At 46.8% G+C, this 139,490-nt stretch overlaps 6 protein-coding genes across 21 annotated transcripts; 2 read left to right on the top strand and 4 right to left on the bottom strand.

Annotated features, from left to right (window-relative positions):
* Positions 1 to 7,436: 7,436 nt before the first annotated feature.
* TTLL4 (tubulin tyrosine ligase like 4) lies at positions 7,437 to 45,756 on the bottom strand. The gene is made up of 19 exons (XM_055573485.1): positions 44,855 to 45,756; positions 23,274 to 24,843; positions 22,283 to 22,392; positions 21,871 to 21,934; positions 17,973 to 18,094; positions 17,419 to 17,529; positions 16,980 to 17,056; positions 16,107 to 16,298; positions 15,921 to 16,003; positions 15,244 to 15,372; positions 13,766 to 13,888; positions 13,363 to 13,461; positions 12,905 to 13,039; positions 12,332 to 12,469; positions 10,944 to 11,046; positions 9,990 to 10,200; positions 9,517 to 9,587; positions 9,035 to 9,120; positions 7,437 to 8,712 (listed from the first exon to the last, which is right to left on the bottom strand). The coding sequence occupies exons 2-19, from the start codon at positions 24,743 to 24,745 to the stop codon at positions 8,454 to 8,456; spliced, it is 3,585 nt and encodes a 1,194-aa protein (XP_055429460.1). The 5' UTR covers positions 24,746 to 24,843; positions 44,855 to 45,756; the 3' UTR covers positions 7,437 to 8,453.
* Positions 45,757 to 52,442: 6,686 nt separating this feature from the next.
* STK36 (serine/threonine kinase 36) lies at positions 52,443 to 79,451 on the bottom strand. Of its 4 annotated transcripts, none has more exons than XM_055573469.1 (27): positions 79,337 to 79,451; positions 78,570 to 78,739; positions 77,502 to 77,642; positions 77,312 to 77,389; positions 76,043 to 76,173; positions 75,554 to 75,803; positions 72,504 to 72,597; positions 72,053 to 72,222; positions 71,699 to 71,886; positions 71,094 to 71,193; positions 69,167 to 69,310; positions 64,058 to 64,237; positions 63,134 to 63,231; positions 62,546 to 62,651; positions 60,895 to 61,045; positions 60,302 to 60,429; positions 59,352 to 59,456; positions 58,897 to 58,995; positions 58,721 to 58,809; positions 58,413 to 58,476; positions 58,118 to 58,228; positions 56,846 to 56,920; positions 56,234 to 56,408; positions 55,828 to 55,975; positions 55,489 to 55,636; positions 54,204 to 54,950; positions 52,443 to 52,797 (listed from the first exon to the last, which is right to left on the bottom strand). In XM_055573469.1, the coding sequence occupies exons 2-27, from the start codon at positions 78,651 to 78,653 to the stop codon at positions 52,654 to 52,656; spliced, it is 3,948 nt and encodes a 1,315-aa protein (XP_055429444.1). In that variant the 5' UTR covers positions 78,654 to 78,739; positions 79,337 to 79,451; the 3' UTR covers positions 52,443 to 52,653. The 4 variants fall into 4 exon arrangements, with proteins under 4 accessions (XP_055429444.1, XP_055429443.1, XP_055429442.1 ...); XM_055573468.1 differs by lacking the exon at positions 79,337 to 79,451 and adding an exon at positions 79,158 to 79,327; XM_055573467.1 differs by lacking the exon at positions 79,337 to 79,451 and adding an exon at positions 79,164 to 79,327.
* Positions 79,452 to 79,461: 10 nt separating this feature from the next.
* On the top strand, positions 79,462 to 88,499 carry RNF25 (ring finger protein 25). Of its 2 annotated transcripts, none has more exons than XM_055573480.1 (10): positions 79,462 to 79,638; positions 82,026 to 82,100; positions 82,327 to 82,429; positions 82,517 to 82,584; positions 82,680 to 82,749; positions 85,691 to 85,762; positions 85,861 to 86,004; positions 86,340 to 86,429; positions 87,503 to 87,637; positions 87,841 to 88,499. In XM_055573480.1, exons 1-10 carry the CDS (start codon positions 79,598 to 79,600, stop codon positions 88,417 to 88,419), a joined length of 1,377 nt encoding a protein of 458 aa, XP_055429455.1. In that variant the 5' UTR covers positions 79,462 to 79,597; the 3' UTR covers positions 88,420 to 88,499. The 2 variants fall into 2 exon arrangements, with proteins under 2 accessions (XP_055429455.1, XP_055429454.1); XM_055573479.1 differs by having other exon boundaries at positions 86,337 to 86,429.
* A 444-nt stretch (positions 88,500 to 88,943) lies between these two features.
* LOC129646766 (mitochondrial chaperone BCS1) lies at positions 88,944 to 92,780 on the bottom strand. Of its 4 annotated transcripts, none has more exons than XM_055573481.1 (8): positions 92,641 to 92,779; positions 91,073 to 91,441; positions 90,835 to 90,974; positions 90,425 to 90,619; positions 90,141 to 90,204; positions 89,744 to 89,913; positions 89,400 to 89,517; positions 88,944 to 89,256 (listed from the first exon to the last, which is right to left on the bottom strand). In XM_055573481.1, exons 2-8 carry the CDS (start codon positions 91,390 to 91,392, stop codon positions 89,004 to 89,006), a joined length of 1,260 nt encoding a protein of 419 aa, XP_055429456.1. In that variant the 5' UTR covers positions 91,393 to 91,441; positions 92,641 to 92,779; the 3' UTR covers positions 88,944 to 89,003. The 4 variants fall into 4 exon arrangements, with proteins under 4 accessions (XP_055429456.1, XP_055429457.1, XP_055429458.1 ...); XM_055573482.1 differs by lacking the exon at positions 92,641 to 92,779 and adding an exon at positions 92,447 to 92,465; XM_055573483.1 differs by lacking the exon at positions 90,425 to 90,619 and having other exon boundaries at positions 92,641 to 92,780.
* An 86-nt stretch (positions 92,781 to 92,866) lies between these two features.
* On the top strand, positions 92,867 to 112,390 carry ZNF142 (zinc finger protein 142). Of its 3 annotated transcripts, XM_055573463.1 has the most exons (11): positions 92,867 to 93,016; positions 93,272 to 93,424; positions 96,384 to 96,694; positions 98,861 to 99,460; positions 100,741 to 100,875; positions 101,452 to 101,571; positions 102,010 to 102,839; positions 105,228 to 105,400; positions 106,361 to 109,283; positions 110,044 to 110,149; positions 111,519 to 112,390. In XM_055573463.1, the coding sequence occupies exons 3-11, from the start codon at positions 96,415 to 96,417 to the stop codon at positions 111,986 to 111,988; spliced, it is 5,637 nt and encodes a 1,878-aa protein (XP_055429438.1). In that variant the 5' UTR covers positions 92,867 to 93,016; positions 93,272 to 93,424; positions 96,384 to 96,414; the 3' UTR covers positions 111,989 to 112,390. The 3 variants fall into 3 exon arrangements, with proteins under 3 accessions (XP_055429438.1, XP_055429440.1, XP_055429439.1); XM_055573465.1 differs by lacking the exon at positions 101,452 to 101,571; XM_055573464.1 differs by lacking the exon at positions 92,867 to 93,016 and having other exon boundaries at positions 93,113 to 93,424.
* Positions 112,391 to 112,523: 133 nt separating this feature from the next.
* PLCD4 (phospholipase C delta 4) lies at positions 112,524 to 137,945 on the bottom strand. Of its 7 annotated transcripts, none has more exons than XM_055573471.1 (16): positions 137,697 to 137,944; positions 132,146 to 132,201; positions 131,854 to 132,012; positions 130,423 to 130,651; positions 129,195 to 129,324; positions 128,408 to 128,639; positions 121,326 to 121,527; positions 120,244 to 120,388; positions 119,284 to 119,436; positions 117,479 to 117,646; positions 116,100 to 116,256; positions 115,651 to 115,767; positions 115,244 to 115,416; positions 114,359 to 114,494; positions 113,881 to 114,030; positions 112,524 to 113,794 (listed from the first exon to the last, which is right to left on the bottom strand). In XM_055573471.1, the coding sequence occupies exons 2-16, from the start codon at positions 132,165 to 132,167 to the stop codon at positions 113,688 to 113,690; spliced, it is 2,280 nt and encodes a 759-aa protein (XP_055429446.1). In that variant the 5' UTR covers positions 132,168 to 132,201; positions 137,697 to 137,944; the 3' UTR covers positions 112,524 to 113,687. The 7 variants fall into 7 exon arrangements, with proteins under 7 accessions (XP_055429446.1, XP_055429447.1, XP_055429450.1 ...); XM_055573472.1 differs by having other exon boundaries at positions 129,195 to 129,315; XM_055573475.1 differs by having other exon boundaries at positions 131,957 to 132,012.
* Between the last annotated feature and the right edge of the window lie 1,545 nt (positions 137,946 to 139,490).

The raw sequence follows: 139,490 nt of genomic DNA, 5'->3' as shown, positions 1-139,490 counted from the left end.
AGGGATTGGGGGCAGGAGGAGAAGTGGATGACAGAGGATGAGATGGCTGGATGGCATCACTGACTCAATGGACGTGAGTCTGAGTGAACTCCAGGAGTTGGTAATGGACAGGAAGCCTGGCGTGCTGTGATTCATGGGGTCGCAAAGAGTCGGACATGACTGAGCGACTGAACTGAACTGAACTGAACTGAAATACTCAACAGTAGATCAACAGATGCTGCTGCTGCTGCTGCTAAGTTGCTTCAATCGTGTCCGACTCTGTGCGACCCCATAGATGGCAACTCACCAGGCTTCCCCATCCCTGAGATCCTCCAGGCAAGAACATTGGAGTGGGTTGCCATTTCCTTCTCCAATGCATGAAAGTGAAAAGTGAAGGTGAAGACGCTCAGTCGTGTCCGACTCTTAGCGACTCCATAGACTACAGCCCACCAGGCTCCCCCATCCATGGGACTTTCCAGGCAAGAGTACTGGAGTGGGTTGCCATTGCCTTCTCCAAGATCAACAGATAAACGGTAGTAAACATATATGATGTAACATTATTCAGTCGCAAAAAGGAGTGAAATGCTGATAGATGTTACAAAGTAGAGGAACCTTGAAAACATGCTAAGTGAAAGAAGTCAGCGGCAGAAGATCACATATTGTATGAGTCCGTCTATATTAATTTGAAATATCCACAATAAGTAAAGCCACAGAAACAGAAAACAGAAAGCAGGGGTTAGGGGTCCAAGAGCCTTGGTTTCCTTTTAGGTTGATGAAAATGTTCTGAAATAAAGGTCATGGTTGCACAGCATTTTGAATGTACTAAATGCCACTGAATCATTTACTCTAAAACAGTTAATTTTATGTTACATTAATTTCACTTTTATTTCTAAAACAATTGCTATCTTAATTAAGGCACAGGTAAGTATACTGTCTGATGGGTTTTAACTAGTGCATTACCTACAACATCTAAGTCAAGAATAGGACACTGCCATCACTCCAGAAATTTCCCTTGTACTCCTTTTCTTACTATACCGTTAACTCCCAGAGGGAACCATTGTTCTGATTTTAATCCATATAGGTTAGTGTCCTCTGCTCTTGAACTCCATATAAATAGAATTATTCAGTATGTATTCTTTTGTGTCTGACTTCTCTCACCCAGGATGTTTTTGAGAATCATGTTGCATTAATCAGAGATTTATTGCTAAGCAGTACTCCAAACCAGTTTATCTAATCTCCTGCTGAGAGACATTTGAATTGCTTTCAAATTTTTGTTATTATTAAAAAGCCACAATAAGCATTTTTGATGGACATATGATTTGATTAAGGTGGGGAGAGAACACCGAGGAGTGGAATTGCTGAGTCATAGGTAGGTAGGTAGTTAATTGCCAAGTCATATCATAGGTAGAGATGTATGTGAACTTATAAGAAGCTTCCAGCTTTCACAGCGATTGCATCTGCACCCAGTCTTATGCGAAAGCCCCAATTGCTTTACATCTTCTCCAACAGTCGGTCTTGGCTGTCTTTTAAATTTTAACTCTTTTAGTGTTCTCTCATTGTGCTTCTATTTTGAATGTGCATCATGCAATGGAATCTCCTTGGCCTTTTTAAAGTCAGATTTATTTACTTATAATTCATCCATTTTAAGTCTGTAAGTTGATCCATTTCAACAAACGTAACGGTTGTAAACCAGCATCACAATCAAGGCATAGAGTTTTATTTCCAACAACAGTCACTTCTGTCATCTAGTCCTTGGCAACCACATATAAGCTTGCTATCATGAGTGAGCCTTTTCTAGAATGTTACATAAATGGAATCATAAAGTAGGTAGTCTTTTGTTTCCAGCTTCTTCCACTCACCATAATAATCTTGAGATTTATCCATGTTGTTACATGTGTCGATTTATTCATTTTTTATACCTAAGTCATATTGAGTTTGTTTATTCATTCACAATTTATTCACTCACTAGTTGCTGGATATTTGGGTTGTGTCCAAGGTTTTGCTATTATGAATAAAAAATCTGTGAACATTTGCCCTGCAGGGTCATATGTTGAGTGTGCTTCACTTAGTAAGAACCTACTGAGCTATTTTTCAATGTGCCATTTTGCATCCCCACCAACAATGTATCTGTTCCAGCTGCTCCATGTTCACAGACACTTGGTATTTTCAGTCTTTTTTCATTTGAGCCGTTTTGTGTAAGTGGTGTCTCCTTGTAGTTTTTTTTTTTCTTAAGACTCCCCATGCCCCACCCCCAACAGCCCCCCACCCACCCACCAAACCCCTAAGTTGAGGGCTGACTTTCAATAGATCACAGTGAGCTGTTCGGCTACACAGAAACCCTGACCCAGAAGCAGGCTGTCTACATATGCTTCAGCACCAGGTTCCCAGGAACGTGCCTTGAGTGACATGCGAGGAGGAAGACCTTTCTCTGAACTACATACAGGCTCTTGGCTCAGGCCATCGTCCTGAGTGTGTTGTGGGCCTCACAGGGAAGGGAGAGGAGAGCTTGGCCACCTGCCTGAATCAGGGACTGAGGGACTGGCCAAGGGAAGTTCAGCCAGGCCTGCCCTGTGATTCTGCCTTGGTGTGCTTCTTATTTACAGGTGCAGTCGTAATCCCATAGGTGGTAGCTTTTCCCTATTGGCTCCTCAGCCTGCATCGGTACAGGTTTAATTGCACTTCTCTGACTTAACTAATGTTAAGGACTTCAGCCAGTCCATTCTGAAGGAGATAGTCCTGGGATTTCTTTGGAAGGAATGATGCTAAAGCTGAAACTCCAGTACTTTGGCCACCTCATGCGAAGAGTTGACTCATTGGAAAAGACTGATGCTGGGAGGGATTGGGGGCAGGAGGAGAAGGGGACGACAGAGGATGAGATGGCTGGATGGCATCTCTGACTCAATGGACATGAGTCTGAGTGAACTCCGGGAGTTGGTGATGGACAGGGAGGCCTGGCGTGCTTCGACTCATGGGGTCGCAAAGAGTCGGACACGACTGAGAGACTGAACTGAACTGAACTGAAGGACTTCAATCCTTCTAAACGAATTATCTTGATTAAATCACCTGTTTGCTGTTCCACGTTTATCACAGTTTTATAACAGCAAAATGCTACTATACTGGTATCATAAAACCACTGTAAAGTAACATGCTGTTACATAGTTACTGCTCCTCTATGAAAATGGCTTTGGTAGTGTTAATGCTTTTTTGTTTAGAATCGATTTTAAATCTGCACTATATATGTATCAGGTACTTTGCTAGGTGCTTTATGTATGCCCCCTCCCTTCCCAACCCTCATAACTACCCATGGAGGTAGGCTTTGGTCTCCCCACTATATTAGTTACAATTTAGATCATTATCTTTACAAAATTGTGCTAGATTTCCCCCATGACAGTCTGCAGCATTTCATGCATCTCAGTCCATTATAATTAAGGCACAAATGAGCTTTAGAAAACACCCGCCCTGCTATTGATGCTTCTTGAATTCTTCCACCTATGAGAAATCTGCCGAGGACAACCTAAGGTTGCTCGCAGTTCTCAAGACTCCAAAGCTGATGAAGAGTCAAGTCAAATGAGCCTGACATTATCAAGGGTGCAAACTGCTACACAGGGATCAAAGGCCGAGTGTTGTTCAAGAGGCTGGATTAGAATGTCAAGTGGCATGAAATGGAGCTCCCTCTGCTACACACCTCTGAAAACCATCAGTGTTCCAAAGCAGTCGAGGATTTGAGCCGTAAACAGAGCTGAGCCTTAGGACAAACCCAGATGAAGCCAGGAGGGGAGGTCCCCCAGCTGCCTTCAGTGACTATGTTATTTGGGTAACTGATTCAGCTGTGTCCCTGGATTATCAGCCTCCTTCACTGGCTTGGTACTGGATGGTCCCTGAGCACAATCAGGTGTGTCCTCTCAAGAGGGTGACAGGAGACACAATCACCCTCACCTATTAATAAATAGCCTGAAATCACAAGAATGGACCTATAACCACAAGCGTCCCTTGGCACAGCTGTTGCGTTGGTGCATGTTCTTTGACTCCAGTTCAAGGTCTCTATTTTCTGTGCCCTGCTCCTCCCTTCTCCAGCCTCTAGGCATCCACTGCTCCCTTGCAGTCCCCCCCACCCCCCGCTCTTTTTTTGAGAGGAAAAAGACTTTTTTAAAAAATTAATTTAATTGGAGGCTAATTACTTTACAATACTGTAGTGGTTTTTTGCCATACATTGACATAAATCAGCTATAGGTGTATGTGTGTCCCCCTTCCTGAACCCCCCTCCCACATCCCTCCCCATTTCATCCCTCAGGGTCATCCCAGTGCATCAGCCCTGAGCGCCCTGTCTCATGCATCGAACCTGGACTGGTGATCTAGTTCAAATATGGTAATATACATGTTTCAATGCTATTCTCTTAAATCATCTCACCCTTACCTTCTCCCACAGAGTCCACAAGTCTGTTCTTTACATTTGTGTCTCTTTTGCTAATTCACATATAGGGTCACCGTTACCATATTTCTAAAATCCGTATTTATGTGTTAATATACTGTATTGGTGTTTTTCTTTATGACTTACTTCACTCTGTATAATAGGCTCCACTTTCATCCACCTCATTAGAACTGATTCAAATCCATTTTTTTAATAGCTGAGTAATACTCCATTGTGTATATGTACCACAGCTTTCTTATCCATTCGTCTGCCGATGGACATGTAGGTTGCATTCCCTTTTTAAATCAAAGCTTCTCTCTGAATAGAACTGAATAAGCCCAATTCACATACTTTTAATTTGCATTCTGTCTGTGAAATATTTAACCAAAGAAATAAATCCCCAACAAAGAGTGAAATAGTAGAATGAATAACGGTGATAGGGTTTCTTTGTTCACTGGGGTGGAGGTAGGCGTGATAAGGTATCTAAACCCTGTCCTGGCCTCTTCACTTCTAAAATGTCTCTAGAGTGCCTTCATTCCCCCATGGAAAGGGTTTTACATCTCTAGCCTGCTTTTCCCTACCCATAATTTACGTAACCTTGCAATGCAGATATTAAATTCATATTACTGTAAAACTTTAAAAAGTTAGATGACATGCCCAAGGCTGCACTGAGGAACAGAGATTTGAACCCGATGTCAGACTCCCAAGATCCATGCTCTTTTCTTAGCCCCATGCCATGTTTCTGTTAAGTATTCATTCTAAGTTCCTTAGTGTCTGATCAAGCTTGAGTAAATCGGAAGTAAACAAATAGTGATCACCCTCCTTGCTGCTGCCCCTGCCCTCAAGTCCTTGCTCCAGTGCTTCAGAAATACCCGGTACATGGCATTTCTTGCCTCAAGGGCACTTGTTCCCCTTTCTCCAAACAAGGACTAGGTACATTATCAATTTAGGAAAAAACTGACATTCAACATTCAAAAAACAAAGATCATGGGATCCGGTCCCATCATTTCATGGCAAATACATGGGGAAACAATGGAAACAGTGACAGACTTGATTTTCTTGGGCTCCAAAATCACTGCAGATGGTGACTGCAGCCACAAAATTAAAAGACACTTGCTCCTCGGAAGAAAAGCTATGACCAACCTAGACAGCAGAGACATCACTTTGCTGACAAAGATTCATACAGTCAAAACCATGGTTTGTCCAGTAGTATGGATGGACATACTAGTATGTATGGATGTGAGAGTTGGACCATAAAGAAGGCTGAGTGCCAAAAAAATTGATGCTTTTGAACTGTGGTGCTGGAGAAGATTCTTGAGAGTCCCTTGGACAGCAAGGAGATCAAGGCAGTCAGTCCTAAAGGAAATCAACCCTGAATATTCATTGGAAGAACTGATGCTGAAGCTAAAGCTCCTATACTTTGGCCACCTGATGTGAAGAAGTGACTCCTTGGAAAAGACCCTGATGCTGGGAAAGATTGAGGGCAAGAGAAGGGGGTGAAAAAGGACAAGACAGTTGGATGCCATCACTGATTCAGTGGACATGAGTTTGAGCAAACTTGGGGAGATAGTGAAGGACAGGGAAGTCTGGTGTGCTCTAAGTCATGGGGTCGTAAAGAGTGGACCATGACTAAGCGACTGAACAACAACAATATTCTCAAATTTAAACTTTCCCCCAAATCTCATTACTTCCCCCAAATTGCTTATTTAGCCAAACACCTTATACTGTGGGTATGCACTGCTAAGTATGTATGCTGAATGGTTAATAAGCAAGATCATTTTCTCTCAAGGCTGAAAGAGAAGTATGATACATAAACCTCATTCCTTTCTCCCATCCAGCAACACACTCACATCTATCAGACACTCAAAGGTGATGAAAACTTTAAAAAGTACAAACATGTTTTAAACTATTGCTATGCTTAGGTCATGTCCAATTCCTTGCAATCCCATGGACTGTAGCCCACCAGGCTCCTCTGTCCATGGGGATTCTCTAGGCAAGAATACTGGAGTGGGTTGCCATGCCTTCCTCCAGGGGATCTTCCCAACCCAGGGATCAAACCCAGGTCTCCCACATTGCAGGTGAATTCTTTACTGTCTGAGCCACCAGGGAAGCCCTTTAAACTACTGAAAACAGTCTATCCCCACCACTCCTTTAATTTCCCCACCACTTACTCCCTTGCCTCTTATCATACTGCAAGGCCGGTCCCTTCTCCAGTTATGGGAACGGAAGTAGCTGTGCTCTCTGGGGATTCTCGGAGGCATGGTATTGAAGTTGGTTTCCAGGGAGTAGCACAGCTCAGTCAGGCCTCCGCACCTAAGCCCTTGCACCAGAAGACCAGCCACAGCCAAACAGCTTAAGCGGGTGGCTGGTCTCATAGGAAGGCTGCTTCCTGTCCTTGTCACAAGGTTTGACATCTGCACTAGGACATGGCACCCACAGAGGACAAGAGGGAACTGGCTTCCAGGCTATCAGAAGAGAACAAACAGGACTGTCAAGCACCTCTCCTGCGGCCCTGACTCTGAAGTCCTTGCCATCAAGCAGCGATGCCCCAGGACTTCGCTATGCAGCTTTCTTCACAGCTGTCAACATGGCCTTCACATATCAGCGGTATGGCCTTGAACCCAGTCAGGCCTCTCAGGGCTTTTTCCAGGGTTCCCTTCCAACTCACCACAGAACTCCCAGAGCAGGGAATGGAGCAGGCTATCTTTCCAAAGCTCAAGAACAAAGGCAGAGAAAGCCTTGTTCATGGTCTGGGGTCAGACTGTGAGCAGAGCTTCCTGCCTGATGCACTAAAGGGAAAACCTGGGTGTCAGAATCAAGGGACCAATTGGCTTCTTGTTGGGCCCTGCTGGGAGAAAAATAAACTGAAGTAAGAAGGGACTGTAGGGCTGGGGAGGGGGCCGAGAGGCAACCAGGAAGTGTCAAGTTAAGGAGGTGCATAGTTCAAGTGAAAACAACCTTTCTGGTCCAAACTCTCCCACCTTGGCTTCCCCCTGGGTGGCACTTCAGCCCAGGCAGGAAGAAATCTGGTTTAGGTGTTCACATCCTGTGAGATCTCTAGTTCACGCGAACAACATTTATTGAACACTCACTGCTGGCTGAGTCTTGGGGCAGGAGGTAGATCCAGTTCAGTGTGTAAGAGTTTAGCCAGGAGCCTGACTGGTAGCTCATGCTACAATGTTGGCTGTTTCTGAAACCTGCCCGCCAGGCCACCAGAGTCTGCATGCCCCAGAGACCTGTGAGCCAGACCCCGATCACCAGAGAGAGTGAAGGGGGAACATCAACTCCTCCACCCTTCTCTTGGGATTATCTGGGCTCCTTTACTGCAGCCATGAGAAATTCACAAAGTTCACAGAAGCTCTCGCCTCACAGAAAGCTAAGAGCTGAAGAGGTAACATCCGTGAGAGGGAAGTCTAGAAGGCTGAACAAGTAGTGATGTGAGGTCAGAGCAGGAAGACCAAGGGCTACTGGATGGGTGGGTACATGAAAGGAAAAACAGTCTGGAGGTGGTGATGTCCTTAAGACAAGGACGACAGGAAACTGATTCTGCATGTCATGGTCTCTGTTTGCCCAAGTACTGAGGAAGCCTGGAGGTTTCTGAAAGTGACTCCTCAGGATGGGGGTTGGGAAGGGGAGAGGGTGAGACCTGAGGAAATAAGGACCCTCAGAGGAATCTCTTCAATTATATAGAGAGCAAGGGACTTCAGGCCCAAATATGTTCAATATGCTTTCTCCTCTTGAGTTATAACTCCACACCACTGCACCAGAACAAACCACACGTGGCTCTCTGAAGGTAGAAACCAAACCCTGCTTTATAAGGCTGAGTAGCCATCATTAGCTTCTCTGCTGAGATATGAGGTGCCAGCCAGTGAACCTGTCTCACCTTCTCCCCCTCCCAACCACCCCTTCAGCCCGCCAAATACCCATCTCTACAATTCAACCACTTCAAAAAATACTCTGAGGAGGGGCAGAGTGGAGGGGGTGGGGGCTCAGGCTGCCCGGCCGGCCGGTTCCCGTGAGGTAGCTGACGCTGGTATGCCTGGGCAGGCAAGTGGAGAGAGGCCTGTCACAGGCTCACAGCAGCCAGGAGGGAGCCACCAGCTGACTGGGAGCTGGTGGAAGCGGAGAGTCTCGAAGTCTGCCCAGAGAACTTGATCACAGGTAACAACTGGGTGGAGAGACTGGGCTCTTTGCTGGTGTCCTCACTGTCCTCTGAGGAACTGAGTTTCCTGGGAGGAGAGGAAAGGCCAGCTTGGGTCTTCTTCAGCTTGGGCATGGTCCCATCTTCAGACAGTGGTATATTTCGCTCAGTGGAGCCATGTTTTCTGAAGGGAACAGGAGGAAAGAAATGGCTGAGACTCTGTGTAACTGAGACTTTAACCCACAGTCTGCTCCCTTTGGAGTCTAGAGCAGGCATTCACAGTATTCATTGCAGTATGGCTGAAAGTGGCTGCTTCTGTGCTCCAGCTCAGCTTTACCGAGCATACCAAGAGCCGCCTGGAAGAAGAGGCTGTGACAGAGTATTCTGATAGTCCTACCAACCCCCAGCTGGAGAATACTGATCTCATCAGAATATGGCAAGAGAGGAAGGAAGGAAACTCTCTGAATTCACCCCCAACACCCTTCCCTTGTCCAGGCAGCACTCACCTCAGCTTGACAGTCTCTGGCTTGGAGAAAGCACTGAGTGTCGCATCAGCCTTTGGGACAGTCAGAACTGAGGCCGGGAGAGTCCACTGGAAGCAAAGGAAGCAATGAGGCCAAAAGGGCTAGGTCAAGATCAGGGGAGAGTGTCTGGGTCTTAGGCCTCTTTTCCAGCTCTACCTTGGAGTGACTAAAGGGTGACCCTGCCGGAATGGGCCCATGTTGGGGAGAGTAAGTCTTGGCCCCCTCCTGATCCAGACAAGAAGGTGAGGGTACAAAGCACTTTTGATCCTTGAAACAAAGGCATCCAGGGAATCCCGGAGGCAAGCATCCCTTGAAAGGGAAGGGTCCTGAGACACAGAGGCCTGCGGAACCCTAGGAAGAAGTGAGAGAGTCTGGACCCGCACCCAACCCAGGCTGAACTGTTAGGGTGGGAGAGGGAGGGGCTGAGGCAGGGCTGTCCCCTGTATCCTGGCAGCATCACTCACCACTGGAGCAGAATCAGAGATGGCTCCTGTGTGGAACCCTTTGTAGCACCAACTCCGAAGCAGATCTACTCCTAGGATGAGATTAACAAGGGTGGGACTCAAGAGGATGGAATTGGAATCGGACTTCCCTGGTGGTCCAGTGACTAAGAATCTGCCTGTTGATGCAAGGGCACAGGTTTGAACCCCAGTTTGGGAAGATCCCACATACTGTGCGACAACTAAGCCCATGCATCACAACTACTGAGCCTAGGCCCTAGAGCCTGCTTGTCACAAAACTAGAGAAACTCCATCCACAGCAGTGAAGACCCAGTGTAGCCAAAATAATTAATTAATAAAAGAGTCATCTTAAAAGAAAAAAGAAGAAGGTGGAATCAACTGGCCTATTCTTCTTGCCACGGAGGCCTGTTCCTTGGTCTACTGGGATTTAACCTCTCATTAAACATGGCCTCCTGGGGGCAGGGAAGACACATCACCTTTGAGCTTGTTGCCATGGTACTTCTGTTCCCATTGGGTGGTGAGAATGTTGAAATATCGTGGCTGCTCAAAAAAGCGGAGATAGCGAGAAGAGATTCGAGATGGAAAAATGCGTTCGAATTGACCACGGCGAGAAAACTCATCCTCCATCTCAACTAGAACCCGAACATCATCTGGTGTCAGGACATCCAGCACAGATGCGTAGAAGTCCTACGGCCCAAAGACCAGGGGGGGAAAACGGGTGGCAAAGCATGTAAGGCAGAGGCAGAGAATGAAGAAACTGGGGGTAGGAAGCATGGCTTCAGGGTCCTAAGGCTCCAGGACTTTCCAAAGACCACTAGGGCAGGCTGGGATGGCTAGCTTTGGACCTCATCTATTCCCAGATCTACTGAGCTTATTCAGAGGATGAAGAGATTCTTGGCAGTGGTGAGGAGAGCCAGGGGGCACAGATGTTAAATGACTTGTTGGATGAAGTCAAGATCAGAATCCAGCAACTCAGATGTGGCCACAGCCTTATGTCTGCCATCCTTCCGTCTGACTCCCTTATCTGCTGAGAAAGTTAAGCCTTCCAGGAGCTCAGTGCCCCTCTGGGAAAGAAACCCATAGGGTCAACAGGTCTACAAGAAGAGTGGACTGGCACAGTATTTTGCTAAGAACAGTGGTTGCTGAACACATACTAAAGGCCATCAGCTCTCTCCTCTAATTGCCATTTCCTTTTCCAGGGGATCTTCCTGACCTAAGGATCGAACCCGGGTCTCCTGCGTTGTAGGCAGACGCTTTACCATCTGAGCCACCAGGGAAGTCCTCTCTAGTGACATACATGCCAGCAAATCCCTGCATGTGGGTATGTAAGAAATCCTGCCTGAGAGGGATGAAGAGCTGTTTGCCTTGGGGCCCCACAGGTTTGACCAGGGAAGCTTTCTGCTGGCACTGGGGTAAAGGCAGTCTCCTACCTGATCAGGAATTTTCTGGGTCAGGTAATAGGCTTTCTTCATCTTCTGTGCAGTGAAGTACTCTGGGGCCACTCGACATCTGTCCCTGGGTGAGCTGGGCAAGCTAAGACGGGGGTGGGAAGGGGGCAAGGGGTAAGGTCAGCAGCTTCACATCCTGAGTACATGTAGAGAGAAGGTTCAGCCCAGAAAGACACCCTCCTCAGGAGAAGACAAAGAAAGATGGACAGAAGTTTGTTATTGGAGTAGATCAGACTGCAATGCACTACACTCATATAGCCCAAGAGTCAAAGATCCAGCACCACGAAAGAACTAAAAGGGTACAAAGCATCCTCTTTAAGTTGTATTTAAATGGAAAAAAAAAAAGACCATGGAATAATCACTGTATACTTCAGTGTAGTTGAACTGAGTGAACACTTACTAAATACCCAGGTTGGCCCTACTGGCTGTGTGATCCTGGACAGGATCCCTGACGCCCTGCCCCTTACTTCACATTACTACAATTACTACTGACAGACAAAGACAGCCTCCAAGGAGCTCACAGGATGGCATGGATCAAGTAACAACTACAGCACAGAGCCAAGTCTAAAACTATAAGGTACAATGTGGAAAGCAAGTCTTGTTGCTACAAATTAGGATTTGAAGCCCATAGGATTTGAAGCCCAGCTCTATAGCTCTGCAGATGAATGACCTTGGATGGGTCACTTAAATCCCAGTGATTTTTCAGTTTCCTCATCTGTAAACTGAGGATACTAATACCAACTTCATGGGCTACTTTGGAGATAAACTTTAGGCTTTTCTGTACACAGAGGAGATACCAACTAAATATTAGCTCCCTTTCCTCAAGTGTGGTTCTGAGCGCTTTGAAAGTGTGGAGGAGAGACCACACATTGAGCTGGTTTCATGAAGAGGTTGCCTTCAGCTAGGCTTGGATGGATGGGTGAGGTCAAAACAGGGAGGTCTTGCTGAGTGGAATTTCAGGAGGAAGGAACCCCATGAGCAGAGGAGGGGACACCATAGGGGAACAATGAGAGGCAGCACACGATTCAGAGAGGAGACTGGACTAACTAATCCTTAAGGATCCTTCCAACCCTGAGGTTCTAAGCGTGATCCAGTTTGTCAGAGCACATGAGCTGGGAAGAGGAGTAAAGGATGGGGTGCCTGGGAAAAACCGGCTAGGGCCTTGACTGTCTGCTTGAGGAATTTAAAGCTGGTTCCTAGGCCCTGTAGGGATTCCTTGGCAGGGGAGCAATTAACCAAACATGCCTTTAGGAACACTGACATGGCGGTGGTGTGTGGATATATTGCAGTGGGAGATGGAGCAGCAAGGGAGACCAAGTAGGAAGGAACACCCAGACACCATCCCTTCCCAGACAAGCAAGGGGGCTGACCTGGTGGTGGAGCTGCTGGAGCTGCTGGAGCTGGAAGCGATATCATCTGCATTGGGCAGAACAAAGCCTGCCAGGTTCAGAAGGTCACGGATCATCTGGCCTTTGATGCTGATGTCCAGCGGAGAGTTGGAGTGGAGGCTTTGGGGAAAGCATACAAAGAGTGCTACAAGCAGACACTAAAACTGTTTCCAGTCCAACTGTTTCCAGACACTAAAACTGACATGTCCAAGTCAACACCAGCCGCATTTACACCCAAACTCATGATCATCATGGGGGTCTTTCTGCCCCACAGGTAGTGAATAACCTCGATCGGGGTGGTTCCTGCCTGTGACTTTGGTTTGCTAGAGGAAAAGTATGCAGTAGGTATCAAGTTTAAAAGAGCAACTTTTAACAGCCTGTCTCCAATATCAGAAAACCTTGAAATGATAGCAAGAACAAACAAAGAGTAAACAGTAAACTAACTATGAAGGGATTTAGGGAAGGAAAGGTCTTCCCAAAGTCAGCAGGACTGGAGCAGAAATAGCATCAGGAGGCCAGGGAAAGGCTCCTATTGTGCTCCCTGAGAACACCTACCTGGGGGAGATGTTCACTTCTAGAACCCAGGGCTTGAGTTTCTCATCCAGCATGACATCGAAACCAAAGAGCTCGTGGCAGCTGTAAGGCCGCCGCACATACATCTTCAGCAGGCTGGTCACATAGGGTTCTGACCTGGTCCCAGAGAGGATAAAGTATTCAGTTCAGCTCCTCCCAAAGACCCTGCCTAGAGCTGCCTAGGCCCATGGAGTGGCTCAGAGATGGGAAAAAGGAAGCCACCCAAGAAAAGCAGCTCTAGAGATGCCTGTGACCTGGAGCCAGCTTCTAGGGATGCAGTTCAGTACAGCAGGATTTAAGTCTTCTCTCTTCCTTCCTAAACCCTGTCCTCAGAAACGGAAACACAGCATGGGCTAGAGTTTAGAGAACAGCAGTGTGGAGGCCCACGAGAGAGAGAGGACTTGGTGGCAGGCCCCACCCAGGGTGGCAGTGTGACTCACGAGATGATGGTTTTGACAACGACATCCTTTATCTTCTCCCAGATGGCATCACTGTTGACTCCCTTCTGGCTCAGGTAGCTCCATAAAGCCTTCAGTGCCCTGTGAGGCAGGGGAGAAGAAGGGAGTATTTAGGGTTAGAATCCATGAATGATCAGTGAAGAGGAAGAAAAAGGAGTAAGAGGCCCAAAGGTATCTCCTTCATATGTCTTCTTTTGATGTTTTGAATTAGGACAGAGAGGAGTTTGGATACAAAGAGACCAATTCTGAATTGCCAAGTATCTATATGATATAATCTTTGGGTTTTATATTACTCCTCCCATTCACCACTCCCCTGAAACCTCCCCAAACCCTAGAACCCTGTATTCCTGCAGGCCTCCACTTGATGGGGACACTGTCTGGGTACCATTTGTGGCCCTGGCAGGCTGTTTCATCCTCATTGGCCTGGTACTCGGCATTCTTTTTATTGACACTGTAGTTGGTCAGGTGCATGAATTTGTTGCCAAGGCTCTTCATGGAAGGGGAATACCTACAAGTGAGAGGAAAGGCAGAGGGGAGATGGTGATACAGCAGATGGTTAATGGTCCAAACATGTCTCCAGATCCTGAGCAGGTAAAGTGGACAGATCTTTGCGGATGCAAAAGAGTCTGAGAAGCACATCTTCTGGTAAGGTTTCTAGAACACTACAGCTAAACTTATCTCCTATTTTATCCTACCTCAGTTCTGTAGACAGACCCTCCCTGTTTAGTGAAGTAGAGAACCCCCTTATTTCCCATTCTGCATGTAATACTGTGATTTATAATAATAAATATGTATATATTGGACCCTGCCCCACTCCCGGACATAGAGCTCCTGAAACCTTTGTAGATTCCTAAGTGGTACAAGTATAAGGAGCAACTTTGTTCTCAGATTTGGTGTTTTGACCCCAGTTCCTGACACGGAGCTGCTGAAACCGTTATAATTTCCTGGGTAATAGGAGCATCTTTTGTTCTAACGAGGTGACACTGGGTGAGCTCCTGATGGCTCCTGGATGACAGCCAGTCACTGGAAAGGCCAAGACATGATTAGATGGTTGGAATTTTCAGCTCGCCCCACCCAACTCCCATTATCTTAAAAAAGGGAGAAGGGCTGAAAATGGAGCTAATGATGAATCAAGCCCAAGTGCTGAAGCCTCTGTAAAAATTCCGCAAATATGAGAGCTTCCAGGTGGGTGAACCTGTGGAGATGCTGGGAGAGCGGCCGCCCAGAGAGGGCATGGAAGCTTGGTGCCTTTCCTCACACGCCTTGCCCTGTTCATCTCTTCCATCCCCCTGTTCTGTATCCTTTATCACATCCATTTTTCATAAATCAATAAATATAAGCAGTGTTTTCTTAAGTTCTGTGAGCTGCTCTAGAAAATTAACCAAACTGATACCCCCAGCCCTGAGGAGGGGTTCATGGGAACCTCTGATTTACAGCCACTGGTGAGACGCACAGGGAGCCGCCCGCACCTGTGACTGGCATCACAGGTGGTGGAGGGAGGGGCAGCCTGGTGAGACTCAGCCCTTGACCCATGGGATCTGATGATGTCCCCAGACAGACATATCAGAATTGAGTTCAACTGTAGGACAGCCAGTTGGTGTTGTATAGAAATGCTTTGTGTGGGGAGAAAAAAACCCACCATCCGGTTATAGGTGGTGTCAGAAGTGTTTGATGTACAAGTAAAGCTGTCACATGGAAGAAAAGAAAGACAAGGTTTTCCCAAAGGCACTCCACCTTCTCCTTTGCTAATAAAAACTACCAAAACATAGGTTATTTTCCTCTTTGGTGTTCTCCAGCTTCCCTCCCTGGAGGAAAAGCAAATCCCCAAGGCTGTCAGGGTGAGCCGCCACCACCACCACATACTTGCAACTGGCAAAGCGGACGAGTCCATCTGAAAAGAGGTAAATCCGTAGAGGATCATAGGAGGTGACGTAAACATAGATCCGCAGATCGAACTTGCTGCCACTGATGAGGTAGGGTTTGTGGAGATACCTACAAAGAGAAAGGCCAGCTTCAGGGACAAGACAGAAGGCCAGCTTCAGGGACAGGACAGATGAGACAGGGCTTGGCAGGTAACTGAGCCACAGCAAAAGCCAGCTAATGGTTCCCAGGATCTGCTGCTGCTGCTGCTAAGTCGCTTCAGTCGTGTCTGACTCTGTGCGACCCCATAGACGGCAGCCCAACAGGCTCCCCCATCCTTGGGATTCTCCAGGCAAGAACACTGGAGTGGGCTGCCACTTCCTTCTCCAGTGCATGAAAGTGAAAAGTGAAAGTGAAGTCGCTCAGCCGTGTCCAACTCTTCGAGACCCCATGGACTGCAGCCTACCAGGCTCCTCCATCCATGGGATTTTCCAGGCAAGAGTATTGGAGTGGGGTGCCATTGCCTTCTCTGGGTTCCCAGGATAAAGACCTTTAAAGAGTGGGCTGAGGAAGGTCTTTGGCTGGGAGGACAAAGGACAAAAGAACATGGTGAAAAGGGGCCCTCCGAGGCTGAGGAGGTGGGAAGCAGGGAGTGGAGTCACAGCTGGAGACGGGCTCACCTCTGTACCAGAAGGGGCCTCCGCTTGGGGAGCTGACTCCACTTGTGAATGACCTGGATGCCGATGCCTCGAGCGGACGCTGGCTAGAGGTTGAGTGGAGAGGAGAGGAAAGGATTTGCCTACCTGGCCCAATACTCTGGCGCTCCCACTCTTAGGCCCTGCCTGCCGCCCGCCAGGACCACTCACTGGTTTAACAATCCACTTCTGGCGGCTGCCGCTCTCCCAGGCTTTGCGCAGGAGCTTGGCGTCCTGGGGTAGGATGAAGGACTGGGGGAAGAAACTGAACTCCTTCTTGCCAAAGCGGCTCTGCATGCGGGACAGGTTCCGCCACAGTCGGTCCTTGCGCCCAATCTGGAATGAACCTGGGAAGTGGTTTAGCTGCAGAGGGGACAGAGGGTGGGAGCAGGGAGAGACAGGGCCATGTGAGACCACGAGGAAGACAGCAAGACTCACTACACCATTCCAACATTCTAAACTGTTCCATCTGACTGTCACTGTCTAAAGGTCCTTAAGTATCCCGCGCTGAGCATCCACCAAAAACATGATTAAAACACAAACACAACACAATGTAGTGCCCTTTAGGAGTCAATAGTTCACGACGTAAAAGAGTAACTAAGACAGACATAACATTCACCGTAAAAGTAAAGGAAAACCTGTTAAGTCTTTTTCCATGCCTCTAGGACAAAGAAAAGCACCTGGCTTTCCTGGGGAAAAGGGACTATTCACTCCAAATGAGACCTCTTTACACATATTCAGCTTGGAGGAACAGAGGCAATATGCAGTGGTTAGAGGAAAAACATGATAAACTGAAAACAGGCACTGCATCTCAAGATACACCAGGGAAAAAGTGTCTTAGATGCTTTATCTGTCCAAGACACTGTAGCTGACCTACTAGGTGAGCATGATCCACTGGGGGCTCACACAGCACCCACCTCCCATACTTTCTCCACCCTCTGAGCCCTCCTGATTTCACTATGGTCATCCTCCTCTTCCCTATTTCTACTACCAACCTTCCTCTGCCCAAGTCCAGGGGAAGAGCAGCTCAGAAAAGGCCCCTACCTTCTGATGCTCCTGAATTGATCGGAAACTAGGAGACTTCATGTGGTGACCCCAGCAGCCCAGCCAGTCATCATTCCCTATAAAAGGCACATCAGGAAGTCAGTCTTACTAGCAGCTCGGTCCCTGGGACAGAGAGTGGCTCAGAGGCCCCAGAAATACCACCAGAGCCTGGGCATGGCTCCCAGCCCCGGTTTTCTAGGAGTTGCCATGGAGCTGTCCTACATGAGGCCCTGGGGTCAGGACTAGAACAATGGCCCTCTGTCTTCCAATTTTGAGGAACAGGCTCCAGGCAGAGGGATTTCAGACCTATGTCCTCTTATGAAGTTGGAAACTTCAGGACAGGGTCCTCACACAGCAGGAGCTAATCTAGGGGTTCCCTCCTGCCCAGGGCCCATCTGCTGGGGCAGAGGACAGGCTTGAAGTAAGGCAAGTGACTCACTCTTGCTGATCTTGAAGTGGGAACGTCCAATGGTCTGCTTGACAATGTTGGGGGTCACTGTGCTCATCTTCCACCGGAGCAGCTTCCTCTGCTCCCAGGGAAGTTTCTCCACTGGGGAAAACAAGGGGCAGGGGGTGGGGGGCAGGGAGGGTGTAGAGAAGAGCAGGAGAGTCATGGTGAGTAAAAGTAAGAGGTGGCACTGTTGCTCAACATTCCCTGTAGGCAAGTCAGTAAGTATTATTCCAGGTCAGAGTTTCAAAGGAGCACACTTTGGGAAAGAAAGGGGACTGCACAGGAATGAGGAACACAGAGAGAAGAAGAGGATGAAAAGGGGAGAGACACAAGGTTAAAGGTCAAGAGTAAAGCATGAGGTTACGGGGCCGAGAGGGTCAGCTAAAGGATGGACCAGATAAAGATCCCCTCATCAGACTGGTGGACCAGGGGGGTAACCAAGCACCAACACAGCCATTCTGGAAACCCCTTCCACCCTATCGCCAGCTTCACTAGCATCCTTCTCCTGGGGCTGTTCCAGGTAGACACTCGGCCAGGTTTACCTCTCTCATCTGGAGTGCCAAAATAGATGGTGGGGGGCACGTTGGGAAAGAGACTGTAGATGAGGGCTGGTCGAACAACTTTCTCATTGGAAAGGGGTTTGGTCAGAAACTCCATGCAGTTCCTACAATGAAAAACAGCCATTCGGTAGAGAAAGGCAAAGCCACAACTTTGAGTGCTGTTACCGTTACACATCGTTTCTTTCAGGGTGCTATCTTCTACACTGCGATTCTACAGAAACAAGTGCTCAATAATTACTCTGCAAATATTAATCCATGCTAAGGCTAACCTATATACAATCACACCATAAATGTCACCTAAAGACAAAGTTTTCCAATATTGCATTCTATGATACAACTAAAATTTCCTGTGATGAGCTATAGGCTGGGGAGGTCCCTGAAAAGAGTGGCTCTGAGAGTAAGTAAGGAGTTTAAGTGGATGGAGCACTTAGCAGCAGCAGGAGCAGCAGTAGAGGAATATGCTACGCTTAGACAAAGAGAAATAGATGAGGAGAGAAAAAGAATGATATGGATAAAAAAAGAGGAGGAAAAGCAGAAAAGACAGAAAGAACTAAGAAGAGGTAAAGAGGTTTTTAAAAAGAAAAAGGGGAAAAAGCAACAGAAAGAAAAGAAGCAGTGCTACTTCTAACTCATTTTATATTTATCTGAAGATATATGGATGATTAATGCTCTTCTCTGTTTTGAAAACAGAGACATCAGACATTCATGACATCAGACTTTTATGTAACAGTGTGGCAGTAAGACAGTCTGGGAATCCGGAGCAGTGGGCCATGGGGTCCCTACTGTTATTCCAATAATGTCTTGATCAAGGCTAGCTCAAGGAGTCTCAAATAGGAAGACGTAGACCATCTATTGGACACAAGCTGACAGACCCAGATAATTTCTTCAGATAACATTGAAAATGGAGAGGATAGTTATGACCCTCTATTTCAGGCTGATGTGATCCACAAATATTTATTATTTAAGATTAATTTTCAGTTTATAAAGAAATACTCTACCTGTTATTTTTCAGCACAACAGAAATAGGCACTGTACATAAAACACCTCAGTGTTTCAAACGTGAGAAAATTTTAATGAATTTTATTGGGTTGAGTTAAATATTAATTCCAATTAATTAAATAAATCCAATTAATTCAACTCTATTCCTCATTTCCAAATTTTTTTACTTTAAAGACTTTCCATTTACTGAATATTAGAATTTAAGATTGTTGAAAATCAAAAACAATGAGTTCATATTTAAAAACAAAGGCAAGACAGGAATGTAAAATGGTACAGCCACTGTGGAAAATAGCTTTGGAAGTTTCTTAAAAAAATTAAACATGCAATTATCATAGAACCCAGCATTTATCTCAGAGACATGAAGACTTAAAGGTTCATTCAAAAATATGTACACAATGAGCAGCTTTATCTGTATAGTCAAAAACTGGAAACAAAATATCCTTCAGCAGGTGGCTGGTTAAACAAAGTGGTCCATCCATATCATGGGCCACTACTGAGCAATATAAAGGAATGAACTATGCATACGTGTAACAACTTGGATGAATCTGTAGAGAATATGCTGAGTGAAAAAAGCCAATCCCAAAAGGCTACATATGGCTATCATTCCATTTGAATAACATTCCTGAAACAACAAAACTATTGGTTATGAAGGGTTAAGAAGGGGATGAGAGTAGGAGGGAAGTGGGCGCAGCTCTCAGGGCAACAGGAGGCATTCTTGCAGTGACAGAAACGTTCACATCTTCACTAACGTTAATGTCTTGGTCACATTATATTGTACTATCGCTGTGTAAGATGTTACCACAGGGGAAACTGGGTAAAGAATTCAGGGACTCTCTGTATTATTTCTTAAAACTGCATGAAAATCTATAAATGTCTCAAAATCAAAAGTTTAATTAAAAAAAAAAGAAAAGAAAATCTTTGTTAGCTGCCTCTCAAGAGTACTGAAATTAACCTCAAAAGGCATGACTTTTGGTCTAGTGGTGCTAAAAACCTTGACCTTGCAAATAGTTACTTAATTTCCCTGTTCCTCAATTTTCATATCTGAAAAAACAGAGGCTGAACTTGACCAATGCCATTTCTAATTTCACATGATTCTTAGAAAAAGAATATTCAACAGGAAATGTAACATACTATTGCTGGACAGAGGAAACAGGTAGTGTTTTCAATGATTTTTCTGTGCAAAATTTTCTATAATAAATAAATCTTTCATAATTGGGAAAAAATAAGATTTCAGCAATCTAAAAAGATGCCTGATTTTAGTCAAAATGCAAAGTGGTTTAGAATTCTTTAACCTCCATTTGTTTGACCTCATGTTTTAAGCCTTATATAGACTGTGCATTTTGTAGAAATTAATTAATGAACATAGAATTAACAAACACCTTTTGTGAATTTTATCTTAAAAATCAGAAAGGTTAAACAAAGGGCTGTGCAGCTGTCTTGAACTAGGCCTGAAGACAAACCTAGATAACCCTGAAGTGTGGAAAAGAGGCTCCAAGTCAATTAAACGTTAAATGTTTCTCTTTGAGCGAGTGGAAGTCCTTGGTCAACATCTAATATATACGGCCAGGAGTAGATTTGCTTATCTGAAAGAGCAATGGGTTAGGCTTAAAGTAACAGAATTTATGCACCAGATACAGGATACCTATGACAGGATTTCTACCAACCTTCACAGAAAGTCCCTATTCTGTCTCTCCATTTTCTAAACAACTCTCTCCACCTTGCTGGTTTGGAACTCTAAAACTGGGACAGATGCAGCCACCATCACATTCAGAGATGCAGCCTGCCTCGTCCATACTAATCTTAGATGAGACTAACTCTTCCTCTTAGCTTCATCTAAGGCAGAGCCAACACAAAGGAAAGCAACCAGAGTTTGGCTGCTCCACATGCTAGGCAAGCCTTGACATGTACGGCCAGAGTAGAATTAAAATTAGAATAGGAACTTTGTTTTTTTTACACTTTCAGTAGAAGTTATTTTTTAAAGGAAAAAAACTTTAATGGTTGGTACTTTGTGAGGTTTTTTTAAATATCTAAAAATAATTAATGAAGATAAGAGCCTCATATTGAGACAAAGTTGGAAGTGATGAAGGAAACAAGGAAGATTATACTGAAGAATGTTAACTTTCTACCCAGAGAGGTGGTCTATATGATCTGTAAGCAAGTTCTAAAACTCTTTAGCATAAAGACATGTCCTCATTTACAGTGTCCTGTGTTCCTTCCTCCCCCTGATTCCACATCTCAGTTATGCACCATTCTACAATTATGTGTTCTACAAAAGAAGGGTCTACATTAAGACATGGACTTCTTGGTTTCCTAGGCAGAGATAGGTATCCCTCAGATTCCATGAAGGGCAGTCAATAAAATACTCTAGATTCTAGCTACAGAATTTTAAATTAAATTTATTACTAAGGTCAACTTTAGTCTTATAAAACCAACTTTCAAAGGAAGCAAAAGAGCACTGAAAAAAAGCTCCAATTAGTGATATTATCTATCTCAGAACTGTTTCTGACTTTGGGACACATTTAAAAGGCAAGGTGGCAAATATCCTCATGTGTGCAGCCTAACTAAGAATCTACCTCAAACATTGTCTCTTCGTGAAATTAGTTATTAATTTTCTAACTACCTTTTGAGATTATTTGCTTTTTACTTGAACAATTTCTTGGAGCCCAAAGACTGAATCGCAGCACAAGAAACACAGTACTGATTTTAAGCTCAGCTGATAAAATATACTTCTGTTCCCTCCCACTGATTCCTGTTTGAAAACTAAAGTCCTAACTATAAAAATTCAGGGCCATTAATTAATAACTTGGGTGATTCCTCCCTTTATAATCCTCAAGAGAAGGTAAATGAGTGTCTGCCAACAACCTACACAGTCAGGACTCACCGAGAGATCACTGCTACCGACTCGCTGGGGGAGACGGCACTGCACGAGGAGCACTCTGAGTCTCCTGGGGGAAGAACAGAGAAGGCCCAGGTGGGAGAGGCTGCCACTCAGTCACCACGCCCAGGCGGCTCTTCCTCAGACATCCTGGCTCAGCCTTCTCGAAGAGCCACAAGCACCCATTGCTGCCTTGCACCGCCTCCCCTGAGCTCAAAAGCTGCAAGGAGAAGGCAAGACTCGGGGGACAGGGGACTAGAGAACAAGCCCCCCCAAAGCCACTCCCGCCCTCAGACCCCCAAAGTAAATGATAAATGCAGGTGACAAAGTGAGTTGAGGAGCTGGTATATAATCATTAGCCCCCCTTCCCTAGCAGTGGTGACCAATTCCCAGTTGGAGGAGAGAGTCCTCTACTCACCCTCCTCCTCTTCGTTCCCATCCTGGCTGCAGCAGTCTTCCAAACCATCTAGTAGTTCTTCTTCCAGATCTTCAGTTTCAACCGGGTCTAGCTGGAGGTCAGTAGCTGAACTGTAAGAAAGAATCATGCCCCAGCCCAGCCAGCTCCGTAAGAGAGGTCACGCTGGATTCTCCTTCCTTCATCATTTCCCAGTGTTTGTCTCTTCCTTAGTCACTAGTCTGCTGGCCCTTGCCTGGGCCTTACAACCCACTCCTCTTGCTCTCAGAGCTTCGGCCTGGCCACAGTTCCTCAACCCCATGTCTCTGACTCCACAGAGAGGTACTCTGCCTTCCATTTTCCTTGAAGTCCCTCATAGTATATAAATACAAAGTTCTGAATATAAAACACCATCAGTCAATGTGTGGTAACAGACATCAAAGGTCCCTGGACCTCTCTCTAGAAACTCAGAAAAGGCCTTGGTGGACCATGGTTCCAGAGAAATAACAAGGCACAAGAAGCCAGTTAAGTGTGTGTCCTAACTCTGAAACAGCTGTCATACCAGGAATGACTGAGAACCTGATTTGGTTTGGAATTAAGTCGAGAAATCACAGTCCCCAACACATGATGTTGGAAATTCTTATTTTTCCCTGGTTATAACCTAAAGCAGGTCTTAGCCAACTCTTCCTCTAAAGGACCAGAGAGTAAATATTTTCAGTTTTGTGGGTCATTCAGTCTGTTGCAACTATGCAACCCTATTATTAAAACAAGAAAGCAGTCATAGACAGTAGAAAATGAATAAGGCTGCATTTCAATAAAGCCTTATTTACAAAAGCAGGCCGAGGGCAGGATTTGGCCTGAAAGGTGTAGCTTGCCAATCTCTGCCCTAAAGTGAAAACCAACATTCCAGGGCACTTAAAAAATACAAACCAACCTTCAGAGACACAGGGTCAGTGTCACCAGGTGTGTATACATTCTACTACTTGAAATGATCCAAACACTTTCTTCAACTTACCCAATAGTCCTAGGAAGTGAGTTCAGCTCCCTGGCTTCCTTAGGCCCTTCTCTCCCAAGTTTGTCCAGATGGATGGAAGAGAGGCGGGTGGCCACCTCGGCTACACCAAGGGGCTGAGGTGGAGAAGGCAGAACTGGAGTCTTGTCTTCTCCAAGAAGTGGGGAGTCGATCGCAGATCCACAGGCAGGGCTATAGCTGAGCCCGTTGGTATGTGAGGCAAGGAGGTGAATGCTGATGCGTTTGGTACAGAAGACTGCACTGTCCAAGCCCCCGGGGTCCGAGACTGCAGGGAGGGCCCTGTTGTCTGCTCCAGCGTCCTCCTGAGGGACCTGCTGGCTGGCCACAGGAGGTTTCCACTGCCTGTTTTGGTTGAGGAGATCCCACTGCAAGCTGGGATTCATGAAGTAAGTCTGTTCAAAATGGTAGCCTTGCCTTGGTTTCTTCTCAAGGCCTCTTGCAGTCAGCTTCCTCACAGCCTCAGTGAACCGAACCTCCTTAGTCAGAGTCTGGGAAACAGGGTCACCCTCCAGGCCACAGGGATACGACTGAGTCCTGGTGACTAAGTTACTCTGGCTGTAGAGGGAAGAGGCAACACTGGTGGTAGAGGTGTCCAAGGAGCTGGGGGTAGACAGCATGCTGTGGGGAGGGGCGTCGTCTAGGGCAGGGCCACTGCTCTTGGGCGCCTTGTGCTCAACAGACTGGAACGCACAGTCTCCGGTGCCCCCTGAGTGTTGCCAGGAGATAAGCTGGACCTTGGGTGAGGATACTGGCTTCAGGCCCTCTGTGGCCTGCAATAAAGGCACTTTAGTGCTATTTGGCCGCATGAAGGAGTTGTTGTTCAGCATGGGTTTGTAGGAAGAGGAAGAAGAGGAGAGTGGAGATGGGGTCTTCCCTGAGATGGCAGAGGCCAGGCTCCTCCCTGTAAGACTTTCCCCGGCCGCTCCCAGTGAGGAGTACGGTTCCGTGGATGAGGATGCCATGGGGATGAGCTTGGAAGACGTGGCCTTGTTGGCAGTGAGTCTGACAGGGAGCCTCTTTTGAGGGAGAGAGAAAGGTCTTTTTTCTGACGGGCTTGAACGCAAGCAGAAAGACTCCAGCTGCTGGTATGCTTTGTGCCTGTAGTTGGAGCGGCGGTACAGCAGGGTGCTGCTGAACAGGTCTGGGAGGGAGTGCAGGTAACAGCAGTTGCCGTGGCTCGCAGTGACAGCCGAGGTCCCGGAGCTACCTAGAGTGCTGGGGCAAAACAAGTACGCTGGCTGCGGGGGTGCACCCAGCCCTGCTGAAAGTGTCCCCACGTGTTTCTTCTCCAGCCGCCAGATTGGCTTCACCTGCTGATGAGCCTGAGCCCAGACTTTGCCCTCGGAGGGTTTCTCGGGTGATGGGGTAGGTGCTGTGCCCGTGGGCCCACTCTGCTTCAAGCTGTGTCCCCGGCGGAGGCTGATATCGTAGTGCTCTGTTCTTGCTGAGGCCATGAGGAGCCCACATCACGGCCACATGGCCTCATGGCCCGGCTCAGGTGAGGTGCCAGGTGCCTCCAGCAGTAGCAGCTGCATGCTTGAAGTCCGTCAGCCTGAAGGGGAGAGAGACAGCTGGGAATGTTCCAGTCCCAGGACAGACACAAGGCTACAGTGGTACCCTGGCAAGCAAGAGCCCTGCTTTAGCACTTCTTGGGCAACCAGTCTCAGTCATCATTTGGGGCCCTGAGAGAAGAACACTAGATTTCGAGGGTGTTCTCCGTGGACTTCCTGCTGCCCTCATGCCTTGATGAGCTGGCTTCATCAAGGACTGGGACGTTAAGGTGCCACCGGGTGAAATCTGTTCACATGCTCCCTTTCTCTCAGAGAGCTCTTTCCTCTTTCTCCAAAGAAAAATTCACACCTTTCTGCCTCATCGTTCACAAGTTTACATGAGTGGCTTCCTTCCATCACCTGACACCCGTGTGCCTAGGAATAAGGCAAGCCTGGGTGTGGCAGAGAAGCCAGCCAACACCTTCCTCCTCATCAACCAATTCTGAATGCTCCAAGATCATGTGAGAAGATTTTACATGTACTGCTCCCTCACCAATTCTCAAGCTGCCCCTGATGTGGTCTGCTTTCCAAAGACTAAGTGAGACAAGTTCAGACAAGAGCATGGATTTCTCCTGTTGACCTCTGGGGTGCGTTCTGTAGCTGAGACAGTAATTTCATCTCTTCAAGAGTCTAGCCAACTATACAGGCTTAAATTCCAACCAATGTGTTGGTGGAAAAGAGAAGAAACAAGATGGAATTAGATATCAACATTCTTTTTACTTAAAGTGATTTTATTTCTAGCAGCCACACTGGGACAGGAGAGGTCCAGGAGTAGAATATACAGGCAAGAAGAAGAGAGAAACTTTCTTTATTCCAAATCCCAGGCTTCAGTCTGGGCTCATCTTGGGGAGAGAGAGCCTGTCTCTTGCATTCCCTAATTCAATCTTTCCTCTAAAACAAAACCTCTGAATCAGTCTATAGCTCTGGGTTCCAAATAGTCAGTTTTGCATGGTCATTTGATTTCTAAATGAAAAATATTCTGCAGTTTTTTACACCTGCAGGGAAGGGTGAGCCTGCTTTTATGACAGCATCCAGGGGAGAAACACAAGACTCTTCTATAAGAAGTCATACATCTGGGATAATTCTGAATGAAATGCTGGCATCTTAATCAAGTATTTTCACAGTGGCTAAAGGGAAGGAAATAGCAGAGAATTTTCTTGCTCAAGTTTTATTTAAGACACAAATGACAATGGGGAGAGGGCTTTGTATTCTGATAGGAGAACAATGGCCAAGGAAGATTCTCATTCCTGCCTATGGCTACAGGAACTGCTGCTGTTTTCCACCAACAAAAAGCCTACAAAAGCCATGTGATATCGCCCTCTTTTCCTGCAAAGACTGACCTGTGTGGGAGTCCTTCTCAAGAAGAGTACCAAAAAATCACTGCCGCTATTCAAAATGATAGTGGGTGAAAAATAGCATCACAGCTAAAACCAGATTTGATGCCAGTAAATGCAAACTCAAGGTAACAGAAAATGGACCTCCACCAAATCCAAACTATGGAAATACTGTGCAGGGCACAGCTACACTCTGCGCGCTTATGGGAGACAAGCACAAAGGGAGGGGTCAGACCCTGTGGTGATTTTATAAGACCACACACCTGAGTGTGTGTCATGTACACATAACAGGCTCACGTTCCAACTTACGTAGTCATCTTATGGGAATCCACATCTCTCCCCACCAATGAGGCACAACAGGTTCACCAAAGTGATGGCAGAAAGGGATAAGGAAACGAGATTTCATGCTGCTGCCCCCTGAATGTCACTCGACGTGTAACTTCTCGTGTGCATCCTGCCATCACAGACCTTCAGGTCTCTACAAGTGTCACTTCCTAGTGTGTGTGCAGGGGGTGAAGGGGACAGTTGTCTTCACCCAGCCCTGAGGTGGTGTGCAGTGGGGGCCCGTGGCTATGAGGGAATGCAGGCTTGGCTACCGTGCACCTGAGGACATGGTGGTGGGCTCCTGGGTGCCCTTAGAGCCCTTTCCTTCTTGTCTACTAGACTTAAAAATACACAGCTCAAAGGCTGTGTCACCATCTCTAGGTAGCCTTTCTGGACTCCCCAGTTCAAACAGGATGCCTCATCTCTGTGCTGGCCACCATTGCTGTCTCTATGACACTGAACATTAACAAGGACTACTCATCTGACTAGGAGCAACGAACATGTTGTTCCCAGTACAAGGTCTCACCCACAGTAAGTGCTCAATATTCTGTTGACTGGATAAACTGGAAAAAAAAAAAAAGTAAATAAAGGGGAAATACACTAGCACTTCTCCAAGAGAAGACTCTTTTGAGAGTCTCCTGGATAGCAAGGAGATCCAACCAGTCTATCCTAAAGGAAATCAGTCCTGAATATTCATTGGAAGGACTAATCCTGAAGCTGAAACTCCAGTTCTTTGGCCACCTGATGGGAAGAACTGACTCACTGAAAAAAGACCCTGGTGCTGGGAAAGATTGAAGGTGGGAGGAGAAGGGGACGACAGAGGATGAGATGATTGGATGGCATCACCGACTCGATGGACATAAATTTGAGTAAGCTCCGAGAGTTGGTGATGGACAGGGAAGCCTGGCGTGCTGCAGTCCATGGGGTTGCAAAGACACGACTGAGCAACTGAATTGAACACTAGCACTGATGAAGGCTAGTTTGGGCACCTAGCAAATACCAGGTACTATGCTCATTTAATCCTCAATTTGAGCTATGCTCAATTTGCTGATGATGAACCCGAGACTCAGTAAAGCTAAGTAACTTGTTTATGGTGATAAACAAACAACTAACAAGGAGTGGCCAAATTAAAACTTGAGTTTGTCTGGCTCCACGCTTCCTCTTAAATAGAAATGAAACACACACCTAGGCCCTGTTTCCAAACTTATCCCTAACCTTCAGGTGGAAGACAAAAGGCGGGTTGGAAACACTATGCTGAACCCCTTTGTGGGGAAGCACCCAAGAGCCCACCACTGTGTCCTCATCTGCACCATAGCCAAGCCTGCTTTCCCTCATAGCCACGGGGCCCCACTGCACACCCCCTTAGGGCTGGGTGAAGACAACCTTTCCACTCACCTCCCGCACACACTGCTCTGCATCCCTCCGCATGAATCCTCAGTGCCAGAAACACTGGACGCAAGTGGCCCGGCATTTACCTTTTCCAGGCCCAACTCAAACCCCATCCCACCCATGAAGATCTGCTGTGTATTTACTCCTCTAATTTAATGTTTTGCAAAGGCTATCTTTTACCACTGTTCTCTTTTCATATGAATATACTTCATAAGCCCCTGATGATTTTTATAGGGAAATCTTGTGTATCTGTAGTAGATAAATGCACAGCTATGTTAGTAGAAGTTGGAAGATCACTGCCCTAGTCTGGCCTCCTTCTCAGCAATGCTGCCCAGGTTTCCTCCCCCTAAAATATCATAAGATGTTAAGAGTTCCTAGAATAAAGTTTAAAAAATAATTGACTTCAGGGTAATGAATATTTTCTAGGTCAGTTATACCTCCACAAAGCTGTTAAAAATGAAACAATTTTTTTTTCCTCTGAGGGAATAAGAAAAGTAAAGAACTGCAGAACATTCTGAAGATAAACAAAATGGCCTCAAACATCTCTTTCTATTTGTGTGGCTAGCTCTGTCCAATTCCTAGTCCCTCACCTGCCTCACTAAATGCAGGCCTGCATTTGTAGTAGCATCCTGCCTGCCTTCCCTGGATCCAACCTCTCTTCTTCTAAAGCAACCAGTCTCAGGAATCTCAACGTCCTGCCCCACCATCTTTAAACAACATTCAGAAGCTGTCCATCTCATTCTGCCTTCCACTCTTTATGGGGCGTTTTGCCTCAAGTTTCTTCCTTAAGTGAGAGTGAATGATGAGCAGCCTATGCTAGAAAAACTGACTGTTGTCTCAAACCACCAGGTCTCCAGAGGCCAGGCCAGACCAAACCAACTTGGACAAGGTATCTATTTCTACAGAAAGTAATTATTCATTACACATTGACTGTGTCACTCTCCTATATTACAGGAGTGTGTGGCTCTTGGGATCTGCAGTTTCCTTTTCCTCTTCCATCTGAGAGTTTCACTCAGTCACTAGAGGAACTCAGAACATCAGAAACAGTTCAGAGTCTAGAGTCACAAGATCTCTGATGAGATCACTTTAGTTGCCCAATAGTTATATAAGAAGATAGAAGTGACTTGGCTGGAATCAAACAGAATGAGGAGTGTAGGAATCAGACACATTTTCTCTTAAGAGATAAATCCCAAATTCTGTCTCCCTAAAGAAAGTTGGAGGAGCATGGAACTTCTGTAAAGCCCTATTGAGAAAGAAAGGCCCACACGCCAACCTAATGAGAAGGGAGGGCCAATAGAAGTTGAGGGGGCGGCTCTTGCAGAACACAGTTACTGCAAAAGAAGTTAGCCAACCTCAGGGGGAAAAAACAGCCTATAGCAGCTAAAGCTAAAGGAGGTCCATCTGCAAATTACTGAAAAGTGGAAACAGTTGAAGGCTTAACATAATTAGGTGCTTCCCTGGTGGCTCAGATGGTAAAAAAAAACTGCCTGCAATGCAGGAGACCTGCATTCAATCCCTGGATTGGGAAGATCCTCTGGAGAAGGGAATAGCAAGCCACTCCAGTATTCTTGCCTGGAGAATCCCATGGACAGAGGAGCCTGGCGGGCTACAGTCCATGGGGTCGCAAAGAGTTGGACATGACTGAGCGATTAAGTACATCCTAACATAATTAAGTGACTAGCTCTCCTGAAGCCCTGACCTTCAGCAGCTTCAGAAAGAAACCTTGGGTGAGCTTGAAGGCAGTGGTCCTTAAAGTGTGGGCCCTTTCAGGGGTTCCGCTAGGTGAAACTATTTCCATAACAAAACTAAGATGTGATTTGCCTTTTTAACTGTGCCAGCCTTTCCACTGATGGTGCAAGAGCAATGGTGGGTCAAACTGCTGTTTCCCGAGTAGGATTCAAGCCAAAGGTACCACGTGAGATTTTTCACCACCACACACTTCTACACTGCACAGCAAAGGAAGAAGTGCCAGGTTTACTTAAGAATGTCCTTGATGACACAGTAAAAAATGAAATCCCAATCCTCAAGTATATCTTTTTAACATTCTGTGTGATAAAATAAGAAGTACATATAAAACAGAAGACAACGGTTATCTGTAAGTAAAGCACTTGTTTGAATTGCAAAATTTTTCTGTGGAACATCATGTTTACTTGAAAGAACGAAGGATACACAAGTGATGGTTATTCAGACTTTGACACTTGGCAGGCGTTCTCTAGAAAATGAAACAGAGGACGCCTGTCACTTCAAAGGAAACAACTGACAGTGTTTGTTGCCAATGATAAAATTTGAGCTTCCAAGAGAAAATGAGAATTTGGGCAAAATTGTATCTGCCACCATGAGCTTGACAGCTTCCCAATACTTAACCATTTTTCTGATGACTGTGGTGATATTATTTTTTTATACTGTCAAATAGAATGTGGCAACAACTCAATGAACCAGTATTTTCCAAATTATCTATCACACAATGTCAAAAAATCAGACATGGGTAAAAGATCTGGTCAGAGATAGACCATAATGGATTCTAATGTAACCAAGTATGAAAAGCTCCCTGATAACATTTCAGATTCCACAGCAGCTAACCTTCATAACACCACCCCTTGTTAACGTCTGTGTAGTACCAAAGAATCAGAGAAGGCGTTGGCAGCCCACTCCAGTGTTCTTGCCTGGAGAATCCCAGGGACAGGGGAGCCTGGTGGCTTCCGTCTATGGGGTCACACAGAGTCGGACACGACTGATGCGACTTAGCAGCAGCAGCAGCACCAAAGAATACCCACTATCTGAAAAGGCTACACAAACATTCCTCCCTCTTCCAACTAATCCTCTATATGAGGCTAGATAATCCACATAATTCAACCAAACAGTAGACTGAACCAACTGAAACAACAGAAAAAAATAGGAAAATGCAGCTGTCTCCAATTAAACCATACATTAAGATTCTCAAAAATAATGCTACTCTTCTAACATTTTTGAAACAATAGCATTTTTCATTTTTAAAAATGTGACTTATGTTTATTTGTAATGAGTTTATTATTTCTAACTGAATTAATAAATACTTCAATTTCTAATGTGGAGTAGATACATATTCCACATTAAAAAGAATATACTGCAGATTCCAAAAATCTTTAATAAAAAAGTGCACATAAGAGACCAAAAAGCTTGAAAGCTCTGGTCTACAATGGCATTGCCTGTCCAGAGTATCCAAGAGGCTCCTAAGGATGAGGTCTTTTTCATTTCAGGGCCTAACAGAAATTAGTATTCTCAGTATTTATTCCAAAACACCAGGTCTGGCTTCCCAGTTCTGCCAGAAGAGACAGTGAGAAGTTAAGAGCATTAAAGAAAAGTTTTCTCACATTTCACTGACAGATCAAAGCATCTGATTTCATGCTCAAGTCCAGAAAGCTTATGACTAGACAATTCCAAGGTTATCATAGGATGAAGGAATCTAACAGGAAAGCTAAACTCAACTCCACATAATAAGTACCAGATCCTGCGGTTAAAGGTTCCCTGCAATGCAGAAGACCCCGGTTCGATCCCTGGGTGGGGAAGATCCTCTGGAGAAGAGAATGGCTATCCACTCCAGTATTCTTGCCTGGTGAATTCCATGGCCAGAGGAGCCTGGCAGGCTGCAGACCATGGTGTTACAAAGAGTTGGACATGTCTGAGCAACTAACACTTAGTTTTTCAGTGAAAAACTTTTGCCAATGAAAAAGTTACTTTTCATTTACATACTCATTTTTGGATCTGACTTTAAATATTCTGCCTTCCTACTTCCATCCCTTTTCCCCTATCTACTCCCTCAAAGTCAGTGTCCTCCACATGCAGTCTTCTCCCTTCTCCCCCTTCCCCCAAAGGAGGCACACAATAAGTGCTCAATAAATGGCAGATTCAACTATTGACACAGACTCTCTCAGAGCAGCCTCTTTTATCCCATGACCTCAACCACATCCTACATTCTCCAATTTTCTTCCATCTCTCAGGCCTACAGAACAACCTCTCAAGCTGAAGGAGCCTCAACTCACCATGTCCAAAGTGTAACTTCTTTATCTTTGTCCTCAAAGCTGCCCCTCCTCCTTCTGCCTCATCCTGCAGCACCACCCATTTGATCACTAAATTCAGAAACCTAGGATCATTCTAGACTGCTCCTGGTCCCACTCTCCTGACATTTACTTTGCCACCAGATTTTGTCCACTCTACCACTGTTAAAGTGAAAGTCGCTCAGTTGTGTCTGACTCTGCAACCCCGTGGACTATACAGTCCTTGGAATTCTCCAGGCCAGAATACTGGAGTGTGTAGCCATTCCCTTCTCCAGAGGATCTTCCCAACCCAGGGATCGAACCCAGGTCTCCCACACTGCAGGCAGATTCTTTACCAGCTGACCCACCAGGGAAGCCCCTACCACTGTTAATCTCTCTCTAAACCCTCTCCCCCATTACAACCACCATAAAGCCCTCATGGTCTCTGGCCTGGTCTCTAGTTTTCTCACTGACTTCCAGATTTCAGTCTAAAATCTTACTTATTCAAACTGCACACTGACACTACAGTAACCTTAAAGACAGATCTGATGTTACCTTCCTGCTAATTATCATTCCACAGTTTTCCCGCAATATACTCTTTCAGATTTTATCCAAGAATTCCCCAAGGAATGTTTAAAACCATACATTCCTTAGGGAGTTCCCTGGTGGACTAGTGGTTAGGATTTGGGCTTTCACTGCCATGGCCTGCCTAGGTTCCAATCCTTGGTCAGAGAACTGAGATCCCACAAGCCAGATAGTACAGGCCAAAAAAAAAAAAAAAAAAAAAAAATTAAACCCATGTATTCCTTGTACATCTTAAAGTTGAACTCTAAAATTTTTCATCACAAGTTTATCCTTTTGTTAAGAGAAGGTAGAAAACACTAAACAATTTATAGAAAGAACTAAGGAAGGGTTAACTGTAATTTAAACAAATATTTCATGATGATTTAGTGAGTTTTAACTATCTGATTGAATAACACACATCCCACGTTGAAGGTCAGGAAGGGCGGCGGTGAGGAGATACCCCTCATCCAAGGTAAGGAGCAATGGCTGCGCTTTGCTGGAGCTGCCGTGAAGAGATACCCCACGCCCAAGGTAAGAGAAACCCAAGTAAGATGGTAGGTGTTACAAGAAGGCATCAGAGGGCAAACACACTGAAACCATACTCACAGAAAACTAATCAATTTAATCACACTAGGACCACAGCCTTGTCTAACTCAGTGAAATTAAGCCATGCCCGTGGGGCAACCCAAGACGGGTGGGTCATGGTGGAGACATCTGACAGAATGTGGTCCACTGGAGAAGGGAATGGCAAACCACTTCAGTATTCTTGCCTTGAGAACCCCATGAACAGTATGAAAAGGCAAAATGATAGGATACTGAAAGAGAAACTCCCCAGGTCAGTAGGTGCCCAATATGCTACTGGAGATCAGTGGAGAAATCACTCCAGAAAGAATGAAGGGATGGAGCCAAAGCAAAAACAATACCCAGCTGTGGATGTGACTGGTGATAGAAGCAAGGTCCAATGCTGTAAAGAGCAATATTGCATAGGAACCTGGAATGTCAGGTCCATGAATCAAGGCAAATTGGAAGTGGTCAAACAAGAGATGGCAAGAGTGAATGTTGACATTCTAGGAATCAGCGAACTCAAATGGACTGGAATGGGTGAATTTAACTCAGATGACCATTATATCTACTATTGCAGGCAGGAATCCCTCAGAAGAAATGGAGTGGCCATCATGGTCAACAAGAGAGTCCGAAATGCAGTACTTGGATGCAATCTCAAAAATGACAGAATGATGTCTGTTCATTTCCAAGGCAAACCATTCAATATCACAGTAATCCAAGTCTATGCCCCAACCAGTAACACTGAAGAAGCTGAAGTTGAACGGTTCTATAAAGACCTACAAGACCTTTTAGAACTAACACCCAAAAAAGATGTCCTTTTCATTATAGGAGACTGGAATGCAAAAGTAGGAAGTCAAGAAACACCTGGAGTAACAGGCAAATTTGGCCTTGGAATACGGAATGAAGCAGGGGAAAGACTAATAGAGTTTTGCCAAGAAAATGCACTGGTCATAACAAACACTCTCTTCCAACAACACAAGACTCTATACATGGACATCACCAGATGGTCAACACTGAAATCAGATTGATTATATTCTTTGCAGCCAAAGATGGAGAAGCTCTATATAGTCAGAAAAAACAAGACCAGGAGCTGACTGTGGCTCAGATCATGAACTCCTTATTGCCAAATTCAGACTGAAATTGAAGAAAGTAGGGAAAACCACTAGACCATTCAGGTATGACCTAAATCAAATCCCTTATGATTATACAGTGGAAGTGAGAAATAGATTTAAGGGCCTAGATCTGATAGACAGAGTGCCTGATGAACTATGGACTGAGGTTCATGACACTGTACAGGAGACAGGAATCAAGACCATCCCCATGGAAAAGAAATGCAAAAAAGCAAAATGGCTGTCTGGGGAGGCCTTACAAATAGCTGTGAAAAGAAGTGAAAAACAAAGGAGAAAAGGAAAGATATAAACATCTGAATGCAGAGTTCCAATGAATAGCAAGAAGAGATAAGAAAGCCTTCCTCAGCGATCAATGTAAAGAAATAGAGGAAAACAACAGAATGGAAAAGACTAGGGATCTCTTCAAAAACATTAGAGATACCAAAGGAACATTTCATGCAAAGATGGGCTCGATAAAGGACAGAAATGGTATGGACCTAACAGAAGCAGAAGATATTAAGAAGAGATGGCAAGAATACACAGAACTCTACAAAAAAGATCTTCACGACCCAGATAATCACGATGGTGTAATCACTGACCTAGAGCCAGACATCCTGGAATGTGAAGTCGAGTGGGCCTTAGAAAGCATCACTATGAACAAAGCTAGTGGAGGTGATGGAATTCCAGTTGAGCTCTTCCAAATCCTGAAAGATGATGCTGTGAAAGTGCTGCACTCAATATGCCAGTGCATTTGGAAAACTCAGCAGTGGCCACAGGACTGGAAAAGGTCAGTTTTCATTCCAATCCCAAAGAAAGGCAATGCCAAAGAATGCTCAAACTACTGCACAATTGCACTCATCTCACACGCTAGTAAAGTAATGCTCAAAATTCTCCAAGCCAGGCTTCAGCAATATGTGAACCATGAACTTCCTGATGTTCAAGCTGGTTTTAGAAAAGGCAGAGGAACCAGAGATCAAATTGCCAACATCCGCTGGATCATGGAAAAAGCAAGAGAGTTCCAGAAAAGCATCTATTTCTGCTTTATTGACTACGCCAAAGCCTTTGACTGTGTAGATCATAATAAACTGTGGAAAATTCTGAAAGAGATGGGAATACCAGACCACCTGATCTGCCTCTTGAGAAATTTGCTGCAGGTCAGGAAGCAACAGTTAGAACTGGACATGGAACAACAGACTGGTTCCAAATAGGAAAAGGAGTACGTCAAGGCTGTATGCTGTCATCCTGTTTATTTAACTTATATGCAGAGTACATCATGAGAAGCACTGGACTGGAAGAAACACAAGCTGGAATCAAGATTGCTGGGAGAAATATCAATAACCTCAGATATGCAGATGACACCACCCTTTTGGCAGAAAGTGAAGAGGAACTCAAAAGCCTCTTGATGAAAGTGAAAGTGGAGAGTGAAAAAGTTTGCTTAAAGCTCAACATTCAGAAAACGAAGATCATGGCATCCGGTCCCACCACTTCATGGGAAATAGATGGGAAAACAGTGGAAACAGTGTCAGACTTTATTTTTCTGGGCTCCAAAATCACTGCAGATGGTGACTGCAGCCATGAAATTAAAAGACGCTTACTCCTTGGAAGGAAAATTATGACCAACCTAGATAGCATATTGAAAAGCAGAGACATTACTTTGCCAACAAAGGTTCATCTAGTCAAGGCTATGGTTTTTCCTGTGGTCATGTATGGATGTGAGAGTTGGACTGTGAAGAAGGCTGAGCGCCGAAGAATTGATGCTTTTGAACTGTGGTGCTGGAGAAGACTCTTGAGAGTCCCTTGGACTGCAAGGAGATCCAACCAGTCCATTCTAAAGGAGATCAGCCCTGGGATTTCTTTGAAGGAATGATGCTAAAGCTGAAACTCCAGTACTTTGGCCACCTCATGCGAAGAGTTGACTCATTGGAAAAGACTCTGATGCTGGGAGGGATTGGGGGCAGGAGGAGAAGGGGACGACAGAGGATGAGATGGCTGGATGGCATCACTGACTCGATGGACGTGAATCTCGGTGAACTCCGGGAGTTGGTGATGGACAGGGAGGCCTGGCGTGCTGCGATTCATGGGGTCGCAAAGAGTTGGACACGACTGAGCGACTGATCTGATCTGATCTGATCATAAGTGCTGTTGGGCATCTTTTCATGTGTTTCTTAGCCATCTGTATGTCTTCTTTGGAGAAATGTCTGCTTAGTTCTTTGGCCCCTTTTTTGATTGGGTCATTTATTTTTCTGGTACTGAGCTGCAGGAGCTGCTTGTACATTTTTGAGATTAATTCTTTGTCAGTTGTTTCATTTGCTATTATTTTCTCCCATTCTGAAAACTATCTTTTCACCTTGCTTATAGTTTCCTTTGTTGTGGAAAAGTTTTTAAGTTTAATTAGGTCCTATTTATTTTTGCTTTTATTTCCATTACTCTGGGAGGTGGCTCATAGAGGATCCTGCTGTGATTTATGTCCGAGAGTGTTTTGCCTATGTTTTCCTCTAGGAGTTTTATAGTTTCTGATCTTACCTTTAGATCTTTAATCCATTTTGAGTTTATTTTTGTGTATAGTGTTAGAAAGTGTTCTAGTTTCATTCTTTTACAGACGGTTGACCAGTTTTTCCAGCACCACTTGTTAAAGACATTGTCTTTTCTCCATTGTATATTCTTGCCTCCTTTGTCAAAGATAAGGTGTCCATAGGTGTGTGGATTTACCTCTGGGCTTTCTATTTTGTTCCATTGATCTATTCTATTTTGTTCCATTGATCTATATTTCTGTCTTTGTGCCAGTACCATACTGTCTTGATAACTGTGGCTTTGTAGTAGAGCCTGAAGTCAGGCAGGTTGATTCCTCCAGTTCCATTCTTCTTTGGCTATTCGAGGTTTTTTGTATTTCCATAGAAATTGTGAGATTATTTGTTCTAGTTCTGTGAAAAATACTGTTGGTAGCTTGATAGGGATTGCATTGAATCTATAGATTGCCTTGGGTAGTATACCCATTTTCACTATATTTATTCTTCTGATCCATGAACATGGTATATTTCTCCATCTATTTGTGTCATCTTTGATTTCTTTCATCAGTATTTTATAGTTTTCTATACATAGGTTTTTTGTTTCTTTAGGAAGATTTATCCCTAAGTATTTTATTCTTTTCATAGCAATGGTGAATGGAATTGTTTCCTTACTTACTCTTTCTGTTTTCTCATTGTTAGTGTATAGGAATGCAAGGGATTTCTGTGTATTAGTTTTATATACTGCAACTTTACTATATTCATTGATTAGCTCTAGTAATTTTCTGGTGATGTCTTTAGGGTTTTCTATGTAGAGGATCATGTCATCTGCAAACAGTAAGAGTTTTACTTCTTCTTTTCCAATCTGGATTCCTTTTATTTCTTTTTCTTCTCTGATTACTGTGACTAAACCTTCCAAAACTATGTTGAATAGTAGTGGTGAGAGTGGGCACCATTGTCTTGTTCCTGACTTTAGGGGAAATGCTTTCAATTTTTCACCATTGAGGATAATGTTTGCTGTGGGTTTATCATATATGGCTTTTATTATTTTGAGGTATGTTCCTTCTATGCCTGCTTTCTGGAGGGTTTGAATATGTTGAATTCTGTCAAAGGCTTTCTTTGCATCTATTAAGATAATCATATGGTCTTTATATTTCAATTTGTTAATGTGGTATATCACATTGATTTGCAAATATTGAAGAATTCTTGCATCCCTGGGATAAAGCCCATTTGGTCATGATGTATCATCTTTTTAATACGTTGTTGGATTCTGTTTGCTAGAATTTTGTTGAGAACTTTTGCATCTATGTTCATCGGTAATACTGGTCTGTAGTTTTTTTGGTGGCATCTTTGTCTGGTTTTGGTATTAGGGTGACGGTGGCCTCATAGAATGAGTTTGGCAGTTTACCGTCTTCTGGAAGAGTTTGAGTAGTATAGGTGTTAGCTCTTCTCTAAATTTTGGTAGAATTCACCTATGAAGCCATCTGGTCCTGGGCTTTTGTTTGAAGATTTTTTATTACAGTTTTGATTTCCATGCTTGTGTTGGGTTTGTTAAGATGTTCTATTTCTTCCTGGTACAGTTTTGGAAGGTTACACTTTTCTAAAAATTCGTCCATTTCTTCCAAGTTGTCCGTTTTATTGTCATACAGTTGGTGACAGTAGTCTCTTATGATCCTTTGTATTTCTGTGTTGTCTGTTGTGGTTTCTGCATTTTCATTTCTAACTTTGTTGATTTGATTCTTCTCCCCAGCTAATGGTTTGTCTATTTTATTTATCTTCTCAAAGAACCAGCTTTTAGCTTTGTTGACTTTTGCTACAGTCTCCTTCGTGTATTTTTCATTTATTTCTGCCCTAATTTTAATGATTTCTTTCCTTCTACTAACCCTGGGGTTCTTCATATCTTCTTTTTCTAGTTGCTTTAGGTGTAATACTAGGTTATTTATTTTATTTTTCTCTTGTTTCTTGAGGTAAGCTTGTATTGCTATGAACGTTCCCCTGAGCACTGCTTTTACTGAATCCCATAGGTTTTGGGTTGTTGTGTTTTCATTTTCATTTGTTTCTATGCATATTTTGATTTCTTTTTGTATTTCTGTAATTATTGTTTATTCAGAAGCATGTTGTTCAGCCTCCATATGTTCGCATTTTTAATAGTTTTTTTTTTTTTCCTGTAGTTGACATCTAATCTTACCACACTGTGATCAGAAAAGATGCTTGAAATGATTTCAATATTTTTGTATTTACCAAGGCTAGATTTATGGCCCAGGATGTGATCTATCCTAGAGAATGTTGCATGTGCACCTGAGAAAAAAGGTGAAATTAATTGTTTTGGGGTGAAATGTCCTATAGATATCTATTAGATCTAACTGGTCCATTGTATCATTTAAAGTTTGTGTTTCTTTGCTAATTTTCTGTTTGGCTGATCTAGCCATAGGTGTGAGTCGGGATTAAAGTCTCCCACTATTATTGTGTTATTGTTAATTTCCCCTTTCATACTTGTCAGAATATGTCTTACATATTGTGGTTCTATGTTGGGTGCATACATATTTATAACTGTTATATCTTCTTCTTGGATTGATCCTTTGATCATTATGTAGTGTCCTTCTTTGTCTCTTTTCACAGCCTTTATTTCAAGGTCTATTTTATCTGATTTGAGTATTGCTACTCCTGCTTTCTTTTGGTCTCTATTTGCATGAAATATCTCTTTCCAGCCCTTCACTTTCAGTCTGTATGTGTCCCTTGTTTTGAGGTGGATCTCTTGTAGACGGCATATATAGGGGTCTTGTTTTTGATCCATTCAGCCAGTCTTTGTCTTGGTTGGGGCATTCAACCCATTTAAATTTAAGGCAATTATTGATAAGTATGATCCTGCTGCCACTTACTTTGTTGTTTTGGGTTCAAGTTTATAAACCTTTTCTGTGTTTTCTGTCTAGAGAAGACCCTTTAGCATTTGTTGAAGAGCTGGTTTGGTGGTGCTGAATTCTCTCAGCTTTTGCTTGTCTGTAAAGCTTTTGATTTCTCCTTCATATTTGAATGAGATCCTTGCTGGGTACAGTAATCTAGGTTGTAGGCTTTTCTCTTTCATCACTTTAAGTATGTCCTGCCATTCCCTTCTGGCCTGAAGAGTTTCTGTTGAAAGATAAGCTGTAATCCTCATAGGGATCCCCTTGTGTGTTATTTGTTGCTTTTCCCTTGCTGCTTTTAATATTTGTTCTTTGTGTTTGAACTTTGTTAATTTGATTAATATGTGTCTTGGGGTGTTTCACCTTGGGTTTATCCTGATTGGGACTCTCTGGGTTTCTTGGACTTGAGTGGCTATTTCCTTCCCCATTTTAGGAAAGTTTTCAAATATTATCTTCTCAAGTATTTTCTCATGCCCTTTTTTTTTTTGTCTTCTTCTTCTGGGACTCCTATGATTCGAACGTTAGGGTGTTTAACACTGTCCCAAAGGTCTCTGAGGTTGTCCTCTTTTCTTTTTTTTTTTCCTCTCTGCTTCACTTATTTCCACCATTCTATCTTCCACCTCATTTATCCTGTCTTCTGCCTCAGTTATTCTACTGTTGGCTCCCTCCAGAGTGCTTTTGATCTCAGTTATTGCATTATTCATAACTGATTGACTCTTTTTAATTTCTTATAGGTCCTTGTTAAACATTTCTTGCATGTTCTTAATCCTTGTCTCTAGTCTATTTATCTGTAACTCCATTTTGTTTTCAAGATTTAAGATCATCTTTACTATCATAATTCTGAATTCTTTTTCGGTAGACTCCCTATCTCCTCCTCTTTTGTTTGGTTTGGTGGGCATTTATCATGTTCCTTTACCTGCTGAATATTTCTCTGCCTTTATATTTTGTTTAGATTGCTGTTTGGGGTGGCCTTTCTGTAGGCTGTAAGTCTGTGATTCCTCTTTATTGTGGAGCTTGCTCCCTGTGGGTGGGGTTGGTCTAGTGGCTCGTCAAGGTTTCCTGCCTGGTTAGGGGAGCTTGCGTCTGTGTTCTGGTGGGTGAACTGGATCTCTTCTCTCTGGAGTGCAATGAAGTGTCCAGTAGTAAATTTTGGGGTGTCTATGGGTTTGGCATGGCTTTGGGCAACCTGTATTTTAATGTTCAGAGCTGTGTTCCTGTATTGCTGGAGAATTAGCATGGTATGTCTTGCTCTGGAACTTGTTGGCTCTTGGGTAGAGCTTGGTTTCAGTGTAGGTATGGAGGCTTTTGGATGAGCTCTTGTCTATTAATGTTCCCTGGAATCAGGAGTTCTCTGGTGTTCTCAAGTTTTGGATTTAAGCCTCCTGCCTCTGGCTTTCAGTCTTATTCTTACAGTAGCTTCAAGACAGCACAGATGATAAAACATCTATGTTAATGGTGAAAAGATTCTCCACAGTGATGGACACCCAGAGAGGTTCACAAAGTTACATGGAGAAGAGAAGAGGGAGGAGGGAGACAGAGGTTACCAGGAGGAGAAGAGGGGGGAGTCAAAAGGGGAAAGACCAATCTAGCCAGTAATCAGTTCCCTATGCATTCTCCACAGCCTGGAACACCTAGAGAGAGTCACAGAGTTAAGCAGAGAAGAGAAGGGGGAGGGAGGAGAAAGAGGTGACCTGGGGGAGAAAAGGGAGAGTCAAAAGGAGAGAGAGCAATCAAGCCAGTAATCACACCCCTAAGTGAAAAAAAGATACTGAAGATTAGATTCTTAAAGGTACAAAATTGATAACACATACCAAAAAGCAAAGATTAACAATCTAGAATAGAGGTTAGACTCTCAAAAATACGTTAAAAATACAAAACAAAATCAATCACAAAAATTATAAAATATATATATATGAAATTTGCTTTAAAAATGCAGTCTTTTTTTTTTGCAAGGTAATAATAAGTTATAAAAATGAAAATTAAAGGAGTAATAGAGAACTTAAAAATTAAAAAATGATAATAGTAAAAATATATCTATGAAACGAGTCACCAGTCCAGGTTCAATGCACGATACTGGATGCTTGGGGCTGGTGCACTGGGACGACCCAGAGGGAGGGTATGGGGAGGGAGGAGGGAGGAGGGTTCAGGATAGAGAGCACGGGTATACCTGTGGCAGATTCATTTCTATGTTTGGCAAAACTAATACAATATTGTAAAGTTTAAAAATAAAATAAAATTAAAAATATATATATATATCTAGGAATGTCTCTAGAGCTGTTGTGGGCTGTGTGGGGTCAGTTCAGTTTCAGATAGTTTCTTGTTCCAGCTTGTACTTGTTCTCGAGGTCTAATAGGCCCCTTCCAATGCTTAGTCAATGTTAACTACAGGTTTTTAATCTGTTGCACCTGTCACTTCCAGAGTGGTTTCCTCTTCGTTTATTTTGGCTTCCTCTTTTTGCAAGTCTCTTCAGTGTCTAATTTCCGTTCTGACACAAAGGGGCGAAGGTGGTCACTTATTTAGGCTCACTTGTTCAGCTGTATTGTGGGGAGGGAGGAACACTGCAAACAAATATCACTGGCATGTGTGGGGAGTGCTTGCAATGTATGGACCACACTGGGTTTGCCCCAGCTCACGGCAGCGCATGCTTTCCAGGTCTACAATGCTCAGGCAACAGGTTGCTCTGCAGGGGTATTGTCTAAAGTGGGCCCTGTGTTTCGTGCACTTCCCAGGTCTAAGCTGCTCAGGTTCAGGTTCTCGGCTACTCCACAAGGGCACAGACTCAGTTGGGCGTGCATTTTGTGCCCTTCCCAGGTCAGAGCAGCTCAGGTGACCAGGTGATTGGTGAGAACACTGTCCCAGGTGGGCCGTGTGTCTTAATCACCTCCCTGGTCCAGCCGCTCTGTTTCCCAGGTGCGTAACAAGAGCACCATCTCAGGTGTGCCATGTCTCCTCTGGGGAGATGATCTCAGGCTGCGACCCTCCTGGCAGATGTCAACCATCCAGGATCCCAGGAAGATGTGGTTAGCAACTGGGAGCCTGCTCACAGTTTGGTGGAGGATCCCAGTCTCTGGGGCCAAGATTGCCCCTTGCCTTCTGGCTCTGGCTGTCACACACCTGCCTCTCTGCCTCTGGTGCGGGGAGGAGCCTGTGTGCAGCCAGCTAGCTCTCCTTTGGTATTTGCTCAATCCTTTGTTCTATGAGTCGGCCAGGCTGCAGGTTGGGTTAGGTTAGAGCCTTTCGCGGGAAAGTTTTTTTTTTTTCCCCTCTCTGGCTATCCCATGGTTTGGGTTGCTATTTCACGTTAGCTCCCTCAGATGGTCCTCAGGGCATTCTGGTCCAGTCCTTACCCTAAAGCATGCAGCCCACGCCTCCCTGTCCAGCCCCCCGATCGCTGGTGCCGGATGCATGCCTGTGACTAGGCTGCTTCTCCGCTGGAAGTTGCGGTTAGGCGTGTATTCTGTGGGGTTTTTGTTTTTTTTTTTTTCCTCCTGGTTATGTAGCCCTCTGAGATTCCAAAACTGCCCACAGAGCCGCCAACGAGAGGGTTTTCTGCTGTTTGGAAACTTCTCCTCCTTCAGGACTCCCTTCCCAGGACAGGTCTCCATCCCTAACTCTGTTGTCTCTCTTTTTGTGTTTTATATTTTGTCCTACCTCCTTTCGAAGAGGATGGGCTGCCTTTCTGGGTGCCTGGTGTCCTCCGCCAGCATTGAGAAGTTGTTTTGTGGAAGTTGCTCGGCATTCAAATGATCTTCCCATGAATTTGTGGGAGAGAAAGTGGTCTCCCTGTCCTATTCCTCTGCCATCTTGGGACCGCCCCCAACCTGAAGTTTTTATATACAGAATAACACACTACAGCAAAATTTGGAAGCATAACAGATATGATACTCTCTACCCCTTTTTTTGTAAGGTCAGTTTTAGAAGAGTTCATTTGGAAGCTAAGGATCTGGAAATTGATTCTTCTAAAACTGCATGTGGGGCTTCCCTTGTTTTCCAGTGCTGAAGACTAAGCTTCCACTGCAGCGGGGCTCGAGTTTGATTTCTGATCAGAAAGATTCCCTGAACAAAGAAATGGCAACCCACTCTGGTATTCTTGCCTGGGAAATCCCATGGACAGAGGAGCCTGCCTGGCAGGATACAGTCCATTGGGCAGCAAAGAGTAGGATAGAATTGAGCAGGAAAGTTCCCTCCAAACCCAGCTCAGGTCTGTCAGACTGTTTCCAGTTCTCTTTTCAGGCCTTGCTGTATCTTTACTAAAGATACTTTGTATCTGGAAGGTCCTCTCACCTCTTTATTCCCAGAAAACACTTGATGATTTTTCAGTGCTACATTCAGTCCAATCAATAAAGAGCTCCTAACTCTTGGGAACTAAGAGGGGGTGGTTTTCATACAAACAGTACCTCAGTATTTATTGCAAATAACTAAGGATAGAACACTTTCCCAAAGGGCCCCCCTGCTACTTGTTGACTGCCTAAATCAACAGGTAATTAACTTAAGGATGGAATCTGGAGTATCTGAGTAGATAGGAGTAACTCCCCAAGGAAGGAAGGATTAAAACATTTCCTAGATGCAGAATGGAAATGTGAAGATAATACAGTTTTCCAAATAAATTTGGGTTAAATATTTTTCTAATGTTCTATTAGAACACACACCACACAATATGACAAATGCTGTTTACAGGCTTAAAATTTCCCGTAAACTCTGTGCAAACACGCCTGCCCTGTGCATCCCTGTATCCCCTAGTGCCTTCCATAATGCCCTGGCTCACTAAGTATTTGTCGATGCTTATTAAAAATTGTTTAATGATTAAAGGAAGTAATGGATTGATGAACACATGAAGAGTTAAATTCTACACAGTTAAGGAAAGTATTTCTCTACAGACAGTGAAGATGGGGAAGTTAAAAGCGGGGTATTCATGTTAAATTCAGCCGTGAGGCCTGAGAGGACCTTGGGCTCACACTAAAGAGAGGGGAATTTAAACTACAGCGGGGCGGGAAAGGAAGCTCGAGGCCTAGGGTGAAAAGATGCTGCAGGGTTCGGGGAACCAGAGGAGCAGCGACTAAGTTCACTGGGCGCGGCGGGAAAGGGGGCAAGAAAGGGTGCAGAGGAGTTGCGAGGAGGCGCGAAGACCTGGCAGGGTAGGAGGCCGCGGATCCCTCTCTTCCCAGGTGATGGAGAGGTGGCTGGCAGGAAGCAGGGCTGGGCAGGAGCGGCCAGAGGGCTGGAGGCCGCGTCAAAAGGCCCGGGGCAGAAGAAGGGGAGAGAGAGTCGAGCCAGCAGAGGGTCCGTTGCCCCGGCTCCTCGGCCACACTCACCCAGCGGACTCAGCTTCGCCGCGGCTGGGCGCCGGCTCCGCGCTGCTTCCTCCCTCGGCCTGCGGGCGAGCTGGCGGCCTCAGGCTCCCCTAGCAACCACGCACGGCCACGCGACCCGCGCTCTCAGCCGCCAGCGCGGCTGCCACCAGACACGCACTGCGCGCGCCCCCAGCGGACGCACAGAGGGCCTGAAGGGGCGATCCCAGCGGGAGGGAGGCAGGCGCGCGGAATCTCGGGGCTAATGGAGCTTGGAAAGGCGGCGGTCACAGGGCTCGCGCACGCGCAGCCACTTTAACGCGGGTGGGACTCGCAGAGCGGAATTCTGGGAGATGTAGTCTCAAGGTTAAAGCCCTGAAAGGCTACGTTCCGGCACGCCACGACCCTCTATACTTTGATTCTACCTAACCATAGTGAACTCCGGGAGTTGGTGATGGACAGGGAGGCCTGGCGTGCTGCGATTCATGGGGTCGCAAAGAGTCGGACACGACTGAGCGACTGATCTGATCTGAACCCCTATGGACTCTTTATTTGGCCGTGCCTTAATTCACTCCTCTAAAACCAAAGAACTTAGAGTTCATTAAATAATTTTCTTGTAGCACTTTCCAATTAAAAGCCTTTGAGTTTGACCCCAGGAAAGAAGAGATCGCCAGATCCGCTATGCTTCGCTCTTCCTACCTTCCCCTAACCCCAGCCCAAGCAGCAGGCTCCAATTACAATCACCTGCTTTCTGAGCTTCAAGTGTGAACATTAGCAAACACTGACTCAATTAATTATCTCCCCAGGCAAGATAGATACTGCCCCCTCAGACTCAGATGTCCCTGGTTCTAACAAATTTAGAGATCTTAAAAGAACTGGAGGGCGAAAAGAGCTTTTCTAAATAGTCCGCTACAGAAATAATAGGAACTATAAGAGATGAAACTAATTTAAGGAAAACAGTCTGGGCCACAGCAAAGATGCTTAATAAATAATTGATTCAGGCAACAGTCATTGATCAGCTATAAATTATATCTCATGATGCGATGCAATTTGAACTACACAGTAACATTAGAAAGTAGTATATTTTTGTCTAAAAATCAGTTGAATCTGAATCTAATCAAGCTTTTGGCTCCAACTTCCAGTTTATAGGAAATAAAGAGAAACATTGTCACAAGAAGGCCATCTGACAAATCCAGAATGTAGGCCAATGTATAGAGGAATGACCTTATTTCTTCAACAAATTCAGAGTATAAAAAAAGAGTGAGGTTTCCTATGTTGTAAGATACTTAAGAGACATAATCACATCAATGAGTGGACCTTGTTTAGATACTGATTCAAATAAGCCAACTGCAATTGTCTTTTGAGACAATAGAGAAATCTGAATATAGACAGGGGACATTAAGAACATTGATAACGTTAAGAAATCATTATTAAGTTTTTTTAGTTAGTTTATTGAATGGTGACAACCCCCCCTCCCCCCAATATATCCTTGTCTTACTTCCAGGAACCTGTAAATATTACCTTACTTGGCAAAATATGTGATTAATGATTTTGAGATGATCTTGAAAGGATTAAGGAATTTTCCTGGATTATCTGAGTGGGCCCTAAATCCAATAAGAAAAATCCCTAGTGAGGCAGAAAGAGATAGGAGAGACACAGAGAAGGCACAGAAAAAAGGAAGAGGTGACTTATGACCAAGAAGGTAGAGATCAGAGCAAAGTAGAATGTCTGGGGGCACCATAAGGTGGAAGAGACAAGAATGGATTCTCCTTTAGAATCTTCTGAGGAAATGAGGTTCTTCAGACAGGCTGATTTCAGAATTCTGGCTTCTAGAACCACGAGAGAATTTTTTCTTTTAAGTCACCAAATTTGTGGTAATGTGTTGGCAGCCACAGGATGGATATTGTGACATTATTTAAGAAGATATCCTTATTTTTTACCAGATACTTTAAGGTATTAAATGACATGATACCAAGGAATTGCTTGTGTGTGTGTGTGTGTGTGCTTTAAAATACTACAGCAAACACTGGAGTAGCAATGAGCACACCTAACACCCAGGTCTTAGCTTCTAATATCACTCCATTACCAGGAACCAGGCCTCCTCCGAGAAATGGCTGATTCTAGGACTAGGGCAGGAAATACACAAAATGAGCTGGAAGCACGTGGCAGTGCCAGAAAGAAAGTGTTACCAAAACAAACCAAAACAACAGACTGGTGGGAAGATGTAACAGGAACTAACTGAAAGAACTCCCAATGCCCAAAGTTGGAACAATTTGAGCACTAAAATTAAAGTAACAGTGCTTTTATAACCCAAAGTATAAAACAAATATCCATGAGTCACTGGTATAAATAAATGGTTGAGGACTCCCCTGGTGGCTCAGTGGTAAAGAATCTGCCTAGCAATGCAGGAGACATGGGTTTGATCCTTGGTCCAGGAAGATCCCACATGCCGCAGAGCAACTAAGGCCTTGTGCCACAACTGCTGAGTCCATGTGCTCTACAGCCCATGCCCTGCAACAAGAGAAGCCACCGCAATGAGAAACCCACTCACTGCAACTAGAGAAAGTCTGCATGCAGCAATGAAGAACCAATGAAGCCAAAAATAAATAAAATTTTAAAATAAATAAATGGTTGAATGTATTCACAAATGTGATAAAGAGCCAAATCTCCTATGCAGAAAAATTAAAAGAAAAAATGTAGATATTCAGCCCTAAAGGTGGGGAAGAATAATCCACATTCCTTAAGTTTGGGCTGTGCAGAGTGACTTCTTTCCAAAGAGTACAGTATGAAAAGGGGGGTAGCGTAAGGCAAAAGTAGTAACAGTAGAAAAATCTGACAAACATCACTTCAGCCAGGTGATCAAGGTCAACATCATGTAGATAGTATATGCCCTTGATAGATGATGAAAATGGCATTTAGCTTTTGTGATTGTCCTCCTCAAAACTCGTAACTCCAGTCTAGTCGTGAGAAACATCAGGCAAATTCCAATAGAGGAGCATCCTGCAAAATGCCTGACCAGTACTTCTCAAAATTGTCAAGGTTATCAAAAACGAGATATTTCTAAAGAAACTCTTATAGCCAGAGGAGCTCAAGGAAACAACTAAATGATGTGTAATGAGATCCTGGAACAGAAAAAGGACACTAAGTAACAATTAAGGAACTCTGAATAAAATGCAGGTTTTTAGCTGATAATACAGTTCACCCTTAAACAATGTTTGAACCACATGAATTCACTTATTCGTGAATCTTTTTCAGTAAATACATACTACAGTACTAGATAATACACAGTTGGTTGAACCCTCAGTTATGGAGGGCTGACTACAAAATTATACTCAGATTTTCAACTGTATGGGGGTAATGGCCCCCCAAGCCCTAAGTTTTTCAAGGGTCGACTGTGTATCAATGTTGATTCCACTAATTGTAACAAATATATCAAAATAATGTAAGATGCTAATAATAGGGGAAATTGTGTATAGATAGAGGCAAGGTATAATATATGAACTCTTTGTACTATCTGCTCAATTTTTCTGTAAATCTAAAACTGTTCTAAAATATAAAGTCTTTATATATAATCCTAAAAAAAACCCAAAAACCTAGCAATAGAAATTTGCCTCATCCACCTTAACCAAATCATAGATGTAACTTCACCAATAATGGGAATAAGTTATATCATCAGCCTCCAGATACAATGTACTATGAGGAAACATCATCACTTACATAGTGTTTCTACCAAAAATGTATAACCAGCATCAAATCACACACACAGAAAATCAGATACACCCAAACATCAGATTTACACAAACCACAAAGAAATATCAGACACACTCAAAATATCAATCACGATCATAAAACTAAGGAAGGAATGAGAAATGGTTCTAGATTTGAGGCAAAAAGAGATCTCATAACCAAACACAAAGCATGATCTTGGGTTGGAACCTAGACCAGGAGAAAAACTGGTATAAAGAACATTATTGGAACAACTGGGATATGATGGCTGTAGGTTAAATAGTATTATATCAATGTTGAATTTCTTATACTGTGATTATATAAGTAAATATCCTTGATCTTAAGAAATACAAGTCTTGGGGGGCTGCACTGCATGGCATGCAGGGAAGTTCCCCAACCAGGGATCAAACCTGTGCTCCCTGCACTGGAACTGCAGAGTCTTAACCCCTGGGCTGCCAGGGAAGTCCCTGAAATGCAAGTTTTCTAACAGTAAAAGAGCATGGTATTTACAGCTTAGCCTCATATGGTTCAGAAAAATATGATAAAACCAATTGTGGCAAAATGTTAACAATTCGTGAATCTGGGTGAAGGGTGTATGGGAATTCTTCACACTGTCCTTAGTATTTCCAAAAAATAATTTAAAACTATAGCAATAACAATAAAGAAGGCTGAGCACCAAAGAATTGATGTTTTTGAATTGTGGTGCTGGAGAAGACTCGTGAGAGTCCCTTGGACAGCAAAGAGATCAAACCAGTCAATCGTAAAGGAGAATCAACCCTGAATATTCCCTGGAAGGACTGATGTTGAAGGTGAAACTCCAATTCTTTGGCCACCTGATGTGACGAGCTGACTCACTGGAAAAGGTCCTGATGCTGGGAAAGACTGAAGGCAGGAGAGGAAGGGGGTGACAAAGGATGAGATGGTCAGATGGTATCACCAACTCAATGGACATGAATTTGAGCAAACTCTGGGAGATAGTGGACAGGGAAGCCTGGTGTGCTACAGTTCGTGGGGTCACAAAGAATCAGACACGACTCAGCGACCCAATGCTAACAGATAGCAGTAACAAAATTTAAAATGGAAAAGGTAGAACCAGTGTGACAAAATGTTGATGGTGGCTGAATTTGTGAGATTAGGACATGGGTGTTCCACCTGCCATTCTACTTTTTTGTGTTTGAAAACTTTAATCTCCTTCTCCCCTCCCCAAAAGTTTAAATACATACACCCTTGTATGCAGGTATGCTCAGTTGCTTCAGTCATATCAGACTCTTTGCGACTCTATGGACGTAGCCCACAAGGCTCCTCTGTCCATGGGATTCTCCAGGTAAGAATACTGGAGTGGGTTGCCATTTCCTTCATGTAAAAGAAGCACAAATCCTCAAGCCTTCCAGACATTCTCTAAATCCCAGGCACCACTCAGACTTCACTCCAAATCCCCTCAGCACTGTGATAACTGCTGGGTGTAAAACTGTTTACATATTTCTAATCCTCTAGATTATAAACTCACAGGGATGGGAACGTATTTTCTTATTATGAGTCCTCTAAACTGATTGTTGTTTGATGCAATACATGGCCTAGAAAGTTTTGATGTAAATGTGACTTCTCTACATTAAATTGTTTATGTATCAGATAAGCAAGATATCTCAAGCTAGTATCTAACAAATTATTTGGAAAAGACAATTCTTTTACAAGGTAATTTCCCCTTCATTTATCTTTTAGGAAAAAAATATCCAGATTTAAAGACACAATACTGTTTACATATTTGTCTTAAGGTAGACAGGTCTTAGGGAAGTACTATGGTTTTGATAAAACCAAAAACCCAAAAGCTTTAATTTGTTAGAGATAAAAGTACTCCAAGTAATCAAAGTGCTCATGGATAGCATTATATGTTGTCCAGGATTTGTTTTAAAATACTCAAGTAAAAAAAGGATAAGGTAGCTACTGAAGTGTCGATGGCATTCACTGAACTAATCTTTTTGTGTGTACCTTTGAAAGTTTCCAACTAATAGACATAATATGTTCAAAATTAAACTCGAGTTTCCCTACCCATTACCACTCCACTAATGGCCTTCCCCATTTCAGTTAACAGGAATTCCATCCTTCCAACTTTTCAGGCCAAAAAGTCATTCTTGACTGCTTTCTTTTGTTATATTCTGACATCCAATCAGTCCAGAAAACTTATTTTCTCCATGTTCAGAATATATTCAAAATCTGGCTACTTTTTACCATTCCATTGGCACCACCCCAGTCCAGGACACCATTATCTCGCATGAGGAGTATTACAAAGCCTCCTAAGTACTCCCCCTACTTCCCATCCTCCCCATTCCCCTGTCCATTCACAACACCAGAATGAAGGGCAATCTTCTAGAACATAAGGTAGATCTTAGAACTCCTCCGATCAAACTCTCTAATAGATCCCTGCTCTGTGTAAAGTAGAAGGTCTGCAAGGCCTCCATCTGGTTCCCATTACCTTCCTGTCCTCATTTCCTACGATTCCCCCCCTCCTACACGTCTTTCATCCAACATGGCCTCCTCGTAGCTCCTCCAGCACTCCAGGCATGCTTCCATCTCAGGGCCTTTGAAGACCGTTCTCCCTGCATAGTCGTTCCCCTGAGAGAGCTGTACTGCTTCCTTCAAATGTTTTTGTTCAAACGTCACCTTCTAAGAAAGGCCTACCCCCGCTATCCAACTCAGCTCTCCTCATCCCCTTCTTCCTGCTTTACATTTCTCTGGAGCTTTTACCACATTCCTACATACTAAACAATTCACTTATTTTAATAAGCTCTCTATCTCCCTGACCAGAATAGAAAGTCTCTGACAAACAAGCACTGCTTTACCTCCAATGCCAAGAGTAGTATCTGGCATATAGAAAGGACTCAATAAATATATGTTGTAGAAAACAGACTGGTGGTTGCCAAGTGGGGAGGGGCATGAGAGAGGGTTGGATTGGGAGTTTAACAGATGCAAACTGTATATACAGAATGGATAAATAAAAAGGTCTCACTATATAGCACAGTCAACTATCTTCAATATCCTGTGATAAACCATAATGGAAAAGAATATGAAAAAGAACTGTTGTTCGGTCGTCTCCAACTCTTTGTGACCCCATGGACTGCAGCATGCCAAACTTCCTGGTCCTTCACTATCTCCCAGAGTTTGCTCAAACTCGTATCCATTGAGTCAGTGATGCCATCCAACCATCTCATCCTCAGTTGCCCGCTTCTCCCCCTGCCCTCAATCTTTCCCAGCAAAAGAATATATATATACATATATATATAACTGAGTCACTTTGCTATACAGCAGTAATTAACACAGCATGGTAATTCAACTATATTTCAATAAAAAAATAAATTTAGGGACTTCCCTGGTGGTCCAGTGGTTAAGAATCCACCTTCCAATGCAAAGAACATGAATTCAGTCCCTGGTTGGGGAACTGGGACCCCACATGCACTGGGGCAACTGAGCTGGCTCACTGTAACTGCTGAGCCCACACGCCCCACAACTAGAGAAACCTGTGCATCCCCCAAAAAAGATCCTGTGTGCCACAACAAAGACCTGACACAACCAAATAAATAAATTAAAAATAAATCAATATTAAAAATAAATTAAAAAAACAAATAAATATGTTGAATTGAAATGAAATAATCTGGATAGGAAGAAATTATGGTGGTCTCTAGAAAACATGTTATTTTTGCCAAAATATAAATACAGACAATGGGCAATGAAAATAAGGTCTAAATAAAAGAACCTGCTGGGAAAATTTCAGGAGCTCCAGAAAGGAAGAAAACCTCTCAGGCAGAAGGTGTCCTGGAAGCATGCTCCTGGGGTTTAAAGGCACATTACTGGAGAAAAGACCCTTTGATGTAGAGAAAAAACACATCTCCTCTGGCACCAACAATCATGAAGTTTACTGGTTAAAATCATCCTGAATCTGGGGGAAAGGAGGAGCTTTATACATAAATCTCTTCTAGGTTCTCGTTCTCAAATCAGTGGATTGGCAGCTTGTCTGTTTCAGTCTCTTTAGTAGGTGGCTTGTTGAGTAGAAGGAAGGGTTGGCAACAGCAGGGCAACGAAGGTTGGACCCCAGGAAGCTGGGGTCATGTGCTGTGTGTTGGCCTCAGGAGGTGGATGAGTTTCCTGCAGTGTTTGGCAGAGGCAGGCCTGGGACTGCTGTGTGGCAGTAACTGATTCCCCAGAGAGAGCAAGGCTAATTTCTCACTGGCGCCCAGGGACACCAGCACCTGTGGGACAGAGAGAGATGACAAAACACGACATGCAGAGTACTCTCGTTTGGCCAAGCAATTCCCACTCTAGAAAAGAAAGCAAAAGAATATGAGCTCTCGGGGACTCAAAATAGATTATGTGGGAAAAGAAAGATTTTGGAGACAGGAACCACTATGACCAGACTACTTCCATTCTCTTTGGTCACAGACCATGAAACCAAGGCACCAAAGGACCCATGAACTTGTCCCCAGGAAGAGATAACAAACGCAGCAGCCAGAAGGTGAGACTCCCAACCATGGATCTAGACCAGTGTGAATTACCACCAAAAATCCCTTTTATTATTTCCCCACACAGACTACAGAAAATTCTGTAGTATATATCATCACCATCCTGTCAAAACTTCTCTTCTGCAAGAACTGCCCAATGCCACCACACGGAGCTATTATAATTTGGGGGTTTAGCTTTATCATGGGCTTCCCTGGTGGTTCAGACAGTAAAGAATCTGCCTACAATGTGGAAGACCTGGGTTCAATCTCTGGGTTGGGAAAATCCCCTGGAGGAGGGCATGGCAACCCACTCCAGTATTCTTGCCTGGAGAATCTACATGGACAGAGGAGCCTGGAGGGCAACAATCCATGGGGTCTCAAGAGTTGGACACGACTGAGCGACTAAGCACTCACAGCACACAACTTTATCCTAGGTAGATGTGTGCTTTTCAATTGGGCTGTTTATATACTGAAAATTGAGCAAAAAACAACAACAGAATAAAGCAGTGCTTAACAGCATGGGCTCTAGGAACAGGGGTCCTGGTTAAGAGTTCAAGCATCTACTTCAGGAGCCACGAGTTCAATCAGGAAGGGAACTAAGATCTGGTATCCCAAATGGCATGACCAAAAAGAACATGGGCTCTGGACTCAGACTCTTGAGTTCAAAAGTCCAATCCCACATGTTAGCTGTGTGACTGGGACAAGTGATTAAATTCTTTGTGCCTCAGTTTCATTGCCTGCCAAGTGAGAAGCATAGCTTAAACCAGATAATGAAGCTAAAATGCTAAGCATGGTACTTTTAATATGGTAAGCGCTAGAAAAGATAGCATCTTCATAGCCCTCAGAAAAAAATGACTCTCTGCCTCAGCACCTCTAGTCTTCCCTCCCCCTCTCCTGCATAGCTTCCAGAAGAGAGTAACATTGCTCCTTGACAACCCAAGCATTTCCAAGCCCAGTGGAGCCCTCTTCAGGCCCCTTCCCATCTCCCGGTGGGAGATATTAGGTGAAAAACTCATGTCCAAGTCATGCCCCCTGAGTTTCCTGCTCCCAGAGAAGGAGGCAGCTTGGGTTTCCAGATGTCCCAATTCCTTAGACTATCTCAGAAAAAATGTGAAAACAGCCCTGTTGTGGTGATTCACACTTCCCCTGGGATGTACCTGATGGATGCAGGGCTCCTGTCGGAGGCTGCGGAGAGCAACGAGGGCGGCTTCCTTCACATTTGGCTCGGGGTCTCCACACACCATCTCCAGGAGCCGCTGGGGCACTTGGCACTGTAGCAGCTCCTCCCCCAGACCCTCAGGCCCCAGGTTGCCCAGAGCTGATACGGCATTGCGCCGGATACCAGCCTGAGGATCTTCAAGCAACTGGGTCATACCAGGTACTGCGGCTGCCAGGGCAGGTCCCAGGGGACCAGCATGGTAGGCTGCGTTGCCTACAGCGAAGCTGGCTCCACGCCGCACAGCAGGGTCCTTGTCTCCGAGCCCCAGCAGCAGAAGGTTGAGCAGTCCTGCCTGGCTCTGCAGGGCCCCACGCAGGGCCATGCTGTGTTGGAGCAAGTGTCCCAGGAGCCCGTAAGTACGGGCTCGCACAGAAGTCTCTCGGTGGCTCAGGAGGCTGCGCAGGGGCCGATAGGATTCATCGGAGCCAGCCAGGAGTTCATGGATAAAAGACAAATGGCTAGGAGACAGTAACCGGGCAGTGTGGGCCAGGAGGGAGAGAAGGTCAGATGTCAGCAGAGGCTGGTCACCCAGGAGGGCAGTGGAGAGGAATGAGACAGTGGTTCTAGGGGAGGCAACCACTGTGTTCACAAACTGGTTGAGAAAAGCGGGATCTGAGAGAGCCAGGCGTGTGAGGAGACTGATGGGCAGCTCGGCTTGTGTCAATGGGAGATGGTGGCAGCAGACCTGAAGAAGGGGGAGGGGTGTGGGCAAAACAGTTGAGGGAGAGGGAGAATGCACTGCTGAGAAATAACAAGGAGCCCAAAACCTGGGAGAGAAGCCAAGTTCTGCAGAGAACACCACAGGGGGACGGAAGACCTGAGTTACAGCACCGCACGCGGGACAGACACAACCTGGCGCCTGGGAGAACGTGTCCTTCCCAAGGCCAGGCCGCAGTCTGCAAGGCCTCGGTCTCTCTGCCTTCAGAGACTCACTCACTGTTTAGTGCCAACAATCGCCAGAGAAGCAATTCCTGGCTTAGGAGCAGCGTCTCCAGGGCCCAGACCAGGATGAGAGAATCAAGAGAATCCAGACAAGGGACTGATGGAGAGAGGAGTCACCAGCCCAAGCTCCCACCACAGGCCTCTGTTCAGGCTTGCATGCTTCCTCCACTCCAGTCTCAGATGCTATATGCCTCCAGGGACCTGGGAGAGCCCTAGAGCTGTCAAGAAGTGAATGTGACACAAGGTTGACCACCTTCCTGCCTGGGTGGCTTCCCTGGTACCTGCAGTAGGTGGGCGGTGACTTCTGAGTCTGTGAGGTCAGCCAAGACACCTTCAAGGAGGTCAGCATCCACATCCAGGGCAAAAGGGAAGCAGAGGAGCTGGCAGACAGAGAGCACCACGACGGGGAGAAACTCAGACCCTTGTGGCCTAAGGAGGGCAGAGTGGAAGGATGGACTCGGTCTGGCTCACCCAGCCTTCCATATTCTTCCCCCAACCCTCCTTCCCCAACCTCAGTAATCATATTTCTTGTCTCACAGCTCAAGCTGTCAGCTCTTTCTCTCCTGCCTGCCCCCCCGTCCATCCCATCCATAATAGCAGAATTGAAATTTTCAACTCACGCCTGGCCCAGGTAATGCAGGAAGCTGGGCGAAAGCAGATGCTTCAAGGTGGACATGAGGATACTTCCACGCTGAGACAAGTGACTCAGGCATAACTGGGGCTCCTGGGTAAAGGTGGCCATGGCCAAGCTCAACAGGGCTGCCATGCCTGAAAACACCAACAGTGGAGACCCAGTGGAGCAGGTAAGAGGCCTAGATGCATCCCCATGGTTCTCAGGGGCACCACCTGTTCCCTGATCCCTTCCCCATCCTACAGCAGCTCCCGCACAGACTCTGCCATCCCCTCCCAAGACAGCAGCACTAGTAGCCCTCGCCATAGGCCAACCCAGTTCCAGGCTGTTTCCTCTTGAAGAGGGATCAGTACACTGGCCCGACAAAAGGAGCCACGCTGTCGGAAGTGAGATACCTTGGGGTGAGATCAGTGTCCAGTCTGGCTCTGGGCTTTGTGGGCTGGAGAGCGACACCTCCTCTTCCTGTGTAGATGCCTCCTCGGGGAGCCTCAGAGCCATGAAGAAGCGGTGCCACAGAACGGTCCACATTTCTGAGCTGGCCATGTCCCTTATCGGATTACCCTTCCCTTGCTAAAGCCAAAATTGAGAAGGGGAGAAGGGGGAGGTCCAAGTCAGGAGTCAAAAATGCCTTTTTTTCACTCTTCTTCCTGATCTATGAGGAAGGGGAGTCCCAGAAACAATTCTTCCTGTTTTCCCACCTAAGATTTCCCTGTTGTCTCAGTTTTCTCTCTTATCACATCTTAACCCCCTTGACCTCTCAACCCATGTGTATGCTTACTGGAAACCAGGCAATTACAGCTTTCTTTCCACTGAATCCTAAGGGATGCAGCTGAATGGTTCCCCTTAAAGGGTCTGTACTAGTGCAGATGGGCCCAATCTAAGGCCATCACTGGTACTCTGAGAGGGGAGGTGACTGTGTGGTTTCTTCCTTCCTCTTGGCCAGCGGCCCCCCAAAGCGCCCAGTTTCTCTCTCCTTAGTTCCCACGCATCCTGGGATGCAGCTGTACCTGGGTAAGGAGCTGCAGCAGAAGGATGAGGAGGCCATCATAGAATCCACAGCCACCAGGTGGAGTCAGCCGGACCTGGTAGAGAGAGTCAGGAAGACAGCAGATCCCTGAGAGGGGTGAGCTGACCGCACAGACCTGCACAGCCAACTCCAAGTCAGGCAGAAGGAGCTCTTCTTTGGCCCAGAGTAGTGGGGAGAGTTCTTCTGGACTTAGGAGTCTTGGATGGATGGATGCACAGCGTGCTCAATTGTGTCCGACTCTTTGTGACCCCACAGACTGCAGTCTGCCAGACTCCTCTGTCCATGGAATTTTCCAGGCAAGAATACTGGAGTGGATTGCCATTTCCTCCTCCAGGGGATCTTCCTGACCCAGGGATCAAACCCACATCTCCTGCAGCTCCTGCAATGGCAGGCAGATTCTTTATCACTGTGTGTCTTGGTTCCTGCCTATTCATTCAACAACTATATCTGTCCTAAAGACACGCAGTTTGGTAGGGTAACCAGCCACACAAACAATTACAGTTTAGGAAGACACTGACTGAATAAAAGGCTGTGAGGTAGGGGCTGTGGAGAGGGAGGAGGGATAGCTGAGATGCTAACTTTGCCCTTAGAGGTAGGAAACGGATGGGATTCAAAGTTTCAAAGGCAGACAAGGAAGGAAGAAGGCACAGCTTATATAAAAGACAGGTCATGAAAGGCCACAGTGAATTTTTGAAATGTGGACTCTTTGGTAGAGGAGGATTAGAGAGCCCAGAGGTAATGGATGAGCTCTGTGTAGCCTGCTAGCAAATGTGGTCATTAACCCAGAAACTCCGTGGGAAGCTACTGAGGACCTACACAAGCTCCATCCATATAGGTAAGACTAGTGCCTGGTACTCAGCACATATTTATGTGTGAAATAACAACTGGTTGAGCAATAGGCAGGTTTTCCTTTAAGAAAGCTCACTTTGGCATCAGGGAAGAACACTAGAGAGTAGAGATCCTTCAGGAGGCAAGGGCCAGAGCCTGAGAGAGAGAGCAAGAGGGAGGGAAGGAGGGAGAAAGACGATGCCTCTTCCTCCCCTTTCAGAGGTCCTGTGTGTTAACAATAAATCTAAAGCCCTGACAGTCGGGGCTCAGAGGGACCTATATTATCTGAGCGCAGAACGACAGGACAGGAAAGACTCCTGGATTCCCTCCAGGCTTACTGGAACTTCAGGCTTTTCTCCCTGAACACAGACCTTATCTGACTCAAAGAAAACACATCTCTGCATTCAGCGCTGGGAGGACTCACCTCTGCAGGGGCAGACAGGGCATGTGTGGCTGCAGCGATCCACTCCCCAGGCTGCAGGTCAAAAGTCACCCCTTGCTGACCAAGCTGCCCCAACAGACAGGCCGCCGCACTCTGTGGAGAGTCAGATGAGGAGGAGGAATGTCCCAATCTGAATGGTACTCAGGACAGGTGGAGAGGGTGTCTGTCTCCAGAAGAATGCCTCACAAACAGCTGCACATTAGGAAACAACTCTCCCGCTCCCAGAAGGTGGGATGATAGGGTGAAAAGGGGAGGAAGATGAACGCTGAGAACTCACCACGAGAGAGACGACGTGCGAATGCGTAAAGACGGTAGCAATCTCACTGCCTAGCTTCTCCATTCTGGAATAAGGAGATACATCAGGGATGCAGCCGTGTGAAAGGAGGCTGCTGAGTGACCTGCCCTCTCCCGTGGATGGCGCTTTCCACCAAAGCTGCATGTCCACCTCCAGGGCACAGAGTTGGTGGGAATCTAGGTCTCTTCTTTGCAGAGAAACCTTCACTCTGTCCTAGTCCCTCCCAAGGACAGGCTGTATGGTGTCACTCCACATAATCCATGTCAGGGTGACCCTACTTTATGACTCACCCAGAAGGCAGATCTTGGAGGCGAAGGACAAGAAGGGAGAGGAGGTAGAGAGTCACTTCAGTAGACTCTTCCCTATCTACTACCTTTACCTATAAAGGAAACCCAAGGCATCAGAGTGTCCTCTGATTGAGATGGTGGGACCCCCTAAGAGATGCCCACTTGTGCCACTGGCCTACCTTGCCCTGAGCCAAGTTCAACAGTGACTCCAAGGCCAGGGGTTCTTGCCCAAGAAGATGGCATAAGCGCTCACTAACATGGCAGCAGGAGTAGAGAACCTAAGGGGTGTGGGAAGCAGTTGGTCAGGGAGGCAGGTCCTAGACCGGAAGGCTCAGCTGAAAGCAGGCTAGCCTCTTGACAGATCTAGGGGTGTCAGAGAAATTCAGGCCATGTTCACCTCTTGCTGAGAGACTGAGATACAGACATGTCTCAGTTCTAGTGAGGACTAGCTGACAGCTGGGCTATCTCAGCTTAACTGATTTAAAAGCAAAAAGGGGTCCTCCTCTGTGGGAGGGCAACAGGGGGGGATGTCTCTCATCTCTCTCTGTTTCTTTCAGTGTCTCTTTCTCTCTCTTTCTCATTCCTGGAAGTGAAAAAGAAATCTGAGGGGCCAAGAGTTCTGGGCAGGCAGTACCTTGAGAAGGGGTAGGCACAAGATGGGATGCTGCAGGGCAGAGATGAGGGATGACCTCAGGTGGTTGCTGTCTTTGGTGAGCTGATCAGCCAGATGCTGAGCGATCTGTGGAGACATACCTGAAGACTCAATCCCATTCCCTTTATTCCAATCCTATTCTTCTCATATCTCCAACTAATCAGGACTCTCAACCCCTTGCTTGCCACTCTTCCCCAGATTCACCAGGAACCTCAGACCTCATTCTATCCCCAGTCTTCATGCTCAGTGGAAAAGCAAAAGACAAGGCCTAGGTAAGTCCCACTGCAGGTGGGTACAGAGGAAAGTGTTGCTGGCCAAAGGGAGTGGGAAATCTGAACCCTGAACCCTTGAGCAAGCATCACTGGTGGCTTCAGATCAGCCACCCCACCACATGGGCAGTTTGTCATGGAGCTCTTCTATCAGCTGGCCAAGGGCCCTGGGATTCTGGCTACATCATGTTCGACAAGTAGCCCAAACCTAGTCGTTAGCATCTGCTTCTGGAAGTACTGAGTAAAGGCAGACAGAGAAGCTTGTTTTTCTGCTTTTCTGAGACACTGGGGCCAACCTCCCCAACTCTGGCAACAGCGACAACAAGAACAAATAACTGTAGTTCAGGACTTCCCAGGTGATCCAGTAGTCGAGAATCTGCCTGCCAGTGCAAGGGACACGGGTTTGATCCCTGGCTCAGGAAGATCCCACATGCAGCAGGGCAACTAATCCCATGCACCACAATCACTGAACCTCCACTCTAGAGCCTCTACTCTGCAACGACAGAGGCTACCATAATAAGAAGCCCACTCGCTGCAACTAGAGAGTAGCCCCTACTCTCTGAAACTAGAGAAAGCTTGAATGCAGCAACCAAGACCCAGAGCAGCCATAAATAAATAAATAAAATTTAAAATAAAAATTGAAAAAAAATTTGTAGCTTAGACCTGCTCCTTGGCTTCCCAGCAGCCTGGCAGCCCCACGGGAGCTGTGCACATGGCCGCCAGCACTGAAGAAATGGCTCCAGGCAGATCCTCACTCTGCTCCCGAAGCGGCTGGCTCACCTGGGGGGCTCCTGTGCAAAAGGCAAAGAATGCAGAAAGGCATGGGTTGTTTCAAATTCTCCCTTCTTTCTCTCAGTTCATAGTTACTTGCTGCTGCTGCTAAGTCGCTTCAGTCGTGTCTGACTCTGTGCGAGCCCATAGATGGCAGCCCACCAGGCTCCCCCATCCCTGGGATTGTCCAGGCAAGAACACTGGAGTAGGTTGCCATTTCCTTCTAAGATGCATGAAAGTGAAAGTGAAGTCGCTCAGTCGTGTCCGACTCTTTGCGACCCCATGGACTGCAGCCTACCAGGCTCCTCTGTCCCTGGGATTTTCCAGGCAAGAGTACTGGAGTGGGGTGCCATCGCCTTCTCCGTCATAGTTACTTAACACTCGCTAAATGCCAGACATTATTCTAGGCAACCGGCAGGAAAAAGAGCAGTGCTGGTCCTGCTGACAAGTCAGTCAAGAGAACCTCCCCTCCCCATTTCCGTTACCTGGGGGGCTATGGAAAGGGAGCTGTGGAGCTGTCAAGCCATAAAGGAGCCCGTCCAACACAGCCCGATGTGTAGTCAGCAGGCTGGAGTAGAAGGCTTTGGAGACGGTCCAGCTATTCCCGTCCATGGCTTCACACAGAACAGTAAAGCACTAGGGGAGACAGGCAGGGTTCACATTAGCACATCAGAAACCAGACTGGACTCAGGGTAAGGAGCAAGCGTTCCCGGAGAACCTGAGAAAGGAGGAGGAAAACCCAGGGGGACCAGTTGTTGAATTCTAAGTATTCCTCACAGAGAAAGTGCAGAGTAATTGCCTTCATGTTTGGGAACAGGATTTTTAGGTGTCAATCCTACTTTGATCAGCTGCTCCCTAAATGATATTTCTCAAAGTAGTATCGTGGACCCCGAATATAAGAATTCCTGGGGATTCGTGGGTCCTTCCCAACCCGGTCTTCAGAATTTATTCCAAACTCCCCATGCTACTCACAGCACAGTGACATATGAGAAGTGCTGACCAATAATGGGAGTCACTACTGGCCAAAATTTAGGTTAGACATTAACAGCTTCCTGACCAGAAAGGATGAGTGATGTTAAGACAGGCTCCCAGACTAGAAGGGATTGAATGGACTGCTAGCTGAAGGTAGGACTGCAGCCCACATCTGTGCTCCCAGTTGCCAGTCTGAAACTAATCAGACAATTGTTTCCTTCCTTGCACACGTTCCTCTCTTAACTGTCTCTTCTGAGACCAGTCAGAACTCGGCTATTTTCTCTTTCAATCCTCCCTTCCTGTCCCTCACATGCAGAGTTGATCCATCTAGGTTGCTAGTCTGTAGGACAAACAAGGTTGGGAATACTAGCTGATCTGTAAGTCTATTCAAGAAGAAATTACTTCTATTTGTGGTTCCCTAAAATAGGTCACACTGCATACTGCTTCTGCACCTTAATATACATTACTGTTTCTGCCTGGAACGTCCTGCCTGCTTCCTTGTCTCATCCACCTGGCAAACTTCTGGGCATCCTTCAAATCCTAGCAGAAATGATTTCCTTCTTCAAGATTTCTTCTATGATCCTACATACTTCCCCGATAATCCACTGGTTAGGACTCCACACTTCCCCAAGGAGGGGGGAGGGGAGGGGGGGGGGGCGGGTCCCGACTTGATCCCTGGCTAGGGAACTAAGATCCTGCATGCTGTGTGGTGCAGCCAAAAACTAAAAAAAAGACTTTTCCTATGACACTCCAGGTAGTGTGAGTCTTCCTCAGTGGTGCTTCTGTGTTTTATATGAAGTTCTAGTGTTTTTAATTTACTTTATTACTTTTATACATTTTATTTTAATATTTATTTATTTGGCTGTACCATCTTGATTGCAGCATGTGGGATCTAGTTCCCTGGAGTCTTAGCCACTGGACCACAAGTGAAGTCCTTCTACTGTACTTTTCACACTGTTGTCCTTTATCACATTTATCCTACTAGACTAGCCCTGACCCTTGAAGATACAGACTTCCTCTAACTCAGATGGTATACAGCACATAGTTGGCAGGCAACAGACATTTGTTGTATTACTTGATCTAACTCTATACAGTCATGAGAAACAGAATGGGAGGAATATGGAGAAAAACAGAAATAGAAATCTGGAAGGGACAGCAGATTACCATAAGGCTGTCCCTCCGCAAAGCCTGCTCGGAGTCATCTGGTTGGGCCAGCAGTTTCCCCAACAGGTCCAGAAAGAGGCTGGCGGCCTCCTGAAATACCTGTAGGCTGGAAAAAAATGAGTCCTGGTTTCTTCTCATCTCTCTATTAAATGCCCACATGTGGTGAATGGGTCAGTTCACGGCGGGTAGGAAAATCTCTGCAAAGGAACACATCAGAATGCTCTCCCTCTCTCTCCTCACACATACACACAGGGTCTCACATACACACCTCCAGGCCTCTTCTCTGCCATTTTCTCTAGCTTATTCCCACCCTGAGCCTTCCATTCAGTGTATGGTGACTACTGCTGACCCTTAGAACCTGAAATTCTGTGGGCAAATTTGGAGGTGACTCAAGGTCCTTAAAAGGACTTGCTGAAAAAAAAAAAAAAAAGGACTTGCTATACTCTGAGAGGTCACTCAGCTGACCCTTAAACCTGTCACAAATCATGGCTTCTCCTTACTTAGGCTCTTCATAATGGGGAGGGGAAGAAATGGGGGTAGGAACTGAAGCCAAACTGGCCAGCAGCGCAAGACTGCCTCTCATCCCACCTGTCACCTGTCTGGCTCCTCTCCAGATTGAAGGTGCAGGCAAAGTAGGCCTGAATCACAGCCACCAGGTCCCGTACGAAGGCCCCATACCAACATTGCTGCCAGGGAAGAGGACAGAGAGTTAGCGAAACTCAGGGGACAGAAACAAAGACCAAGGGAAAAATGGGTCAGAGATCCAGTTAGGCTGACCAAACAGAAAGGGACAGAGTGAAGAGAACCTTTAGACAGAGAGAGGAGATCTCAAGGTCACAAGTGGTGGCCAACAGGCTATGAACAGCCCAAAATGTGTCCTGTTTGGTCTGGACAACATTTTGGAGTATAGCAGGTTATATTTTTCAAAATAGCACAAATTCTCTTCTAAATGCCTTAAAAACACTCAAGACTAACACTCATCAGCAGAGTGCACTTCCAGCCACCTGAGCCTTGGCCCAGTAAACACTTCTGCATTCCAGCCTCTCGGTTCAGCTGTGGCGGGACACAGCATGGGCACATGGATGTTGAGTCTCAACCTGAGCTCTCCTGCTGGTCGTCTCCATGACCATTTACAGGATAGTGTCTGTGGGTGAGTTAATCTATGAATATTGAGAAATTACACAGAAAAATCTGGATTTCCAGCTTCTCTCAGAAAACTGGAAGATGTGGCACCATAAGCCCATTTTCCCACCGAGCAAGAGTGAGCTGGATGGGCCTGGGCACGGGACCTCAGTTCTTCACATTCCTGCTATTCATACAGTCACACACGGTCTACTCCCCTGATGACGTTATCTGCCTGGCCTCGGAAGGCGTGAGAATTTGCAACTCATAATCTACTAAGTAGATAGGAAGAAGAGAAAGAAAAGGCAGAGGGGCCGATAGAGATGGCAGTTCGAAGAAAAGAAATCCAAAGAGAAGAAATGCCGGTCAGTCCTGAGAGGCAGCACTTACCTGCTGGATACTGTTGCTCTCCTGGCTGTGTGTGAGGAGACTAAGCAGCAGCCCAGGGAGCCCGGCCTCACGGCAGAAGGAATACAAGGGAACAGAGTCACTGCAGCTGGAGAGGAGACTGCTCAGTACCCGGAGTGCAGGAAGGATGCGGGGAGCACCCTCCAGGGTGCCTTTTAGGATCTGGGTGACACGAAGGAAAGAGACAGTAATCCATGTTGTGAGAGATAAAAGAGAGTTACAGATACCAAGTGTCCCCAAGAAGCTGACAAAGAAGACCCAGTGTTCTTACTCCTTTTTTTGGAAATCTAAAACCCAGAGAAGGAGAACAGAGAAACAGGGAAAGTGCACCAGCAAAGGGAACTATAGGTGGCCAGGGCCCCTGACTTAGAGGTGACTAAGGGGGAGCGGGATCTCCCCCTCAGTCAGTGACAGACCTAGTCACCATTCCTATCTGCTTCCTTCCTTCTCCAGCCCTTCACCTTAAAATAAAATGAAATGAAACCACACGCACATTTCTGACAATTAAAAACAATGGGCACAAAACAGTGCTGTTCAACTCCAGACAGACAAAACAGTATTATTCAGCTCTGCCTCTGGGGTTAACAAATTGCGACCTGCAGGCCAGATCCAGCCTACTACTTATTTTCATACAGCTTATAAGCTAAGGACAGTACTATATTTAAATGGTTATTTTTTACAAGGTTATTTTTCAAAAGAAGACTAACATTTACATCAAGTACTTGACAATATGCCACTCACCGTTCTAAATCTGCTCATTTATTTACTCAAATCTTTACAATAACCTCAGTTATTGTAGAGTAAATACAATTACCAACTTTATAGAGAAGCAGACTGAAGCTTCCAGACAGGTTAAGTAAACAGTCAATAATCACACACAGGGGGCTTCCCTGGTGGCTCAGTGGTAAAGAATCCTCCTGCCAATGCAGGAGACGTGGGTTTGATCCCTGGTCCTGGAAGATCCCACATCCCAGGAGGAGCAACTATGCCCATGCGCCACAACTACTGAGCCCTTGCTCTGGAGCCCAGGAGCTGCAAGTACTGAAGCCCATGCACCCTAGAGCCTGTGCTCCACAACAAGAGAAGCCACCTCGATGAGAAGCCCTTGTACTGCCACCAAGAGTAGTCTCCACTCACCACAACTAGAGAAAGCCTGGCAGCAAGAGACCTGGCACAGCCATAAATAAATAAACACACACAGTAGTTCAGCTGGAATTCCAACTCAGAAAGTCTTACCCTGGAGGCAGAGTTGTTAACCTCCTTTCCCACTGAAAAATTATCTGACACAAGGAGGCCATGTAGGGGCCAAATGAGAGGTGCAGGGTGCCAAGACAATGCAATGGTAAAAGGAGAGTCTTTTCAACCAGTGGTGCTGGGATGATTATATATCCACATGCAAAAAGATGAGTTTAGATCCCTACCTCAAAATACACATAAAAATCAACTCAAAATGAGTCAGAGACCTAAACATCAGAGCTAAAATTCTGGAAAGATTTTTTTTTTTTAATATAGGAGAAAATCTTTAAGACTTTGGGTTTAAAAAAAGATTTCTTAATATAATATCAGAAGCAAAATCCACAAAGGGAAAAAATGGTAACTGGACTTCAAACTCCAAAACCTTTGTGCTTTAAAAGACATTCTTCTAAGAATAAAAGGACAGATTAAGACTGGGAGAAAAAATTTGCAAATCGCATATCTGATAAAGGTCTTATATCCAGAATATATAAAGAACTCTAACAACTCAATAAGAAGACAACTTTAAAATAAGCAAAGCAAATGATTAGATATTTCACCAAAGATCTACAAATGGCTGGTAAGCACACGAAAAAATGCTCACATTAGTCATTAGCAAAATGCAAATTAAAATAGCAATGAGATACTATTTTACACTCACTAGGATGACTATATTCAAAAAGACAGATAATAATACATGTTGGCTGACTTTATTTTTGGGGGTTCCAAAATCACTGCAGATGGTGACTGCAGCTATGAAATTAAAAGACGCTTACTCCTTGGAAGGAAAGTTATGACCAACCTAGACAGCATATTAAAAAGCAGAGACATTACTTTGCCAACAAAGGTCCGTCTAGTCAAGGCTATGGTTTTTCCAGTGGTCATATACAGATGTGAGAGTTGGACTATAAAGAAAGCTGAGCACCGAAGAATTGATGCTTTTGAACTGTGGTGTTGGAAAAGACTCTTGAGAGTCCCTTGGACTGCAAGGAGATCGAACCAGTCCATCCTAAAGGAAATCAGTCCTGGGTGTTCATTGGAAGGACTGATGTTGAAGCTGAAACTCTAATATTATGGCCACCTGATGTGAAGAGCTGACCCATTTGAAAAGAGAGAAGTTGGGAGGGATGGGATATTGGGAAAGATTGAAGGCAGGAGGAGAAGGGGACGACAGAGGATGAGATGGTTAGATGGCATCACCAACTCAATGGACATGAGTTTGGGTAAACTCCGGGATTTGGTGATGGACAGGGAGGCCTGGTGTGCTGTGGTTCATGAGGTCACAAAGAGTCGGACACGACTGAGCTACTGAACTAAACTGAACTGAACTGAATACATGTTGGCAAAGATGTAGAGAAATGAGGACCCTCATACATTGCTGGGAATGCAAAATGGTATAGCCACTTTGGAAAACCGATTAGCAGTTTCTTAAACATAAATTTACTATCTGACTCAGCAATTCCACTCCCATGCATAGGGCCAAGAGAAATGAAAAAATTCATTTCATTTCAAAACTAAATGTTCAGTTGTTCAATAGTGTCCAACTCTTTGCGATCCCATAGACTGCAGCACACCAGACTTCCCTGTCCATCACCAACTCCCAGATCTTACTCAAACTCATGACCATTGAGTCGATTATGTTATCCAACCATCTCATCCTCTGTTGTCCCCTTTTCCTCCTGCCTTCTATCTTTCCCAGCATCAGGGTCTTTTCCAATGAGTCAGGTCTTCGCATCAGGTGGCCAAAGTACAGTAGCTTCAGCTTCAGCATCAGTCCTTCCAATAAGTATTCAGGACGGATTTCCTTTAGGATGGACTGGTTGGATCTCCTTGCTGTCCAAGGGACTCTCAAGAGTCTTCTCTGAGACCACAGTTCAAAAACATCAGTTCTTTGGCACTCAGCTTTCCTTATGGTCCAACTCTCACATCCATACATGACGACTGGAAAAACCATATCTTTGACTAGACGGAACTTTGTTGGCAAAGTAATGTCTCTGCTTTTTAATATGCTATCTAGGTTGGTCACAGCTTTTTTCCAAGGAGCAAGAGTCTTTTAATTTCATGGCTGTAGTCACCATCTACAGTGATTTTGGAGCCCAAGAAAAGTAAGTCTGTCACTGTTTCCATTGTTTCCCCTTCCACATGCCATGAAGTGATGGGATCAGATGCCATGAACTTAGTTTTCTGAATGTTGAGTTTTAAGCCAACTTTTTCACTCTCCTCTTTCACTTTCATCAAGAGGCTCTTCAATTCCTCTTTGCTATCTGCCATAAGGGTGGTGTCATCTACATATCTGAGGTTATTGATATTTCTTCCAGCAATCTTGGTTCTAGCTTGTGCTTCATCCAGCCTGCCATTTCGCATGATGTTCTCTGCACAGAAGTTAAGTAAACAGAGTGACAACATACAGCCTTGACATACTCTTTTCTCAATTTGGAACCAGTCTGTTCCATGTCCAGTTCTAACTGTTGCTTCCTGACCTGCATACAAATTTCTCAAGAGGCAGGTCAGGTGGTCTGGTATTTCTATCTCTTGAAGAATTTTCCACAGTTTGTTATGATCTACACAGTCAAAAGCTTTGGCGTAGTCAATAAAGCAGAAGTAGATGTTTTTCTGGAACTCTCTTACTTTTTCTATGATCCAATGGATGTTGGCAATTTGATCTCTGGTTACTTTGCCTTTTCTAAATTCAGCTTGAACATCTGGAAGTTCTCGGTTCACATACTGTTGAAGCCTGGCTTGGAGAATTTTGAGCATTACTTTGTTAGCCTGTGAGATGAGTGCAATTGTGCGGTAGTTTGAATATTGCCTTTCTTTGGGATTGGAATGAAAACTGACCTTTTCCAGAAACGAAATGGAAAACATATGTTCACACAAAGATTTCCTCATGGATGTTCAAAGTAGCATTGCTTATAAAAGCCAAAAAGTGGAAACAACCCAAATTTCCATCAATTGGTGGAACAAATAAACAAAATGTGATATATACATACAATAGAATACTAATTAGCAATAAAAAGGAACTAAGTACCGATACAGGCTACAACATGAATGAAACCTCAAAAAACATGCTAAGAGAAAGAAGCCAAAGACTATCCACTGTATGATCACATTTACGTGAAATGTTCAGAAAAGGCAAATCTATGAGACAGAAACTCCTTGTAAGTGCTATGAGTAGGAATGATGATTAACTGTAAATAGCTAGGAATTACCTTTTTAGGGTAATGAAAATATTCTAAAGCTGAATTATGGTGATCATTAATATATCTGTATTAGAAAATAAAATAAATTGTTACATCTGTATTTTTAATTTTGTCAAAAATTTTGTAGAAATGTGTTTTCTCTCATTAGAGAAGTAGTTATGGGACTACCCTGGCAGTTCAATGGTTAAGACTTTGCTTTCCAGTGTAGGGAGTGTGAGTTCAATCCCTGGTCAGGGAGTTAAGCTCCCACATGCCTCTGGCCAAAAAAACAGAATATAAAACAACAGAAGCAATACTGTAACAAATTCAATAAAGACTTTAAAAATGGTCTACATCTAAAAAATCTTAAAAAAAAAAAAAGAAACAATTAAATGATATCCTCCATTTTTTTCCCTCTTGGCAGTCAATACCTAAAAAGGTTACAGCTGAAAGCTTTCTTATCCTTGCTCTGAAGAATACTTTTTCCCTTTAGAAAGAGAAACCCAAGGTCTGCTCTTTCTGTATTACTAAAAGAAATTACCAAACCTCCCTGAATTAAACAGACAGTAGTGAAAGAACATTGGAAAGGGACTTTCTCCTTATGCTAATTAATGTTTTTTAACACCTCATCTGTGAAAACAGTCTCCAGTCCCATCCATGGTATCCTTCTGCCAGTTACCTGCTCTCCAGCCTCATGCACCTGACTCTGGATGCGCTGGCAGAAGTCAGGATTGCACAGCAGGGTGAGAGGGGCCTTCAGCCGGATGGGCACAGGCTCGGTAGTCTCTAGCAGGTATTGCCACTCATCATCGCTGTCTTGCTCCTGAGGTATCCGGGAGAGAAAGAGGTCAGGAGGCGTGTGTTAGGTTTGAGGCAATAGCTCCCACCCTGGGGAATCATGAAAGTAAAATGAAAGTGTTCGTTGCTCAGTCATGATGGACTCTTTGCAACCCCATGGACTGTAGCCCCCCAGGCTCCTCTGTCCATGGGATTCTCCAGGCAAGAATACTGGCGTGGGTTCCCATTCCCTTCTTCAGAGGATCTTCCCAAACCAGGGATCCAAGCCAGGTCTCCCGCATTGCAGGCAGATTCTTTACCTGGGAAGCCCAGGGAATCATGAAGTAACTGCAAAAAGCCAGTGACTCCTTTGGCACAGCTGTATTTTTTTCAGCCACCAATTTAAAAAGATACAATTGGCAGTATGTGAGAGGTCTTGAAAAGTCTCTTGGAGAACACTAGCATGTGTACATAAAGAGATACCTAGGAAAATGTCCACTGCATGGTTTATAATAACAACATCATAAAGCTAGTCAGTAAGGGAATAATAAATCATGGCACATCCATGTTAGGAAACACTAAGAAGTTATTAAAAAGACTAGGATTTCCCTGGTGGTCCAGTGGTTAAGAATCCGCCTGCCAGAGCAGGGGACACAGGTTGGATCCCACATGCCGTGTGGCAACTAAGCCTACATGCCACAACTACTGAAGCCCATGTGTCCTAGATCCTGTGCACCACCACAAGAGAAGCCACCACGCTATGAGAAGACTGCTCACTGCAACTAGAGAGTAGCCCTCTCTTGCCGCAACTAGAGAAAGCCTGCATGCAGCAACAAAGAACCAGCACAGCCAAAAATAAACAAACAAGCAAATCTTAGGAAAAAAAAAAGATCGTAGTACTAACAGTGCATCACTCATGTACCGTTTTTACCAAAAATGCATGACTTGAATCTAACCATGTGGAAGTATCAATCTGAGGAACATTCTACAAAATAACTGACCTGGGCACCTAAAAACTGTCAATCATGAAAAACAAGGAGAGAGGTATAACAACTAAATGCAATGAATGACACTGGACTGGATTGTGGATTGGGAGGAAAATGTGTTTTTGCTATAAACATTACTGGAGCAATTGGGAAAATCAAAATATAGATTGTAGATTAAGGAACAGAACCATATCAATGTCAGATTTCTGACTTCTATAAATTGTACTGAGGTAGTGCAAGTGCATCACCTAGCTCTTAGCAAATATGCACTAAAGTCTTTGGCAATGAAGGGGCATATCTGCAACTCACCCTAAAATGAATTTTAACAACTGGTGAATCTGAGTAAAAGGGTATATAGGAATTCTTGGTGCTATTTTCACAATTATTCTTTAAATTTGAAACCTTTTCAAAATAAAAAGTTAAAACCCTAAAAAAACAAAAGATTAAAGTAGATGTAGAAAAATCTTAACAACAGATTATACAGTAATAGATGCATGAGGCAAAACAATACCTACAGTCTGGACTAGTAATGTAAAAACAGCCAAACGATATATTCTATGTAGCTACATACATACATATAAAACCACAGAAAGTCTGGAAGGAGACAGATACCTTGGGACTGAGATAAGGCTAAGGGGGACTTTCCTTTTTACTAATGTACTCCAATTTTTTATAATTAAATGTTCACATACTATGCAATTAAAATCTATGAATAAGAAGGAAGCAATTTTTAACACAAGGGGACTCATCCTTAGATGGTTGGGAATCACTGCTACAGAAAACCACTACCAAGACCTAACACCCATGGCAGGCACAAAGCCAAGAGGAACCTCTAGGGCTCACCTCATTTTCCAGATCCACTGCATCAAGGCTCTGTTGGCCCATCACCTCTGGCCTCAGCTCTGGGAACGCTCGCTCACAGTCCTGAGTGATCCAGTTTTCCCTGCCAGAGGAAGCAGGGAGTAGGATGAGTTCCAGACCTGTGAGGCTTAGTGTTAACTTGTCACTCCCTCTAGGTCCAGTGTAGGAATGGAAAGCCATAGAGGACTGGCTAGAGGAGATCTTCTAGGATCTGGCCAGGACAGCATATGTTCATTACACACATATCCTTGACTGCCTCCCACTGTGAACCTTATTTTCATATCTACCTTGGTGGTTTTCCCCTGTAGCTCTCAACTCAAATAATCTTTCCGTGTGTTTGGAGATGATTTTTTTTCTTTTTGGTTAATGTACAACTGAGACATAGAGAAAGGAAAGTTACCATGTTTCCTGATGAAATCAGGAAAGCATCTAGAATCAGAATTCAAGAACCCAAAACTTAGACTCCCAGAGCCCTGTCCACATTTAGGCAGTGATGAGTGACAGGAACCATGCTGCATTTGCTTTGACTGGAGCCAAAGCTCTGCAAATCATGTCATCCTATAGATCCTGGGCTCTACCCTCCTCACCGAGGTGCAGGGGGCGCCTCTCCAGCACCCCACTCAGCCCAGCTGCTCTTCATTTCTGATGCTACAACCCCAGTTAAGAGGCCTGGTTCCTGAGGAGTGTCCTTGAGTTTGGGCAGAGGGGCTGTGCCAGGAGCCACCTTGCTGGTCCTATCCTCTTGCTCAAGGGGAGGTCCTGTGTTCTGGTGTTTCTGCAGGAAATGGGCAGGAGACACTGAGTCAGAACTATCTGGTTGCCATAAGACACTATGAATTTCATTCGAAGCCCTTTCCCAACCCTAGAAAGTCACCCTCCTGCTCTAGCTTCCCCAGTCACTAGTCTGGCTAGGTCACACATACCCCTCTGCCCCCACTCACCTTCTGCTTGGCCTCCTCAGCCATGCGTTTACAGGCTTGCCGCAATATGTGAGATCGATTGCCCTTGGGGGCCAGCCGATGAGCCTGTTGGTCCTTTAGGACCTGAAGTTCTGGGGGTAAGCGACTGGTGAATGGGGTACCAAAATCTGGGCCTGCTGGCTCGGTTAGTACTGCAGAAAGAGAAGAGGGAACACATGATCATGCTGGAGCTGTGCCACTGTTTCCACCTGGCCAGAAACAATGGTAGCATCTTCAGGCTTCTGTGCAAAGAGGCCCTTCAGTCAAAGTGACAAAGAGGGAAGGGGGTTGCAAGGGAAGTGCAAGGGTCATGCAAAAGGCTAAAAAGAAAATTCAAGCTGGAGGGGTAAAGAATATACGTTGGATCCAGATGTTGGGGCCAGGGCTTATATTGGGTAGAAGTGCGAGAGCGCTGGGAACCCTAAGGACTCACTGGTGACTCGACCAGCAATAAAGGGGTGATGTAAGAGGTCTGGCCAGGACAGACGCTCCCGGGGGTCCTTGGTGAGCAGTCCCTGAAGGAAGTTCTGTGGAAAGAAAGGATACCTCATCAGTCTGCGCTTCTCCATGGGCTCTCAAACTCATCAGAACTGGTCAACCAAGACTTTTTAAAAAAAAAAAACTTATTTATTTATTTGGCTGTGTTGGATCTTAGTTGCAACACTTGGGAGCTTTTGTTGCAGAGCACAGACTCTCTAGCTATGGCACATGGGCTTAGTTGCTCCATGCCATGTGGGATCCTGGTTCCCCCACCAAGGATCCAACCCACGTCCCCTACATCGCAAAGCAGTTTCTTAACCAATGGACCACCAGGGAAGTCCCCAGAGTGCATTCTTCCAGCAGACATGTCTTAAAAGCTGAGCACACACACATTTATTTATTGTATGCTCGCCATGCAGGGATCAAACCCATGCCCCTTACAGTGGAAGCCCGAGTCTTAACCACTGGACCACCAAAGAAGTCCCTCCTTTGTTCAGATTCTTTTTGGTCATTATTTGGGCCTCCTTAACTAAATAGGTTTGGGAGAAACTTGTCTCTTTTCATCTTAGCTAAAATAAAGGAAAGTTATAATGAGATTTTACTCTGGGAGAAGGCTGCATTTAGACTTTATTGAAGGCTCAAATCAGGCCCTTGAAATAAAAAGGGTCAACTCTTTTTCCTCCCTCCCTGGCCTACTGAGATTTAACTGCAATGAACAGTCACCATCTCTATACTCTGCTCCTAATAAGTGAGCTAGCTCCACTAGCTCTGGCCATTTGGATATCTAAAGATTGTTCCTTTCAGGAAGAGGACTGATGGCTCTGTTGGCAAATCTAGAAATCATTCGGACATTGCATCTGATAGGAAATTAGGAGAATAGAGACTATGTAAAGGAGAAAAGGAAAGATATAAGCATCTGAATGCAGAGTTCCAAAGAATAGCAAGAAGAGATAAGAAAGCCTTCCTCAGCTATCAGTGCAAAGAAATAGAGGAAAACAACAGAATGGGAAAGACTAGGGATCTCTTCAAAAACATTAGAGATACCAAGGGAACATTTCATGCAAAGACAGGCTCGATAAAGGACAGAAATGGTATGGACCTAATAGAAGCAGAAGATATTAAGAAGAGGTGGCAAGAATACACAGAAGAGCTGTACAAAAAAGAGCTTCATGACCCAGATAATCATGATGGTGTGATCACTCACCTAGAGCCAGATATCCTGGAATGTGAAGTCAAGTGGGCCTTAGAAAGCATCACTACGAACAAAGCTAGTGGAGGTGATAGAATTCCAGTTGAGCTCTTTCAAATTCTGAAAGATGATGCTGTGAAAGTGCTACACTCAATATGCCAGCAAATTTGGAAAACTCAGCAGTGGCAACATGACTGGAAAAGGTCAGTTTTCATTCCAATCCCAAAGAAAGGCAATGCCAAAGAATGCTCAAACTACCACACAATTGTACTCATCTCATACGCTAGTAAAGTAATGCTCAAAATTCTCTAAGCCAGGCTTCAGCAATATGTGAACCGTGAACTTCCAGATGTTCAAGCTGGTTTTAGAAAAGGCAGAGGAACCAGAGATCAAATTGCCAACATCCGCTGGATCATGGAAAAAGCAAGAGAGTTCCAGAAAAACATCTATTTCTGCTTTATTGACTATGCCAAAGCCGTTGTGCGGATCACAATAAACTGTGGAAAATTCTTCGAGAGATGGGAATACCAGATCACCTGACCTGCCTCTTGAGAAACCTATATGAAGGTCAGGAAGCAACAGTTAGAACTGGACATGGAACAACAGACTGGTTCCAAACAGGAAAAGGAGTACGTCAAGGGTATATATTGTCATCCTGCTTATTTAACTTATATGAAGAGTACATCATGAGAAATGCTGGGCTGGAAGAAGCACAAGCTGGAATCAAGATTGCCAGGAGAAATATCAATAACCTCAGATATGCAGATGACACCACCCTTATGGCAGAAAGTGAAGAGGAACTCAAAAGCCTCTTGATGAAAGTGAAAGAGAAGAGTGAAAAAGTTGGCTTAAAGCTCAACATTCAGAAAACGAAGATCATGGCATCTGGTCCCATCACTTCTTGGGAAATAGATGGGGAAACAGTGGAAATAGTGTCAGACTTTACTTTTTGGGCTCCAAAATCACTGCAGATGGTGACTGCAGCTATGAAATTAAAATACGCTTACTCCTTGGAAGAAAAGTTATGATCAACCTAGATAGCATATTAAAAAGCAGAGACATTACTTTGCCAACAAAGGTCTGTCTAGTCAAGGCCATGGTTTTTCCAGTAGTCATGTATGGATGTGACAGTTGGACTGTGAAGAAAGCTGAGCGCCGAAGAATTGATGCTTTTGAACTGTGGTGCTGGAGAAGACTCTTGAGAGTCCCTTGGACTGCAAGGAGATCCAACCAGTCCATTCTAAAGGAGATCAGCCCTGGGTGTTCACTGGAAGGACTGATGCTAAAGCTGAAACTCCAATACTTTGGCCACCTCATGGGAAGAGTTGACTCATTGGAAAAGACTCTGATGCTGGGAGGGATTGGGGGCAGGAGGAGAAGGGGACGACAGAGGATGAGATGGCTGGATGGCATCACCAACTTGATGGACTTGAGTTTGAGTGAACTCCGGGAGTTGGTGATGGACAGGGAGACCTGGTGTGCTGCAATTCATGGGGTTGCAAAGAGTCAGACATGACTGAGTGACTGAACTGAACTGAACTGAACTGAAAGGGAGCAGTAACTGTTTCTGGGATCTTGACATTTCTTCTTCATTTTGATATAGGACCACCTGGAAGACTCGCAGGCTTGGCAGACCTTAGGTCACCCTCCCAGAATAAGCCCCTGCAGTACAAAGGCAAGGCAGCTTGCCCCAGCTCCTGCATTAATTCAGTAACTTCAAAGTGCAACCCCAGCTCTGGGAAAAAAAACTGTGGAAAAGGGAATAGGACAGAGACAGGTTTCTGATGCAAAAGCAATCTGTCAGTATCCATTACCTTGAAGCAAGGACTAATGGTGGGGGGCCAGCGCACAGGGTCCTTGAGAATAAGGCTGACCAGCTGAAAGATGCTCGTGGTATAGAAGGGAGGGGTGCCTACTGCCAGCTCATACAATATGCAGCCCACCGACCAGAGGTCCGCAGTGTGGTCGTAAGGTCGTTCCTCCACCAGCTCTGGGGACATGTAGAGTGGTGTGCCTTTGATGGATGTTAGCACCATTGTGTTAGTGCTCATAGCCCGGGCAAACCTGCAGGAGATGATGGAATGGCAATGGAGTGAAGATATTCAGTAAAAACTAGAGCTGCTCACTGCTAACTATTACTGTGTGAGATCTCCCCAACCTGAACAGAGAGAATGCCTTCTAAAAGACCCAGGAGGAATCCCATTCTCCAGCCCAGGTTCTAAAAGGAGGCCCAGGGAAGTCAAGCATACAGTACACGGCTCCCTGCAAAATCAGAAGTGGCGACACAAGGTCAGGCTCCTCACCCAAAGTCACAGAGCTTGATACCACCACCCTTGGCAAGAAGGATGTTCTGAGGCTTCATGTCTCGGTGGAGGATACGGTGGGAATGCAGGTAGTACAGGGCTGACACCAACTGGGCAGCAATGGCCTGAACCTACAGGTCAAACAGTCAGGTGGGAGGAAGCAAGGAGAGGTAAAAGGAAGGAGCCCAAGGACTCCACCCTAATAGTTCTGTAGACATGACCTTCTCTTCCCTCCCTTTCTTCCAGAGCATCACACCATATCTTTCCTAGTTCTTGTATTTCATTTGTTTATTCATTTGTTTGAGGAAAATAAATTGAGTCTCACTGACTAGCTGCATGACCACAGGCAAATTTTCTTGTGCCTCACAGATTCATCATCTATTGATAAGGCAACAATAATGATTTTACTTGTCTCATAGGATCATTGTGAGGATTCAAATGAGTTCAAGCATGTAAAGTGATGGAACACTCAGAATGGTGCCTGGAACTTAGTAAGCATTCATATATATTATATGAATTATATATTCATATATATTAACTGTTATTACATAAAACAAAGTCCCTGTTCCCAAGAGCTGTAGCCAAACAAACAAGACAGACAAAATAAACAAGGTGATGACTTACAAATAATGATGGTTGTTTGGAAGGAAGCAGAATGCTGTGACAGGGAAGTCCTGATGGGGGCCTACTTGCCAGAGTACACAAAAATCCCTGGAATGAATATGGCTGGAGAATGTGTTCAACCTACTGCTAACTACTGTGTCTTGGTGGTAAATCCTGCCTTAACCACAACTCTTATCCCTTCCTGTCTCTCTGGTACCACCACACCTGGACTTCTTTCCTAAAGGTGCCTAACAACAGGAATAATATTAGCTCCCTAAAATAATAGCTAACTATTGAATAGTGTGTGTCAGGTACTCTTTCAAACACTTTACATGAATCAACTCATTGATCTTCCCATTAATGCCTTACGAGGTAGACATTATTATTATTTCCATTTTAAAATGAGGAAACTGAGTAAAGAGAGGCTAAACTAAGTTGCCCAAGAAGACCCAGCTAGAAAGTGTCAGACCTAATCTCTGTATTCAGAGAACTTGGGTTCCAGTTTTCACATACCTTACTGTCATACCACATTGCCTCCATATACACACAGACTCTTATATTTTACTCAGGAGATTTCAGAATAGAGACTCTCTGCACCCTCAGCTCTCCCTACAGTTCTTAACCTGAGGAGAGGTCAGGGGCGGGAGAAGTTTGAGCCGGGAATACCTGGTCTTCTGGAAGTTTTCCGTCATCTTCGAGGATCTGAAAGAGCTCTCCTTCAGCATAGTCTGTCACTACCACCACCTGCAGGGAATAGGCAGTGCTGCTGATGGCTCCAAATGTATGCATTTTGGGGCTGGGAAATTCCTGGGACCCTTCCTCTTGGGGAGAAGTGACCCCCCAAACCAAAGCACACCTCTTTTTCAGTTTCAAAGCTATCAAGCATATGCACAATGTTGGGGTGCCGCAAACCCCGCATGATTTCAATCTCCCGTTGCAGATTCCTCAGCTCCTTCTCTGAGCGTCCCAATTTTGGAATGAACTTCAGGGCCACCACCTGTCAGTGGTAAAGTCAAGAGTCAAGGCCTAATCGAACTATTGAAACATCAGCATCAGGGCTCTGGAGCTGACTTTAGATTGTCTGAGAACAATTCTCACTGTACTTTGCTAGTCTCCCAATCCACCTTACCCATGGTACCCTCCATGGGTAGCCTCCAACTGACCTTACCCAGGCTTCCCCTGCCTCTTGCCCTAGGAGGAAACTGCCTTTGTCAGTTAGATCCTTTTGGTGGATTCTGGGACAGGTGTTCTGATCTGGATAAAGAACTCAAGGTTTAAGGGATTTAGGAGAAAGGGAAGGAAGGAAAAATTAAGAGGGTAGCATAGAGCTCAAGTGGTTTATCCCTTCCTATATGGTAAGTGGAAGTGTTAGTTGCTCAGTCGTGTCTGACTCTTTGAGACCCCATGGACTGTGGCCCACCAGGCTCCTCTGTCCATGGGATTTCCCAGGCAGGAATACTGGAGTGGGTTGCCATTCCCTTCTCCAGATCTCAAACCAGGGATTGAACCTGGGTCCCCACACTGCAGACAGATTCTTTACAGTCTGAGCCACCCAGGAAGCCCCAGATACTACTATTACTTCTAACAATAACTTGTTGTTTGCTAGGTACCAGACACTGTGTCAAGTGATTCAGTGTGACATCACACTTAATCCTCAAACCCCATCACTCAGACACTATTCTTAATTTCGTTCTGTAGATGAGAAAACTGAGACAGAGAAAGGTTGAGTAACTTGTCTATAGTTCTAAGACTAGAAAGTGGTGGAGCTGTGATCTGAACCCAAGTAAGCCAATTTCAGAGCTCATATTCCATAAGTATGAAGGAGTCAGTGTCTTAGGAACACAGGTCACTGCTCTGGTCCCATACTCCACTGGGGTTCAGAGTGTGGAATCCCACCCAAGAGATGTCCCTCCTTGTTCACCACCTGAGCACTGTATTTTCTTCGACCCTTGTACACCCTCCCAAAAGAGCCTTCTCCAATCATCTCCAATACGTGGTACTTTTCCATGACAGAGATTTCAGGATCACTCTGAAGGAAGGGAGATGGTGACGAAGGGCTTCAGCTCCAGGGACAGTTCCACACATCTGGGAGGCCTGGCTCGGGCACAGAAGAAAGGTTAACGTTAGCCGCCTTGCCTTTTCTTTTTTTTTCGTAACAATCCAGGTCTCATAAACAAGGTAGGGTGTAGTGGATGAAAAGATGTTATCTTGAAGCAGACCGCCTCCTGTAGGTCTTCCTTTTCTCCTGCTGCCCCCCAACCAAACCTCGTTCCCACCCAACCCCGAGACCCATTCCCCGTCCACCCAGCCTAGCCCGCCCGACCCTAGCCCCCTTCACTCGGCCTCTCCCCTCGGCCCCGCCCCCTCTACTCAGCCTCACGCCCCCCCCGACCCCGCCCCCTCCGCCCAGCCTCGCTCCCGCCGACCCCGCCCCTCTCCGTCCAGCCTCGCCCACCGACCCCGCCCCTTCCAGCCACCCCAAAGTTCCTGCCACTGCCACCCTCCTCTGCACCCTCACCCCGCGCGCTCAGCGGACAGGAGTCCCTCCCTTACTCCCAGCCTAGGAGCTTCAAGCTCCTCAGGCCGAGGGACGTCGGCCCTGGCCTTCAGCTCCGCCCCTTCTGGCTGCCTTCGTACTTTGCCTGAGTTAGCGTTCTTCTCCACCCCCACTGCCGGTCTCTTTAGACTCACACTGTTACCAATTTTACTCGGTAGAACTGGTCAGAGGTTCGGAGAACAAAGAGGTTCAGGGGTGTGGGCGAGACAGTGGGCCGCCCATAGGCACTTCCTACGGGCACTTCCGAACCGTCCCTTGGCCATCAGGACCATCTAAGGACCCGGACTCGGCGGTTGCCTAGAAACGGCCGCTAGCCACCCTCCCTCCCCTGTTTAACTCGCCGCCTCCGACTGCGCGAAGAGTATTTCCGGTTCCGGCTGCGGGCCGCAGAAGACATGGCGGTGTCTGCGTCGGTAGCTGCAGGGGATGAGGACTGGTAACTTTGGGGGCATGGGCTTTGGCTGACCGCCTGAATCCGGTCCAGGGGACTAGCGGCAGCCGCGGATGGTCCGTACGGCGGGCGTGTATGGCGGGGCGAAGGATGAGGGATGTTAGAGACGCTGACATTTCTACTTAAGAGAGTTCTGGACTGAGGAGCGGGTGGGTGGTGGAGGGGCGCTTGTCTGACCGGGAGACCGCATCAGCGCCGGCCTGGCCAGTTCGGGCCGCGCCTTATCTGGTTCGATCATCCGACTTCACCCCGTCCCATTTTCTCTATCTGAAGTGGATTTGCTCAGGGTCCCGATGCGGAGGAATGCCAGTTTATCAAATCTCTCCCCCATCCCTTATCCCCGGAACCGATATCCTCCAGTCAGCCCCCCGTTCCTCGTTCCCCTTGAATCAGTCTATTTCGCTGAGGCTTTCCTCAGCCTCAGCCGTCTCCCTTACCGATAGCATTAATGAGGACTGTTGTCTGAATAAAGCTTTACACCTCACAAAAGCTCTCCTAGTCCTTCTCTTAAATATTCTTAACAAGGGGACCAGAAACCTGGAAGGACTCTGGGGTTTGGAAATAAATATGGATTCACTTCACATTTTATTAGCTATGCGATGCTGACCAGGCCACCTAGCTTCTGTGAGTCAGTGTCCTTAAATGTTAAAAAAGTGGGTGTGTCATCCACCTCAGAATAGCTGAGAGAATCAAGATTGGTTTGTAACATACAGAAGCCTCCTTTTCATTAGCAACTCTGTAGTATAGCACCTGAGACGACCTGACCTGAAGAGATTAAATGATTTGCCAAAAGGTACATAGTAATCACTAGGAATCCAGGTTATCTGATTCCAAAACTTACGTTCTTAGTTCTAGGGCATTTTACAGTTCCCCTTTCCCTTTTTATCTGTCACCATCTTACCACCGTCCCATCCCATATCTCACATCCAGAGCCCAGGTCACAGGTAGGATGTGGGAAGTATTGAAGGACCTCTTGATGGAGGCTGTACCTCAGTGTTTCATTGGTTCAGCGAGCCCAGCCAGTGCTAGCCTTTTTTGAGACCTCCTAGATGTGGTTTACAACTTATTCAGGGGGACTTTAAGATTCTAAGGGGACACTTTGTGCCATGACAAGGGCAGTACTGACTGTACAGCTAGTCTGTGGTGCTCTAACATTCTGACTCTCTTGCCAACTGGAACTACTCAACTGTTACCTACATTATCTATTTTATATATTGTCTGCTTAAGACTTAAAAAGACTTTTAAAGCTTTGAGAATCAATCTTTCTCTGTATACACACACACACACACACACACACATATATCAAGCTAGGGTAACTCTGTTCTTAGTGAAGAAGGGGTAAGATATAAGTATGAGAAAGCAAACCAAACATGCATCTTTCCACATATTATCTGGGTAAAGCTGTGCCCTCAAGCCAGCCACTCATCTTCAGTGGCATTACATCTCCTGTTTCTTTTAAGGAAACGTGTGTCTTCTGATTTACATCAGGACCACAGGATCCTGACCTGGACAGGTTGAGCTAGATCAGTCAGACAACAGGGACCATAAATATATTGAGTATTAACCTCATCCTTCTGTCTTTCCTTTTATGGGAAAAGGTTATACACAAACAGGAAAAAAAGGGACATAGACTAACTACTATAGTCAGAATACTGTTAGGCACTTCACATAAACAAATCACCTTTCATTCTTATGATAACCCTGGAGTGGGTGATAGTATCTATATGTGGTAGACGGGGTAATTCAGGCTGACAGATAAAAGAAACTACTCAGATCACGTAGCTGGTAAGTGATTGGTACCTGTTCCTCATTCCAAGGCTGATGGCTCTTCCATTGCAGCACAGCCTTTACAGCACATAGATCTGTTCTGTTCAAGTTGGTATCTCCTTTGAGGAGGTTTGCAATGACTCGTATTGGCAGTGTGCGTAGACGCTGGGATCCATGATGAACACTGGTGTAAGGAAAGCCAGAAGTGGTATTGGTAACTTTAATGCTAATCAATGAATGTCATATTTCTGGGTCAGGGAGATGGCCACTAACAAACAGCCAACAGTGCAATGAAACTTAAAACAGGCAGCTGGAAACCGCTTTGGTCCCAATTCTGCCTCCATTAAGCCTTGAGATTTGGGCTAGCCTTTTCATCTTTTTGGGAATCTGTTTGCCCATCTGTTGGCAGAAATGATCTCTAAAACACTGATTCCCATGCTTCCTATCTGGCCACTTGACAAACATTTCCTGAATTTTTATGGAGGTCAGCAAGAGAATACACTCAGACAGATGGCCATTTTTCTACAAAGCCAGCCTTTTTTGACCTTAGTAGGACTTAATATGAAGAGTTGTAACAGTAAGTCAATCTCCCCCGGTCTCTCTAGGGTCCTTCCCTCTGAAGTTGAAGTGTTAGAGTCTATCTACTTGGACGAACTACAGGTGGTTAAAGGAAATGGCAGGTATGTGTTCAACTGGAGATGGGCAGGAGTCCCCTTGGTAATAAGAGGATTCCATGCAGTATCTGTGAGCCTTGATTCAAAAATATTTCTGTCATATGGACAAACACTGTTCCTTTAATCACCCCAAAAGAAAGAGCCTGAAGCTCACTTCTTCTGCCCACTTCACTCTCTTCCCATTAAGCCCCTGCACAGTCACATCCCAGGTCTCCACTTCATCCACCTGCAGGTCATCACCATGGGAAATCTACATCACCCTGCACCCTGCCACTGCAGAGGACCAGGATTCCCAGTATGTCTGCTTCACTTTGGTGCTTCAGGTTCCAACACAGGTGAGGCCTCTATGGCAGCAACGGGAGGAAGGGAGAGGCCTTGGGGGTAGAGGGCTTTAGCAGTAACATGTTATTTTCTCCCTCTAGTATCCCCATGAGGTGCCACAGATCTCTATCCGTAACCCCCGAGGACTCTCAGATGAACAGATCCACAAGTGAGTCGGGCTAGTCAGAGCAGGGAAAATGTGGGAAACAACTCAGTCTGGAGCGGGCAGGGCAGCCTCATGTTTGCTTTGCCCTCTCCCGCCAGGATCTCACAGGCGCTGAGTCACGTGGCTGAGGCTGGACTGGGTACTGCCATGCTCTATGAACTCATCGAGGTAAGAGATGTGCTAGCCTGGGGAAATTTCCTTCCCTTCCAGCTACAGCAGTGTCTCTCAACAGAGGTTTTGAGCCTAGAATCTTAAATATGTTTGGAGACATTCATTTAGTTCTTGTTTGGGTAAGGCCTAAACTGATCCAGAAGATGAGACTGTCTTCTGTTTCAAAAAATCTCCCCAAAAGACAGCACTGTAGCTTCCCCAAGTTGCCTATTCCAGCATCTTTTTTTTTTTACTTTACAATATTGTATTGGTTTTGCCATACATTGACATGAATCCACCACGGGTGTACCAGCATCTTGACAAAATTATTTTTCCTCTTTAACTTGTATTTTTCATGCTTCACCAAGAGTGCGTTTCTTGTTCTGGCATTGGCAACTGATAGTAGCTAGAGATCTTGCCTGGAGGGTCTAGCCATAAATGAACATTTGAAGGGTAGTCTGACATTTCAGTTCAGTTCAGTTGCTTAGTCACATCTGACTCTGCAACCCCATGGACTGTAGCACACCAGGCCTCCCTGTCCATCACCAACTCCCGGATCTTACTCAAACTCATGTCCATTGAATCAGTGATGCCATCCAACCATCTCCTCTATCATCCCCTTCTCCTCCTGCCTTCAATCTTTCCCAGCATGAGGGTCTTTTCCAGTGAGTCAGTTCTTCGCATCAGGTGGCCAAAGTACTGGAGTTTCAGCTTTAGCATCATTCCTTCCAAAGAACACCCAGGGCTCATCTCCTTCAGAATGGACTGGTTGGATCTCCTTGCAGTCCAAGGGACTCTCAAGAGTCTTCTCCAACACCACAGTTCAAAAGCATCAATTCTTCGGTGCTCAGCTTTCTTCACAGTCCAACTCTCACATCCATCCATGACTACTGGAAAAAACCATAGCTTTGGCTAGATGGACCTTTGTTGGCAAAGTGATATCTCTACGGTTTAATATGCTATCTAGGTTAGTCATAACTTTTCTTCCAAGGAGCAAGCGTCTTTTAATTTCATGGCTGTGGTCACCATCTGCAGTGATTTTGGACCCCAAAAAAATTAAGTCTGTCTCTGTTTCTATTGCTTCCCCATGTGTTTGCCATGAAGTGATGGGACCAGATGCCCTGATACTAGTTTTCTGAATGTTGAGTTTTAAACCAACTTTTTCACTCTCCTCTTTCACTTTCATCAAGAGGCTCTTTAGTTCCTCTTCACTTTCTGCCATAACGGTGGTGTCATCTGCATATCTGAGGTTATTGATACTTCTCCCTGCAATCTTGATTCCAGCTTGTGCTTCATCCAGCCCAGCGTTTCTCATGATGTACTCTGCATATAAGTTAAATAAACAGGGTGACAATATATAGTCTTGACGAACTCCTTTTCCTATTTGGAACCAGTCTGTTGTTCCATGTCCAGTTCTAACTGTTGCTTCCTGACCTGCATACAGATTTCTCAGGAGGTAGGTCAGGTGGTCTGGTATTCCCATCTCTTTAAGAATTTTCCACAGTTTGTTGTGATCCATATTGTGATCCACACAGTCAGAGGCTTTGGCATAGTCAATAAAGCAGAAGGTGTTTTTCTGGAACTCTTGCTTTTTCGATGATCCAACAGATGTTGGCAATTTGATCTCTGGTTCCTCTGCCTTTTCTAAAACCAGCTTGAACATCTGTAAGTTCACGGTTCATGTACTATTGAAGCCTGGCTTGGGGGATTTTGAGCATTAATTTTCTAGTGTGTGAGATGAGTGCAATTGTGCGGTAGTTTGAGTGTTCTTTGACATTGCCTTTCTTAAGGATTGGAATGAAAACTGACCTTTTCCAAACCTGTGGCCACTGCTGAGTTTTCCAAATTTGCTGGCATATTGAGTGCAGCACTTTGACAGCATCATCTTTTAGGATTTGAAATAGCTCAACTGGAATTCCATCACCTCCACTAGCTTTGTTCGTGGTGATGCTTCCTAAGGCCCACTTGACTTTGCATTCCAGGATATCTGGCTCTAGGTAAGTGATCACACCATTGTGATTATCTGGGTCATGAAGATCTTTTTTGTATAATTCTGTGTATTCTTGCCACCTCTTCTGAATATCTTCTGCTGCTGTTAGGTGCATACCATTTCTGTCCTTTATTGTGCCCATCTTTCCATGAAATGTTCCCTTGATATCTCTACTTTTCTTGAAGAGATCTCTGGTAGTCTGCCAGTGGAGCTGACTAGAAAGAGTCTTGGTTCTTTTCCTCAGAGTTTCTACCCTAATGAAGGAAACAACCCAGATGAAATTATGCCTAGAGCTACAAGTTAATATACACAGCTAACTTTTGTTTGAGATCAGAAACACAAATGCAGCCTTATTTTCCTCTGCTTTCAATTTTTAAGGAAAATGTTCATAAAAGAATGAAGGTGGGTGGCCTGGAGTCAGAATGGGCATGGAGCACTGTAGCATTTCTGAATCAGCCTCCACAATGCAGCTTTGAACTTTGTGGAATTCCAGAGTAGTCGCTATCCAAGTGACAGTGTGCATGTGTATTTCATAGCTTGCTGCCTTTCCAGTTCTCTGTCCGTTTCGGGTGTCCATGCCTTCACTTTCTTTCTGAAAGCTGACTCCACAACAGGCCCATTGAGGGAGAGATACTTAAAGAAAGGCCTCCCAGAAGATGTGAGTTTTAACTGAACACTTTTTTTTCTAAGTTGTTTTTATTTTCATCCCCAGTATTTCAAGTGACTTAATGAGTGGAAAAACAATTAAATTGGATTTTGGAGCTAGGTAGATTTGCAGGGGAGGGGTGGCACATAGGGAAGGATTGATTCTAAGCAGAAATGATCACCAAGACTGAAATGCATGACCACGAGATAAACTGGCCCCTTGGGAGACAGCCCTGCCAGTCACTCCTGGGAACAGCTTGACAAGCTTCGTTCCCAGTTCCCACCCCTGCCTCCCTATTTGAACAGCTTTTTCTCTCCTCTCAGAAAGGGAAGGAAATTCTCACAGATAACAACATCCCCCATGGCCAGTGCGTCATCTGCCTCTATGGTTTCCAGGTGGGTTACTCTCTTGGGACCTGGGGGTCTGCAGGTGACAGACACAGGGGCTCAGTGAGGAGAGTGCTGACAGTGTCCCCCCTCCACCGTCCCTCCAGGAGAAGGAGGCCTTTACCAAAACACCCTGTTACCACTACTTCCACTGCCACTGCCTGGCCCGGTACATCCAGCACATGGAGCATGAGCTGCAGGCCCAGGGACGGGAGCGAGAGCAGGAACGGCAGCACGCCGCACCCGAACAGGTCGACTCCTCACCCCTGTTTACATGACTCACAGCCTTTCTATCCCTCCATTCCAGGGCCTTCTTAGCCTTTTCAGGGTCATAGGTACCTTTGAGATGAATGAAAGTTCACCTCTGTCCAGGAGAAAGGGCATCATTATATCTGCGTAATCATATTGCATGTGGTTTCAGAAGGTTCTCAGACCTCTAGCTCAGCAGCCCCCGCTCTGTCCCCTCTCACTGCTGCGTGGGTGGGCCCATGCCCCTTTGTCCCAACCCTCTGCAGTTGAGGCTGGTCAGCTAGCGAGTGCTTTGGGCTGGGAAGCTGGGGTGTGATTTCACCTCTCTTTTCAGAAGGCCGTTGGTGTGCAGTGCCCAGTGTGCAGAGAGCCACTCGTGTACGATCTTGCCTCCCTGAAAGCAGCCCCTGAACCCCAGCAGCCCATGGTAAGAGAACTCTCTTTTAGTCTAAATCAAAATCAATGGCAAAAAAAAAACCAAAAAAAGATCAATGGCATCTTGTCTGCTTCGAATGGGACTTCAGGAATTGGGCTTAAGCTGCCTGGGCCCCCTCTGCAAAGCTGTGGCCCCCAGCAGAAATCTAAAATTTATTCCAAATGAGCCTAATCAGTTCAGTCGCTCAGTCATGTCTGATTGTTTGTGACCCCATGGACTGCAGCACGCCAGGCCTCCCTGTCCATCACCAACTCCTGGAGTTTACCCAAATTCACGTCCATTGAGTTGGTGATGCCATCCAATCATCTCATCCTATGTCGTCCCTTTCTCCTCCCGCCTTCAATCTTTCCCAGCATCAGGGTCTTTTCAAATGAGTCAGCTGTTCGCATCAGGTGGCCAAGGTATTGGAGTTTCAGTTTCAGCATCAGTCCTTCCAATGAACACTCAGGACTAAGCTCCTTTAGGATGGACTGGTTCGATCTTCTTGCAGTCCAAGGGACTCTCAAGAGTCCTCCAACACCACAGTTCAAAAGCATCAGTTCTTTAGCGCTGAGCTTTCTTTATAGTCCAACTCTCACATCCATACATGACTACTGAAAAAACCATCACCTTGACTAGATGGACCTTTGTTAGCAAAGTAATGTCTCTGCTTTTTAATATGCTCTCTAGGTTGATCATAACTTTTCTTCCAAGGAGTAAGCGTCTTTTAATTCATGGCTGCACTACTCTAAGTCTTCTCCAACACAGCTTCTCAGTCATGTCCGACTCTTTGCGACCCCATGGACTATACAGTCCATGGAATTCTCCAGCCCAGAATACTGGAGTGGGTAGCCTATCCCTTCTCCAGCAGATCTTCCCGACCCAGGAATTGAACCGGGGTCTCCTGCGTTGCAGGCTGATTCTTTACCAACTGAGCTATGAGGGAAGCCCTCTAATGAGCCTAATCCAGGGGATAAAACCAAGAACCTTGAGCCCATCTCCTGAGGCGGTCTGGAAGAGCAGGGATTTCAGGTCTGCCTTCTGTTTATTCTTCCCTTTGTTCCACTCTGCTCCTTTTCCTCCAGGAGCTGTACCAGCCTGATGCAGAGAGCTTGCGCCAGCAAGAAGAGCGCAAGAGGCTGTACCAGAGACAGCAGGAGAGGGGGGGCATCATCGACCTTGAGGCTGAGCGTAACCGGTATTTCATCAGCCTTCAGCAGGTGAGAGAAGAGTTTCCCTCTCCTCCCTTGATGACAGCTACCTTCCTAACCAGCAACCCCCTGCCATGGCCCATGGGTGAGCTTTGCTCTACCCTGGGAGGTCTAGGCTGATGGCGGTTGGCTTGGACTCTGGGCAAGGGTCCTGCAGTTCTCTGCTCTAAGGAACTATATCTCCATCACTGTCTCTGCTCACTTCCTCCTAGCCTCCTGCCCCTTTGGAACCCGAGTCAGCTATAGATGTCTCCAGAGGATCCCACCAGCCCAGCGCCCTTGCCACCGAACCATCCACCACATCAGCTACTCACACTGCCCTGTCAGCTTCTCTGCCTCTGGCCTCCCAGTACACATGTGAGAAGACTCCAGGGGCTGGGCCACATCTGCCAAAGCTGGGCGAAACCCAGAAAGCTGTGCTCGATCCCCGCCGGGCCAGTCGAGGCCCATGGAGACAGCCTGAACGGAGGCACCTGAAAGGAGGGGAGTGCAATACCCTCAAAGGTACCAGTGACACCCAGGAACTGCAGTCTCCTGAGGGGCCCCTCAAGGAGTCCATGGACCTAAAGCCAGAGTCTCATAACCAAGGGGGTAAAGGTTCTCCCCAAGATAAGGGGCCTGGCGAATGGCAGGGTCCCCCACCCCGCAGGACTCGGGACTGTGCCCACTGGGAACGCGCCAAGAGTCGGACACCAGCTTCTTCCTATCCCCGCCTGCCTCGGGGTCGGGGAGCCTACCGGCCTGGTCCTCGAAGAGAACCTGTGAGCCTCGAGTCAGAGGATGGTTCCTAGCAGTACTGTGGGGGGACAGGGAATTGGGTCGGGAATGGGTAATAAAGAGATTGGCCTTGTTTGGCTTTCCTTACTCACCAGTGCCTAACCTTGAAGCGTGGCTCTTTCTAAATTTCCAGGAAGACGAGCATGCCAGAGTAGCCCCAATTTTGTTCTGAAATCTCTTCTCCCAAGAGATCGAGGTCTGGATAAAGGAAGAGTCTGACATCTCAGCTAGAATAGTGGGTTCCAAGGAAAACTAGAAGAGGCCAACATTTAAGCAGAATATGCAGGCCCCACCCTGCTACATAAGCCACTGTGCATGCAGCCACATCTCTCTGTCTATCTGAATACCTTTAGGTGGAGGATAGTACTTTCCTGTTTACTACAGTCTCTCTTCTTCCCACCTTGTCTTAGGCAGGCTGTGTCCCTAGCATTTGTATACGTGGATACCTGAGGGTCCCTGGAGGCATCTATGTTTACAGCCCCAGGATTTTATTCAAGTGCCAACATGGGGGGGGTAGGAGGGAAGTCAGACACTAGAGTAGCTTGGCAGGTGTTTATTGATCTTCTGGAGGAGAAGAAAGCTGGGCACAGCCCAGTTGTCAACTCCTCAGAGATTCTGCATTCTGAATGGCCCCTGCAGGGTCATTTTTATACAGCATGAAGTAGCCCTGCACCTGGGCAGGACTGATCTGTGTTGTAGCTTGAAGGACACGGTCTGCAAAGTTCTCAGCCAGGGAAGTTGCTTGCCCTGGGTAGAACCTCTGGAACATCTGAGTCAGCTGCCAGCGTGAGCAGTGGCCCACGTACTCCTTCATGTCTACTCGCCCGGGGCGTATCAGGGCAGGGTCGAGCCTAAAAAGAGAAGGCAGTGAAAGCAGCCGTGAGCAGCAGTGCCACTGGCACCCCCCAAAATGGTTCCTCCGAACCTCCTGATCCTCCAGAGAGGCTGAGGGGGATGGAGTCTCGCCTCCAGGTCTGAGTACCTCACTCCGTACCTGTCAATGTGGTTGGTGGTCATGAATACTATGCGAGCTTCGGTGGAAGCCACACCGTCCAGGGCGTTGAGCAGGCCACTGAAGGTGAGCCGGCCTAGACCCTGGTACTTTATTGGGTCTGGAGGAAGGCATAGAGGAAGCATGAGTGATCACAGCCCTACTTCAAATTAGCACCCCTCTCTGCTCCCTGCTTACCGTGCCCCCTACTTATCCATGTCTCCAGTGGACTCTGATTGCTAACCCAGGTATCCTCCACCTGCTCTCTGGATTTCTCCTTTATTCCACTGTTCCTCATTTAGAAATACCCCCTCTCCCCGCTGTGCCGTGAACACCCCCTCACTTACTCTCGGCGGCCAGGTCTCGACTGAGAAAGGCAGCATCCACGTCCTCCAAGAGCACCAGGCTCTGCTGTGGGGCCACGCTCAGCAGATGGTTGAGCCGGTCATCTGAGAGGCTGGAGTCCGTGAGACTCAGCAGGCAGATGCTGTGTTGCAGTTCCCCAGCCAGGGCTGTGCTATGGAGGGGTGATAGGTAATTGGCAAGCTGGGAACTGGTCCTTGGGTCCAACTGCTTGTTCCTCCCAGTACTAGCTTTGAATCTGAGGCCTAATCCTTCCACCACCTCACACTAGTGCTCCATGTGTCTCATGTTTTCCTGTTCCCCACATTTATTTCCCTTTCCAACCCCACCAGCCCAATTTCTCTCTAGTTTGAGGGTTAAGACAAGTTTGACTCTACTCACATAAAACTGCTCTTTCCACAACCAGGGGGCCCATAGAGTAGGTAGCCACGTCTGTAGGGAATGCCTAGGAATACAGCCAGGATGATCGTCAAGGCAAATGAATCATGTACTCTGCCCTAGATGTCCACATTCATCCCCAACCCTGCTCCCTGGAGGCCTGATGGCCTTGGCATTGGAAGCAATCATTCCTTTTAGGCAACCTTTCTTTCCCTTTCATCTCTGGGAATGAGGATAGAGCTTTATATTTGCCCCATCTGGCCACCAAGACCTCAGCTGCTTCTCACCTCTGTCAATGTACCACTTGGGGTTATCAATGAATTCCCGGATGTCTCTGACAATTCGTTCAGTCAGACCCTGTTCGAGAACTACAGAATTCAGTGGCCGCCGGCGGCGTGGATAGCCAAAGGGGCGCCATTCAGAGCCCACAGCGGTGTACATCACTGTCTTCCCTTCCTCCTGCTGCAGGGCTAGCTCTCGAGCTGGGAGGGGGAAGATGAGACAAAACTCATAATTACCCTTTGCCATGCTACTAGGCAGAGCTGTGCCCAAACAGTCCCCAGGCCCTGCTCCATGGGCCCAGATCCTCCTATTCCGCCTCTCCAAGCTTCTCTTCCTTTGATGTCAAATACTCCATCCCTGCAACTGCCACCCCCCAACCCCCACCCCCAAAAAGGCTGTCTGTGCCATCCCACACCTTCCTCCAGGATATTGAAGAAAACTTTTCGATCAGTGCCCAGAGCCGTGAAGGTGACAGATTCCCAAGGAGTCCCCGTCTGCAGGTCTATCATCTGCATCTCTCGGCTCCGTTCCACCCGGATCCATTTCCCCTGATACCTGAATAAGAATGAGCAAAATGAGGTGAACAAACAGGTCAAGTCCACCTCCTCTCATTCTTTTCCACTCTCAGAGCCCTCTCTGGCTTCCAGCCTTACCAGATAAAGTGGTTTCCAGGGCTGGGGACAAATTCAAACTTAGTGGAGATGCGGCCACTCTCATGCTGAAGGTACGTCGTCTCAACGCTGAGGTGCTGAGTTCGGGTACTGTGGTGGGTGAGCCAGCTAAGCAACCAGGCGTAGCTCCGGTCTCGAGCAGGGACTTCCAGTGTGATCATGTAATGGCGCCGGAATGCCACCAAGCCCAGTTGGGCGCCCTTCCGGGCCAGGGCCAGGGCAGTGCCCACACCCACCAGCCCAAATCCAGCCCCAAAGTAGGGATTGTCCTTCAGGGCCAGAACAAAGTCTGAGAGGGGCATCTTGAAAGGAAAACACTGAACCTCACAGGCCCCGAGGCATTTTCAAGACCTGGAGATGGGGAGCAGTAGAGATGGGATAAAGCACTAATTAGTTGTAAAAAAGGACTCAAATTCCTCTCCCGCCCCACAGAAGCTGGGAGAGGAATGACAGGTCAGTATTACAATGTGCTTCAATATCCTCCCTTCGTGGGGTGGGGCTGGTGTTGGACCCAAGGGATGAGACTCTGAGCCACTTGTCCCATTTTGCCTTTCATTATCCTGTTTCATACCTGTGTCCTGCCAGATACTATCCTGGAATTCCTTAAACTTGACTGAATGATATAACCGACTTCAGGAATAATAGATGGACAGCATTTTTGTGGTCCCTAGGATCAGTTGAGACAGGGGACCACTGGCCAGGATGAGCAGGGAAGTTACTCTCTTCTGTCAATCTGTCAATATCCTCATGCCTTGCTATCACGTCTTTCAGGTATCCTTTCATCTACTTTACATTCTAATGTCCTGTTAGCCCTTTTATTACCTCCCATCTAAACTGTCTCTTCGAAATTAATTTTAATTCTTTAAGTGGCATCTTAGTGGATCTCCACTTTGGTCATGCTTCACCAAACTGCTATACAGGGGTCGAGAGTTTTCTTCATAAGGCTCTGCTTCAATGCCATTAGTTTCCCTACTCCAGCACCTCCAATGATTGGCTCTCAACAGGTCCCTGAATTAGGTGAAAACTCGGCCACCACAACACGGGGCCCATGTACCTTTAATGGCTTAGTTCCCAATATTCTCTGTTGAACAAATATACAAGCCTCCTTCCTCCTTGACTCGGAATGCCCATTTTATTTCCTCCAATCTCTATAGAGTTCAAATCCCGCCCATCTGCTACCTTTTCCACGGAGATTCCCCCGAATTCCACTCCCCGCCCCGCAATAAAATGTAACTGGGCCTGATTCTAGGCTGTAAGATCCCGAAGTGGGTAGGAGGTCAAATCGTTTCTAGCACACTTCACCCGACCCCTCCTCGCCGGTTTGCTTTATGCCGGCACGCAGTGCGGTGAACTGACAGCAGTGAACTCTGCTGAAGCTCAGAACAGGATCCAGAATTCCAAAATTCCTATGCGTGGAAGGCCACAGACAAAGCCCTTTCAGCTCCCGGTCCTTGTCGGACGCCCAGAAGCCTCCTCCCGAACCCCCTCCACACCCCAGCTCGCGCCTCCAGCAGCGTGGTTTGCAGCAATCGGTCACTCCTCCCCCTTACCGCCATGACTCTCTGGCCCTTCCTCTCGATGGTTTCACCCCTCGGCTCTTTGGGCACTCTCCACTTGGCTTCGCCCCTGAGTTCTTTCATCTACTTCCCGTCACACCCACCGAGACGGCCACACCACTCTGCTCCACAACTCTCGATGGTACTCTTTGGGCTTCAGGGCGAGGGGAGGTGGGGGCGGGGGGAAACGATAGGAAGAACCATAGAGAGGGTACTCCACCAGCCTCACAAAGAAAGAGAGAGCGGCCTCCATATGCCGCGGTCCTAGAGGCTTCTGGGCCGAAGGCGGTCGCACAAAGAGAGTCCCGGGAGGCCACTCCAGCAGCTGGACGACCATAGAGATGAGGCTCCTGCCCGCCTAGGGCCGGAGGTAAGGCGGAGGCTGCGGGGCGGGAACTAATAGGGAGCGCGGGCGGAGCAGGCCGGAGGCAAAAGTTTCTCAAACCGCAGAATGAGGGGTAGGCCTGGGCGATGGGAATGCTCGGGAGAAGTGCAGAAGGGAGCGCGGCGACGAGCGAGGCCCGGGCGCATCAGATCAGCAACCCCGGCGTCATTGCTGTGGACCCCACCCGGTTACACGCTGCCTCTCCTTAGGACAGTAAGCATGACGATGCTCCCTCCTTAGCCTTGCAGGTTACAAAACGATTTTCCCGTTTGCCGGCAATAGTGATTCCCGCTCCCGCCCAACGATGTGGAGGCTGTCTTCGCCTCCACTTTACAAACAGGAAAGCTGACGGCCCGGGAAGCGAGGGGACTACAATCTGCCCAAGGCCACGCGGTGAGTAGAGCCCACAGGCAAGTGGAAATGGGGTGCCTTGGTCCCCAGACCCGATCTCACCCTTTCCCCAGGCCTTCTCTCTGCCTTAATGTGTCCTTTCTTTTCCTCGGTACCGCTGCCCCGAAGATAACCTCATTTCTTCTCTTGTGCCCACCTGTGTCCCACCTCACTTGGCCTTCCAGCGGCTGACGGTTCTCAGTCTGGAGGACACCCCCTCCTCCTTGGCTCCCCGTTAAGGCAATTATTACTGGAGCTGGAAGATTCCTTAGAGCAGCGATACATGGAGTCTGTGGTTTCCAGAGAACCCTCTGAGGGCGGAAGTGCGCTGCTCTACCACCTTCTGAATTTCCCTAATCTGAGTCTTTGAGTTGCAGAATTCTCACCCACAAAATGATTTTCTAGCCCTCGGCGCCCCTTACCTGACCTTCATGGCTCAGTTTCATGGAGTGATTATACTATCATCCTTAATTCCTAATTACTCAGCGCAAACTAATTTTAGCAATGTATAACAGGATATGCAATTTAGTTGACATTCACTTCTGAGTTGAGTTCCAGTGTTCAATATTAGGTCATAGTCAATGAATGAGAAATTTCTCAAGGTGTGTTACTTTATACATAAGGCGCCTCTGGTTTGTTATCTTATTAGAAGCCTAGCCTTGCATCTCTGTGTCTTCAGTTCTTAACTGTGTTTAAGTGTGTGCTCAGTTGTGTCCAGCTCTTTGTGACCACATGGACTGTGGCCCATCAGGCTCCTCTGTCCTTGAAATTTCCCAGGCAAGCATACCGGAATAGGTTGCCATTTCCTACCCCGGAGGATCTTCCCGATGCAGGGATCAAACTTATGTCTCTTGTGTCTCCTGCATTGGCAGGCAGATTCTTTACCACTGCATCACAGTTCTTCATTAGAATCCCTTGTCTGACTTGCATAGGCTGTTGTGGTTTATGTTCAGTGAAGTGATAACTTCCCGTAAAATCCACTCAGAAAGCTCCAAGTCTAGGGAGGGAGACTGACAAGTAAACAGTAGTGCAGTGTGACATGTTTTTGATAGAACTATGTACGAAGTGCCATGAGGACCCTAGAGAGAGAAACTTAGATGAACCGTGTCAGGATGCCATCATAGTAAAGTGACATTTATTTATTTGGCTGCTCCAGGTCTGAGTTATCTTTGATCTTACTTGTGGCATGCAAACTCCTAGTTGTGGTATGTGGCATCTAGTTCCCTGTCCAGGGCCCCCTGCATTGGGAGCACGAGTCTTAGCTACTGGACTACCAGGGAAGTCCCTGTACAGATTCTTAAAGGATAGTTAGGAGTTGGTTAGCCAGACAAGAGAGATGACAAAGGGGAGAAGGCCCAGCAAGCTGAGAGATGTATAGTATATAGAAGCAGAAGAGAATGTGGTGAGTCTGGGAAAGGGCAAATCAATGAAAAGTTGAATCACTGGCTCAGAGATCTTCTGCAGAGAGAGGTGGAAGATGAATCTAGAGAGGGCAGCAGGACCAGATCATGAAGGAAGGGCTTTGAGCTAAGGAATAGTGAGATCCTAAGATGTTAAGAGGGGAAGGGACCTCTGAGATCCCTTGAAAGTGAAAGTGAAAGTCTCTCAGTTGTGTCTGACTGTTTGCAACCCCATGGACTATACAGCCCATGGAATTCTCCAGGCCAGAATACTGGAGTGGGTAGCCTTTCCCTTCTCCAGGGGATCATCCCTACCCAGGGATCGAACCCAGGTCTCCCACATTGCAGGCAGATTATTTACCAACTGAGCCACAAGGGAAGCCCAAGAATACTGGAGTGGATAGCCTATCCCTTCTCTGGTGAATCTTCCCAACCCAAGAATTGAACCGGGGTGTCCTGCATTGCAGGTGGAGTCTTTACCAGCTGAGCTATCAGGGAATCCCTGATAGCTTGGCCCTACCCAATTTTGTTGCAGATAAGAGAACTGAGACCCAGATTGCTTACTGATATGACAAAGGTCACTTAGCTCCAAGAAACAATGTTTAGTATATGGGTCACAATTTCTTGTCTCGTTGCTATATTGACCACTATTATCATTTTAATGCCTTTGTTCTAAACATTGTCTTCTTTTGTTTTTCTCCTTTAGCCATAGACTTTATTGTTTGAATATTTGCAACTATTATTCTATACACAAATTTTAATTTCTTACAAAACTCTATATTCCATATTGCTAGGTCACTTCACTTTCCATTTTATGCCACATTTCTGTCAAGAGATATTTCCTGAAACTGGAGCCTATTATACAGATGAAATAAGCCAGAAAGAAAAACACCAATACAGTATACTAACACATATATATGGAATTTAGAAAGATGGTAACGATAACCCTGTATGCGAGACAGCAAAAGAGACACAGATGTATAGAACAGTCTTTTGGACTCTGTGGGAGAGGGCGAGGGCAGGATGATATGGGAGAATGGCATTGAAACATGTAAATTATCACATGTGAAATGAATCGCCAGTCCAGGTTCGATGCATGATACAGGGTCCTCGGGGCTGGTGGGATGGGGATGGGGAGGGAGATGGGAAGGGCGTTCAGGATGGGGAACACATGTACACCCATGGCGGATTCATGTCAATGTATGGCAAAACCAATACAGTTTTGTAAAGTAAAAAAATCACAATCTATCTGATTGTGTGTTGCTGTTGTTGTTCAGTTGCTAAGTTGTGTCCAACTCTTTGCGATGCCCTGGACTGTAGCCCCCCAAGCTCCTCTGTCCATGAGATTTCCCAGGCAAGAATACTGGAGTGGGTTGCCATTTCCTTCTCCAGGTAAACATTGTCTTAAAAAGAAAATGTCCATGTTAACTAGGTATGGCATGCTGCCATGCAAGGATATGCCTAATTGCGGCAGGCATTGGGCTGTGCACCCACCCCAACTGGGAAGAAAGTGAGAGATCTAATCATATGTTGTTCGATTTTTCTTCTGGTTGGTTTATCAGCATATAAGAGGCCACAGCACAGAAACTGGTGATGATGACGGACACCGTGTTGAACTCACAGCCAGCCAACAGCGCTGGGGAGATGGATGGACTGTGCCCTGAGCTACTGCTGATCCCCCCACCTCTCTCTAACCATGGAATCCTAGAGCCTGTCCATAGCCCCTGTCCTGGGAACCCTCCACCTTTGCCTCCTGACCCAGGCTGCCTGTTGGTAGAAGCCACAGCCACTGAAGAGGATACAGGGAACATGGAGATCATTGTGGAAGCAGTAGCTGGAAATCTGTCCCCAGGTGCTCCTGGAGAGACTCCAGGTATAAACACAGTTGCTAGCAGGGCAGTAGGATAAGCAAGCCTGAGTTTTTTGTCTGTGCTATTTTTGATCCTTGCCTGTAAACAAGATGAAGACACAAGGTAGCATCCTATTTTTATACTTAGAGATGTTGTAATTTGATTTGCAGTTGGTGAATGTTGATTGGAGGCTGGCAAGGTGGTGCACAACTTGTACCAAGCTCTTGGCAGTCTCCCTGAAAGGGCTTTATGTCTGCTAGGCAGTAATCCAGGAGGGAAGACCTTTCTGACACCTCTGCCCAATTCTTACTGCTATCATCCTCAGGGATTCTTTTCTCCACGTTGACCCTCCCACCCAGGGACTGCCGCCAGGGTTTAAGCAAAAGGCCCAGCCTCTCTCTACCAAACCCAGGGCTTGGCAGGGCTTCCTAGAGGTAATCTGCTATTTCCCTGCTCTGATTTCTTGTGGATAACTCCCAAGGCATGCGTTATGACTGGGAGTTGAACAATTTATGTTAGAAGAAAGATTCTCCCTGTTATTCTTCCTACATCTACAACTTCTTATTTTTGGGTAGCTTCCCTATTTTTTAACTGTCATCTTCCAGCTACAGTTGTACCAATTTTCCCTGTCAGTGTGCAAAGAATACTGGGAAAGATTAGCTGGTTTGATCTTATAACATTTCTAAACTTTAATGTGGTGAAAGAAATAGTAAATAAATTGAGAAGGAACCTAGAAAGACATTTGCAATATATAAGAAGAGTTAATATCTTTTATTTTTTTTTAAATTAAATTCTTTGAATTTTAATTCAAAGAGCTGCACAATGAGAAAAAGAAACAGTTTTGTTTTGTTTTGTTTTTTAAAAAAAGGGTGGGGGTAGGGGGGAGGGGGAAACCTACATGCAATTCACTAAAAAAAAGTCTCTAACCATAATCTCACTAACAGACAAATTCCAGTTAAAAGTACCTATGAGGTGCCACTTCTGTTTTGCAACACTTGGGCAAAAATTAAGCTTTCTTTTTTTTTTTTTTTTTAATAAAACTAGTGTTGGTGAGGCTATGGGAAGCAGACCCTATCTTATAGTTTATGGAGAGTATAAGTTAGCGTGATCTTTTGAAGGTCAATTTATCCACATAACAAAATTTAAATGAGTGTATTCTGACCCAGTAATTCTACTTCTAGGTATCTGTTCTATAGAATGTGTCACATATGCACACAAAGATACAGGAATAAGGATGTGTAGGGCAGCTTTCTTTACAGTATTTGGAAACAACCCAGATATCCATCAGTAAGGGTAATTTCATTTTGCTCTATCCATGCTCTGAAGTATCGTGAACTGGACAAAAAAAAATATGAGATAGATCTAAATGTACTACTTTTAGATAAAAATATCTTTGATATATAGCAAGTAGAAAAAAAAAAATTATGAAAATGTGACCCCATGAGGCCTGAAAAGATATAGACCAAATTGTGTGTGTGAGACTGGGAGGTGGATATTCTTATATAGATGTGCTGTTGCACTGAATTTTTATTTAAACAAAGAAAAATATAAAGAGAAAAAAGACTACCAGAATGCAGGACAAACCTGGACTCCACTGTTAACAAGCATGGTGGCCTTAACCTTGCAGAATCCCAGGTCCCTCTTCTCATAGGGCATTTGGAGGACCAAGTAAAAGTGTTTCCTAAGCCTTTCTTTGTCAAGGTCCTGCCATTACTTAAGAAATGGCAGCAATTGCTATGAATGTGATTTGGCTCATTTCAGAAAGGCTGTCCTCCATTTTATGAGTCACTGTGCATTTGAAAGTCTTTTCACAGAATATAAAAGTAAACATATATATTGTCATGTATGTCACAGACATTACCCCCAGATCGTCATTTTCTTCTTGTGAGAGTTTCTAATTTTTCGTTTGGGCAAAATATATCACCTTTTCTTAATGCTTTTTGGATTTGGTTAATGCTTGTTACTTTCACTTCACAAATATTTATGAAATGCCTATTTTGTGCCGAGTATCATGTAAGATAGACTGTCCTTGACCTTAGGGGCTTACAGTCAGGTGTAGAATCAGACGTAAGTCCATCTCCATTCCGCAGACATGAAAAGATCCACTTATATTTTCTGCTGGTAACTAACTCCTCTGAGTCTCATTCTGTCTGATTCTGTGCCTTTCTCTGCCGGTCCTCTGCCTACAGGTGTCCTGGTAAAGGTGATGGAGGTGTACTTCTGTGAGCGCTGTGAGCAGAGCTTCGCAGAGCCCACTCTGCTGGCCTTGCACCAGTGCACTGAGACCCTTATGCAGCCCGTGCAGGGCCTCCCTACCCCACCCTGCTCTGTAGAGCTGCCCCCCAGCAACCTCACCCTCCCCAGCCCTCTGCAGGTCCAGAGCCCACCAGATAGCCCCCTGCCATGCCCTGTGTGTAGACAAGAGTTTGCCCAACCCCAGGCCCTGAAGAGCCACTTCAAGATGCACTGGGGCACCCCCAACACCTTCTCCTGCCCAGAGTCTGGCTGTGTGTTCTCCACCGAAGATCGCAAGGAGCTCCACCAGCACCTGAGGCTGACCCACAGAGCGCTTCCGGTGCCCTGTTCCTTCCGGGGCTGCCCCCTGCTCTTTGGGAGCCAGCAGGGCATGGAGCTGCATCGGCAGACCCATTACCCTTTCCACTGCAACCGCTGCAGCTTCGTGGGCTCCAACGTCAAACTCTTCCGGCAGCATCAGCGGAGTCATGGGGCTGGGACGCAGCGAGAACTGTATGCTGTAACGGGTCTTCCTTCCCAGGAGTTACTGCCAGGTATGAGGTCAAGGGCCCAGCAGTCTCCTGCCTGGAACACAGCTGCAGTTGGTCTGTAGAAGAGGCAGTTGTTACAGATGCCATGAATGCATGCATGAATTTAAGAGAATCCAGAGTAGTAGCTCAGGAGGTCAGGATTACTGACTGATGTGGGAGGGCATCTAGACATCCTGGACCAGGCAGGCAGTGACTGAAGATTGGCTTAGGCTGCACTGAAGTGATTTAACCAACATCTCTTCTGATCCATCTTAGAACTTTAGAGGGCAGAAGCTAAATTGCCCTGCCCATCAGTGGCTATATCCACTGGTGGAATGCCTGTGGACTCCTGTTAGAGCAAGTGGAATTGGGCAGGAGAAGCTGGGGTTATTTTAAAAAGAAATCTTCATTGGAGGTGGTGCTTCAATGATTCTTATTCCTCTTGGTCTCAAAAAGAGAGCGTGAGGTGAGTAGAGGAGCAGGAGGAAATAGAGAAATCAGACCAGCAGGGCCAGGGTTCTGATGAGAGAATTTGGCTTGCTAACACTGATTTGTGCTCTGGGGCAAACAGAAGATTCTTCTTTCCTGGAATGAAAAAATCATACATCTTTGCCTTACAGTGGCAGCTGTCTCTATTGAGGAATAGAAGGAATGGGTTTGGAGAGCAGGCTATGTCCCTGAATTGCTAAGTTGGATTTCTCAGTAGACGTTTAGACGTCAGGGATATTTGCCCGCACTGAGCCACCAGCTGTTAGCCCTGGAGACCTGAGTCAAGGAAGTACAGTCTAGTCTGTCCTCCTCTACTCTGTGCCCCTCTCCCCACTCCAGTGACCTCAAAGCTCTTACCTTCAAGGGGTCTGAGTTTGGTGTTATCTGAGGTTTGATTTACTTTGTGAAAGTGAAAGTCGCTCAGTCATGTCCAACTCTTTGTGACCCCATGAACTATAGCCTGGCAGGCTACTCTGTCCATGGGATTCTCCAGGCCAGTATACTAGAGTGGGTAGCTGTTCCCTTCTCCAGCGGAGCTTCCCACCCCAGGGATGGAAACCAGGTCTCCCGCATTGCAGATGGATTCTTTACTGTCTGAGCCGCTAGTGAAGCCCTTGATTTACTTTAGATTGGAGCATTACTAACAGCTTAGCTCCTGGTCTTTCTGTCCCCGTGGGAATAAACGTATGTGCTTAGAACCCAGGATTTTCTTACGCTTCACAGTGAGAGGTGATTCTTCCCGGCCAGTAAGAGGGAAATTCAAGCACTCAGTGCTGCGCTGGCTTCTCTAGTCATCAAGTTCTTTGCACTTGCAGCTCCCAAAGTGCCTCCAGGAACGGGAGAGCCTTCAGAGGAGACAGGAGCACCCTCACCTGGGCAGGAGTCAGTGGAAGAGGAGGAAGAGGAGCGTGGTAGCCAGAAGAGCTCCCAGAAAGCCATGGAGCTGGAAGGTAATGCCTGATGGGCTTGAACCTCTTGGTGGGGAGGAACAGACTTGGAGGGCCTGGCATTGAGGCTCTGGGGTTTGGTTTTCTGAGTTTTGGTTCACATCCTTCCGTTGCTAACATTCTTCTTCGACACAGCTACTGGGGAAGTGATAGATGGGCACAGTCCCTGGTGACACAGTGCAGGTGGGCTAAGTCGCTTCAGTCTGACTCTGTGCGACCTCCTAGCCTGCCAGGCTTCTCTGTCCATGGGATTTTCCAGACATGAATACTAGAGTGGGTTGCTGTGCCCTCCTCTAGGGGATCTTCCCAACCCAGGGATTGAACCTGTGCTTCTTACATCTACCTGCATTGACAGGCAGGTTTTTTATCACTGGTACCACCTGGGAAGCCCCTGGTGATGCGGGGAAAGGTAAATAGCATTTGCTCTCAGAGTTGGTTTTCCTCAGGCAGAAGGCTCTTCTGTGAGGAGCGAGAGGGTGATATTCATAGTATGAAGATGCCAGAGGTTAGCAACTGGCAGCCTGTCTTGTCTGACATTGAGCCCCCTAAGACTGCATTTCTGAACCCTTGCATTCCCAGTTTTCCATCTGAGTAGAACAGCATTTGAAGCCCATTCCCACAGGGAGCATATTTACCAACAGATGACCAGGAAGGATCTGATTATATGTATTACCAGCTCTCTGACCGGAGTATTCAGAAGTAAGAGTACTTTACCTTGTCTTCCCTCTGCTCACTCCCTGTGAGGTCCTTCTCCTTCCAACCAGCCCTCCTGATTCTTCCAACTGCCCCCATGGAGGGCAGGAGGGACAAGAATGTTCCATCAAGATTGTTCTTTTGAGCTTTTCTGGATAGAGTCTTAGGAATAGAGGGTGGCTGGGTGAAGCACTTCTTACAGGCCACAGCATGGTCTGAGAAGTCCTTGTGATTTTCTTTCTCTAAATATTTGAATGTCTTGTCTCCTCTTTGAGCCTGCAGAGTTTGAGATGCTACTGTTTGGTTTCCTGGAGAGAAAGGAGCAAGGCCATGCAGGCGTGCATGTTTTGTCTGGGCAGACTGTGGTTCTCCTATTATATGGTCAGTCCCTGGCCTATTGAAGAATCTCATTGTCAACCCTCCCCTCCTTTTTCCCTCTCCCAGGCACTATAGCTTCTGGCACCGAGTCCCTCTTCAAGACCCACATGTGTCCAGAATGCAAGCGCTGCTTCAAGAAGCGAACTCACCTGGTGGAGCACCTACACCTCCACTTCCCAGACCCCAGTCTCCAGTGCCCCAACTGCCAGAAGTTCTTCACCAGTAAGAGCAAGCTTAAGACCCACCTGCTGCGGGAGCTGGGCCAGAAGGCCCACCGCTGCCCACTGTGCCACTACAGTGCCGTGGAGAGGAATGCCCTCAACCGCCACATGGCCAGCATGCACGAGGACATCTCCAACTTCTACTCGGACACCTACGCCTGTCCCGTCTGCCGGGAGGAGTTCCGCCTCAGCCAGGCCCTGAAGGAGCACCTCAAGAGCCACACCGTGGCCGCCGCGGCTGAGCCACAGCCCCTCCGCTGCTTCCAGGAGGGCTGCGGCCACACGGCACCCGACCGCAAGGCCTTCGTGAAGCACCTGAAGGAGACCCACGGGGTGCGGGCCGTGGAGTGCCGCCACCACTCGTGCCCCATGCTCTTCGCCACGGTGGAAGCCATGGAAGCCCACCATAAGAGCCACTATGCCTTCCACTGCCCGCACTGTGACTTCGCCTGCTCCAACAAGCACCTGTTCCGCAAACACAAGAAGCAGGGCCACCCGGGCAGTGAAGAGCTGCGCTGCACCTTCTGTCCTTTTGCCACCTTCAACCCGGTGGCCTACCAGGACCATGTGGGCAAGATGCACGCTCACGAGAAGATCCACCAGTGCCCCGAGTGCAGCTTTGCCACCGCCCACAAGAGGGTGCTCATCCGCCACATGCTGCTGCACACCGGTGAGGTGGCTTCCGCCCTTCCCTCGCTCCATGTAGTGGGGGCGATGACGGTGATGATGGCGGCAAATGGGAGCTTTCCGTGTGTACCAGGCACATGGTGGGGCTTTGCATACATTGCATAGGACTCATGAGGTAAATCTAGCATCTGAAGTTCACAAATGAGCCTTAAGCCGAAAGTCCATCAACTCAGAAAGTGGTCAGGCTGGGGTTTGAATTCAGGCCCTCTGACCCAGGGGCTTCCCTGGTGGCTCAGACGGTAAAGCATCTACCTGCAATGCGGGAGACCTGGGTTCAATCCCTGGGTCAGGAAGATCCCCTGGGGAAGGAAATGGCAACCCACTACAGTACTCTTGCATGGAAAATTCCATGGCCGGAGGAGCCTGGTAGGCTACAGTCCATGGGGTCGCAAAGAGTTGGACACGTCTGAGCAACTTCACTTTCACTTTCCTCAGACCCTGTGCTCTTGTGCCTCACCTTTAATGCCCTGGTGGGTTCTGCCCACCCCTAGTCAGGCATGTTTACCTAGCCTGTTAAAGCAAAGAAGCCCAAACCAGGACAGATGCCTGTCTTTGTAACTCTAGTTCTGTGATGTGCTGTGAGAGATGGGGCTGACGGGACTGAGCCATCCTTATATGTTACAGTCTTGGCAGCCATGACACTGAAAGATGATCATGTCTCATGACCTGAAAGTTGCAGGTTTTTCAACTCAGACTTTTTAATTCGTTATCAGCATTACTGGTACTTTGAGTAAAAACCAAATCAGGCTCCCTGGCTATATAGCATCTGCCCATTTGTGATCTCTATGTAAGTATCGGTGGATTGACCAGACATTTAAAAGAAATCTCATCAAAGATTCTTTAGTTTGGGAGGACAGTTTTTAGGCAGCTTGTGGCAAAGCCATTGTTGTTCCCATTAAACAGTTCATTACTATATAGGCTTTTGTCACAAAATCTCATTTGGGGGGGCCTTTCCTAAAACCTCACATCAATATAGGCATGTTTTATTTTATTGTACTTCACTTTATTATTCTTAGCAGATACTATGTTTTTTATAAATTGAAAGTTTGTGGCAACCTTGCATTGCCAGGTGATGGTTAGCACTTTTTAGCAGTATTTTTTAATCAAGGCATGCACATTGTTTTGTTAGAATGCTATTACACAGTTGATAGACTTCAGTGCAGCATGTGAACAGAACATTTTTATGTGTACTGGGAAGCCATAAAATTTGTGTGATTCGCCTTGTTGCAGTATATGCTTTACTGCAGTGGTCTGGAACTGAGCCCATAATGTCTCTGAGATGTTTGTGAAGGCAATGGCACCCCACTCCAGTACTCTTGCCTGGGAAATCCCATGGATGGAGGAGCCTGGTAGGCTGTAGTCCATGGGGTTGCTAAGAGTCGGACACGACTGAGCGACTTCCCTTTCCCTTTACAGTTTACAGAGTTCTTTCATATTTATTATTCATAACAATCTTGTGAGGGAGGCAGGTAAAGATGAGAGACCCTGAACATTTAAATGGCCTGTTTCAGGATCCCACAACCAGCTGGTATTAGAACCAGAGCCAGCTGGTTGCTTTTCTTTCACCACCAGGGGAGAAGCTGAGTGGGTAGCAGGGGCCTCAGGGAAAGGTGTTGAAAGGAATATGGCCCCAGCCTCACCAGTCAGTGCCAGGTCTTGACCAGCTTACACGGACAGCTCGTCCTGGAGTCCTCTGGGGCATCTTATTTAAACTTTATGTCTACTGTGTGAGGTCAGTATTTTTGTGTCCCTCCCCTCCCCCCACCTTTTGGGAAACCAGGAAACTTGAGACTTAGAGGGGATAAATGACCTGCCCAAGGCCACACAGTAGTAAACTGGAATTTCAACCACTGCCTAATAGCTCTATGGTTTCTCTGTGCCTCAGCTTCTTCCTCTGTAACATGGGGTAATCAGAATACCTGCCTCGTGGGGCTGTTGTGAAGATTCAGTAAGGGGAGGCATTTTTATTAAGTGCTCAGAAAGGCGCCTGGCACATAGTGAGCACTGTGTAAATGTCAGCTATTAATATCTCTGTGACTGTGTTGGACTCCAGAGTTAACCACTATGTCATATTACCTAATTTTTTCCTCCTCCTCTTCCACAAAACGAAGTGGATTGGGCTAAGTGGAGCAGTTGGCCACCAGTGCCAGCAAGCTGTATAACAAATCTAGAACCAACTTTGAAAAAAGCTGGGTCTTTGTTTCCGCCCATCTTCCCTGGTTTCGGGGTGGAGGTGTGGTCATCCGAGAGGGCCATGGGGCAGTTGACTCTGCCATCAGCACCTCAGCTTCCACTCCTGCCGGGCATCAGGGCATCCTCAGTTGGTCCATGTCTGACCTGTGTCCTCTCCCCATTCACCCCACCCCCACAGGTGAGAAGCCCCACAAGTGTGAACTGTGCGACTTCACTTGCCGAGACGTGAGCTACCTGTCCAAGCACATGCTGACCCACTCCAGCACCAAGGATTACATGTGCACTGAGTGCGGCTACGTCACCAAGTGGAAGCACTACCTCAGCGTGCACATGCGCAAGCACGCAGGCGACCTCAGGCACGCGCGCACGTGTGCTTCCCTCCCTCCCTCCCCCAGTGGCCGGGGGTTAAGCTGGCTGAAGTCGGCTCCCAGCCCCGTCTCTCTTCTGGCTCCGAGAGACTCCTCCTCACACCCCTCTGCTCCTGTCATCTCTGTTCCACTGCCTCCAACTGATCCCTGCCTGTGGGCCAGGCTGAGACCTGAGCCCAGTGAGACCTCTCTGGGCTCAGGGAAGGGAGCGCAGACCCAGAGGAGAGGCCCCGAGACTGAGGTGTCATTTGAGCTCTGAGCCCAGTCCTGGTGACAGATGGGCTATGCTTGTGACCCCGACCTTGGCACTTCCACATCCTGTCAAGTTCCCCTCTGACCAGTGGGTTCAGCTGGCTAGGGAGTGTCTCCTTAGCTTTCACTCCTCTGTGGAGAATGGGAACTCGGTGCAGAAACCTGCCCGAGGGGCTGTAGCCATGTCAGCACCCTGGAAGTCTGCAGAAGTTTGCTGATTCATATCTTCCCTTTAGGAAGAAACATAGATTAAGAGTTAGAATACAAGCCCTGAAGCTAGACTGTCACTGCCCTTCACTTCCTTTGTAACTTGAGGCAAGTTATTAACTTCTATGCCTTAGTCTCCTTACTGATAAAATGGAGATACCTAGTTCATAGGGTAGCAGAAAAGATGATTCAATTAGATGACAAGGGACTTCCCTGGCAGTGCAGTGGTCAAGACTTTGCCTTCCAATGCACCAGGTATGGGTTTGATCCCTTGTTGGGGAACCAAGATCCCACATGCCTCATGGCCAAAAAACCAAAACAAAACAGAAGCAATATTGTAACAAATTTAATAAAGACTTTTAAGAAAATGTTTTAAATCAGATGACACATGTACAAGTAAATGTGGAACCTGGCCCATGGTATGAATTTATGAGTGACTGGTAGTGGCTATGATTAACTTAATAATTGTGATCTTTCCCTCTTTGCCAGATACCAGTGCAACCAGTGCTCCTATCGCTGCCACCGGGCTGATCAGCTGAGCAGCCACAAACTGCGGCACCAGGGCAAGTCCCTGATGTGTGAGGTGTGTGCCTTCGCCTGTAAGCGGAAGTACGAGCTGCAGAAGCACATGGCTTCCCAGCACCACCCGGGGACTCCAGTGCCACTCTACCCCTGCCGCTACTGCAGCTACCAGAGCCGCCACAAGCAGGCGCTGCTGAGCCACGAGAACTGCAAGCACACCCGCCTCCGCGAGTTCCGCTGTGCCCTCTGTGACTACCGCACCTTCAGCAACACCACGCTCTTCTTCCACAAGCGCAAGGCCCATGGCTACGTGCCCGGCGACCAGGTCTGGCAGCTCCGCGGTGCCAGCCAGGAGCCAGAAGGGGCCAGGCAGTGCCCAACAACCTCACCAGACTCAGAGACTGCAAGTCAACCGTCTGCCCAGCCTGAGGGGCCGGACCATGATCCCGGGCCTGTGATGGACCCCACCCTGATCCAGGCCCTGCCAGAGACCAGCGAGGAGGGCAGTGCTGGGAAACAGGACAGCAGCGAGGTTCCCCAGGGGGATGACCTCGTTGGCAGCCCCAGTCCAGTGGAGGTAGACGAGGGCAGCTGCACACTACACCTCGAGGCCCTGGGAGTCGAGCTGGGACCTGTGGCTGACCCGCCCCTTGAGGAAGTCACCGAAACAGTTCCTGTGGAGTTCAGGCCCCTGGACCCCCCAGGGCCCCTGAGCCTGGAAGGGCCAGAGGGAACTTTGACAGAGCTGTCTACCTTTGAGGGTGCTGGAACTTCTGACTTGGGTGCTGAAGAACCCATTCTGGAAAAGTCAGTCTCTCAGCCCCCAACCAATCCTCCTTCCTCAGAGGAGCCCCCAGATGGCTGGGTGGGAACCTTCAAGGCAACTACAGCCACCGAGACAGCACCTCTGCCCCAGCTCCCTGAATCCGAGTCATTACTCAAGGCCCTAAGGAGGCAGGACAAAGAGCAGGCAGAGGCACTGGTGCTAGAAGGGCGAGTCCAGATGGTCGTGATTCAGGCAGAGGGGAGAGCTTTCCGCTGCCCACACTGCCCATTCATCACCCGCCGGGAGAAAGCCCTGAGTCTGCACTCCAGGGCTGGGTGCCAGGGCCGCCGAGAGCCCCTGCTCTGCCCCGAGTGCGGTGCTAGCTTTAAGCAGCAGCGTGGCCTCAGCACACACCTGCTGAAGAAGTGCCCAATTCTGCTCAGAAAGAACAAGGGCTTGCCCAGACCAGATTCACCCATCACTCTGCAGCCTTTGCCCCCAAGCACCGCGGCCTCAGAGGATGCAGAAGGTGGGAAGCCCCCAGCTGCACCATTAGAAGAGATCATGCTCCCGAGAGATGCTCCTGAGCCTTCTAGAGAGCCAGAGAAGATAGGGGAGCCTCTTGCCTTGCTCTCTGGCTCTACAGTCCTTCCTGTGGGAGACTCCTTGCCCTCAAAGGCCCCTGAGAAGTTCCACTTTGAGCAGGGCAAGTTTCACTGCAACTCATGCGCGTTCCTCTGCTCTCGCCTCTCCTCCATCACCTCTCACGTGGCTGAGGGCTGCCGGGGTGGACGTGGCTGGGGAGGAAAGCGAGGGGCCGTCCAGACCCAGTCTGCCCTGTCCCCACTGAGCAGCAGGGATTCTGCACCCCTGAGCGGTGGGACTACAGAGCGCAGCCCAGGGGATGGGGAGCCGGCTCTGCTGCCAAAGCAGAAGGCGGCCCGCTTCTCCTGCCCCACATGTCCCTTTAGCTGTCAGCAGGAGCGGGCTCTGCGGACTCACCAGACCCGGGGCTGTCCCCTGGAGCCCTCTGGAGAGCTGCGCTGCGGCCTCTGCCCCTTCACTGCTCCCACTCCTGCTGCCCTGAAGCTCCACCAGAAGCGCCGGCACCCCGCCGCCACCCCGGCCCGAGGCCCCCGGCCCCCTCTGCAGTGCGGGGACTGTGGCTTCACCTGTAAGCAGAGCCGGTGCCTGCAGCAGCACCGACGGCTGAAGCACGAGGGGGTGAAGCCGCATCAGTGCCCCTTCTGTGACTTCTCCACCACCCGACGGTACCGGCTCGAGGCCCACCAGTCCCGACACACAGGGGTTGGCCGCATCCGCTGCAACTCCTGTCCTCAGACGTTCGGAACCAACTCCAAACTGCGCCTGCACCGGCTGAGGGTGCACGACAAAACGCCCACCCACTTCTGTCCCCTCTGTGACTACAGCGGCTACCTCCGCCATGACATCACCCGCCACGTCAACAGCTGCCACCAGGGCACCCCGGCCTTTGCCTGCCCTCAGTGCGAGGCCCAGTTCAGCTCCGAGACCGCACTCAAGCAGCACGCGCTGCGCCGGCATCCAGAGCCCACGCTGCCCACCCCTGGCTCTCCGGCGGAGGCCACTGAGGGCCCCCTGCACTGCACCCGCTGCGGGCTGCTGTGCGCCAGCCCCGCCAGCCTACGGGGGCACACCCGGAAGCAGCACCCCCGGCTCGAGTGTGGGGCCTGCCAGGAGGCCTTCCCCAGCCGGCCGGCACTGGACGAGCACCGGAGGCAGCAGCATTTCAGCCACCGCTGCCAGCTCTGTGACTTTGCTGCCCGGGAGCGGGTGGGCCTGGTGAAGCACTACTTGGAACAGCACGAGGAGACTTCCGAGGCAGCGGCAGCCTCAGCCGGGGAGGGGGACTCTGGTCAGCCCCCTCTGCGCTGCCCCTTCTGTGACTTTGCCTGCCGCCACCAGCTGGTGCTCGATCACCACGTGAAAGGGCATGGGGGCACCCGGCTCTACAAGTGCACGGACTGCGCTTACAGCACCAAGAACCGGCAGAAGATCACCTGGCACAGCCGTATCCACACTGGGGAAAAGCCCTACCGCTGTCACCTCTGTCCCTATGCCTGTGCGGACCCCTCTCGCCTCAAGGTAAGGTCAGGGGCCATGGGGTCCGGAAACGGAAGGAAAGCAGGCTGCAGAGTTAAAACCACCTAGGTTCTCTAATCCTGGTTCTTCCAAGTATTAGCTCTGTGACTTGGGTCAAGTCCCTTAACTTCTCCAAGCCTCAGGTTCCTCATCTGTGAGAAAAGGGGATAATATTGCATAGGGTTGTTACAAAGGTAGAATTCAAGGACTTCCTGGTGGTCCAGTGGTTAAGACTCTGTGCTCCCAGTGCAGGGGGCATGGGTTCAATCCCTGGTCAGGGAACTAAGATCCCCCATGCCACGTAACCAAAAAAAAAATTCCGTAATATATGCTTGGCATACGATAAAGCCATGTAATAGGTTGTAGATAATCTAGATAATAATAGCTAACATTTTTTGATCACTTATACTGTATGTTGGGCATTAATTTTAATCCTTATGAAAATATGAAATATAGTTGCTTTCACTGTTTCCCATTTTACAGATTAATAAACTGAGAATTAGGGGTTAGGTTGCCCAAAGACACAGCTAAATGAGTGGCAGAGCTGAGATTGGGTATACCTGAGACTGGCCAAATGGATCAAGGTGGTGTCCAAGTGACTGGCCTAGGGGACCCGATTGGCAGTGGGGGGAATAGGTCGGCTTGGTGCAGGGAACAGGATTATCTGCCAGCAGTTTCTCTGCCTGTTAGTCCTATTTCCACATCCAGTGAGTACCCATTAGGCACATGTTCTCTGGGTGCTCTCTGCTCTTCTCTCCTCCAGTACCATATGCGGATCCACAAGGAGGAACGGAAGTATCTGTGCCCTGACTGTGGCTACAAGTGCAAGTGGGTCAACCAGCTCAAGTACCACATGACTAAGCACACAGGTGAGTCTGCGTGGTTTCCACGGGCCCGAGGGGCTCCCCTGTGCCCTGGCACACCCAGCCTCCCCGAGGTGGTGTATGTCCTTATGCAGATTTGGGGTGCATATCAGTTTTCACATCAGGGTAGTGGGTCAGTTGAAAAGCCAGAATAACTTCCCAACCCACTGAAAGCCTATCAGAATCAGGAGAGGTGAACCTGGGGGTCTGGGCATGTGTGCTTTGCAAAACCTTCCCAGGGGATTGTGGCACACGGTCACCCCCTTCCTGTTGAGAACCCCCAACTTGAGCATGAGGAGCCAGATCTACCTGGTTCCTGTCGAAACAGGATGGAACTATTGTGAGTGAGGAGGAGAAAGTAGAGGGCTTGCCTGTCTTAACTTGTCCTTTTTTTCCCTCCTGAGTAGAGTTCATGGACCACAGGTTCTCAGAGATGGGTTAATGATGGTGTGTCTTGATTGCTGCATATGGCCCACCCTGTAAGGGAATTAACCAGGTGCATTTCAAGACCCTCTGCCTCTATGGATGCCACTACCTTTTACCTCTACCTCTCCCCTCTTAAGTATTTTCTTTTACTTCCTGAGTTGAACAAGGAATTGTATTTAAATAGATTCCCAGTTCCATGAGTACTCTAAGACCAAAGTGAAAGTCGCTCAGTTGTGTCCGACTTTCCGCGACCCCATGGACCGTAGCCCACCAGGCTCCTCTGTCCATGGGATTCTCCAGGCAAGAATACTGGAGTGGGTTGCCATTTCCTCCTCCAGGGGATCTTCATGACTCAGGGATCGAACCCAGGTCTTCCGCACTCTAGGCAGAGTCTCTACCATCTGAGCCACCAGGGAAGCCCAGAGTTGATTTCACTTGTCTTGCTTTTCCCCACGACGACCTTGAGTTGTCATGTCTCCTTGGGCTCCTCTGGGACGCACAGTTTCTCAGACTTCCTGTACTTTGATGACCTTGACAATTCTGAGGATTGCTCAGGGATTCTGTGGAAGGTCCCTCAGCTGGGATTTCTCTGGTGGTTTTCTCGTGGTGGCCTTGATGTGGGGGTTTGGGAGGAAGACCCAGGACCAAAAGGGGGTTGGAATTCCGCATGTAGAAAACTTAGTATATTTGAGTCTTTATTGCTGTCAGATGGCTACTTAGGGGTCCAGTTAGTTACCAGCATCCATTGAGCACCCACTGTCTACAAGGGATTGTGTGGAAGAACGGGAGCACATTAGACAGGATCGGAACATGTCAGAGACATGGTCCTTTGTCAGCTGGCTGGCTGCGTTCCTTATGTGCCAGGATCACAGTGGCACTTCTGGTCCACGGATCCTTGTTCCACCTCTTTCAGTGGCAACCCGTTCCCTGTCCTTCCCCTGTTCCACAGGACTGAAGCCATACCAGTGTCCCGAGTGTGAGTACTGCACCAACCGGGCCGACGCACTGCGCGTGCACCAGGAGACGCGGCACCGGGAAGCTCGGGCCTTCATGTGCGAGCAGTGTGGCAAAGCCTTCAAGACGCGCTTCCTGCTGCGCACCCACCTGCGCAAGCACAGTGAGGCCAAGCCCTACGTGTGCAACGTGTGCCACCGGGCTTTCCGCTGGGCCGCCGGCCTGCGCCATCACGCCCTCACCCACACCGACCGCCACCCCTTCTTCTGCCGCCTCTGCAGCTACAAGGCCAAGCAGAAATTCCAGGTGGTCAAGCATGTGCGCAGGCACCACCCTGACCAGGCTGACCCCAACCAAGGCGTGGGCAAAGACCCCACCACTCCCACGGTGCATCTGCACGACGTGCAGCTGGAAGACCCTGGCCCGCCCGCTCCTGCTGCTCCGCCCACTGGACCTGAGGGCTGAGCACCCCCCACCTCCCAGACACGAGGAGGGTGTGGACCCATGTGCAGACTGGACCCAGAGCTAGCCTGAGGAGCTCAGGGCTGTGGGAGGGGCTGGCTTCAGGGCATAAATGAGGCTGGAACCCTCCTGGGAATCTGGCCCGTAGTACTTGGAAGTTGATGTAAAAGCGAGATCTGGACCACAAATTGATTTCTGTTGAGGCACACTGTGTTTTTGACCTGTGTGTGCTTAATTTCTTCACCATCGCCCCACCAAAGTCCCTGGCTATAAGATCGTGGATTACCCATTTCATCTCTTTCCTTCTTAACTGTGTCAAGTTCCTATTTCCTCAGCATCCTGAAAACATTTGTATCTAACCGCATGTGCCGTCGTGCCCCCTGCTCCATAAAGCATGGTTAAATGATTCGTAGCTTATATAGACTCTTCCATGTCCCCGACTTTAATACTGCCAGGCTGTCTCTCAGTGTGCCCTGTCCCCTCTCAGGCTTCCTTCACTCCTTTGTCTCCTTCATCTTCGCTGAGTGATTGGTTCTGAAACAGGACCAGGTCTGTCTTCTGTCTGTCCTAGAGCCTGAGTTAGCCCTTGCCTGCTCCTTATTTCCAAGTCCCTTTGTCTTCCAGTAGAGGGAGGATTGCTACCCATTCAGCCTTCTCGTAGAAGCAGCTTTAATTCAGCAGCATCCTCAGACCAGCTCAGCTGCTGGACTGGAGTTGAAGCACAGGATAGTGGAAGACAGACAGTTGGGGAGGTAAATCTCTCACCCAGAATTCTGTCGGTGCTTCACAGTGACTGTATCATGAATCATCTAAACTGGGACACTGGGAAAATCGAAGAGGGTACTATTAATAATTATGCTGAGACACCAGACATAAAGCAAGACTATTCCAGGCCAACTCTTTAGGAAGGCTGGGATCACGTAACTCTCTGTCTTCTCCTTTTACCCTGCCACGTAGAAGTCATACTTCTTACTCTTTCTGTGTAGTGAATCCTGAGGGGCCTGGGAAACCCTGTTTTCCCACTTTTTTCTACCCAACCTGTCTTACCCAAATGTCCCCCAACCCTCATATCTCCTTGCCCAACAATAAGAGACCACATTCATGCCAATTTGAGAGAGAAGCTCTATTTATATTGGTGGCACAAGTGAGCAGGAGTCCAGTGGGGACTCTCAGGGCCATGCAGTGTTCTCTTGAGAGTCAATACAGGGGATCAGATCTCCTTCCCCCGCCTTTGCCTGGGGAGACTTGAGGCTTGATTTGTCTTTCCCTTGGCTCTGGACTTTGAGGAAGTTAGGGGTGGAGGTTTGGGTTTTGGGTTTCTCTGCCCCCAAGTCCCTCTCTGGATTTCTAGCTGCAATGTGCCTTTGAGCCAGAGTTGGTGGGAAAGCACTGTCCTAGATCTGGGTATGGTGTTGAGCCTATAGCCAGAGGAAGGAAGGAATTCCAGTGTAGAGTCTGCAGAGGGAAAGGACAGGAATGATGCCAGAAGCTTGTGACAACGAAGAGAGGGAAGAGAAAGAAGGTGAAAAATCGGGTCCTACATTTGCTTGTCAGGAAGGACCAAGTCATTTTGTGCCTGAGAAGGCACAGTCCAAAGCTTGGGTTTTTACCACTGTTTGCTTTCTGGAGCATCCTTCCAGGTTTTTTCATTTTTCTCACCATCTACAGCCAGTGAATCCACTCTGCCTGTGAAGTGGCTGCCTTAAGATTCAGCCTCCTCTGACACTTCCTGTGTGCAGATGTGCACAAAGATGGAAGCTGGGTGAAGGCTGAGGCCATCCTTGGAGAGCAGGTGTATGTGGCGGTAACCTGGGGGTGGTTGGAGGGTGGAGAGGACAGCATCAGGAAGACGGCCAGAGCTGGGGTGTGGGCCGGGAGAGGGAGGACCATCTCACCTTGCTGCATGCAGCTCCACGGCAGGGTGTACTGACCAATGAAGTCATTTCGGGATTTCCAGTCATAGTCTTTGACCACAAAACGCAGCAGGGCCAGTTCAGGTACCAGGATCCGGAAGCACAGTGTCTGCCCCCAGTATGGATTAAAACCTGAGCCAGGGAGGGTGAGTGAGGGAAAGGATGAAGGAACAGACATTATTGACCACGCTGGTGAGTTGCTTGCCCTGTGTTCTCTTGCTTCATTTTCAGAGCAGTCAGCACTTTACAGGTGAGGAAACCAAGTGGATAAGCAGTCTGCTTAGGTCACTGTAAGTGAGAGACCTGGCTTCAGACCCAAGTCCTCATCCTTTGTCCTGTCTGCACTGCTTCCCCTGGAGGGGGCAGGAAGGATGATGGACTGTGCTTAACAGAGACCTGGACAGTGGGAAGACCACAGGCATGCTCCTCCCACTTTCCCCAGCACTGCCCAGCGTCTCACCATTGTTCTCCACGTAGCTGGTCTCTTGCCGGGTTGTGTCTGGGCGGACGCCAAAGATCTCCACTCTAACCAAGGGGTCCACAATGGACTGTTCTTTGGTGTTGTCCACTTTGGGGAGTTGCTGACCACTGATTACCTGCAACCAGGGCTCTGGAACCTCACTAGTTCCTGCTCAGCCCAGCCCCCCTCCAGCTCTCACACCCTGGGGGGAGGAGGAAGGCTGAGGGGAGGGGGAGACATAGGACCTTGCACTATATGCTTATGGTTTACAAAACTAATTCTCATGGGTAATATATTTTCTTCTAGTACCTCACCTGCAATTTAAAATGCATCCAAGTAGAAATTTAATAAGGTCTGAAAGGGGGAAAATTACGACAGCAACCCTTCTCTAGCACTTCTGTGCCCTAGGCACCGTTGTTAGCACTTCAGATTAACGAGGGGCTCCCCAGGTGGCTCAGTGGTCAAGAATCTGCCTGCCAGTGCAGGAGACTCGGGTTCAATCCCTGGGAAGATCCCCTGGAGTAGGAAATGGCAACCCACTCCAGTATTCTTGCCTGGGAAATTACATGTACAGAGGAGCCTGGTGGGCCACAGTCCATGGGGTCACAAAGAGTCAGACAGGACCGAGCACACACACAGATTAATCTCAACAGTCCTGTACAGTAGGCAGTATTACCCCTACTTTGCAGGTGAGAATAAGGTTAAGTTTGCCAAACATTACATGACTAGTAAATGGGTCTGAACCTAGGCGATTGACTCCAAAGTCTATGCTGCCCCATGAGGAACTTTCCCTCTATTACACTCCTGTCAGACCTAGCCGCCCCTGCCCCAGGCTCTATTTCAGCTATCCCAGTTTCTTCCCAGTGGTTTTTCTTTCCATTATACCTGGATTATGAGGGTCTGGGCTTTGAAAGGGCTGATGGGCCTCTCAGGGTGGAAGGAACTCTGGGCATCGCGCAGGAAGTCTGGCTTCAGCACATAGCCACAGCCAGCATTCTGGCGGAAGAGCCCATCACACAGGTCCATCTCCAGCCCGGCTGTCTGCATGTTCATAGCCACTGAGGGCCCCAGGAGAAAAAAAGGAAAGAGTCACCTTGGGGGCTAGGCAGCCATCTTTCAGGGAAACCAGACAGAACTTTTGGGGTGTAAAAGGGCTGCTGGCAACACTGGAGAATGTCTTTCTCAGCCCGGCACTCCCCTTGAAGCACTCTCTGGCCCCACTGCCACCCAGGGACCGACTTCCCATCCATTGCCCTTGCACTCCCTCTTCCCTGTCCGTACCACTCCCTCACCCATCTGGCAGCCTGCATTCCAGAATTCCTGGGGGTTGTAGTTGGATGAATCCGTCCTCAGGCCACTGGGATACACTCTGCTTAACTGCCAGGCATTGTGCTGCACAAACTCATCGCCTGTAAAGAGGGTGTGGGTCCTGAGATGGTAGTGGGTGGAGTGGACCCTCCTACTTCCTTGGTCTCAAAGGCCCCCGCCCGCCTACTTCACTCTTCTCTCCAGCATCTCCTAAGGCTGTGACTGTCTCTGCTCCATGCAGACCACCTCCCCCAGCTGTCTTTCCCCTAGAGCCTTGAGTCCACTGTTCACCTCCTATCCCCATACCTGGTCTGGGGAGTTCCTTAACTTCAACGTCCCTCTGCTCCCTCATCCTCTTTCTTGGAACTCATCCTCCTGCCCGTCAGACCTGACTTTACCCATCCCATTTCCATCCCTCCCTCTTGGTCCTGACCAGCCTCCTTGATGAGGCTCTTGGCCTTGGTTTCAGAGAAAGATGATGTTTCATAGAAGTGGTAGTGCTCCCTCGAGTGAGTGAAGCTGTAGAATGTGACAGCCTTCAAGTAGACAACCAGGGCAGAGAGGGCTGGACACAAGATGGCCTTGGGTTTCTGGAAAAGGAGAGAGAGGATGATAGAGTTGAGCCATTAGCAATCCGAGAGGGAAGAAGCCAGTGGCCAAGATCTGAACTTCCCCACCCAACCTAAGGCTCTGCCCGCTGCCTCCCTCCTGCCTCACCTGCTTGGGAAAGAGAAGAAGCCCAGGCTTGGAAATAGGAGCCTGGGCCATAATCTGACAACACAAAGGCCGACACAACAGCGGGCACATCACAACCTGAGGATGGGAATGGGAATAAAAGCAGTCTGCGTATACTAAAGGGATCAGTTTCAGCCTCTGGGCTTGAAGGGTTACTGTGCAGGTAACAGGTCTTTAACTTATTACTGCTAAACAGAGATGTCATCCTCACTACCTCTCATCTTTTAAAACAAATTAATTTTTTATCAAAATGTATATGAATCCAGATACATCAAGTTATGCAAATGGTCATGGAACTCACACCTGGAAGGATGTCAGAGTCCCAGAGTAACATCTATAGATTTTTCTGAATTCCCATTTCCATCCCTGGGCATGGCAGCAGGTGAGACAACACAGCTCCAGAGAGAACAGGATAATAAGCTAGAAGTCATTCAGCTGAGCCAAGCAAGTGCATAAGAGAGAGAAATGCAGACTTCAAAGCAAGATCTTGGCGGTCCCACCGTTGGCAGGCCTTCCCCAACCTTCCATGCTCCTCCTCTTTGGCTATTTTTGGTCCCTTTTTAGACTCACCTTTTCCAAGAAACTTTCTAGCAATAAACTCACTTTAGTTGAGGTCATAGCAGTCACTCTAGTAAGCCCTACTTACCTAATATAACAACACACACGCACACATCAGTGGTTTTTGAAGTATCATTTAAAGAGACTGGGAAGTAGTACAAAGATGTCTCAGAAGTCACCTGGGAGACCCAGGAGAGAGCCAAAGAAGTACTTCAACCAGAATGACTCTGCATATATCTATTTTGTGTCCTGAGCTTCCATATAGAATTTCATTAAAAAAAAAAAAAAAAAGATCTCACAGAACAAAGAAGTTGGAAAGCCACTGCCATATGTCTGTATATGGCAATCTATATGGTGATGCTGTGTATGGCTTCTCATGCCTCTTGTCATTGGAGGCAAGGAGCATTTTGCTCCTTGGTTCTCCACCCTGCCTGGCTCCAGTCTCTTCACACATGGGGTCTCAGCTTGTAGTACTGACTAATCAAACACCAGAGCAGAAAGACCACCCTTCTGGCCTACCTTCTTTTTGTCCTCACTGCGAGGGCTCAGCTCCTGGGGCTCAGACTCCAGCTGGGCCTCCAAGTCCAGCTTAGCCTCCTGCTCCGCTTCCAATTCAGCCTCTGGCTCTTCCTCCTCTTCCTCAAGCATTAGCTTCTTCCCCTTCACAAGGATCTTCCCCCGAAGGTCCTAGGGGATGAAAACAGAGGGGCCTGTCTACCTGTCTGCTCTGGGCCCCTCCTGTGGGTCGTGTAGCTCCTATGCAGCTCTCACAGGACCACCTCAAAGGCAAAGGAAGCAAGTAAGTGGTCGGAAGTTCCCACAGGAAGGCTACTTGATACATACAGCAGGGATTTCTTATGGTTAAGCCAACCTGTAACATCTCTAAGGTAAAAAATACATGCGAACCCCTACCTCACATTTGAGACATAAAGATTCCTCATAGATTGAAGATTTACATGTAAAAAACATTAGAGTATTAGAGGAAGATAGAGACTCTTTCTGAAAAGCCTCAAGGTAGGAAAGCCTTTGAAAACTCAGAAGACATAAAAAATGATTGGCAGAGGTGACTACATAAAGGTTAAAAACCCGTAGAGCAGAAGAGGCTATGAAGACAAAAAGAAAAAATAGACTGCAAGGGGAGTTTCCTGGCAGTCCAGTGGTTAGGACTCCACACGGCTGTGTCCTGGGTTCAGTCCCTGGTTATGAACTAGGTCATCCAAGTCGCACAGAGTGGCCACCCTCTGCCCCAATAGACTGCAAAAAAGTATTTTTAAAGCATTAATATCTTTAACATTTTTTAAAGTTATATATCAAGAAAAATTATAAACTCTAATATAAAAAGTTTGTAAATAATATCAGTTAATTTGAAAGAATAAAACAGACCTTTGTTTTTTAAAAACTTTTTTTTCATGTTTGCCATTACGAATCATCTCACTACTGGAATTGTTTGTAGTCATTACCTTACACTGTTCAGTTGGAGTGAAATTTGTTTTTTTTCTGCACCCTGCCCCCCTACCACGAGGGCAACTTGACAATAATAACCGAAAATGTCAACATGCAGTTTTCAACCCAGCAATTTTTTTCCTAGGAATCCATTTCAAAGAAAGAGTAAATGAGCAAAGCTCTATGTACAAATGAAAAATTATAAACAACCTAAATTTTTACCATTTACTGGTTATTTTTACCACCTACTGGTTGAGTAAATTATGGTCAGTAACATAAAGTACAATACTATAGAACTGTTAAAAAAGAAAATATATATGAAAAAATATTTGTGATATATATAAAAGGGATAGAAAGGATGATCCCATTCACATTTTTTAAAAATGTAACCATATATACATATATATGTCTATATAAGTGTGTAAAAAATCTATAATGTTGGCAGCTGTTATTGGAGAGGTTGAGATTATGGTGGGGGACTCTCCCTTTATATTTATAGAGCCTATAATAATGAACTATCAGGAAAAAAAAAAGATCTTCCATTGAAAAAAGAAATATAAAGTAAACAAATGGTTTTAAATTTAGAAAGCTATATCTGGAATTTTATGTTGAATTAGATTTCTTTTTATTTCTTTTGGCCATGCCACTCGGCTTGCAGGATCTCAGTTCCTGGAGCAGGGATTGGCAGTGAAAGCTTGGAATCATAACCACTAGGCCACATTGGAACACCCTGAATTCAATTTTTTAAAAATTAAAGTTGTCTCTGAGAATATTAAAGAGCAAGATGGTCCATCTGAGGGTGAGAAGAAGGGAACAGATGGGCCTGGAAGGAAAAGCCAAGGCCGGTAGGGAAGCCTGGGCTGGAAGGGCAGGGTCCCTACCTCGGGGGAGGGCAGCTGAGTGGGAGGCTGCCCATCCAAGGCTGTCATCAGTAGCTGATCCCCCAGGATCTCCGTCAGATGGCGCACGATGATCTCCTGCTGCTCCCAGCTGCAGTGGTTCTCCAGCGACAAGATGACTGGATAGTCTGACGTCTGGTCAGGAGGGGAAGGCATGCTGGAGCCAAAGTTCTGAGGCCTATAACCCTCTTGCTTCTCCAGTTCCACCCCCACCCACCACCCCACCACCCACCCCCTGCCAATTACTCAACTGAGTACCCTGATTGCCAAAAGTCCTCTGACTCCATGCCAGGCCTCCAGGAGATCTGCCTGGGTCTAGGCACCCCACATCTAAAAGTCACTCTTGGGACCCCAAATCTCAGATCTGTGCCAGGTCTGACTCAGGTCCTTATGGGACCTTTGAGTTTTCAGGCTTAGAGTGGGAAAGCCAGGCCAGTGCCCCTGACATGTTCACATTACACTTTCAGACTTTCATCCCCAGATAGCTATTGCCTCCCAGCTCTACCCACCAGTTTGTCTGTTTCCTCCTCCGCCATCTCCCAGGTGGGTGACAGAAGTTTTTAGAAGTAATCATTACAGTTAGCAATTACTTCTATGACTACTTAACTAGTAACACATCCAACACTTATTCATAATAATCCCTTAATGTTTGCCTGATGCTTCACAATTAAAATCTCTTTTACGTATATGTCATTTGACATCACCTAGGTCGGGAAGATCCCCTGGCAAAGGGAATGGATACCCACTCCAGTGTTCTTGCCTGGAGAATTCTATGGATAAAGGAGCCTGTTGGGCTACAGTGCATAGGGTCACAAAGAGTTGGATACAACTGAGTGACTAATACTTTTACTTTCCCCTGCATCCCTCCCCAACCCCAGACCCAGAGTCTCTTCCTTCAGATCCTCTTGCTAATCACCAGTATTTCCATCCTGAGGCTCCCACCTGGAAGGCATACTGTCCTATAGCGGCCACAACATCTTTGAATGGGATGCGGGAGGTCAGGGTGTGTCCGTGGTAAACAATAGGTTCCCCGCTTGGTCCATCCCATATATCCACCTCCACACAGCGGCACCCCCGCTTCAGGGCCCTGCAAGAACCCCACCCCCCAGGGACGGGAGGGGTCAAGGTGTGATCTTTCACATAGGGACCCTCTTCCCTCTCTGGAGAGAACAGTGCTCACCAGCACTCACACATCAAGACTCTGTCAATTTACATCTCCGTGGACCCCTGTCTGTCTGCTGGGACACACCTGCAGCTCACACTGATCTCCACCAGGCCCTACTCAACAATCCTCCCTTAGGGAGCCATCACATACTGCCTTCTGGTATTCTGCTTGTATATCTTTATATGACACCTGAGTTATTCAAACTCTTGGTAAATTTACATTTTACTTCCTTGCTAGGCTTCCTAGGGAAGTTGCACTTGAAGTGACTAGTTCAGCTGCTGGCATTACAAAGATGCCTTGACTATTTGATCTATTGCATGGTTAATCACAATAAAGTCAGGTACCATTTATTACCTATTGACACATAAATTACCTTATTGAATCCTCACAACAAGCCAGACAGAATAGACAGAATAGTAATCATCTCTGTGTCTCAGATAGGGAAGCTGAGACAGCGAGAGGTTAAGTATTTGACCTCAGAGTACCAAGTGAGGGAGCTAGTTGTTTATCTCAAATGGTCTGACTCCAGAACCTATGTTTTTAAATCCTCTTCCCTACTGCCTCCCATTTAACATTGAGTTTATTCATTTGTTCAAAATAAATCTGTCAGGACCTCTGGTGCCAAGGTAATTTCATGTCCTATGAAAGAGAAGCCGTGTTTACCCGCAGGGTTTCCACAGCACTCTCCTGCCAGTCTTCAATATCTCCTCCAAGTCTCTCAGGGACCAAGGAATCCTCAGCTCAAATCCCCCCACAACAGCGTTTCAATTCCTGCAGTCAACTAACAATTCCTCTCCAACTTCCCACAGATCTTTCCATCTCATGAGCTGGACCCCTTCACCCCCCAGCCCCACAGCACCGTATGTATCCCTCCACGCTGCTCTGGCCACAAAGCTGGTCCCCCACCAGGTAGGTGTTGTGGGAGGAGTTGATGTAGTAGTGGTTCAGGGGTTGAGTCATGTCCTGGTAGAGGGGGTGGCAGGTTGGATTGAAGATGTCTCCGTCCTTTGAGCAGAGGTAGCCGAGGAAGCCGTCCATGCTCAGCACATGCCGCAGTTTTCCTGGGGTGTGGAGTGGCTAGAGTGAGAAGCTCTCAGCGGCAGTGCTCAGAGCACCCCACCCCTCTCCAGGGCCCAGCCTTTCAAATGGTGTCCACTCCCAGCCTCCAGACCCCATTGCCCTATCCAGCCTGTCATTTCAAGCATCCCCATCCTCAGAGAACCATAAAGATACAAAGGGAATTATTAAGATCATGCTAGTCCAGTGCTGCCCAACAGAACTTTCTACAGTGATGGAAGTGTTCTCTGGTCTGCACAGCCCAGTACGATAACCTTTAAATAAATAAAGCTACTGAGCATTTGAAATGTTGCTGTGTGACTGCGGAACTGAATTACAGTTTTGTATTCACAGGAGATTGGCTCCAGGACTTCCCCCTTCCCCATGCTGCTGCTGCTGCTGCTGCTGCTAAGTCGCTTCAGTCATGTCTGACTCTGTGCAACCCCATAGACAGCAGCCCACCAGGCTCCCCCGTCCCTGGGATTCTCCAGGCAAGAACACTAGAGTGGGTTGCCATTTCCTTCTCCAATGCATGAAAGTAAAAAGTTAAAGTGAAGTCATTCAGTCATGTCTGACTCTTAGCAACCCCATGGACTGCAGCCTACCAGGCTCCTCCGTCCATGGGATTTTCCAGGCAAGAGTACTGGAGTGGGGTGCCATTGCCTTCTCCGCCCCTTCCCCATGCTGCTGCTGCTGCTAAGTCGCTTCAGTCATGTCCGATTCTGTGCGACCCCAGAGATGGCAGGCTACCAGGCTCCCCTGTCCCTGGGATTCTCCAGGCAAGAGTACTGGAGTGGGGTGCCATTGCCTTCTCCGGCCCCTTCCCCATAGCAGATACCAAAATCCATGGACGCTCAAGCGCCTTACACAGAATCTCATGGTACAGTCGACCCTCTGTATCTGCGATGTGGCACCTGTACATACAGAGAGCTGACTGTAATTTAAATTTAAATAGTCACATGGGGCTCAGGGTTACCATGAAGGACAGCACAGTATTTAGTCCAAAGGACTAATTTCATAGATGGGGCACCCGAGGCTCAGAGAGGATCAAAGTCAAAGACTTGTTAGTGACAAGACCAAGGTGCATGCATGAATGCCAAGTTGCTTCACGTCTGAAGACTCTTTGTTACCCTATGGGCTGTAGCCTGCCAGGCTCCTCTGTCCTCGAGATTCTTCAGGCAAGAATACTGGAGAGGGTTGCCATGCCTCCTCCAGGAGATCTTCCCAACCCAGGGATCGAACCTACATCTCTTACATTTCCTATATTGGCACAGACGTTCTTCAGCTCTACCACCACCTGGGAAGCCCCAAGACCAAGGTACCTGTGTGTTATGCCCTGGGCTGTGTAGCTACTGCCTACTATGGCCTGAGGGTTTCTTGAGCATTGCCAAGGACATAACATGCAGCATCTCCCTTAATGCTCTCACCAACACAATCAGGTGGATATAATATAATCTGCCCTGAGAGGTTAGGTAACATACCCAGGGTCACATCTGTGGTGGTTGTTCAGTCGCTCAGTCATGTCTGACTCTTTGCAGCCCTGCAGCATGCCAGGCTTCCCTGTCCTTCACTGTCCGCCAGAGTTTGCTCAAACTCATGTCCATTGAGTCAGTGATGCCAGTCAACCATCTCATCTCCTGTCATCCCCTTCTCCTCCTGCCTTTAATCTTTCCCAGCATCAGGGTCTTTTCTAATGAGTCGGCTCTTCATGTCAGGTGGTCAAAGTATTGAAATTTCAGCATCAGTCCTTTCAGTAAATATTCAGGGTTGATTTCCTTTAGGATTGACTGGTTAGATCTTCTTGCTGTCCAAGGGACTCTCAAGAGGCTTCTCCAGCACTACAACTCAAAAGCATCGATTTCAAGGCATTCGGCCTTCTTTATGGTCCAACTGTCACAGCTGTACAGGACTGCTGGAAAAACCATAGGTTTGACGATACAGACCTTTGTCAGCAAAGTGATGTCTCTGCTCTTTAATATGCTGTCTAGGTTTGTCACAGCTTTCCTTCCAAGGAGCAAGAGTCTTTTAATTTCATGGCTGCAGTCACTGTCAGGTGGCGCTAGTGGTAAAGATCCTGCCTGCCACTGTAGGAGACATAAGAAACCCTGGTTTGATCCCTGGGTCAAGATGATCCCCTGGAGAAGGAAATGGCAACCCTCTCCAGTATTCTTGCCTGGAGAGTTCCATGCACAGAGGAGCCTGGCAGGCTACAGTCCCTAGGGTTGCACAGAATCATACATGACCGAAGTGACTTAGCATGCACACAGTCACTGTTTGCAGTGATTTTGGAGCCTAAGGAAATAAAATCTGTCGTTGTTTCCACTTTTCCTCCTCTATTTGCACAAAGTGATGGGACCAGATGCCTCGCATTTCACATAAGATACTCTGCATATAAGGTAAATAAGCAGGATGACAACATACAGCCTTGACATACTCTTTTCCCAATTCTGAAGCAATCCTTGTTCCATGTACATTTCTAACTGTTGCTCCTTGTCCTGCATACAGGTTTCTTAGGAGACAGGTAAGGTGGTCTGGTATTCCCATCTCTTGAAGAATTTTCTACAGTTTATTGTGATCCACACAGTCAAAGACTTTGGCATAATAAATGAAGCAGAAGTAGATGTTTTTCTGGAATTCCCTTACTGCTTTTTCTATGATCCAAAGAATGTGAGCAATTTGATCTCTGGTTCCTCTGCCTTTTTTAAACCCAGCTTGTATATCTGGAAGTTCTCAGTTCGTGTACTACTGAAGCCTAGTTTGAAGGATTTTGAGCATTTAAAACTTGCTACATGTGAAATGATGGCAATTGTGTGGTAGTTTGAACATTCTTTGGCTTTGCCCTTCTTTGGGATTGGAATGAAAACTGACCTTTTCCAGTCCTATGGCCACTGCTGAGTTTTCCAAATTTGCTGATATATTGAGTGCAGCACTTTAACAGCATCATCTTTTGTGATTTTAAATAGCTCAGCTGGAATTCCATCACCTCCACTATCTTTATTCATAGTAATGCTTCCTAAGGTCCACCTGACTTCACTCTCCAGGATGTCTTGTTCTAGGTGAGGGACCACACCATCGTGGAAATCGAGATCACTAAGACCTTTTGTACAGTTCTTGTGTGTATTCTTGCCACCTCTTCTTAATCTCCTCTGCTTCTGTTAGGTCTTCACTGTTTCTGTCCTTTATTGTGCCCATTCTTGCATGAAATGTTCCCTTGATATCTCCACTTTTCTTAAAGAGGTCTCTAATCTTTCTTATTCTGTTGTTTTCCTCTACTTCTTTGCACTGTTCTCTTAAGGTTTTCATCTCTCTTCTTGCTATTCTCTGAAACTCTGCATTCAGTTGGGTATCTTTCCCTTTCTCCCTTGCCTTTTGCTTCTCTTCTTTTCTCAGCTATTTGTAAAGCCTCCTCAGACAACAACTTTGCCTTCTTGCACATCTTTTTCTTTGGGATGGTTCTGGTCACCGCCTCCTGTATAATATTATGTCACATAACTAATAACTAATAAGTGAAGGAGCTGGAATTTGAACCCAGGGAGTCAGATGTCAGAGTCTGCTCTACACTGTTGGACTGTGAAGTCTCACTGAGGATAACTTTGCTACAGGGGAGGCAGAACAGCTTGACTCTCATGCCTAGCTTCCTCATTCCAGGTGTGACAAGGCCTGGCAATGGTGGAAATGGCAAGAAGTTGGGCGCAAAGTTTCATTATTTCTATATTTTGGCCATGACTTGAGGCATGCTGCTGCTGCTGCTAAGTCGCTTCAGTCGTGTCCGACTCTGTGTGACCCCATAGACGGCAGCCCGCCAGGCTCCCCCGTCCCTGGGATTCTCCAGGCAAGAACACTGGAGTGGGTTGCCATTTCCTTCTCCAATGCATGAAAGTGAAAAGTGAAAGTGAGGTCGCTCAGTCGTGTCTGACTCTTAGCAACCCCATGGGCTGCAGCCTATCAGGCTCCTCCGTCCATGGGATTTTCCAAGCAAGAGTACTGGAGTGGGGTGCCATTGCCTTCTCCGGACTTGAGGCATGCAGGGTGCTAGTTTCCCGATCAGGGATCAAATCCATGCCCCCTTCAGTGGAAGCTCAAAGTCTTAACCACTGGACTGCCAGAGAAATCCCACAAAGTTTCATTCTTGACTGTAATAACTCAAATTGCAAATTGCTAAAGTCCATAGCTACCAGGTACTTTTCATGTGCTTTATTTCATTTGATCACCAGTTATTTTACAAATGAGAAAACTGAGCCTCTGATAGGTTAAGCAACTCAGTACTCTAAGAAGCAGAGTGGGGACTTGAGCCTCTGTCTCCTGACTGATACCACACTTTGCAGCCACAGTGTTGTTGTATCTGATAATCAAGTGAAAAGGGAAAGAACTCCAAAAAGGGTGGATAGAATAAATGTGGGGCTTCCCAGGTGGCTCAGTGGTAAAGAATCTGCCTGCCAGTGCAGGAAACCCAAGAGACAAGGATCCAGTCCCTGGGTTGGGAAGGTCCCCTGGAGTAAGAAATGACAACCTACTCCAGTATTCTTGCCTGGAAAATTCCATGGACAAAGGAGCCTGTTGGGCTACAGTCCATGGGCTACAAAGAGTTGGACACAACTGAGTGACTGAGCATGCACACAGGCAGAATAAATGTAATGATGTATGCTGGATTCTTCATTGGAAACAGAGGATCCTGTCTTAACCCTTCAACTTCCTCTTCTGTTTAGTTTTCTGAAAAGATTGCTTCACAGCCCCTTTCTTCTCTAAGCACCCACATAAATCTGGAATCAGTGATTCCAACACTTTGGCTCCACGGTCCATGAGGGTAGTGTCCTTGTCTGACCTACTACTGTATCTCTGTTGCCTATCATTGGTCCTGGCACATTACAGGTACTCAGTGAGCATTTGCTGAAGTAGCGAGTGAATGAATCAATGAATGAAAGGGAATGGGAATTGAGACCTAAGAAACCTGGGTCACCTGTCCAGCTCACATTCCTCTCATGTCTTATTCTCATTCTCAAGAGAGGCACCAGGTAAGAGTCAATGATCTGGCTTTGAATTACAATTCCTCATTTCATTAACTGTTGACTTTAAGCAAGTCACTTAATTTTTCTGAATCTCAGTTTTCCTCTTCTGTACAACTGAGTTGATAATAGAAATCTACTTCCATGGGTTGTTGGAAGGATTAGAAAAGGCATGTAGAGATATCATCAGCACATTATGGGATGCTTAGCAAAGGCCCAATAAAGATTATTGCTTTTGATTTACAAGGATGTAGTGAGTACTAAACCCACTCCGGTGTTCTTGCCTGGAGAATCCCAGGGACGGCGGAGCCTGGTGGGCTGCCGTCTATGGGGTCTCACAGAGTCGGACACGACTGAAGCAACTTAGCAGCAGCAGTAGCAGCAGTGAGTACTAAGGGCTTCCCTGGTGGCTCAGATGGTAAAGAATCTGCCTGCAGTGCAGGAGACCTGGGGTTTTATCCCTGAGTTGGGAAGATCCCTTGGAGAAGGGAATACCTACCCACTCCTGTATTCTTGCCTGGGAAATCCCATGGACAGAGGAGCCTGGTGGGCTATAGTCCATGGGTTCGCAAAGAGTTGGACACAACTGAGCGTCTAACACACTCACACACTCACACACACACACACACAAAGGACTAAATAATGTAAGAGCTATAAAGTGAAGTAAAGTGGAAGTTGCTCAGTTGTGTCAGACTCTTTGCGACCCCATGGACTATATATATAGTCCATGTAATTCTCCAGGCCAGAATACTGGAGTGGGTAGCCTTTGCCTTCTCCAGGGGATCTTCCCAACCCAGGGATTGAACCTAAGTCTCCCGCATTGCAGGCGGATTCTTTACCAGCTGAGCCACAAGGGAAGCCCAAGAATATTGGACTGGATAGCCTATCCTTTCTCCGGCAGATCTTCCCAACCCAGGAATCAAACTGGGGTCTCCTGCATTGCAGGAGGATTCTTTACCAGCTGAGCCACAAGGGAAGCCCAAGAATATTGGACTGGATAGCCTATCCTTTCTCCGGCAGATCTTCCCAACCCAGGAATCAAACTGGGGTCTCCTGCATTGCAGGCGGATTCTTTACCAGCTGAGCCACAAGGGAAGCCCAAGAATATTGGACTGGATAGCCTATCCTTTCTCCGGCAGATCTTCCCAACCCAGGAATCAAACTGGGGTCTCCTGCATTGCAGGCGGATTCTTTACCAACTGAGCTATCAGGGAAGCCCTCTTTTTATTAATAATGTAAGTTTTTCATGCTCTGCAAGGAATGAAGGGCAGGAAGGTGTCTACTAAAGGGGCAAGGAGAAGGTTTGAGGGCAGAGAGGGCATATTTTAACTGCTTGTTAAGAGCCAAATGATTGTCTACCTCATCATCCGCCTCAGCCAGGGGCTGACTAGGTGCTCAGCTCAGGGACTTAGGACTCAAAAACCACCTGGGGAACTTGGAGAAAGTCCAGGAAACGGCAGAGAGCCAGCACTTAAAGAGACAGCAAACAGGAACCATGAAGGGAACTAAAGGGAAAGGAATCACATGCCCTAGAGAAGAAGCCAAAAGTAAGAGGAGCAGGATTTTATGTTTCCACTGGGACAAAGGTTGATATCAGGAAGAACAGTGTGAAAGTGAAGGATGAGAAATATGAGCGTGGTAGAGGAAAGGGGACTTACGGAATGTTCTTCCTCCTAAGAGATACAGCACTACAGAGGAGACTCCTGTCTTATGTGGGCAGGAAATGGCTTTCTCCTTCTGGAGGAGTGATTGAATGAGATGAAGATGATTGGGAAGGGGGTCTGGGGGACTGAATTTTCCCTTAGTTAGGCAGAAGGCTAGTTGTCTCTTGGTCCCTCATCTGGCCCCCATGTGTGTTGCCTCACCACCCTAGTCCTCTTACCACTTTCTGAAGGCTCATAGCGGTCGATGAGTTCCAGAGCAAGGTCAGAAGCCCGTTCTCCTTCCTTCTGCTCCTCTTGGAGGAAATCCACAAATTCCAACAGGGTCAGTTTCTGCCCATCAGATGAAAACTTTTCAAACAGTTCCTGCACTTCTGGACGCTGAGTCAATGACTTATAGAACTCTACAAATTCTTCTCCCTCCAGAGTCCCAGACTGGGATGTGTCTGCTGTCTGCAGAAGAGGGTTTAGAGGAGAGTAAAAAACCCTTTAACGGCAGATGTTGCAGTTTTGACTTTCCTTGTAAGGGCGTTATTATTGATGGAGCCAGGCAGGCTTCCACAGAACTCCTGACATTTAGTGTTCATAGGAAAAGCCACTACAGGAAGTAAAAAGCAAAATTTCGGCCATACCATTTGCTACTAGAGAAAAATTTCAACTAGAAAGAATTAAATGCCCCCAACATGTCCCTAAAAGATCAGAAGATCCCTTTTTCTATTTACTCACATGCCAGTTGGAGTTTTCCACTGTACTAGGCACTTGTGAAATCCTGGCCAAGGACAGAGAGGTCCCTGAGGTCTGATGTAATAACATGTTGTTATTTACCTTTCATAAGATTATGAGTCATCTTTCCAACAAGACTGAAGGGTAAGAACCATGTCCTACCCACACTTCCCAATGAACCTGGCGTAGTAGGAGAGATTCAACAGCTGTGTGTTGCTGGAGAGGGTTGGAGGACTTCTGGCTAAGGGAGAATGTGGCCTTGATTGGCTTCCCCAGAAGACTCACCTGGAAAAGCTGAAAGGCATATTCTTGGTCCATTTCCACATTCATCAGGTGCAATAACCGTTGGACCTCTCCGAAACTCATCCGACCATCCTGGTTTTTGTCTCCGCGCTGGAACCAATCACTCAGCCATCCAGGTCTGAGTCAAGGCAAAAGCACTGAGTGTGTGTTTGTGTGTGCAGATGTGTGTGCACATTCATCCATTGACTGCTCCCCTGTCTTTGTTGCCAGTCCCCTCCCCAGAGCCAATTCATTTTCCACATTAGCTTCTGGAATAATCTCCCCAGAGCACCAATCTATCTTGCCCCTGCATGGCTCAGGTGCCTTTGGGGACATCCCTGTTGCCTGCAAAAAGAAGCCCAACTTCCCTAACATAGAAATTAAGATCTCCTTCACCCCAGTGATCTGGCCCCAAACCAGCCTTCTCAACACAGAAATGACTACCTTGCACCTCAGACAGATTCAGCAAGCCCCTGCTTGGTGATGTCCCAGCTCTTCAGCTTCCTACCTCTGGGCCTTTATTCATGATGTTTCCTCAGACATGAGTGCCTTCCCCTCCTCTTCCCTTCAGTTCAAATTCTACTCATTTTCAAGGTTCAGCTCAAACGCTACTTTCTCCTGAAGCTTTCTCATGACCATCTCAGCTAGAAATAAGTATTTCTCCTTCCTTTGAACACCCACATATCAGCTAAGTACTGTAATGCTGGTAAATTAAATTATTCACACAATTCTATTTTCTCTGCTGACTAAAATAATATCTGAGCCTCATTAATCTTTGTATCCCTAAAGCCTGGCATAGTGCCTCTTACATTCTACTTAATAGATGGTGAATAAATGAATGGACCAGCATAGAAGGTGAATACAGTCTAGGAAACTTGAAGTGAGTTGATCCCACTAAGCCCCCTAAGGAGTTGCTCCCCATCCCTATGGGAGTTAATGCCACTGGGATCTTCTGTTCAGCTCTCAGGATCAGCTCCTAGTTTGCCTCTCACGGTCCCTTTACCCAATCCTGGGGGCCCTGATTCCTCTCCAAACTCTGTGTGACTCTGTCTGTGCCATCACAGGCCTCCATTCTTCCCTCAGTATCTCAGCCTCACATCAGCCCAAGCTGTCCCTGGCCACCCCATCTGGACTCTCTAGCCCTGTGCCCCCTCCTACTTGTCCCTAGCCCTTCAGCATCTGGCTCCTTCAGTGACCCCTGGATCCCACTCTGACTCCATCCTGCTGATACTGGTCCAGCCTCTCCTGTTGGTCCATGTTGGTGACAAAGCCCACCAACAGCTGGAGCCCCTGCATCCAGGTCTGGGCTTCCTGGACACTGTTGGCCACCAGGTCCAGGTTGGAGCGGCGGCCATGGAAGACGATGGTGAAGCCCTGCTCCAGGGGGAACTCCTCTGCCAGGTTGCGCAGCAACTCAGACTCGTGGCCCTCACGTACTGTGTCCACGTCGGAGATTGAGACTGCCAGGGAAGAAGTGAGTGGGGGGCCCTGAGCAAAGGGTCTGACAAATCACAGCAGCTGAGAGCCAAGGACCAGTATTCCCCCTTTTTCTCTCTGAAACCACAGGAGGAGGGACCCCAGCCTCCATAGACTAAAACCCCCAAAGCCTTAGTACAGGGAGATGCAGAGTCTTGGAATTCAGATTGCCACGAGTCATTGTTTTCATAGCAGCATGACAAGGGGCCTGTGCTGGAAATGGCAAGACCTGGCTTCCAGCCACCAACTAGCAGTGTGACAGGGACAAAAATGACGTAGCCCCTCAGTGTCCTAATCTTAAATAAGGGATGGTCCCTTCCATGGCCAATCCACATGGTGATCAATTACAGGAAGACTGGTGGGGCTGACAAGTGGAAGCACACTTGCAGGATAGAAGCAGTTACACCAAAGCATGACGCGCCCAAATTCAGTTCTCTCATTCCAGGTTTGAGGGCTTCCTCTTTCCAGATGTCTGGGAGGGAGCCAGAGAAATCCTTCCCCCCGCTTCTTCAGCTGGGGCTGGTGTGGATCGTAAGCTCTGGTTATGTCTCTAAAGTAGATTCTCTTAAGTGAGTCCTGTGGTCACATTTTTAGAGGGATCATAAAGTGTTTGGCCAATAGGAGGCACACTGTTATGACACATTTACGATATTTAGAAATATTCACTATAATGGTTAATTCACTAAATTCATCTGGGTTTCAGGCCTCATGCTAGGTGGTTTACATACATTAAGTTCTTGAGCTCCTGTAATGTACTAGGCTGTTTAATCCTCATTTTATAGATGAGGAAACTTATATTAGCTTAAGTTAAATAACTTGTCCAAAGTCACTCAGCTAGAAATTGGCAGAGCCAGGGCTTTTATCTAGACAGTTGGCTACCCGAGATCATGCTATAATAATAATGATGATGATGATAGTAATAAGATAAAACCTATGATTTATTGAGCCTTATTATGTGGCAAAGACTCTTGGAAGATCTTTGCATGCCATAACCAATTTGATCCTTGTAACACCCTGAAGAGGCTAGTACAGTTATAATTTCCATTTTACAGGCTCAGATAAAGACACTAAAGAGACCAGAGCAGGGCACATCATAAGACACTGGTCACTCCTCTGCCCTCAAGCTGCTGGGCCTGTAAGGTCCTGTCCACCCACATGCCCACCCCTGGCTACCCACATCACTCACAGCTGGGCTTGGCCCTGCCTCCAGCCTGCCGGGCATGCCAGACTGTCATGCCATCATCCTGAAGTCTGAAGAATCTTAGCTTCTTCCAGCTTTTGGACCTCACCTTGCGCATCATTGTGCCTTTCTGCATCAGCAGCAGATCTTGATTGATGGGCAGCCCTGAGCCAGGAGAAGAAGGGACTGAGTAGCTGGTAGGGAAGGTGGAGGGCCCAGGACGAGCTTTGGAACAGGAGTCCAGCCTCCTCCCTGTCTCTGGGCTGTCTCCCCAAGCCTCTTCTGCAGGGGTACTCACGGCCTTGCAGCAGATACGCCATCACCCACTGCTTCACCAGCTGATGCCAGAGTCACCTAAAGGAGCGAGGAGCAGCAAGAGACTTCAGGTTAATCTTGAGGTCTTACAGTAATAGATCAAGGGAGGAAGAGAAGGAAATTAGTGTTCCTTGACTGCCTGCATTGTGTCAGCTACTTCATCTACATAATTTGTAGCTCTTTTCACTTCTAATTTGAGTTTAGTGATTGAGGCTTAGAGAGGCTAAGAAACTTGTCTCAATCACACAGGGACTTGGAATTTAAACCCAAATATATCTGATTTCAGAGTTTCTGCCGTTTCCCACAGCCATCTCCGACAGGGCCAACCCAGGGGTTTCTGCCAAATACCCTCTTCTTTCCCAACACCCTACAATCCACGAGGTCATGTTGACCACACCTCTCTCAGTTCCCCATTATTAGGAATCACTGACTTGCTGGCTTCCCCCTTTCAGAACTTGGAATCTCTCTGCCTCCTAGCCTTTCCTTCTCCAAGCAGAATCATCTCAACTTCCCTTCCAGGAGCCCTCTCCACGCTCCTGTGTGGATCCTCCAGCTCTGGACAGGCTAGGCCAGAGTATTTCTTTTGTCTCTTCTACCACACTTAGAACTGCACCTTGCTAAATAAGCCACTTCTACCTTCACATGATAAAGTGTAGCTCATACTCTTATTCATAATAGTAATTCTCACAGTTTTAATGGACCAGATAAGTTACATAGTCTCAGAACAGCATGTTCAAGTTTTCTCTACTTGAGTAGAGAGAGTTCCTACCTTTAAATATATGCTCATTTGCTGTTGCTGCTGAGTCGCTTCAGTTGTGTCCGACTCTGTGCAACCCCATAGACGGCAGCCCACTAGGCTCCCCCGTCCCTGGGATTCTCCAGGCAAGAATACTAGAGTGGGTTTCCGTTTCCTTCTCCAATGCATGAAAGTGAGAAGTGAAAGGGAAGTCGCTCAGCCGTGTCCGACTCTTAGTGACCCCATGGACTGCAGCCCACCAGGCTCCTCCATCCATGGGATTTTCCAGGCAAGAGTACTGGAGTGGGGTGCCATTGCTCATTTAGGACTGGTTATTCCGGTAGTCATGTATGGATGTGAGAGTTGGACTGTAAAGAAAACTGAATGCCGAAGAATTGATGCTTTTGAACTGTGGTGTTGGAGAAGACTCTTGAGAGTTCCTTGGACTGCAAGGATATCCAGCCAGTCCATCCTAAAGGAGATCAGTCCTGGGTGTTCATTGGAAGGAATGATGCTGAAGCTGAAACTCCAATACTTTGGCCACCTCATACGAAGAGTTGACTCATTGGAAAAGACTCTGATGCTGGGAGGGATTGGGGGCAAGAGGAGAAGGGGACGACAGAGGAAGAGATGGCTGGATGGCATCACCAACTCGATGGACATGAGTTTGGGTAAACCCCGGGAGCTGGTGATGGACAGGGAGGCCTGGCGTGCTGCGATTCATGGGGTCGCAAAGAGTTGGACACGACTGAGTGACTGAACTGAACTGAAGTTATCCTAAGAGCTAACAACAAACTTGCCTTGAAAAGAACTGGATGATTTGATTTGTGGCCACTTTGATCCTAGCTTTGTGCCTAGAACAAATATACTCAGTGCTTAAAGCAAATCATGCTGAAACTGGCAAAGTCCATGGAACATAAAGCTTTATGCTTTTGTATAAGCAAAGGATCCATGCTTGAAGAGAAATATTGTGGGTTTTAATTAGTAAGTTTAAACTTAAAAAAAGTCTTTCCGGCTGCCCTTTGCAGCATGTGGGATCTTAATTCCCCAATCAGGGATCGAACCTGTGCCTCCTACAGTGAAAGTGTGAAGTCTTAACCCCTGGACTGCCAGGAACATCCCTGAATAAGTTTAACAATTTGTCAGTGGTGAACATCTAAAAAAAAAAAAAAAAGGAAAGAATCCTTAAACTAATTATTCAGTTAGTACTCCATTTAAACATCATGTAGTTCAACTCCCTACGTTAGAGCAGAAGTCCAGAAACATGATGTGACTTGTCTGAGGTCACACAGCATATTAGTGCCCCATCTCCCTTAATTAGGAAGAGCCTGTAAAGCCACCCAGGGTGACGATCTTCAGGAATGATGTAGAAGTCACTGAAATTATAGCTCTCCTGACTGAAGGACCTAGAGAAGACTTTCCAAAGGAGTAGGAATGTGCAGGAAACCAATCTGAGTCTAAGCAGAAGAGATAAGGCAACTCTCAGGAGAGCAAGAACACAGCTTCAGTCCCAAGAGGGAAAGGTTTTACTGGCTGAGGCTGAATGTAGAATCCTGAGTGAGACCAGAGGAGACCTCTGGATGGAAGAAGGAAGGAAAGAAGACAGGAAAGCATCTCTGCTTTGCTGGGTGGTGTTGCACAGCTTGGAATCCAAGGTTTGCAAAAGTTCTATGAAGACTAAAAAGTAATAGATCTTCATTAAATGTCTTAGAGTTTCAGACTCTAAAAGGGGTTGGGGTCAACCTGGGGCTGAAGTCTAATCCCCTTTGCCAACATTCTGCCTCCTCTCTTCTCTGAACTTCTGGGATGGGTGGGCTTTAGCCCTGGGAGAAGACAGAATTACCTTCTGTCTATATGCCTGTGTCTGGGAGCCTCACCACAATGTCAAGACATGGGAGGTCTGAGAACAGTCCCAAGCACAGGAACATCCCTACCGCGTCTCAAACCAGCCTTAGAAAATGATTTTATACTCTTTTGTCAAACTCTTTCAACCTCAGAGCTTGGCGTGCCCTGCTCCCATTCTTGAGTCACTGTTTTAAAACTGTATCTAGGTGACACGTGGCCGATAGAGGGCTAGGTTCAACTCAGGGAGCCACAGGATGTCAGAGCTGGACTTCATTTTGTAGAAAAGGGACAGAGGAGCTCTTTTCTCTGCCATCCTACGTGTGATTGAGTTTGCACCTCACCATGTCTTCTCACAAGACTTTCAGGATCAGGCAACTCCTGACCACGAAAAAAAGCAGAATCACCCATTCCTCAATAGATTCCAATGAAAACAGGTAATCAGATACAACTCCAAGAGAAGACACTGGAGAAGAACCAAGCTGGCTGTGTCAGAAGCTTCAAGTATGAAGTGGCACACATTTATCCTGTGTTAAGGTTGTACGTTAACCAACCAGATCACAGAACATCACCGCTCTTTGAACAACTCACAGGGGAGACGAAATGCTTGGCTCCCGGTGCTTTCTGTTTCCCCACCAGCGGTCTATGGAGCTCAGTTATAAGTATGGGAACCCTTTTGTTAGAAAAAATAAAAGGCCAGAAGGCTAGCTGAACTGCCAGTCACCTAACGAATTAAGTGGCAGAACTGGGGCTAGAACTGAGGTCTCCATTTGACCAACTCAGAGACCTCACCGAGACTACCCTTAGAAAAGGCTTTCTCTAGCAAGCTGATGAAAGCAGAGCTGGGACCCAGTGAGGGACATTGTTCTCCCTCCCCGCCACCCCATCATTTTCTGTTCCTACCATATCCCACTCAACAGCCTTTCTTTTCCTTCTTCCTATTTTCTTCCCCTTCCCCCTCTTCTACCTGACCCCTTCCTTTTCCTTTCTTCCTAGCTCACTTTTCTCTCTCCTGACCCTCCCTTTGCCTTCCTATTTGCTTACCTAAGTCAGCCTCTCTTTGCTCTTGACTTCTCATCCTTCTCCTCATCCCTTCTCCTCATTACTCCTTGCTCTTTTTTTCTCTTCTAATTTGCAATGACTCGGATTCTCGTCCCCTGAAAGGCGCTTGAGACTTTGGTTCAGGAAGAGGGACTCTTGGGTTGGGATCCTGAGTAACAGATCCTTCTGCTCAGCTTCATTTTCCCCTGTATCCTAGGAGACCGACTAAACTACTCAGAGAATGCAACTTAGAACCTAGGTGTTCTAGGTCTTGGTGTTTCCTCTGGCACCTGAAGGTGGAATGGGGAGGATGGTCACAGCTGAGGCAGGTACAGTTTGGAGAGGAGGGAAAAAGGATTTGGGAGTGGGAGCAAGAGAAAGAGGCAAGAATCAGAGGATAATGATTGAGAGAGAGGTTGGGTCTTAACTGTTTATGCCTAGGCACATATATGGAGCTCCCTGAGGATACAGATAATTACCTCTATAATACAGATGAGAAAAGAGACACACAAATAGGGCAGGAAGTGGCCAAGGGTTGCCAAGCAAGATTTGGTCCTCAGCTGACAGGTGGCTTCATATCACCTGGAGATGGCCTTTGGCAGAGTTGCCGGTGGCTTATAGTGGAATTCAAGGTGTCTACAGTCTCTCTGAGGGCAGGATGGAAGAGATTCATCCTGTCTACTCTCTTTCTTTGGAGCAGAATTATGACAAACCTGGTTCATATGAAGAGGACAGAATGGCTCCAGTCACAGGTCATAGCCTTCAGAATGTTAGAGCTTAAAGACTCATACAACACATCAATCTAGTGGTTCCTGGTTATATCAATGTCTCCTGTAGAGTGTCTTAAAATAGAGATTCCTTAGCCCCACCTCAAATCTACCAGATCAGAGTTTCTAAGGATGGGGCCCAGGAATACTCATTTTTAACAAGGGCTCCTGAGACACAAGCAAATCTAGGGACCCCTCTACTCCCCCCATAGTAGATCAGGAAGCCATGGTCCAAAGTCAAAGAGCTAGTTAACATCAGAGACAGGACTAGGAGAGGGTACTCTTCCCAATATTTTTTTTATAATGCTTCCCCAAAAAGGCAGCTTTATTTAAAGAGAAGTTACAGTAAAAATGAAAGAATGTTTCCTGTGCCTAGAAAGATTCTGTTGTACTCTTGTGCACATCAATTTAATGTTCTCATGGACGCCTGTGAATCAACCAGATTTGTTCATGCCTCCACTCATCCCATAAATTCTCAAGTGCCTCCTATTTGACAGCACTTGGTCAGACCTAGGAGGCAGCTGGGAATAGGTCAGACTGAGTCCCTGAAGTGTGAATTGTTGTTTTGGTCTCAACACCAATTTGTCTGAATATCAGTTTTTCGGTTCTATAATCCTTCCCATTAGGCCTCTCTTTCATGGGCACCGGCAAAGTGCCCTGGATCATTGAGCAGGCTAAGAATGAGGCATAGAACTCAAACCCTGGCTCTTTCCAAGGAAGTCTCACAACTCTCTGCCTATTACCAGGGGTTTCTGATAATAGAAGATCCCCCACCCCCGCCGTGGGTCTTGGTCAACCCTCATGTGGTAATCCTCAACAATCTGTTAATGAATTCATGCTGAAGCATGATTGCTTCAGTTCTCTCTCTCCCCTTCCTGGGGTGGGATCACCACTTATCTACACAGTGGCAGCCCTGGGTAGCTAAGAGGTCCTCATATAAAAAGGTGACTGATATAGCTAGTAGGAAAACTATAAGTCCAAGTGGATAAGCTAGAGAAAACCAGCAGGTCGGGGGCCCGTAAACCTGTTCAGGCAAAGGAGTCCAGGGTATGATTTAGTCAGGGGGAATAAGCATGTGGAGGCCACGGGCAAGGACTTGGGCGTGTCGGAGCTAGGAGCAGAGGCTGGTCAGAGCCTCCAGCCCTTACCGTGGGCAGGATAGCCGTCCTATGTCTGAGCTCTGGGATGCTCTCCGCCGTGGAGCAAGGAAATCCAGTGGGGCTCCTTTGCTCTTCTTGCACTCGCTGGCTTCCTCCCCTCTTCTGCTGCAGTTTGCTGCTGTCGCTGGCTGACTTACAGCCAGATGGAAGGAGTGGGGTGGGGAGAGGTGTGAGTTCTCTCCTCAGTCCAGCCCATCCCTTAAAGGCCCAGGACACTGGTCAGCGTGAGGGAGTCGTGGGGGTGGGGTGGGTAGCACAGGATTAAGGGGAGGGATTGACGAGCAGTGCATCTCCAGGGAGGAGGAGCCTGTCTGCCCTTCTCCATGCCAGCCCTCACTGACCTCAATCTCGCAGTAGCTTTCAGAGTGAAACCCAAGGAGTATCCGAGTGGCAGTGCTCCATGAATCACTGTTTTTCATTCTGGTTGGTTTCTCTCTGCATGTTGTACAGCTGTCTTTGCCCTTATTTCATCTGGCTCCCTTCCATGGTGTCTGTTTCCATTGGCCTGGTTGTGTGTCTCTGTATCCTGTCTTGCTGAGCACTCAGTCTAACTTTATGGCTCAGGGAAAGGAGAAAAGATACGGTGAGCAAGGGGGAAGGGGACAAAAGGAGGAAGAATGATTTTAGAGTGTAGAGGGAAAGGTTGGCGTCTCTCTATGTATTAGATATCTGCTGAATATTGAAGGAATGTATATATGAATGTAGGAGACAATTTGTTTCATAGATTCATTCATCCTACAACCGTTTGTTCAGCATCTCTAACAGGCAAGGACATATCTGTGTGTTTATAAAGTACATGTAGAAATGAAGCAGACTCATAGTGTATAAGGATCAAAAGCAAAAAGAGGAACACAAGGCTGGAAAGACATCCAGCTGGGAAAGCAAGGTAATGAACTTCTTAAAGCGTGTATGAATAGGCAGCGGAAACAAACACCAAGATTGAGGAAAGGGGGCCAAGTTAGGAGAGGAATAGGGGATTGTCAAGGGCTTTATTACGGCTCCATACTTCACAGTGAGAAACGGAGGCCCAGGGAAGTTTCAGCAATGGCCCGGACTCACAGGTCAGAGCAGAGACCGCCAGTCCCTTACACTCTCCCCAGTATTGTGAGCTGGGACCTACTTTTGCTCTGCCTTGGGAAGACTGCGGGGTATGGCTCTTTTTGGATCAGTGTATGACAGAATGGAGCTGAGGGTAGGGGCACAGCTCTGTACTTGGACTTCTGTGGGCTCATCTTCCAGTGAGTTGTGTCTTAATCACAGGCACAGAGGGAACTAACTGTACAAAGTGGTGTCATTTCTGAGTGTGCTGGGACCTGGCTGCCTCTTGTGGCTCCTCCAAACATCGCTCAACTGCCTAATATTCTACCATTAGTGCTTATTTATAGCTAAACCTTTAGTCCCATTAAAATAAAATCCTTCTGAGTAATTCCCATAAATGTCCGGATAGTGGTTACTTTGAAGAAGAGAGAGGCATTGCGGTGGGATGGGGCACATAGCTGGCTTCTGAAATAGCTGGCCAAGTTCTGTTTCTGGTCCTGGGTTGCTGATAAGGGTCTTCATAATAACTTATGAAGCTATACGTTTTATGTAGTTTTCTGTAGCTTTGTTATATTTTACAACAAAAGGGTTTCATGTTTTAGTAACTGGTAATTTCTGAAGCCTTACAAGTCTCAAAATTTATACCTAAGCTGAGTTTACTGCACTGACAGCAGGTTTTAATAAAGGAAAAGGAATATGCAGGGAGTAGAGGCAGAAGAGGGAAGGCCATTCCTGGGGAACAGG

The sequence above is a fragment of the Bubalus kerabau genome, chromosome 3 (genome assembly GCF_029407905.1).
Source record: "Bubalus kerabau isolate K-KA32 ecotype Philippines breed swamp buffalo chromosome 3, PCC_UOA_SB_1v2, whole genome shotgun sequence".
Lineage (NCBI taxonomy): Eukaryota > Metazoa > Chordata > Mammalia > Artiodactyla > Bovidae > Bubalus > Bubalus kerabau.
This window is presented reverse-complemented; position numbering and strand designations above follow the sequence as displayed.

Bases quoted from the DNA above. Each gene is read 5' to 3' on its own strand.
- TTLL4 (XM_055573485.1), bottom strand. From the start codon at position 24,745: ATGGCCTCAGCAAGAACAGAGCACTACGATATCAGCCTCCGCCGGGGA. The intron at 16,299-16,979 runs GTAGGGGCCTTT...TCCCCTCTGCAG, and splicing joins CAATTCAGGAGCATCAGAAG to CTAAACCACTTCCCAGGTTC. The intron at 12,470-12,904 runs GTAGGTGTTCTC...CTTTCCCCAAAG, and splicing joins GAAGTGAACATCTCCCCCAG to CCTCCACTCCAACTCTCCGC.
- STK36 (XM_055573469.1), bottom strand. From the start codon at position 78,653: ATGGAAAAGTACCACGTATTGGAGATGATTGGAGAAGGCTCTTTTGGG. The intron at 72,598-75,553 runs GTAATGGATACT...TTCTTTCCACAG, and splicing joins CCATTAGTCCTTGCTTCAAG to AACTTCCTTCAGGGACTGCT. The intron at 54,951-55,488 runs GTACCAGGGAAG...CCCCTTCTTCAG, and splicing joins TCACCGCCCACCTACTGCAG to GTCTGCTGCCACCATCTCCC.
- RNF25 (XM_055573479.1), top strand. From the start codon at position 79,598: ATGGCGGTGTCTGCGTCGGTAGCTGCAGGGGATGAGGACTG. The intron at 82,750-85,690 runs GTAAGAGATGTG...CTCTCCTCTCAG, and splicing joins TGCTCTATGAACTCATCGAG to AAAGGGAAGGAAATTCTCAC. The intron at 86,005-86,336 runs GTCGACTCCTCA...CTCTCTTTTCAG, and splicing joins AGCACGCCGCACCCGAACAG to AAGGCCGTTGGTGTGCAGTG.
- LOC129646766 (XM_055573481.1), bottom strand. From the start codon at position 91,392: ATGCCCCTCTCAGACTTTGTTCTGGCCCTGAAGGACAATCCCTACTTT. The intron at 89,518-89,743 runs GTAAGTGAGGGG...GCCTTCCTCCAG, and splicing joins TCGAGACCTGGCCGCCGAGA to ACCCAATAAAGTACCAGGGT. The intron at 89,257-89,399 runs GTACGGAGTGAG...TTCTCTTTTTAG, and splicing joins ACCACCAACCACATTGACAG to GCTCGACCCTGCCCTGATAC.
- ZNF142 (XM_055573463.1), top strand. From the start codon at position 96,415: ATGATGACGGACACCGTGTTGAACTCACAGCCAGCCAACAGCGCTGGG. The intron at 99,461-100,740 runs GTATGAGGTCAA...TTGCACTTGCAG, and splicing joins TTCCCAGGAGTTACTGCCAG to CTCCCAAAGTGCCTCCAGGA. The intron at 100,876-101,451 runs GTAATGCCTGAT...TTGCATTCCCAG, and splicing joins GAAAGCCATGGAGCTGGAAG to TTTTCCATCTGAGTAGAACA.
- PLCD4 (XM_055573471.1), bottom strand. From the start codon at position 132,167: ATGGCGTATCTGCTGCAAGGCC. The intron at 132,013-132,145 runs GTGAGTACCCCT...CTCCTGGCTCAG, and splicing joins GGCGTATCTGCTGCAAGGCC to GGCTGCCCATCAATCAAGAT. The intron at 128,640-129,194 runs GTGAGTCTTCTG...CCTCTTCTGCAG, and splicing joins ATGCCTTTCAGCTTTTCCAG to ACAGCAGACACATCCCAGTC.